Raw genomic sequence first — 144,179 nt, forward strand, 5'->3', positions numbered from 1 at the left:
GTGGGGTATGAGAGGGTCCTGGTGTGGGAGGCACACTGCAGCCCTCAAATCCTCAATCTCTCAGGAGGACGCCGTGGGAAACCTGCAGGTAACCTTCGTCCCTCTTTATCAGTTACAGAGAGATTCCGACTTGGGACATTTTTGGTCCTGTCTTGAGGTCAGTTGGAAATAGATTATGTAGGTCGCAGTGTTAGCTCTGCCAGCATGCCAGTTCCTGATTTATCTTCAAATCTTGTCCTTCCCCTGAAAATTCCTGCTGCTCAATTCCATTTCTCTCTGTGGTCAGCTCCTTTCTCTCCTAATGCTCACCTACTTCTTCTCCATTCCGTGCAAGGCATGGCTGCCAGCAGCTTCCAAGCTCAAGTCCTGGGACAATAAGACAAAGCAGTGAAAAGTATCCTGGAGCCACACAGGTGGATTTTGGATCCTGACCCCGGGACTTTCTGGCAGTATGACTTTGGATAGGTTATTTAATTTCTCTGTTATATTAATTTCTCTTCACTCTCCTCATCTGTAAAATGAAGGTAATCTTAGGACTTGCCCCACAGGGTTGTTGTGAGGATTATGTGAATTAGTTTGTGTAAAGCACTGAGAACAGTGCCTAACACATAGTCAGTGTAACCAAGGAGTGTTACTGATATTGTCATTAGTCCCCCAGGTCAGAAGAGGAAGGGGCTTCTCCACCAGTCTCATTTGAAAAAGCTCAGAAAAATATTCCAACGGACCCTTCCTTCAACCAGTCACTGTGCCCTGAGAGGTGGAGTCAAACAAGAGGCAGCTACCATTCAGCCAGTGGGGCTGGAGAGGAGGGAAGGAGAAGCAGTACCCCTAAAAACAAGCTGTGGGGGTGGGCGCCATGTTGTAAGGTAACTGTGGCCAATAAGCAGGGCTTAAATGAAATCATAGCTTCACCAAGTACCCAAAATATGATTTGCTTGGAGCCCCCTCTACCCCTCCAAGAGTCTTCCAGTTGTTGACACCCTGGGAGCTGGGAACTAGTCCCTTGTGGCTCTCTCCTGCAGTTGTGACTGCCAGCCCCAGCCCCATTCTCAGCCTGACTACCACCACCACACCGGCCTGGGAGTGGGGGAGCTTACAGGGCAACGGTCCCTGAAGTGCTTCCCTTTATCACCCCATCCCAAGGGTGGGACAGACCCTTCTCCTAATTCCTTTCCAGCTTGACCTAAAACCAGTCTGCAACTTTGTAAAACACCTTAGGAAGCAGGGAATGAGTAACAGAAGTTTTTTAGAATTCTGTGGCCCTTTGCCAAGCCCCTCAGCCATCCTGGAAGGAGGCTAACTGCAAAACTTCCACATCTGGGAGAGCCCAGTGTACGTCTTCCCACATCTTCCTTCCTTGCTCTTTCAGATGAAAACAGCAGTTCAGAAATCTATTGTATTTAGGAAAAATCCTTCCTACTAAGTGGCTGGATTTCTCCCATGTACCCCAGGAGGACAGTTATATTAGGAATTATGACAGTGAGTGGGACATGGGGTGCCCTATCCAGGTAACCCTGAGCCAGATGCTTCATACCTTTTGAGTCTCTTTTTCCCCCATGGAATGACGTTTGTCCCTGCTAGTTCCCTCCCACAGCCTCAGGTGTCCCTCTCACCCCCTCGAAAAGTCTGCCCTGGCAAGACCCTCCCCCTGCAAGAATTCATCTCCAGCTAAGAAATACCCTCCCCCAGATAGAGCATCTAAGTCTCAGATTGAAGATAACTCTGCTGTCTTTCCAAGAAAATGGGTGGGTGGGTACTTCCTTTACCCCGTCGTGACTAAAGGGCACACCCAAGTGCCATCCCTGAGCACAGACAGGCCAGTCAAAGAGGGATGACCTCCCCACAGGTTCAGTGCACAACGCCGTACTCAAATCGTCCCCCTTCTCCTTCGCTTGCCACTGCTCCCTTCAGCCCCAGCTTCTCTCCCCTGGACCCTCTGACCTAGGCCCCGGCCTCTACAATGTCCCTACCCCCCTGCCGCCCTGCTGCCTCAGTGATCTGATAAGAGTGAGATCTGCCCTTGGCTGAGCCCTGATTTGACATGCGTCATCGCCTTCCATCCACCTCAGCTCTGACTGGGGAGGTATTGCGGTCTCCAATTCTAATAGATAAGGAAGTGGAGCCTCCTTGTGCTTTCTCAAATGCATACACATTGGGGTTTTCTTTTTGGTACTACTTTTGTATTCTGCTTTTTAAATATTTTCCCACCTTCCAGAAAACTCAGGAACACAACAATTACTGAGCACCTGCTGGGTGTCAGGTACTGTTCTGGGCACTGCAAATATATTAGAGAACAAAACTGGAAAAAAAAAAATCCCTCCTCTATGGAGTGTAGAATGTAATAGGTAGAGACAGAAAATAAATGAATAAGCAAAATATTCAGGAGGTAAGATAACACGTGCTATGGAAAAAATAATGCAGGATGAAGAAATAAGGAGGATGAGAGCAAAGGTTCCATTTTAAACAGAACAGTCAGGGAAGGCCTCAGAGAAGGTGACATTTGAGCTGAGATCTGAAGCCCTTTGGTGGAGGAGTAATCATGTGAATACCTGCAGGAAGAGCATTCCAGGCAGAAGGAGTAGTAAGTGTGCCCTGAGGTGGAAGTGTGGAAGTGTGCCCGACATATTTGGAATAAAGCAAGGAGGTTGGAGTGGCTGACTATGAGAGAGAGAGTAAAGGGAGATGACGTCAGAGAGAGAGATGGTGGTGCAGGTCAGTCAGGACCTCAAGGCCAAGTGGACACTTTAGCTCTTACACTGAACAACATGGGGAGCCAGTTGAACATGGGGTTTTGAACAGACAGGTGACAGGATCAGATCAAATGGGTCTGGTTCTGTCTGGAGAAGACAATAAGGGGACAGAGGTTGCAGCAGAGAAACTACTTGGGAAACAATATAGTAATCCAGGCAAAGAAATTCTCTATAAACATAATTTAAATATCTGCAGAATATTTGACCCTATAAATTCACTATAATTCACTGAAATAATTATTGATGGGCATTTAGGTTATTAACAGCTGTGTCCTTATTATAGGAAACACTATATATACATAATCTTTGTACCAGAAATCTTTAGGTCTGACTATTTCTTCAGACACATTTGTTGCCTAGGTGTTATTGGGTCACCTTTCTAAGGTTTTCAGTCCAAAATTCCAGTTGCCCTTCTGAAAGATGGTGCTGCTTTCTACTCCCCATGGCAATGTAGGAGGTAGCCCGTTTGCCATAAAGGTATGTGGTGGGTGTCCAGTGGATGTCCTTGTGGCCCAGGTCAGGTCTGCATGTCTATCTTAGGAGACGTCCCTCTTCTCTGGATAGCCTTGCATGGTTCCAAAGCTCTGTTGGGTCCCTTTGCTCATTTAACGTTCACAACAATCCTGTTATCCTGGCTTTATAGGTAAGGAAACTAAAGCTCAAAGACTAATGGTAGGGCCCTGTTCCAAGTGCTTTACGTACGTTACCTCATTTAATCCTTGTGACAGCCTAATGAGGTTGGTGCCGTCATCATCCCCATCTCAGAACTAAAGTCACCGATCCAGGGTGTCAGAGCTGGGGTGCTAACCTTCTCTCTGAACCACTCCCTGCCCTGCCTCAAGCTCATAGAGTGATTTGCTTGGGGCTGCACAGCTAGGATGTGGTGGGGCCAGGAGTCCAGCCAGATCTTTCTGGCTCTGTAGTCCAAGTTCTAACCCCCGACAAGATGCCACTCAATGCCTGAAACATCTCATTAGAGTTCTGCCTCTTTTTTTCAATCAAAACTGTTCCTGGTCCCTTGTGCCTGACTGGGGCTCCTTCCGTAGACCCACTTTCAGCAGCTCTGGGAGACCAGACTTTGATACAAGAGCTCAGATCCCAGAACTAAGAACATCAGAGCAAGGAAGGGCCTTGGGCTCCTAGTCCACCCTTCTTTCGCCTCTACATGGGGAGAAGAGGAACCTAAGGGCCAGAGTGGGGCAGTAACTTGCCCAAGGTTACACAGCTAGTGGGGGTCAGAGTTCCTGAGGAGGGAGGAGGCTGGCCCAACAAATAGGCCTAGGTCTTCCCTAAGAGCCCCTGCCAAGGAATATTTCAGAACTGTGATTGTCACAGCCCTGTGCAAGGGCCCTTTGTTGATGGGCCTGTTGGTTGTGAATTATTAATCTGCCCAAGCCTGCAACCTGCTGGGTGGGGCTCACTCACTTTAAGAAAACCCGCTGTATAGTCACCAGCCCAGCTAGGTTGGTTGGGGGGAGCTCTGGAGTCCAACTAGCTATTTCTGGGCTGGTAGAGAGAGCTAGTCGGGGATTGCTTCATGCCAGGGAAAGGCCTGGAGGAAGGGAATGAGAAGGGGGAAGGGGCCCAGTCATCACCTGAGTAATGAGTAAAGCCTCACAGAATCCCTGGGAGGCTGGCATGTTATTCCAGATTTACAGATGGGAAGATGGGGTCAGAGAGGTAGAGGCAGAGCGGACTTCCCAACTTAAGCTGTTTCTACAACAATGACATCACTTTTCACATGCTCATTTCTGTGACCACCCCCTTGTCCACACACTTTTCCTATAGGAAAAGGAGTCAAGACCTGAGTCCAAGTCACACTTGGTCCAGGCCCCTGTGGGATGGGAGATAAAGCCACTATGGGGCTTTCTGGAGCATCCTGAGGAGGTTTCACGAAACATATTTATTGAGGGCCTTCTTAAGCTGAGGATGGGACAGGTCAAAGTAGTCCATGGAGGTTCTCAGGGCCATCAGGTGTGGTGAGCCCAGTGATTTGTTCTTGCAGGTTGGGGAGAAAATGAGAGAAAAAGCAGGCCTGGCAATTTCCAGGCACAAAGCAGCAGGAAACTCCCCCAGCAGGGGAGGAAGGAACCCAGGACTCAGTGTACTCCCCTGGTCCCCACAGCTTGGCTATCAGCTTGAGGTAGAGATGGGCAGGCGACCTGAGCAGAGTCGCCTGGGTTGGGAGGCAGAAATAGTGGTGACTCCCAGCCTCCCCAGGGTTGGGGCTGAGCCAGAGCTCCTGGGAGCTGGGAGCTGCCCGGGTGGAGCCCTCCTGAAGGGTGGACCACTCTGGGGCTTTGACTCATCAGGTGAATGGCTCCAACATCATTGCCACTGCTGTGTGGGGAGAGTTCCAGCTCCAAGGGTAGCTTGGCTGCTTGACTTGCTGAGCTCCAGTTTTCATCTACAAAAGGGGAGAATAATAGCATCTGCCTCACCCCCGCCACCACCAGAGCACCGCACAGCACTGTGTCACCTGCCAGGTACTCTGCTGGGCATTTTATTTTATTTTATTTTATTTATTTATTTATTTTTAAAGATTTTATTTATTTATTTGACAGAGATAGAGACAGTCAGCGAGAGAGGGAACACAAGCAGGGGGAGTGGGAGAGGAAGAAGCAGGCTCCTAGCGGAGGAGCCTGATGTGGGGCTCGATCCCATAATGCTGGGATCACGCCCTGAGCCGAAGGCAGACGCTTAACCACTGTGCCACCCAGGCGCCCCTCTGCTGGGCATTTTAGATACAGGAATTCTTAATCCTCACAAACACCCTTTGAAGCAGGCGGCAGTATTTCCATTTTACTGGTGAGGAAACTGAGGCTCAGAGAGGTGGTTAAAAGCGAGCATTAAAGAAGATAGTCCATGTTCTACACTTAACATGTGTCGCGTGTAATAAGCCTTCGGTGAACATCAGTCATTATTATAACCATTACCTCAGAGGGAAATGGTAACGTGCGAGGCCCAGTGTTGGTATTCGGTGATTCATCAGAAACAGAAATGTCTGACCAGCCCTAACCCTCCAAAAGCTCCCAGTCTGATGGCAGAGATAATCACATACACACCTCACTCCACCACCATCAGCCTACGGTGATGAGGGTAGGTCAGAGGCGGTTAGGAAGCCCCTGACCCAGCCAGGGAGGGAGGGCTTTCTGGAAGAGGTGCTGTCTGAACTGAAACCTGCAGGGCGAGTAGGAGTTTGGGCATTTGTCAGATTCTTAGTAAATGTTGGTCAAATGCAATAAAGATTTACCTGTAACTAACGTAGCATAAGGCTGCAGAACCGCTCACTCACCTGGCCCTTGCTGGGGCTCTGGAAGGACTCTGGCAGTTTTATATTGGTAAATTTGTATTCTTTTTTTGAAAAGAAGTCTTTCAATTGTAAGCTTCTGGATCGAACCCAGATTAAATGAATGAATAATGAATGACAAGGGAGGAATGTGTGTCCCAGGTGGAAGGACGAGCATGTACAAATGCCCAGAGGTGGGCATGGCGTGTCACAGGGTGCCCTAGCCCCATTATTGAGGCTCTTCTTCACACACATTGCTGGTCTTCTCACCCACCTCACAAACGCCAGCCGACATGGGCGTGCCTCTGCCCACCTCCATGCTGCTTTCACCCATGCTGTTCTCCCATCTGGTACACCCTTTCCATGACTTTATTGTGTATAAACGATATAAACTTCAAGGCTCAACTCTGTGCCCACCTTCTCCAAGAAGCCCTTCCCTAACGCCTCCAGTCAATGTTGCATTCCCTCTTCTCTGGATTCCTCCAGAGGATGGTGGACGTCATTATCGCCTGCTCCTTGTAGTTACTTTTTCTGTGCCCATGTCTGAGAATCCCAGACATAGGATGATTCTTGCAAGTGAACGTCTAGCCTCTGTTCACGTATGGGCAGGATAAGAACTCACTACCTTTCCAGACAGCCTGTCTAGATTTAAACAGTAATCTTCTAAACCTCTCTCCCCTCTGCCACCAGGCCCAATCTACCTGGCTCTCCCAGGATCTAGTCCGCAGCCTTCTTCCTACCATGCCTGCTTGTACAGGCTCCTCCTGCTTCCTCTTCTGACATCCTGGAGCTAAGGGTTGCTCCAGGGGAGCTCCGAGTCCCTCCTCCTTCTGTCCCCTGCCTTTGTAAAGGGACGGTTCTAATGGCAGCCACGTGCTCTGATGAGTCATGGTTAAGAGCATCTGGGACCTGGAAGTGATGGCTGGTTAACTCTTCAGGGACCAGTGGTTCTTTGTGCCAGAAGGCCAGGTGGGCTTCAACCCTGGCCCTAGACATATACCTTAGGGCTATGCGCACAGCATTTGAGGAGTGTTATGGGTGACTCCATATAGGGGTTGGGGACTCAGAGGGGAGGGGACCAAGGGGGAGAGAGAGGCAAGAGTGTCCACCCTGGAGTCAGGAGGGCCTGTTTCAATCACAACTTGCTATTTATTAGGTGAGTTAACTTGAGCAAGTGACATAAACTCTGTGCTTCCTCTCTGTAAAATGGCAGCTATGGCGTTGATTTGGGAAGGCGAGTGTGAACTACTGGCTAGCAGTGAGTGCTAAACCGCGTTATTTTCCACCTTCTTGTGTGCTGCACGCACCGTCAGGCAGTGGGCAAAAGGGAGTGTTAAAACGCAAGCCTGATTCTGGAGGCTGTGTTTTTCTCAGCATGAATACCCCCCACCAATGCGGTGGGATGACGAAGGGCTCAGGTGGGGGGCGCTGCGAGGCGGGAGCTGGGGTGGGGGGAGGGGAGAGTGACGGGGAGGTGGACCGCAGGTCTGAGAGAACTTTCTGGCCACAAATAGGTGGGGCTGTGTGAGGAAGGAGCGAGTTCCGGCCCCGGGGGGCTGCGCAGCGAGGGCACGCGGCATGGGCCCGGAGGACCTTGGGCGCCCGGGCCTCTCACCTGTGAGAGCTGAGGGTGGGCGCGCATCCCGAGGCCGCCCCCCGCCCAGCCCCGGCCTCCAGTCGGCCGCAGACGGGCGGCGGCCGCGGCCCCACTGCGCGGGCAAGCAGACCGAGGCCCGGCCCGGCCCCGCCGCCTTCCCCGCCCCCGGCGCGCCCCTCCCCGGCCGCCGCGTCTGCGGCTCGGCCGCACAGCGCCCGGCTCGGGGTTCCGGCGGCAGCACCTGGGCCGCGGCTGGCGTCCGGCGGGGGCACGCTGCCCGCCCCCCTCCGCGATGAGCTCGGCGGGCGCAGCGGACTCCCTGCCCGCGGGGTAAGTGCGCGGCGGGGGCGGCCCCGGGGGGGCGGTGGGCGCGGGGCCAGGCCTCCCCCGCGCCTCCGGCCCGCACTGCGGCTCCCAGCCCTGCCCCCCGGGCCCGGGCCCGGCGCCCCGCCCGGCCTCCGGGAGTCGCCGCCGCCGCCGGGGAGTCGGGAGGGGGCTGCGGACGCTCGCGTGAGGGGAGTAGAGGCTCCGGGGATCCTGGGGCGGTCACTCCCCTCTGGGTCCCAACTTTATCACGGAGCTGTAGTAACGGCCACGTCAGAGCCGCCTTCCTCCCCTCGTGGCGTTTACACCTGTGGTGGGCTCTGTTATTTCACCTCCGTTACAGTTGAGGAAACTGAGGCATAGCTCTTAAGGGACTTGCCTTCCGTTACCCAGAAGGTGAGCGGTGGGCCTGGGATTTGAACCCAGCTCTCTCTGATGCCAGAGCCCCCACCTGGGTGCCGTACTGCCTAATCTTCGGGGATATCTGAAGGAGTTAAAAGGCTGAGATATGAATCAGCTGTGCCCATTGGGCGCAGCAGGAACTGGGGTAGTAAAGGTGGGTGTTGTCGCTTCCAATATGGCTCTCCTGCTCTTCCCCGCCCCACCGAGGAACCCTGTAGAGTCCCTACACTGCCCCTGTAGCAGTGACAGCTGCTAGCTGCTGGGACACCTGGAGCAGCTGGCCCTTTCCTGGGCGCACGTGAGTGGGGGGCGACTCCTGAGGGCCCTGCTGGGAAGTTGCTGGGTGGAGATCTGGCTCAGGTGAGCTGGGAGGTGTGTCCGCCCTACCTGGAGCCTCACCACCAGGGACAATATTTGCCAAGGGCCTCAGGGCTAACATGTGAACACGGAGGCGAGGGGGGCTGGTGCCAGCCTCAGCTGGAGGCCTCCACAGCACGTGTGTGTGCATCCTGGGTGAAGGCTTAGAAGTTGGGTCACTGAGGGACACTCTGGCCTGGGGGACGGTTGCCTGATGAGTTTTGCCCTGACCATGTTTGTTGTATGATTTGGGCCACATCCTTTATCCTCCCCAGACTTCTGGTCCCTCCTTTGGAAAATACAGGGAGGCCAGGCCTGGCTGCTCCCTTCCTGCTCTGAGTTGAAGTATGTAAATCCGGAGTCTGGTTAGGTCCCTTCTGCCCAGCCCTGACTAAGCACCACCCTAGTGTGCCCAGAAAAGAAGCTTCCACGAGAGAAGGCAGGCATGGAACCGGGCACTATCAAAGAATCCTGAACTGCCCAGGCTAGAAGCCACATCCATCCCTCTTCCTTGCACGCTCATATCCCTGCCCGAGTCCACTCTACAACCGCAGGCTCCTCTGGCGCCTCCATGGGCCTCTAGGGCAGCAAGCTCTGTCTTCTAGCACTGGTGGATCTTCCTCATACTGAACCATACCTGCCCCCACTGCATGCCCTCCAGGTCGCCCTTTTCTTTGAGGCCACACAGGTCCATCTGCCCCCATCCCTGGTCAGTGCCATCCTGGTGGGGTCTGAGCAGAGCAGAGGCAATCCAGTTCCACCTTCACCAAAGATACTCAGTCACTCAGCAAACCCTCCCAAGGCCTGCTTTGAGCCCAGCCCAGTATATGAGGGTCAGTGGTAAACAAACCAAACTTTAAATTTCCACCACTTTGGAAATTATGAAATATTTTAAGCCTTCAGGAAAAATACAGCAAATAATAAAATGAACTCCATGCCCTTGCCACCTAGCTTTTTCAGATGTTAACATTGTGCCCACTTATTTCATATTCTTCTTGTTAAGAAAAAATTATAGCAGAGAAGCCTCTGTGGACCCTCCCCTCTTCCCCCTCCAGAGATAATTGCTGTCCTGAATTTTGGTTTTGTCATTTGCACTTTAATTTTTTAAAATTTGAGTATAGCTGACACACAACGTTACATTAGTTTCAGGTGTATAGCGTAGTGATTCAACTTCTCCGTATTATGCTGTGCATACCACACTGTAGTTACCATCTGTCATCCTACAACACTGTTACAGTATCATTGGTTTTGTCATTCGCTGTTTTTATTCCTTCACTGAGTGTAAGTCTAAGAAAACGTAGCTTGTTCTGACTTTAAAATTTTTATATAAATGGAGTTATCCAGCATGAGTCATTCTGTGGCTTGCTTTTTCTCACTGAGCTTCAGGTTTCTGAGATGTAGTCTTCTTGATCCTTGCAGCTCTGGTCCCCACTTTCCCTGATGTGTGATATTCCACCCAACGTAGAGTCCCCCATTTCTTTGTTTATCAGCCTTCTTGATGGACTTTGAGGTGGTTCCCAGGGTCTTGCTATTCAAACAGTAAATATTCTCATAAGGTCGTCTTTTGCGCATATGTGAGTTCTCTTCTCGGTTGCCCCACAGGAGTGGAATTGCTGGGTCAGAGGATAGGTACACTCGATGTTTTAAAGTTATTTAGTTTTCTTATAAAAGCGGTGTTGCTGCAGACATGATGGAAACACATTCTCATAGAAGAACAAGTAACAATGGCTAACATTTCCCAAGTACTTTTACTGTCTCAGTCATTCTTCTCAACAACCCTAGGAGGTGGGAGCAGCCATTCTCATTTTATTAATGAGGACACTGAGGCTCATAGAGGTTAAAGAACCTTCCCAAGTTTCTCTGATGAACAATTGCCGAGCTGCAGTTTGAGACCAGGGTTTTCTGCTTTAAAAACCCTTGAAGGTGCCACTGCATGAGGCCATGTCACATTGCTCCATGTCACATAATATTCACTTTATTCACAGCTAAGGGGGGTGCTCTGGAAGGAGATACAACCACATGTGCAATTTAGAGAGGTTACTTTGGGATAAGTCCCCATGGACAGATCCCCTCCCCGCCCCACACCGCTGACAGAGTTCCTCTTGAATGGTGAAGCAGGGAGGAAAAGCCAGCTCTGGCTCCAGTCCGCTCCCTGAGTGACTTCCTTGCATTGCCTCTACTGCCCTAGTGGGGACAGAGAGGTCCCCCTGCTCCACCCAGCTGTGTGCACCAGGTGTCAGGGTAGCAGCTTCCAGGTGGACTGAAGCGGGGAAGGGCGGGGGGGAAGGTGAGGGTGCCGTGACTCCAGGCCGCCTGACAGCTCCCTTCTCACTCCAGCCTCAAGCCTCTCTCCCCTACGATGCTACAGCTCGTGGCATTGGTCACCAGCCCTACTCCATGCTCCATCCAGCTCAGTGGCAGCCCAGTGTCTCGGGTTCTCCTTTCCACAGTGGAAAGTCCACCTTCAACCCCTCAGGAGCTCAGTAATGTATTAACCTGGGCTGGCAAGGTGGCCTGGAGCAGAAAGGTGAAGACGCAGGACGGCCTGCGGGGAAGTGGGGACCTGAGTCACAGCCAGCGGAGGAGAAAGGTTTGGCAAGGTTGCTTTTTTTTGGGAAAGTATTTCTATCTTTTCCCTAGGTTCCTATCTTTATTGCCTTTATCTCCTTATCGGTCAAATGCAGATAAGCAGGCCTGCCCCTGGACTGGTGGGAGGATTGAGTGAAGTAAGGCAGGCATCAGTTTAGAACTTGAAGTGATATTCTCATGGTGGTGAAGGGGTGGTTATGAATGCCGTCATAAGTCAAATGGGGCCAATGTCTCCCACCTTCCTGAGCTCCCTAGACAGCCAGGACATCCCCGCCGTACCCCTCCACTTAGCAGGCCTTCCAGAGCCTATCTTGGCACCTCGCCCCTACAGCTTGTGCCTCTTTGTCACTATGGTATCATGACTCTAGCTCCTTGCTCGCCTTTTTTCCCTCTTGGACTTCTTTCTCCATCTTGTCCTCAGTTCAGTGCCATCTTTTCCGGAAATCTTCCTCAAGTGCCCCCATCTCCACCTGTGGGCCCCCTTAGCCTTCAGTGATCCCCATGATTGCAGCCTTGATGGTTCTGGCTGTCCCTGCTTCTGCCTGCATCTGTCACTTCTGTAGACTGTGAACTCTTCAAGGGCAGGGCCGTGTCTGGGCCAGAACCAGAGATTAGTGTGTATTGTGGGAAGAAAGAAGGAGGAAATCAGCCCCAGGGCCACCCCAAAGCAGCTCCCAGTCTGGAGAGGTCACCTCAGACCCACCTTACTACAGTTAAGCAGAAGAGGTTCTGGGGCTGTCAAGGGAGGTAATGCACCTCTGTGCTATGTATCATCTGTCTTTCTCTCCACATAGAGCAAGGAGGCAGAACGTCTTTCCTGATGGGAGGCAGAGGTGGTGGTGGGGTGTATGCAGAAATGGGAGGTAGGCTCTTGGCTCTGGAGTTGTTTAGAGATGGTCATAAGCCAGGACAATGGGCTTGACTTCCTGGGGCTGAGCTGGTGGGTAGGCACTGGCTCAGGCAGAAACTTGATTAGAACCCGTGCTTGGGCATGTGATCTTGGCCTGGTCACCTCTCCTCTGTGCCTCATCTATAGTGGGGATAATAATCCTACTTCATAGGCTTCGTGAGGGCTCAAGGAGAGAAGGCCAGTTAAACACCCAGGGCTGTAGGTGCTCACTGCCTCTTCACTGATTCATCTAACAGAATGGGCAGACTGAACACCAGTCACTAGGCTAAGCCCTGGGCACAAAGGAAGACACTGTCTCATGAAGAGAGGGACAGAGGCTGCTTTTGGTGGGGCCTTTTCGGTCATAGAAAGAAACTTCGTCTTTATCCTAAGAGTAATAGGAAGCCAGTGAAGGATTTCAAATTCAGAAGTGACATGGTCCAACAGATAACTTTGGCTATTGTGAGAAGGATGGGTTAGAGGGAATAATGCTTCGAACATTCTCCCTTATAAAAACTACCTAAAGGCTGCATGGGTTACTCCAAACATCCTTTAAAATACATTCCTGAGCTCCCACAGAAGTAACAGAAATCCTCTCAAGCCAAGAATAAAAAGGAAGCTGAGATCAAGCTGAGATGAAGCCTCAGCAGTGTGAGGGTGTTGACAAATTCCAGAAATCCAGGACCTTGAGTTTTAATGACCACTCCAGGGATGGTAAGTAAGGACCTGGGCCTACCCAGTGACAGTGTGAGGAGTTGAAACCTAGCCTCCCTACCACCACCACATGAATCTGGGACCTTCAAAGGGCTACCCCCTCAGCAAATAGAGTCGTTGACCAGAAAGAAATATCCACTCTCCCACAAAAAGGGAGATGACAGGTCTGGTGGAGGAAATTATAAATATGAATCTGCTCTCACACAAATTTTGGGCTTGAAGACACACTCCCTTTGTGGTCCTGGAAATACTAACCCAAAAAAGTAACTTAAATATCATCGGATGGTTGCACCCCAGGGAATCTGGCCAAAGTCAGTGAAAATCCTCTCTGGAGGAATAGATCTTTCTCCTAAGATCCCTTTGGGATCAGATGAATAGGAGCTCATGGTAAAATTACAAAACACACAAGGAAACAAGTCATTGTGAGCAGTAGACACTCAAATCAAGAAACAACAGAATTTGTTTCCCTGAGAGTCTAAGATGCTGGAATTATGAGATCTAGAATGTAAATATTTTAAAAACATGTAAAGAAATCAAAGATGGACTTGAAACAGTAAGCAGGGAACAAAATACCGCCCAAAACGACCAAGCAGATTTGAAAAGAAAGCAAGTGGAATTTCTGGAAACGTGAAAGATAATCATTGAAATTAAAAACTCAGGAAAAGTAGATCAGACACACCTCAAGAGAATTAGTAAAATGGAAGATCTGAAGAAATTACTCAGAATCTCACAGAGTCAAAGAGACTGGCAAGGAAGAGCTTTAAGAGACTTGAAATCCTGAGCAAAATGGTCTGAGAGAGAGAGAGAGAAAGAGAGAGAGAGGAGGGGTAGGAGGGGCAAGAGTGGAAGGGGCAGTCTTCCGTCAGACCTGGGTGGAGTGCACCAGGGCTGGATTCAGGAGGCAGAAGTGGCAGAGCTCAGGGAGGGGGTAGATGGCGGAGGCTCAGGAGAGGTATGTATCAGGGCTGACTATCAGATTTCTGGCTTGAGAAATTGGATAGAAGGGTATCATTTATGAAGATGGCAAAGACTGGGGGAAAACAGCTTTGGGAGAAGGAAGAAGAGTTCACTTTTGAACAGGACACGTTTCGATTTGCCGGGACAATCTGCTGCTGCACCAAGGAGGAGAAATTAGAGCTGGGTCCGAAGGTACGTGTAGACATTTACCTGGTGGAAAGGGACTCTCTCTCAACTAACCTGTGGGGGAAAGGATCTCCTTTCAGTGAGGTCATCAAGGCTCCTTGTGGAACCTTCTCTCAAAAGAGACTCCTTGAGAAGAGACATCCTCAAGACCATCCTCAAGATAGGACTTTTGGGATCTCCTAGTTCAATCTCTCATTTTTCAGATGAGGAAGCTGAGACCCGGGAAGGTCAAGGATTTGTTCTCCTAATCTGAGACTCCTAGTGTTCAATCTTTTTTTTTTTCATTCATTTAACAGATACTTATCAAAAGCCCACTTTGTAACAGATACTAGATGCTGGGATACAGCAGTGAAAAAAACAAGGATTCCTGCCCTCGGGAAGCTTACTTTTAGTGGAGGAAGACAGACAATAAGCACAAAATAAGTAAAAATAAAATAAACAAATAAAAGTGTATGTGTGAGGGTGATAAAAGCTATAGAGGAGTGTGAAGACTAGAAGACTAGAAGAGAGTCCGGCCCACTGAAATGCCGTTGGGAAGGTGACCCTTGAGGATAAAGGGCCCTGGACAGGGCTTACAGGTCTGCCGCACACTATAGCCCATTGTGACAGTGTTTTTGGGGTTCTAGAGTGCAGGCCTGAGGAAGGCAGGAGAAGTCCTGGAGAAGGAGGAGGAGGAAAAGGACTGAAGTGGGATTTAGTGGGTGGGCTGTGCCCCCCTGGGGGGCAGAAAAGCCCAATGGGTCAGAAGGGCCATAAAGACTCCCTTTACCCTTATGAGGGGTAAGATAAATTTGTTCCCGAGGCTTCCTTGCCTTCCATCCTCTGTTCCTCCCCAACCCCCTCCACCAGATCTCAGATGACACCCCCATTCTGCTCTTCTCCCACTTTTAGGAACACTTAGAGGTGGGTCCAAATTGTCTTTGTCCCAGTACAGAGCGCGCAGCCTGGAAGAGCTTGTGACAGGCACCCAAGACCCACAGGGAGGTCACATGGGCCCCGTGGGGCTTGGTTCCAGCCCAAAGGGGGGTTGAGGTCTCCTGGTCACTTTTGTGTCTCTCCCAACAGGACTTCTGTGAGCAGCCTCCATGAGGCCCTGGACCAGTGCATGATTGCCCTGGACCTCTTCCTCACCAACCAGTTCTCAGAAGCACTCAGCTACCTCAAGCCCAGGTGAGGCTTAAGCCTAGGTTGGGGGTGGGGGCCCGGGGTGTGTGTGTGTGTGTGTGCCCGCGCACATGTATGTGCACGCACACATCCGTGCCCAGGCATGAACACACTCAAGAGCCCATGTGTAGTATAGGGATGGGGGTGTCTGGTCATGGAGAACCAGAGGTCTTATGTAAGAGGAACCCTGTGTAACTGACTGCCTTCAGCCTTCTGGGTCACCATGACCCCCCGAGAGTCCCATAAAAATAGGGGCTCAGGCTCCCCATTGTACAGCCCTGAGCAGTCAGGCCCTCCCCAAGGTCATTGTGACTTTCTTCCTTTTAGGTTCTTGTGGCCTCTTCCACTTTGATTTCTTGTTCCCGCTGAATCCACTGGGGGTTTCTCCCCTGTCAGCTCTAACACAGCTGCTTTTCCTCATTTTTCCCCAGAGCACTAAAGATTTGAGTTGCCTTTACTCAAGTCCTTTAGGGTAATGTTGGTTAATCATTTAGCCATTTGTTCCAGTATTTACTGCCTTCTTTCTAAATAATATGCTTATACTGCTCTTCCTTTGTCAGTTTTTTCAGTTTTTTTTTTTTAAGTTTTTATTTGTTAGAGCGAGAGCGCGCACAAGCAGGGGTAGCGGCAGGCAGAGGGAGAAGCAGGCTCCCCACTGAGCAAGGAGCCCGACGCTGGACTTGATCCCAGGACCCTGGGATCAGGACCTAAGCCAAAGGCAGACACTTAACCCACTGAGCCACCCAAGCGTCCCTTTTTTCAGTTTTTTAAAGACAAATTAAGATAGAATTAATAGACCATAATATTCTTTTTTTTTTAACCTTTTACTTTTCAACATCTATTGGTAGACAAGAATTTAGCTTTCTTATACCCCTGCCTTACCTCCCTTCCCTCATCCTCCTCTCATCGTATCACATTATCTGGCTAAATCAGTAATGTTTACATTATTATAATTAGGTAACTGATGCTCATTGTAGACACAAGCCATACATTGTAAGATTACATTTCCTTTCTGGAGTTAATAATTGTCTTGTCTTTTCATTTGCCTAATTTGCCATACGTTTATCCTGAACTCTTTATAAGCTTTTCCCTGGAAACCTGTCTGCTGGAAGACAGATGTGTCTACTGGCCACGTCCCAGCTGTCTCCTGGAACTCCCTTTGCTTCTCTCTGGTTTCCTTGACCTGGCTTTTTCTCTGGTATCCTCCCCCATTTTACCACAGCGTGTCCTCCAGAAACTTTCCTAGGAAGGAGTTGCATGAATATAATCCGCGCCCCCCCCCTCAGAATTTTGAAGGCATTGCATCCCTGTTTTCTAGCATCTGCTGTAGCCACAGGAACCCTTATTTCTTCTAGCTTTGCGTGTGATCATTTTTTCTTCCCCAGAAATGTTTAGAATCTTCTCTTTTGTTCTTGCAAATCTGAAATTTCACGACGATGTGCTGAAACGTACATCTTTTTATTTGGTATTTTTTATTTGGAGACTGCCTTTCAGTTCTGGGACCTTCTCTAGCATGACGGCTCCATGTTCAGTCTCCCTTTCTCAGGCTTTCTGTAAGTCAAACACTGGACCTCCTGGACCAGTCCTCTTCTAAGCCTCCTGTCTACCCTCCAATTTTGCATTTCTTCCCCCCCCCCTCTTATTTGGGGGAGATTTCCTCAACCTTATCATTAAATCCTTCTATTGAGTTAGAAGAGATCCTTCTATTTTCTTTTTTTCTGTGATCATATAATTAATATCCTTGTAGTTATTGTTCTCTGAATGTTCTTTTTTTCCCTAAAACATCTTATCCTTGGTTTATGGATGTACTCTGTTCTTTATATCTAAATTTGAAATATGAGAGTCCTTAGGATATGGCCTGGCATATAGTAAGCACTCTAGTAAATATTTGTTGTTATCACAGAATATTGTCTCTCTCTTAAACACTTTTTTTCCCCTATGTAATCTTGGCTTTCTCCAAGCTCTCTTTTTCTGTGTAATGGGGGAATCTCCTGGTGCGGGCTTTTCTCAAGTGCCTCCTGGCCCCTGGTTGTCTGGTCATATTTAAGAGCTAGTTCTTGGCCTTGTAATTGGTGGGATTGGTTTTTGGATGTGGGGGGAGATGGGCAAGGAAGATGGCGGGGAGGAGCCTGCTTAGGGACAGGTAATGACCAGAAGGGAAGCATCTGGCTGCTTGGCCTTGTAATTGGTGAGATTGGTTTTTGGATGACTCGGCCCCCGATGTCAGCTTCTCCAGAGAAGAATCCTCTGTTCCTCAGCATGGTCAGAGAACCTCTGGCTGCCTGAATTCTGGGATTGGGCTAGGGGTGAGGGGCCAGGAGGCTAATCATGTCTGGTGCCTTCTTGCCTAAACCCTTCTTTTTAGCTCTAGGTTGTGGTTGTCCTCTGCCTCATCTGGTTCCCTCAAGTTCCCCAGGAAAGCAAATGCTGAGGCAGGGGGACTGCTTTCCCCAAGTTCCCAAGCCTGACCTGTTCAGTTTCTCCTGTCGGGGCCGGTGGCCCAGCTTCTGGAGGATGGCGTGGATTTCAGCATGTGATGGTCATGAGTCTTATAATGATCCCTCCGCAGCAGTCCCCACACCTCCTCCCCCATCTGAGGGCGTCTGGGCTTGAGGTGGAGGGTAGCCGCTATGTGAGGTAGGCCAAGCTCCATCCTGATGCATCCCTGCACATGTAGGTGCCCCTCCCAGTAGTTTTGGAAGACTCCCCAGTTCCACTTCCCTTCTGGTCATTACCTGTCCCTACGCAGGCTCCTCCCTGCCACCTCCCCCCACACCTTTCACACCCTCTCCCCATAGCCCCCTTGTGTGGGGGGGCTGCCTCACCCTCCCTCACCTCAAGAGGGCACTCTCTCAGAAGTCCCACAACTCAGGCCCCACAACTCTGGCCCCAGGGAGGAAATGCTTGCCCTGAGCCAAGGAGGCACTATGGGGAGAGACCAGTCTCTTCATGAGGCTAGCTTTTAATATCATACTTAAGGAAGTGAAGCTGCCCCTTATCTTAGCCCCTGCCCCATTCAAAGAGTCTTTCCTTTCTTTTTCAGTTTAAGAGAGTTCTGTCCAAACAGTAGATGTCATTAGCACACTCCCACCCACATCCCCATTTTGACAACCAAAAAATGTTTTAAGAAATTGCCAGATGCTGGGGGACAACTGGGGGGGGGGCGGGACAGGAAAATTATCTCCCCATCTTTATTAAGAACCACTGTTCTAGGGGAAATAATTCCTGCTTAAAAATGGCCTCCCCTCCCCATTTACAGCCATCGAAGCTTCAAAAGATGTTGGGGTCCAGTTTCATTCACTGTTCCTCATTGTGCATGCAGTGTCTCATTTAATTGTTCTGCATACTTTGCCCTCAGGGAATAACGAGCTCATCAAGCTCTGCGCCTCATCCCCCAGCCTGGGCATTTGTTTTCTGTGTTTGTCACTTCTTTGAGTAGCTTCTAGTTTAGTTTGCTTAGCTGTTGGTAGAGGAGGGAAGGGCTGGAGGCCACTAGGCTTAGCTGACCTCCACATGACTGGAGTCCCAGGTCCCAACACCCTGCTCTTCTGATGGCTCTTCCGGTGCCCTCCCCAACTTGACAGCTGGTCTGGGCCTAGAAGGTAGGACCCCAGTGGGCATCATGTCCCAGAGCTGGGTTTTACTCAGAGGTGAGGGGACTCTTACTCTCAGGGGTCAAGAGTCTATAAGCAAACAAGAACTTGCGTATTGTGAACTAAACTTGGGGTGTCCAGGTTTGGGGAGTTGCCCTCCCTCTGTGCAGGCATACCACACTGCACTCCACAGATACTGCATTTGTTACAAATCGAAGGTTTGTGGCAACCTGCATCAAGCAAGCCTGTCGGCACCATTTTTCCAATAGCATTTACTCAGTTTGTGTCTCTGCGTCACATTTTGGTAATCTTTGCTGCATTTCAGACTTTCCCGTTATGATTATATTTGTTATGGGTCTCTGTGATCAGTGATTTTGATGTTACTGTTGTAATTGTTTTGGGCCACCACCACGTAAGACAGTGAACTTCATTGATAAATGTTGTGTGCATTCTGACTGGTCCACTCACCAGCCATTCCCCCCTCTCTCTCCTCCTTGGGCCTCGCTATTCCCTGAAAGACAACAATATTGAAATTAGGGCAGTTAATAACCCTACTGTGGCCCCTGAGTGTTCAAGTAAGAGGAAGAGCTGCACATCTCTCCCTTTAAATCAAAAGCTAGGAATGACTAAGCTCAGTGAGGAAGGCATGTCGAAAGCCAAGATAGACTGAAAGCTAGGACTCTTATACCAAACAGCCAAGTTGTGACTGCAAAGGAAAAGTTCTGGAAGGAAATTAAGAGTACTACTCCAGTGAAGACATGAATGATCAGAAAGTAAAACAGCCTTACTGCTGACATGGAAATAGTTTGAGTGGTCTGGGTGGAAGATCAGGTCAGCCACAACATTCCCTTAAACTAAAAACTATCCAGAACAAGGCCCTAGCTCTCCTCCATTCTGTGAAGGCGGAGACAGGTGAGGAGGCCGCAGAAGGAAAGTTGGAAGCAGCAGAGGTGGGTTGGTGAGGTTTAGGGAAAGAAGCCATCTCCATAACACAGAAGCAGAAGGCGAAGCGGCCAGTGCTGGTGTAGACGCTGCAGCAGGTGATCTAGAAGCTCTGACTCAGATCATTTGTGAGGGTGGCTACGCTCAACAACAGATTTCCAGTGTAGACAGAACAGCCTTCTACTGGAAGAAGATGCCGTCTAGGACTTCCGTAGCTACAGAGGAGAAGTCAGTGCCCGGCTTCAAAGCCTCAAAGGTAGGCTGACTCTTGTTAGGAGCTAATGCAAGCTGCTGACTTCCAGTTGAAGTCGGTGCTCCTTTAGCATTCTGAAAATCCTGGGGCTCTTAAGAATTACGCTAAATTGGGGCATCTGGGTGGCTCAGATGGTTAAGTGTCTGCCTTCGGCTCAGGTCATGCTCTCCAGGTCCTGGGATCGAGTCCTGTTTCAGGCTCCCAGCTCAGGGGGGAATCTGCTTCTCTCTCTTCCTCTGCCTCTCCCCCTGCTGTGCTCTCCCTCTCTTTGTCAAATAAATAAATAAAATCTAAAAAAAAAAAAATTACACTAAATCTATTCTTCCTGTGTTAAGTTGAACAACAAAACATGTCTGTTTACAACATGGCTCACTGAATATTTTAAGCCCACTGTTGAGACCTCAGAAAAAAATTTCCTTTCAAAATACTGCTCACTGACAATGCACTTGGTCACCCAGGAGCTCTGATGGAGATGGACAACGAGATGAATGTTGTTTTCATGCCTGCTAACACGGCATCCATACCGTGCCGCATGGTTCAAGGAGTCATTTCAAATTCCAACTCCTATCTCTTAAGAATCTATTTCATAAGGGCTATAGCTGCCATCGAGAGTGATTCCTCTGATGGATCCGGGCAAAGTAAATTGAAAAACTCTAAAAAGTATTCACCATGCTAGACACCAGTAAGAACTCTGTGATTCATGGGAAGAAGTCAAAGTATCAACATGAGCAGGAGTTTGGAAGAAATTGATTCCAACCCTCATGGATGACTTTGAGGGGTTCAAGACTTCGGGGAGGAAGGGACTGCAGATGGGGGTGGAAGGAGCAAGAGAACTAGAAGTGGAGTCTGCAGGTGGGACTGCGTGGCCGTCATCTCAGGATAAAACTTGAGCGGGTAGGAGTTGTATCTAATGGGTGAGCAAGGAAGGTGGTTCCTTTTCTTTTTTTAAAGATTTCATTAATTTATTTGAGAGAGAGCACATGAGAGGGAGAGCATGTGAGAGAGAGAGCATGAGCAGGGAGGAGCGGCAGAGGGAGAGGGAGAAGCAGACCCCCGCTTGAGCAGGGAGCCCAACAATGGGCTCAGTCCCAGGACCCCAGGATTCTGACCTGAGCTGAAGGCAGATGCTTAACTGACTGAGCCACCCAGGCACCCAAAGAAGATGGTTTCTTGAGATGGAATCCACTCCGGGTGAAGATGTTGTGAAGATTGTTGAAACGACAACGAAGAGTTTGCAATATTTCATGAACTTAGTTGATGAGGCAGCGGCAGAATTTGAGAAGTTTGACTCCAATTTTGGAAGAAGTTCTGTCAAACAGCATCACGTGCTACAGAGAAATCGTTTGTGAGAGCAAGAGTCCATCCGTGCAGCAAACTTCATTGTTGTCTTGTGTCAAGAAATTGCCACAGCTAACCCATCCTCCTGCAACCGCCACCCTGATCAGTCAGAAGCCATGGACATCGAGGCAAGATCCTTCACCAGCAAAAATATTACAGCTCACTGAAATGTCACATGACGGTTAGCATTTTGTAGCAATAAAGTATTTTTTAATTAAGGTATGTATTTTTTTAGACATAATGCTGTTACTCTGGACATAATGCTATTGCAGACTTAATTAAACTTCTGTGTGCATAGGGAAGCCAAAAATTCATTTGACCTGCTTCATTGCAATATTGACTTTATTGCAGTGTTCTGGAACCAAACCTGCAATATCTCCCATGTATGCCTGTACCACAAGTCTCAGTCCAGAACACAGTCGAGGGGCTCCCAGTGGTGGGCTGGGGAGAGCCAGGATTCCCAGCCGCAGGTGCACGTTCTGGCATTGGGCCTCAAACTAGAAATTCCACTTTGCCTGCCAGCTGCCCAGGCAGGGCTGTCCCTCCTGGGCCCAGCACCAGACTGGGTGGGTGGGGCTGAGTCTCCAGCCTCACGGGTGTGCGGAGAGGGTAGAGGGGGAGGGGCTTGATAACTGGAGAAGACTGGAGTGGGAGGGGATTATCTGGGGGGCAGGGAGTAGGTCTGAGTACTGCCAGGGAAACATCTCCTGAAGGAGAGAGTTTCTATCCAGTGACCCTTGACCCTGGCAGGCACAGAAGGACTCACATTTATTGAGCATCGGCGATGTGGCCCTGGCCCGGGTGTGCTCTTTAAGCCTCCCAGAGTCCTAGGTGAGAAGGATTATTGTATCCATGTTACAGAGGAGAACCTTGAGGTTCAGAGAGCTTTAAGATTCACCAGGATCACACAGCTGGTCACTGGCAAAGCCAAGATTTCAACCTGTGTTTCAGGGACTCTGTAGCCTGAGTTCTGTCCCCACTTCAGGCTGTGGCCTCCTTTCCACAAGCCACTGCCCTCAGATTAAGCATTTCTAGCGAAGACCTGCGAGGTATCCTGACAGCTGCAGGGGCTGGTGAGGGGTGGATCACCCTTAGATTTCCTTTAAAAACCGCTGACTGACTCCCCAGGATAATATCACGGGGGGGGGGGGTCACCAGGAAGTTAAAAAGCACTTAATTTACAAAGCGTTTTTGATTTTACAGAGAGTTTTATGAATGAGAAAGGCATGAAAATGGGTAAAGTCACATGATTTTACAATAGAACAGTCTATAAACCTTAGTCATCTCTTTCCCCTGAAGTTCCCAGCAGAAGCCCGGCACTGATAATGAAGGGATGTAGCGAAGGGAGTGAAAATTGCCGTAGCACCTACTGTGTGCAAGCAAGAGTAATCCCCCGCCAGTCCCACAGGAACCTGGACGGGCCAGCGTTATTGTCCCCATTTTGCAGAAGTGTAAATCAAGGCCCAGACATATTGCGACTTCCCTAAGTGCATAGGGGGACCTACATTTTTCTTGTCCCTCCTTGCCTGCTTCTCTTTGCGTTTGTTAGACTAAATGCCATTCCCCCACCCCCCACCATATACTTTTCAGTTGAGAGGTCTGGGCCGTGGAGAAGCAGGATGGAAGGAGCAAAAGTTCCTGAGACTGGCTCACTAGGCCCTGTCGCACTGGTGCTGAGGACAGAGATGCGTTCCACACAAGCTCTGTCCTTGAGGTGCCCACAGTTAAGTCTGAGGAGAGAGCTAAGCCTCTGCTGATACAAATTCAGTATGACCTATGCCTTGTTATAGACACATGCTCCTGAGGAGGGAGACCCGATGCCCATGGCCTTGGAGGCAGTTGAGGCCCTTGACAGATGAATCGGGGTGTGGGGGTGGGGAAAGGGCATTTCAGGTTGAGCGAACAGCATGTGCAAATGCCAAGAGGAGGGAAAGTGTAGGAATTTCTTGAGAGCACTCGTGTCTCAATGTGGCAAGGGGTATGGTCTTGAATGTGACCAGATCTTGGGGCAGAAGGGCCAGAGGGCTGGGCTGGAGAGGCGGGCAGGACCTGTGTTGTGTGGAGCCTTGGGCGCAAGCGTTATCCCATAGGACTTGAAAGCCACGGGAGGACTTCAGCAGATAGGGGCGTGGTCAGATGATGGGATAGGGAGAGGCAGGAGGGTATGCGGCCAGTGAGGCCCAGGGAACAAGGATGGGGCAAACCCCAGGGATAGGGCGGGGAAGGGGAGCTTGAGGGGAGAAGGGATTTGGGCTGTGCTCTGGGAGGTGGGGCAGAAGGCGAGAGGCAGGCCCTGGGCACTAGGGGCATGGCCTCAGGCCAACCTGTTGCTAAAGCCCTTCTTGAGTCCTCCCCACAGCCTTGCTGCTGCCATCCCTGCAGAATGGATGAGAAACTGAGGCTCAGAGTTGGAAAATCACTTGGTGCCACGCAGCAGGAAGGAGAGGAGCTGGGGTCTGAGGCCTTTTGTGCAGCAATGGAACGGTCAGACCTTGGAAGAGTCTCTTGCCCTCCCTGGATCCGTTTCCCCACCATGCTGGCTCGGAGAGGTCATGGTGGTGATCAGCACAGGCCGGCTACCTCTGCAGTTCCGGGAGTTGGTGCTCTCATGTCCCTTCTCTCTGGCAGAACCAAGGAGAGCATGTACCACTCGCTGACGTATGCCACCATCCTGGAGATGCAGGCCATGATGACTTTTGACCCTCAGGACATCCTGCTGGCTGGCAACATGATGAAGGAGGCACAGACGCTGTGTCAGAGGTCAGGGCCTTGGGGCGGGCAGGGATGAGGGGTGTTGAGGGCCATCCTTCTGCTACCTTGGCCTATCCCAATGCCTAAAATGCCACTATTAATGATGCTCCTTTTGGCTAAGAAGATGTGTCCCCAAGCCCTGTCAGCTCTGCTCAGGAGCTTTGTTGTCTGAGCCAGTCTCTAAGCAACTTCAGGGGCCAGGCCTAATTTCATGGAGACGAATTCTGGCTCTGTCACGTAATAACTCTTTGATCTTGGGCAAGTCTCTCTCTGGACTCAACTTTCTTCATATGGAAAATAGGTATAAAGATAGGGTCGTTGTGGGAACTGAATGAAGTTACTGGTCACAGGACTTGGGGCGTAATTTGTATTTGGTACACATACACTGCTTGAATGGATGAATGAATGAATGAAACCTCAGTGTTTGTACACAGGTAGTATTGTCTTTCACTGGGCACACACTCATGCTTGCCCTAGGCCAGCTGCTGTGCTGGGCACGGGTCACCCAGGGAACGTCAGACCTGGCCCCCCGACACCCGAACTGGCTGGTCTGGGAGAAGCGCGGATGGTGACCTCCCAGCGTGCTGCAGGGAAGCTCCAGGGGCTGTGGGGGTCTTGCCAAAGGAGTAGGAAAGGTTTCCTGGAGGAGGTGATGCTGGAGCTGGGTCCTGAAGGGTGACGAGGAACCGGCTGGGGCTGAAGAAGGAGGGGAGGAGCTCCAAGTAGGGGTTACAACAGAAGCAAGGGTGTGAGGAAGCCTGGACTCAAGAGAGTTGCCAGTTCGGTGTGGGTGGAGTCCCATGGGAAGGGTGGCAGATGCGTCTGAGCCCACCCGGGCCCCTTGCTCACCCTCACTGAATGACTTGAGGTCCCTCTTTCCTCTTCAGGCACCGGAAGAAGTCCTCTGTGACAGATTCCTTTAGTAGCCTGGTGCACCGCCCCACGATGGACCAGTTCACGGAAGGTGTGGCATCTGAATGTTCGTCCTCTCAACCCTGCTGACCCCAGGCCACCCTGTTCCAGGCCCAGGGAGGGGTGGGAAGGGGCACTTAACCTCCCAGTTTCACCAAAGGGGCTGGGCCCTGGCCTAGGTGCTGGGGCACAGATGGGTCAGACCTGGGGCCTTTGGAGAAGTTGCTCTCAGGTTGGGGGGTGGGATTGGGGAGGGGGCTCACTTACCTGATGGCATGACCTGCTGTGGACCCAGAAGTTGGGGGAAGAAAACGCTATCACGAGGTCCATGCACTTTGCTCCTCGGGCCAGGATGGGCTTAGAACTGTGTGTGCGATTGGGTTTTCTGGCCTGATGACCACAGTGATATCCTGTGTCCCAGAGGGGAATGTGGTTTTGGAGGCTGGCCCACCAGGATGAGACAGCCGAAAGCGGGGGAAGGGATGGTCTGGGCTGCCAGGGCCTGTGTGCCGTGACCACCTGTGGCAGGTCTGGCGGTAGCAGGGGCCAGCTGTGAGCAGTGGGGGGCTCTTCTATGCAGGAGCAAATGGCCTTCCCCACCCTCAAGAGCCCTTGAAGTTTCCAGCACAAAAGAATGAATATGACAATGCCACTCCCTCCTCCATGGCTCCAGAGCTCCCTGATGCCCACAGGGCCAAGTCTGCAGTCCTCCAGCAGCGTTCAAGGCCCTTTGCAACCAGACCGCTGCCCCTCATCTTCACCTGTCCCCTAAGTCTCTCCCTACCTCACCCCATTTCAACCTTCTGTGCTTGGCGGTCCCCAGAGTTTTTGGTTCTCCCAGGCCTCTGCCTTGGAAGCTCTTCCTGCCTCATCCTTCCATTTCCTTTCAACTCAGGTGGCCAGACTCGAATGTCCTTTCTTCTGAAGTCTCCCCTGACTCCCTGGGCTTCTCCTTCCCTTATTCCTACAGCCTGTGGGCTTCCCTGGATCAGGATCTTCTTTGTCCACTCAGCCCAGCACTTTCTCCTGGCCGGGCACTGCAGGGGGTTGGCGCACAGCACCTGCCCTGCTGCTTGGAGAACAAGAGAAGGGCCTGCTGACACTCTGGCTGGTGGGCTGGGGGAACCAGGTGGAAGGCTGGTGCGGGGAATGTGAGCTAATTCTGGACCATGGTGAAAGCTGTGAAGGAGCCGGACTCCTGCCTCCATGGGGGGAGGAGAAAGGTGCTGACTCGGGCTCCCTTTGCCTTCTGGGAAGTAGGGTGGGGAGGATTTGGCCCATGCTACCTGCCAAGAGTTCCAGAAGGCCTCAGGGCTTTCGTTTTCTCCCTACAGAGGAAATCCATGCTGAGGTCTGCTATGCAGAGTGTCTGCTGCAGAGAGCAGCTCTGACCTTCCTGCAGGTAGGAACCCTCTCCTTGTGCAAACGGCCTGGGGATTTCGGATCAGTCACCATCTCCAAGCCGGAAGTGGCTATAGCAGCCACAGCCAGCCTCCCTGTGGTTCAGGAGAGGACTGAGGCTCGGTGACCCCAGCACTCCCAGCCCCAGCCAGGCTCACTGGCTGCGGTGATGGGCTTTCCCCCTCTCCACACCGAGCACACGTGTTCCCACCCACTACTAGGATGTGCTTCCACCTCATGACTGCTGTTTTCCTCCTAAGGGCCGTGTGGGGAGACAGGCATTCGCACAAAGCCTGCTTTACGCTTGATTCATTCAACAAGCAAGTTTGAATGGATTAAACTTGATTCTATGACATACCAGGCTTTGTATGAACATTAGAGCTATGTGGTTTTATAGATCTTACACCCAAAGCATGGTTGTTTTTATATAAATTTACATATACTATTAAATCTTCACCTCACAGGCCTGCAAAGGGGAGGATTAGAGGGGAGGAGCCGCTTTCACAGGGTCATCTGATTAGCAACTGGCAGAGCTGGGATTTGAACACAGGTCTGGTCAGCTTGGAGCCTGTGCTCCTCACCACACAGTGGTAATTATGAGAGCCATCACCTCATGACTTCACCAGAAAGCCTGGGTTATAACATATAATCATCATGCGAATGTGGGGATTGGGGTAGAGAGGCACATATGAATTTTATTATTGGGGTACTATTTATTTTTGTTAGCTATTGTTCTTTTTGTACCTCAGGTAATTAGAATGAGATTAATCCTAATTCCTCATTTAGATGACTGTTAATAATTTCATTGTGAGTGGCCTTTTATTTATTTGTGTATTCTGTTACACATGATAGATAAACGCCCATGAGCTCCCCCACCCAACCAGAGAACAGAACACAGCAAGTCTCCTGGCCCTCTGGGCTCCTCCCCACGGTGTCCCCTGCCTCCCCTCATGGGGAAACCACTGCCTAGTGTTTTGTGTATCATCTCCCACCTTATTTTTTAAAAATAGTTTTCTCAGCTTCCTATTCGTGTCTGAGCAGCATATTGTTCTGTTTTAGTTGGCTTCACGCTTCTTAAGCCCGCAAGCTGGGGGGGACTTGCTTCCTTTACCCAGCCTTATGTGGCTGTATAATATTCCCTTCTATGAATATAGCTGTCTGTTTGTCCATTCTGCTGCTGAAAGGCATTTGGGTTGTTTCTGGTTCCTGGCTGCTATAAACACCGGTGCTGTGAATATTCTTGAAGGTGACTTGCGCAGCCCCGCAGCCCACGTTCGTCCATTTCTCTTGGGCATACCCCCGGGAATGGAACTACAGGTGGGCCGTAGGTACTGGTGCTTTAAATTACAAATGTGGTAAATAGCTACTTGTTGCGAAAGACAGAAAAATGCAAAAAAAAAAAAAAAAAAAGCATCCGTCTGGCTCTTCCTCCACCTGGAGGAGGCACTATCAAGCATGGGGAGTGCCTTCTCCAGGCCCTTCTGCAGGCACTTAGCATATGTAACTGTGAGGCTGTGGTTGAGCCCTGGGCATTTTGGAGGTCTTGTTTGGCAAGGAAATTCTCAAGTCCCAGGGTTAGGGAGGCCTGATTTGGCTAAGCTCTGACCCCATCCCCTAGGACTCCTTATAGAGCTGGGCCCAAGGCCGGGCAGGTTGGGCCCAGAGACTTGTGTGATCCCTCTCAAGCCTGCGGCCCCCCACCTAGGCCTGGCTCTTAGCATCTCTCCCTCCTGCAGGATGAGAACATGGTGAGCTTCATCAAGGGCGGCATCAAAGTTCGAAACAGCTACCAGACCTACAAGTGAGTGGGGCTGGGGGCGCCTGGGTCCACAGCGTCTATGACCCTGTGCCCCTCAGGCTGCTTTGTGGGAGGCAGAGAGCACTTGCTGGAGGCAGGAAGCCTAGAATGCCATGTGACCTCAGGCAGATGTCTGTACCCTCAGGACCTCAGATTTCCAGGATATTATTCCCCTGGTTTTTTGGGGCATATCTATTCCCCGAGTCTATGCCTCACCCGGAGCAGGGGAAAATCAGACAGAATCTGGACACACAGCTTGGTGTGGTAGGGGCTCGGAGGCAGACACAGGGACTTTCATTTTGAGAACAACAGCAGAACCCCTACACATCTGTTAAGGCCCAATCCAAATGCCACTTTCTGCACGGAGACTTCGTTGGACCCTCCGGTACACACTCACACCCTCCTGAGGGCCAGATCATTTCCATGCCATCTCAGCACTGGGCCAGCCATTGGCCTTGTTTAATGGATGAAAGAAATAAGACTCAGTCCAAACACTTCTACTCAACATGGCACCACAGTTCTTATCTACAATTCTAAAATCAAAAAAGCTTTGAAAGCCCAGTTTCTTCCCTTGAGTTTGGCATTAAAACTCATTTTCCATTAAAAGTTGACTTGAATTGACTTGAGACCATCTAACGTGACTGTTTTTTTTAACAATAATATTTTTTTATTATGTTAGTCACCATACAGTACATCCCTAGTTTTTGATATAAAGTTCCATGATTCATTACTTGCGTATAACGTGACTGCTTCCCCACAGAGACAGTGCGAGTTCGATTTCAAGGTACTTCTGGGATATAATACACATACGGGCACTGCATGACTTTGTCGGTCCGTGCTGGAATTGTGTTCTGCCCCCTCCCGTCTCTTCACCAGCTGCCAGAGTGGTGTTTCCAAAGCACAAACCTTACCAGGTCACCCTCTACCAATTCCTGATGCTCCTCTTTCTCTTAGAATAAAGTCCCAGGTCATGCTGAGTCATTCCTGGGAGCTCTTCCTGCCATGCGAACAGTATCTTCCACCTCACTCTGCCTCAGACATTTGGGCCTTCCCTCAGTTCTTCAAACATGCCAAGCTCAGGCCTACTTCGGGACTTTTGGACATGGTGTCTCTCTGCTGGGAACACCCTCTTTCTGTGCCAGGCCAACCCTCCCCATCCCTAGGGTTTCAGCTCAAATGTCAGCTTCTCAGAGAGACCTTCCCTGAACCCCAGACTCGATCAGGCCCCGGGAGTCTTCTCCTTTGAGGCCCTCCTTACCCTCACAGTGACTTGATGGGGGTCTGTTCCCTAGAGTGGGAGAACTGTGAGGGCAGCCACTTGGTGGCTTTGCTTCTAGCTGTCCTCCAGTGCCTGGCACAGAGAGGCCTCAGTCAGTGTTTGCTGATTGAAAGCCTTCAAGGTGCTCATGGCCTGGGAAGGAGGTGGGCACATCTTTAAAGCCTCTGTCCTGCCCCAGGTGGGCTGGGATATGGACTCTGTTTGATTGATGACCAGGAAAAAGAAGGTTGGATTTCAACCAAGAGGCCCCACGTAGACTTCCTGAAGGAGGAGGGGGTGTTGGAGTTAACCCAGTGGCTCTTCACTGGGACATTTGGCAATATTTGGAGACATTTTGGTTGTGACAACCTTGGGGGATGCTGCTAAACATCTTATAATACAGACAGCCCCCCACCTCCACTTGAATGGAGAATGTATCCAGCCTAAAATGTCAGTAGTGCTAAGGTTGAGAAACTGTTCTAGAGAGAATGCAGAGGATATGCAAATGCCTAGACACTGGACAAGGCAGGTGTGCTGAGGCTGACAAGGCTGACATTCTGGGGCAAGGAGTATGTTATTATGGAGATGGGGTTAGAAGTTCCTCAAATATCAGCTCTCTGGATTGCCAGAACTGTTATCAATCTACCACCAGGGAGTTCTGAGAACAGCTGGGAGTGGGGGGCAACCTTAGTCCCAGCTGGAATGGGACCTCGCGCCCACTATGTGCCTGAAACAAGACTTTGTCTCTCTCTACAGGGAGCTGGACAGCCTTGTGCAGTCGTCACAATACTGCAAGGGAGAGAACCACAGGCACTTTGAAGGAGGTGTGAAGCTCGGTGTGGGAGCCTTCAACCTGGTGAGTGGGAGTGCCCTACACCTGCTCTCTGCTGGCCTGTGGTGCTGGGCCCCATGCTGGCCCGGGGACCTAGCAATAAAGCAGACTTGTTGCCAGCCTAGGATGCTCAGAGCTGGGCTGGGGTGGGGGTGGGTGCTGGCACTGGCTTCAGAGTCCCTCTGTGCATTTCTTCCCAAGTCAGGTTGAAAGCTTGAAATGCACCATGACGGCAGTAGTTATAGCACCAGAAAAAGACAAACACAATAAATCAGGGCCTTTTCTACCTTGGAGAGCTGATGGTTAAATATTGACCAGTAGCAGGGAGGGAGAAAGGCCTGGAAGCAGTGGGCAACGCACAGGAACAGAAAGCCAAGACCCCTGGGGGTGGCTGGGGAAGGTTTCATAGAGTGGGGAATATTTAAGCTGAATCTTGAAGGATCTGTAGGTGGGAAGGGTATTCAAGGCAGAAGGAACAGTGGAGCTAGGTGGGGTGGCCCTGAAGCCTATTCTTGGGAGGAGGGGCTGCTCATCAACAAATTAGACTCCCGGCCCTGGGTGTCCAGAGACCTATCCAATAGTGCATGTGTGGCAGGGTGTGGCTCTCTCCCCTCTAAGCAAAGCCTGTTCCAAGAGCAGGCCTTGGGGCGGGGGTCCCTGCCCCACCCTGGGTTCCAGTTTCCTTGTGAGTAAAATGGGAACAGTGATCCGGGCCCATGTGCTAAGAAGTTCAAATGGCAGAGTTCATCAGATGGTTTGGCAGGTTATAGCCAGGCTGTCCTGGGTTTGAGAACTGGCTCCCCCTCTGATGAGCTGTGGGGCCATAGACATGTCCTGTCATCTGTGCCTCGGTTTTTCCATCTGTCAAAAGGGGCAGTGATCTTTTTTGGCAGGTGTGTTCTGAGGATGAAATGCAATGACAGAGCTGCTGGTGCGGAGCAGGGATTCAGTGTGACAGCAGCAGCTGTCGTGCGCAGGCCCTGTTATGTGCTTTACATGTGTTAGTTGGGTCCATCTTCACAGTACCCCAGGAGGTAGGGGCTATTACTGTTCCCAGATGAGGAAACTGAGGCATAGAGAGGCTGACCCAGTGGGCACGGCGAGATCGGATTTAGACACAGTTTGCTCCTAGTTGTCTCACTGAAGTGCTTCTCTATCTGGGGAAGTTGGCTTTCTGAGAAACCTTGGGCCTCCTTGTGGGCATTCTGGAGCTAGGTCCTGCTCCCCAGGATTACCCGCAGGACTCTGGGGGTGTGGGGAATAGGAGGGACAGCTCCCAGCCCTCCACTGACCACCTGCCTCTGTTCCTGCAGACGCTGTCCATGCTTCCTACCAGGATCCTGCGGCTGCTGGAGTTTGTGGGGTTTTCAGGAAACAAGGTAACCACCTGCCTCCTGGGACTCCTGACTGGCTCAGCCAGACAGGGTGGGGCTGAGGGGCTGCAGGCCCTGTGTGCCAGTCCTGGCACAGCCCCCCTCAGTGTGTGGCCCTGGACAAGGCCCAAGCCTCCCTGAGCCTCAGTCTGCTCTCCAGTCAAATGGGGCCAGTGATCCCTGCCCAGCCCCACACAAGATGAAGAGGCTATAGGGTAAGGACAGGTGTGAAGGGCAGCTTCATGCAGTGGCCTGGAGTCATGTTCTCTGAGCCTTGCAAGTGTCCGGAACCTGGTCCTCCTCCCTTTGGCAGACCTTGAGCAAGTTCTTTCCCTCAGGACCATTTTCTTGTCTGGGAGATGCCTAAGAGATGCACTACCGTGCGTCAGGCCTTGAGGGCAGAAACCAGAGGACACAAACACCCAGAGACTTTGCTAAAGGCAGGAATCTGAGTACTAGGTAGCAAATTGGGGAGAGCTCCCTGGTGGAGGAGGCCCTCATGATAAAAGGAACAGTGGCCTAGGAGTCAGGAATCCTGGGGCAGTTCAGCCTCATCTCCTCCTCCTCTGGGCCTTTTTGGGTAAAACAAGGGGCTTTTTGTTTTAGACTGATCAGTATTTCTCAAGCTTGAACTTTCTCTGGCCTTTCCTGATACTTGCCACGTTTGCAGACCTCTATATTATTATTTATGTATTATTTTTCCCAAAAGTGGCTCATATTTTTTTACTTAAGTTTATCTAAAGGAAACACTACTACCTAGAAAACCCATGTTATTTGGCGCGATAACGTCATCGTAACCGTAGATACCACGAGCAGCAAGCGACCTTGCGAAAGCAGGCTGTTTGACGCACCGAGGCTGTTTTCCTGTGGCAAGAGGTGTTCAGCGTGACAGTGGTGTTGAACACACACCAGCACAGGACTGAGGCTTTCTCCTGGACACCATCAGGGCAGACAGAGGACTGAGAAGGGAAGACCCTCACTTGTGCCTCATGTCTGTCTGGAGACCTGTCCGTGGCCCGGGTCCGGGGAAACACCAGCTAGAGGCTCCGAAAGTCCCCTTTAGTTTTGTTTTCTTAAGAAGGCCCTTGAGTCCTGAGAAGGATTTCAGGACGATAACAGGAGGGAAGAACATGAGAAAGGCCAGGAGGTGGGATGGTGTGGCCTGCCTGGCTAGGAGGAGAGGGTGGCAAAGTCAAAGAGGGAGAGCCCTCAGACACCAGCTCTGGCCTTGTCTTTATCCTGAAGGCAAGGAAGCTCTGGAGTGTTTGAGGCAGAGGTGAGGTAGGTCAGATTTGTAGATTAGAAAGAACAAGAATACCCTGGAGGACAGACAGGGGCAGAGACTGCAGGCAGGGATACAAGTGGAGTCTGGCCTCTCCTCCTCCCCAGCCAAGCTCTAGAGCCTTCTCCTCCAGGAAGCCTTCCCAGACTGCAGTCCTCGTGGTCCCATCTGTGCTCTGAGCCTGTGGTTAGGATTATCTGCCTCAAGTGGAGTCTGGCCTCTCCTCCTCTCCGACCAGACTCGGGGCTGCTCAGGGCCTCAGTGCTCACCATGGGGGCCAGCAGGTGAATAAAGGCAGGAATGGGGACAGGGCTGTGGAGGAAGTGGTGGACACCAGGACCCAAGCCTCGACCCTGGCCTTGGCAGCAGTGTCGTCTGCCCCCAGGAAGGTGGCTGAGGCACCAAGAGGGGCGGCCTGGCTCAGGGTGGCCCAGCCAGAGAGCCGCTGACCTGGCCGGCAGGGTTCCAGACGTGGCGTCCAGAGCTCTCCTGGCCCTGCTCCAGCAGCACAGCCCTCACAGCTGTCCCCCCACCCCCCGGGTCTGGCCTCAGCCTATTGGTCTCTTTCTCCCAGGACTACGGGCTGCTGCAGCTGGAGGAGGGCGCATCGGGGCACAGCTTCCGCGCTGTGCTCTGTGTCATGCTGCTGCTCTGCTACCACACCTTCCTCACCTTTGTGCTCGGTAGGAGCGCCCTCTGGGCGACAGCTGGGGCATCTGGGGTTTGGCTCTAAGGGCAGGGGGCTAGAGGGCAAGGAGCTGCGACCCTGCTTGCCCACAGGACCGGGGGGTGGGCGCTGAAACTGGAATCAGCAGAGCTGCGCCAGCTGTCTTGGGGCCTGGCCTGCTGACCACTCACCTCCTCAGAGTGTGACCTGGCTCCAGCCTCAGTTTTCTCATATGTGAAATGGGGATGGTCATGCCTACCCAGTAGAGGGTGTGAGGACACTGTAGGCAGGCCCTTGGGGGTCTGGGTACCACCCTGGTGGGCAGGGCTCTTGGTTACTGAGCCTTGTGGTGCGCCGGGCTGATATCAGCACCATCTTATTTAACCCTCACATCACTCTGGAGGTAGAAGAATTATTATTATCCCCATTTCACAGAGAGGGAAGAAGAGGCCCCAAGAAGCCCCTGGTAGATTGCTGGGGGGATTCCAAGAGCCAGTGGTGGTGATACGTGTTGTCGCCTCACCTCCTTCAGGTACCGGGAATGTCAACATCGAGGAAGCAGAGAAACTCTTGAAGCCCTACCTGAAGCGATATCCTAAGGTGAGCCCCCCTTCCTGATGGAACACCCCCAGCCCATGTGCCCTGTGCGCCCACACAGACCCACATGCGTGTCATTGCAGGGTGCCATCTTCCTGTTCTTCGCAGGGCGGATTGAAGCCATTAAGGGCAATGTTGACACAGTGAGTAATGGGGGTCCGAGCCAGTGCTGGTGACCCCTTGCAGTCCCCAGACCGGTGGGCAGACTGGGAGGAGGGCTCCAAGAGAGAACCAACAAGAGACCAGGGGCAGGGAGAAGCCATTCGGAATGGAGCAGTCTGGGAAGATGAGGGAGGAGGTGGCGTTTGCGGTGAGTAAGATCTGACAGGAAGGTGCAGGACTGCCGTATTCCTGCACAGGGACGTCCCTCAGACACAGGGTGGGGGGGGGGGTTTGTAAGCCCCACTTGTTCAGGGCATGGTGACAGGCACTGTGAATGGAGCAGCGGTGCCAGGCTGTGACGTGGGCACCTTGATGACCTGGTGAAGGAGTCTGAACTCCATAGATGGGAGGGAGCCATCGAAGGGGTTCGAGAGGGGAGGTTACACGGGTCTGGCAGAATCCCCAGGAGGGACTGTACAATATAGAGTTCTGGGGTCTCCAGCTGGCCTTGGCTGTGATTCCTCAAGCAGCAAGACAGATGCCCTGGGTCCAGGTCCTTTCATGGGAGCTACTGGAAACTTTGGAGTTTGCTCTGAGGCAAAGACATTGTATCACTTTCATATTAATACTTTCCATTGCCTCCTATCCTTTCATTATAGCTCGATCCCATCCTTTCATTTTGTGCCGAAAGACTAGAGTCCCAGGGAGGGGCAGTCACTGGGCCCAAGGTCGTCCTATATATGTAAGTGAGGCTTAGTGGGTAGAACCAGGCCTGGAGCCCAGAACTCCCATCTCCCCAGCGCTGCTGCCTGCCCTCCCTCCCTGAGCCTGGCAGAGGGCTGGCCCACTGTGCGCTGGAGGAAGCTGGGCCTGCTATGGAGTGGGGCAGGGTGGTGGGGCCATGAGGCTGACAGCAGGTGCCCGCCGCAGGCCATCCAGCGGTTCGAGGAGTGCTGTGAGGCCCAGCAGCACTGGAAGCAGTTCCACCACATGTGCTACTGGGAGCTGATGTGGTGCTTCACCTACAAGGGCCAGTGGAAGATGGCCTACTTCTATGCCGACCTGCTCAGCAAGGAGAACTCCTGGTCCAAGGTGGGCTGACACTAGGTGCTGGGGCCAATGGGGGACCAGGCCAACCCAGCCTGGCTGTGAACCCCCAGACCCAGGGCCAAACCCTTAACTGAAAACAGATGTCTCAGCTGGCATTTAAATAGAACCATAAGTTCTAAGAGTACTCAGGGTTGGTGGGAACTAAAGACCGTGAGGAGCAGATAAAGTTTAGAACTACAGTGGCAGTCAAGATTTTTAGTCACAAAGGACAGAAGCACGGCTCAACTGTCCCGGTGAATGCTGTCTGAGAGAACATTCTGTTATGGTGGAGGTAGCCCCCAGCTACAGCAGCTCATTGAGCACCTGCAGTGTGTTAGTGCAACTGGGAAACAGGGTGCTTTCAAATTTTATTTAATTTTAATTCAAATTTAAAAAGTCACATGGGGTTAGTGGCCACTGTATATGGACTATGCAGGTGGAAAACACAAAAGACTCTTTGGTTCATAGAACTGAAAATTCTAGGCACAACTGATTTCAGGTAGGGCTGGATCCAGGAATTCAAATCATGTCATCTGGGCTTGGCATTTTTCCATCTGTGGCTGTGCTCTGCTCTATGACATCTTTGCTGTGCGGGCGGGTTTTCTCCATGTGACAGGGTGGCCATGGATTGCCTGCCCCTAACTCACATCTTCCCTTTGGTTTCAACCACAGTCTCATAGTTGAGGCTCACTGGTCTGGCGTAGATCACGTCAGTGCTTGGAAACAGGGGTGGGAAGATTCCTCATGGATCAAGAGTAGGAGAGGGGTGTTCTCCAGAAAAAAAAATGAGGTGATGTCCCCAGAAGAAGTGTTGGTTGGTGGGGGGAGGCATTAAAGAGATGCCATGAAAGCAAAATAAAGCACAGCAGAAGCCCACAATAGGTGAAAATTTATAACATTATGGTAAGTGGTAAAATAAGTATTAGCCATTATCAGGGAACCTTGATCTAAAGTGACCCAGAAGCCTTCCTGTGGAGGGAGGCAGGCAGCCGTGTTCACAAACACAGGGAACAAGAGGCCTGGGGTGGCTGCGCAGCTGCTGGGAGGAGCAGAGGGAGGGCCAGGCCTCCTAGGTGTCAGGAAGTCTGGCTGTGAGTCAGCGCCATCTCCAGCTCACTGTGTGACTTTGAGGTGGTCAGCGCCCCCCCCCACCCCCCGCAATGCTTTCCTCAGAAGTTTCCTGTGAAAGTGGGGGTTGTAGCACCTCGAATTCTGAGGCCTCATTCATTGCTGATCTGCAGCACTTGGCCACCAGAATCCCCCAACTTCCAGCTCTAGGGACTTCGCGTGTGGCCATTACTGTAGGCGTCAGCCCCTCCGCTCAGCATCCCTCTCTGCCTGGACCGTGCCAAGTCGTGCGCGTGGAGCCCTCACATTTCCCCCGGTGCTTGCAGCTGAGATGGCCACACACAAAGTGGTGACAGCGGTGTGCTGAGCGCCGTAGCGGGGGGAATCTAAGGGGAGCTCAGAGGCAGCCCTGAGCAGCCCAGCCAGGAGGACAGAGGAGGAGTATTTGGGGGCAGAGTGGGGGAAGCGGAAGGGTACTCCAGGCGAGGAGAACAGCTAGGACAGAGGCTCAGGAGCTGGCGTGCTGCCGAAAAGTTGTGTGTCAGCAGGTCAAGGGCCTTGTGGGTGGGAGTGCAAGGGTACTGCGGAGGGGCCTTCCCCCTAAGTTCCTCGCTGTAAGCTTCTTGAAGACACGGACTGTCTGCACAGAGCCTGGTAGAGTAATCCAGCAAAATAAATGTGTGGAATCATTGGACAATCAGATAAGCCTGAGGAGACAGGACTCCCACCCAGGGAGGTGGCTCTTTTCCATCAGTGTGGCCCCACAGCATTGCCTGACAACTTGGATGTCTATGGGTCTCAGAACCCTAGGTCACTGCATCCATCCTAACTTCTGGGGACTCAATGAGGGGAAGTTGTTTGGGGCAGTGGAGGGGTAGGAGAAGGCTCTTAGGGAGGCCAGCGGATAAGCCTGGTGAGGAGGGACAGTAGCATCCCAGGCAGAGGGGATGGCACAAGTGAAGGCCTGGGAGTTTAAGGACTGATGGGGGAGAAATGGCAAAAGAGGAGTCAGAAAAGTAGGTCACAAAGCGCCTTGAGTGGCTGTTTGGGCTTTAGTTTGACAGTGGGGGAGCCCCTGATGTTTGCGGCTTAGATCTGTGCTCTAAGAAATCCCTCCTGCAGTTGCTGGGCATGCCATGGGCCAGGTCCTGAGGACATCCAACAGTGAACAAACCAAAGACCTCCCATCTCGAGGCTTATATTCTAGTGGGAAGAGGGATAAGAAACACACGAATGGGGGTACCGTGTAATATAATGTCAGGCTGGTATATGCAGTAGAGAAAAATCAGGCAAGGCCCATCTGAGAAGACACCAGAAGGAAGTGTGGGAGCAAGCCATATGGATATCTTAATGAAGACTGTTCCAGGCAAAGGGCACTGAAGATGCGAGAGTGGGGGAGGGGGACGCTGAGTGCATCTGATGTATTCTGGGAACAGCCCAGAGGCCAGTGTGGCTAGAGTGATATGAGAGAGGGGGAAACACCAGAGGCGAAGTTGGAGAGGAAACTGGGGGAGGAAGCAGGGTAGGGGGTTATAGTACATTACAGGGAGTCTGGATTTTATCCCAAGCATGATGGGATATCAAGATTTCAAAGAGGAACTGATATGACCTGACTTAAAAAGATCAGAGTGTGGGTGCCTGGGTGGCTCAGTGTGTTAAACATCCGACTCTTGATTTCAGCTCAGGATCATGATCTCAGGGTCATGGGATTGAGCCCCACATCAGGGTCCGCACTCAGCACGGAGTCTTTTGTCCTCCTCCCTCTGCCCCTTCCCCACTCGCGCTCACTCTCTGTTAAATAAAATCATTAAATAAATTTAAAAAACAGATAGGTAGTGGTGTAGAAATGGCTTGCAGGCACAGGGATGGGAGCAAGGAGATGGGTTAGGAGACCATATTGACAAGGGTAGTAGAAAGACATCCTGGAGGGGACACGAGATGGAGGCTGGTGCAGTGAGTGAGAGCAAGACCAGTGGGATTCCAGAGCTATATGGGAGGTAAGATCATGAGGACTTGCTGACTCAGTGCCAGGCAGAGAGGGAGAAGGTAAGGATGACACCAGGAGGTTAAAGACAGAATGAGGAACAGGTTTCAGAGGGGGGAGATTCCTCCCACTACCCCTGTGAAGACCAGCTTTTCCTCATTTTGTGAAGGGTAGACAGAGTGTGGAGGGCAGAGTGGACCTGGGAGTAGCCCTGAGCTTCAGCCTGAGAGGGGCTCCCAGGTGGAGGCTGCTTTCTGCCTTCTCCTGAGATTTGACTCCACGTGTCCCGCTCCCTTTCCTTCTCCACCCCCTGTACTTCCTTGTGAGCCTCTGGCAGGTACTTCCTCCACAGCCCCTGGTGGCAGGAGCTGAGGTTCAAGGCTCGGCCACTGGAGGGCAGGACAGAGCCAGCTTTCTCGAGCGTTGGACTCCTGGGGAAGGGGAGCAGCTATGAGGGATGTACCTTGGGGTGGGGCCGGGGGTCTCTGCACCATCAGTGTCAGGGTTGGCTGTAGACCCAGTGGGCAAGGCCCTGGAAGCACACAAACCTGGGGTCACTTCCAGCTCTGCCCCCAGAAGCTCTGCAGTCCCTGGAAGCAGAGGCAAAGTACAGATTCCTTTCTGGCATTATCTTTGGGATCAAGTGAAGTGAGGTAGGTACGGTGCCTGGCGCACAAGAAGGCAGTTATACGCGGGGACCCTGACTCACTCTTCTGCCCTCACACCTGTTTTTATGCATTCCATACTTTATGCTACCTATTTGTCGCCTCCTTACCACACATCTCAGCCCCTCCCTGGCTTTGCTCAGGCTGTTCCCCTTGTCTGGAAGGGTCCTTTCTCAGGTCTCTGAATCTTCCCATTGGCTCTCAAGGATTCAGTCTGAAGGAATTGCTTTCCGGGAGCCCTTACTGCCCTCTGTGTGTCCATCCTCACCTCCGCACTGCCCTGCACAAACACCTGCTGTTTGAGTCCTTCCCTTCGCTGCCTCAGAGGAGGGAGGGCAGCAGCTTTGATGTGGGCCTCTCCTGGACTTAGCTCCCAGCTCAAGTCCTCAAGGGGCTTCGGCTTCCTCCCTCAGTATCTCCCCTGGGGCTTGGCTACGGGGCTGGCCCTGCGAGGTCTGAATGAGGGACCTGGAGGACAGGCTGCTTACCTCTGACTCTTGCTCTGCCTTGCACAGGCCACCTACATCTACATGAAGGCCGCCTACCTCAGCATGTTTGGAAAGGAGGATTACAAGCCGTTCGGGGATGATGAAGTGGAGTTGTTTAGGTGGGTCCGGGGCCTCAGCCACATCTGCCCACAGCCACCCTGTGAGCTGTGGGCAGCAGGGAGGGAGGTGGCCGGCTTAACTCCTCTGGCTCTGAGCTCCCTGTCCCTCCCCCAGGATCACCCCATGTGCCTCATTCCCTTGCATCACCACCACCTCCTGCTGCTGCTTGTTCCAGCCCTTTGAATCTGTTCAGAGGGCTTTTTTTTTTTCCCCTCAAGGAAGTGGTTTTGTCAACATCCTTTCCACTGAGCCTCTTCTGGTCAGTGGGATAGATGTGGACACTGAGGTTCATAGAGGTCCTTTCTGCTGAGTTAGACTGCTATCCTCAGAGAAGCACAGTAAAGAACCAAAATGTGGCAATCAAACAGGATCAAATCCAGCCTCTGCTGTTTCTTAGCTATGTCACTGTGAACTATTTCAGCAGCTATAAAATGGGAATAACCACTTCTGCCTTGTAGGGTTGTTTTTGAATCAAATAGAGACCATATTGAAGAGCCTGGGGTAGGGCCTGGAGCCACTAAATCACGGCTGTTTTTATTATGATCTGTGCTGCTGTTTGCCTTCTGCCAAGGGTCTAGAGCAGGGCTCAGCCTCAGCGGGCTAAGGATGGAGCCTCAGGCCTTCTTCAGGTTATGGGTGAGGGCTGACCCCAATTTGCAGACCTGGGAGTTGTGGTACCCTGAGCTTCCCGCTAACTGCTGTCACAATAGTAGGGTGTTTATCCTTTACCAAGTGCCCCCACTTCTCCATCTCATAGCTCTTCCAGAAAGCCTGGGAGGGTAAGTATCTATGGGGGAGGAAGGATCATTTTCCCTCTGCAGTTTTAAGTTCTCGGCTAGAGACGGGCTAAGATACTCACCCCGCCCCCATAATAAAAGATTAACAGGAGAAAAATAAACTGGAGTTTAATAACATGTATACCTCCTGTATACATGGGAGAGACCCAGGAAAACTGAGTAACTGAAATGGCCCAAGCCAGCACTTTAAATACCATCCCAAGCTAAAGATAAAAGATGTCCGGGGGTGGGGAGCCAGTTTTGGGGGGTTTTCAGGCAAAGCACAGTACAGGAGGGTAAGGTGGCTCTGCAGATTTAAGTCTCTGCTTTCTCCTTTAAGAGTTTCCAGGGCTTGTCATCCTCTTCCAGGTACAGAGAAGCAGCCCTTAAAAATGGGAGATCTCGCTTATAATTATCTCTTACAAAAGAGCAGCTGCTACTAGGTTTTCAGAGCTTTTCCGGTATCTGCTGCTTCTTCATAGGCCTAAAATAATCCTTATGCCAAAGAGACATATTTTGGGGTGACAAATTCTGCTCCCCTTCATATCACTATGTCCAATTCAGAGATGAGAAAACTGGGGCCCAGAGAGGTTCCACAGTGAATAAACAAGGGAGGTGTTTGGCAGGGAACCTCACAACTAGACCCAGCTGGATGGCTCAGGCCTGAGGGTCACAGCCACGCCCAGTGACTGTGGCAGAAATCGGAGGGTGGGATGGAGCTGGGTGGGTGAGGCCCCAGATGTGGAGGCTTGCCTGCTGCACACATGTCACTTTGCCCTTGGAAACAGCTAAGGAGGCCACAGCGCGCATGGCCAGTTAATGAAAGGTTTGAGCCGTGTGGTTGTGGGCAGGTTCTTCCCTTTCTCTGGGTGTTAATCTCCCCTGTGAAACTGGGGTCAGACTTCTGCTAGGCCTTCTGGAAATGAGGCCTAAGAGTGGAAGCAAGACAAGTAGCAAAGCAGGCCTGGGGCCTTTGCTGACATTCTCATCTCTGCCAGCTGGTGTGGAGGAGGCCTCTTACCTAGCCTCAGGAAGTGGTTGGGTTTGAGGGCAGCGCCTGTGATAAGACCACAGCCACAGGCTTTGAGTCCAACACAGTCCCTCATATACGCTGGGGGAACTGAGGCCCAGAGAGGAGCCAAGCAGAGGCTGCGGGGGGGGGGGAGGGCTGGAGATCTCAGTCCTCTCTAGCTTTTTCTTCCCATCATCTCTTTCACAGAGCGGTACCTGGTCTGAAGCTCAAGATTGCTGGGAAATCTCTACCTACAGAGAAGTTTGCCATCCGGAAGTCCAGACGCTACCTCTCTCCCAAACCGATCTCGTTGCCAATCCCTGCTCTGGTGGGTAGGAGGGTCTAGACTGTCCCTGTACTTGTTTGGGATTGTGGGGATTAGCTGAAAGCCAGAGATACTGCTCTGGCCAGAAGGAAGTGGATGGGGGACAAAGATCTTCATGCCTCAGGGCCCTGGAAAGGATTTCACAGTTTACCTGGGACTGTGAGGGCAGCACACAAATGGCCTGAGCCAGCCCCTGCCTGAGAAAGTACTGGTCTGATGGGGGCAGGGAGACAAGTGAGCAGGCTTCAGATGCCTTGTGGTGAAAGAGCAAGCCCACACCTCTGTGCCGAGGCAAGGGCATCACTCAGCTGTTTGTGTTCCCACCCATTTGTTTCAGTCTTGTCACATGATTATAATTGTTCACACTGTTCCCCTCATTGGACCAAGCTTTTCTGAAGCCTAGGACCATGTAATATTCAACTCTGTAGTAACAATAGCTGACAATGCTTTTGGGCACTGGCTGTGTTCTTTACACCCATTGACTCATTTGATCCTCACAACAACCCTGAGTAGATGGTGGTGGTATGCCCATTATACAGATGAGGATAATAAGGCCTAGTAGTTAAGTAGAAAGATAAAATATCTAATAAATAGGTAAGATATAAGTAGAAAGGTAAAATAACTTGTCCAGGTCACACGCTAGTGAGTTGAAGTTAGAATTTAAACCTAGAATGGATCCAGAACCTAGATTCTGAACCACTGTTATGATGCTAATTCCACTCCTGATTTGAGCAGGCATCAGAGAAGTTTCCAGTTTGTTAAGTGTCTTTGTTATTCAAATACTAAGGCAGCCAGAAAAGTGGAAAGGGAACTGCTTTTTTCTGGTCCTGGCTCCACCATTCACTAACAATGTGACCTTGGATAGGGCTCCCCTTCCCTTAAAAGTAAAATTAGGAATGATATACACCTTGCCCATTTCATACAACAGTAATGAGAACTACCTGGTAAACTGTGTTATGAGTCAAAAACTGAATATCAATATAGAACTTACTATGTATCCTAGATTATTTCTAAACACATTTAGAAGCTGTTTATAGTTTATTTTTTTTAAAGATTTTATTTATTCGACAGAGATAGAGACAGCCAGCGAGAGAGGGAACACAAGCAGGGGGAGTGGGAGAGGAAGAAGCAGGCTCCTAGCGGAGGAGCCTGATGTGGGGCTCGATCCCATAACGCTGGGATCACGCCCTGAGCCGAAGGCAGACGCTTAACCGCTGAGCCACCCAGGCGCCCCTAGAAGCTGTTTATAGTTTAAAACGTAGAATAAAACTGTTATATGGGGGGTAATGGACAGGAAGGGCAAGAAGTGACTGTACCAGAAATTTAGGAGAGAATTTCCCAAACTATAATCTGCAAAATGCTATTTATGCCTAAAATAGTTTGTTATTAAATATATTTGGGAAAGACTGGCCTAAACAAAGTTTATACACTGTGGACCTTTTGAAGCCTTTATATAATAATATGTATGGTAAGTCTCCAAGAATAAGCTTGAAGATGATTTTTCCCCCTAACTTATCTGGCCCATACCTCTTTTTTTAAAGAAACATTTGCTAACTTGGGACCATATAAACCATTTGAGGAATACTGGTTCTAAACTTAAATTCCCTCCTTAGCCCATAATAGTAAGAACCAAAACAATAAGATCTTTTTAGAACTTTTTGTATACAAATCAGTTTCACATCTATTACCTGGTTTCCTAGTATAGGAAATGCTAATAGAATTACTATAAATGAACATTTATTTCAGTATTCTGAGATTCCTGGCAGTCAAAGGAAAGAAAGGAATCAGGATGTGTTGCATAGTTTTCATGACGGAAACTCAAGCCAAGTGCCTTGGGAGAAGAGAGACAGGGTGACAATCTTAAGAGCTATTGGAAATCCTGAAGTGCTTAAGTAAATACAGTTCCTCCAATATGGGAGATCCTGCCCGACAGAGCAGGGAGGAGGACTTCCTGGAGAATGTGGTCACAGCCTGGTCCTCAAAGTATGGGGGAAGAGTTTGGACACAGAAAGGTTGGGAGAGAAGAGCATGATAACACCCAGGGAAGCCATGAGCAGAAGAGTAGTTAAAAACTATGTGCAGCTGTGAGTAGAACAGCTAGGATATGGCTTAAATCCACATTGGTGTGAGGTGAAATCCCAATTATCAGTGATGAGACTCCCTGCCATGACCCCTGCAAGCCCACAGCTTCATAGGCTGGGCTGAGATTTGTCATAAAAGATTACAGCTAGAAGGCCCTGTAGTGATCCTCTTGATCTGAGCTGCCCATTTCACAGCTGGGGAAACTGAGGCCCCCTGGGGAGGAGACCCTTGGATTGACTTGCTCCCCTGCCCTCAGGAAATGATGTACATTTGGAATGGCTACGCTGTGATTGGGAAGCAGCCGGAACTCACGGACGGGATACTTGGGATTATCACCAAGGCTGAAGAGATGCTGGAAAAGGGCCCAGGTGACTAACCCCGGCCCTTGAACCTGCCAGGCTGAGTCAGATCCCAGGTCTTCACAGTTAAAGGTTTCCTCTACTAAAAATGTCCCTCCTTACATCTCTGGTTAACAGTTCTTTCCCTTTCTAAGACTGAACTTCAATGGCAGCTTCTCCAAGCTGTCCCTTGTTCCCCAGTTGGGTCAAGGCCTCCTCTGTGCTCCCACAGCCCCTGGGGCTTCCTTCAGTCAATCCTGATCTCACTACATTGTCGCTGTCTCAGTATCTGTCTTTCCTTCCCAGATGTGAGCTTCCTGAGGACAGTGACTGTGTGGGTCACCTTTGTCCCCAGGGCCCAGCAGACTAGGGTCTCCATGAGTAACTGTTGCAGAAATAAACAAGCCTGTCTTTTTCCCTCACTCCCCTATTCTTAGAGAATGAGTACTCAGTGGATGATGAGTGCTTGGTGAAGTTGCTGAAAGGCCTCTGTCTGAAATACCTGGGCCGTGTCCAGGAAGCTGAGGAGAATTTTAGGAGCATCTCTTTCAAGTAAGTGCCTCTGTGGCTGCTCCCACTCCAGGTGGCCTACTGCTGGGCCCGTCTCCTGGGTAGAATTGGCAGAGGGGTCTCCTTCCTCACATGCACTCCAGTGCTTGACCCTAGCCTACCTCCCAATTCACTACACTTGTACTAGTGTCTGTTCTATGCCAGGATCCTTGCTGGGCACAGATCATTCAGACCTCATTCCCCGGGGCCACCGGATTGCCCAACTACAGGAGTCCACCCACACTGAAGTTTCAGGTGAATGGTGCCTGCTAGAGTTTGTAATTCAACTCTGCCCTTGAGGAGCACAAATGTTACAGACAGACAGCTACAGGCACCTCAATCTGGTATGATCAGGGCTGTGTTAGAAGAAAGCAGAGAGGACAGCAGGTGCCCTGAGGAGGGACCTAAACGTAATGCAAGAAAAGCTTTCCAGGGATGCCGTTTTAACTGGGAAGTTTATCAGGCAGAGAAAAGCAAGCAGGAGTTCTACGTGGAGTAGGTAGGTATAGCGTGTGCAAATGCCTGGACACAGGAAAAACACCTAAGATTGGGGTGACAGTGATTAGGTCCTTCCCTACCTGGGTGAAGTTATAGAGGGAAAGGCTTATAGATGAGATAAGGGAGACTAGATTGAGAAGGGCCTGGATGTTTTGCTTATAATGCTGAACTCTATCCTGTAGACAGAAAAGATCAGGAAGGATACTGAGCAGGGCAGATTGGCATTTTTAAAAGAGTATCGCTGGGGCAGCATGGACGGTGGGTCAGAAGGGCCAGCCTGGAGACAGATTTCCTAATTTAGTAAACCACTTAACCTGGACAAAGGGGGTTGGGGACAGAGGTGGGCATGGTCTAAGGACACGGCCTGAGCCATAAGTTGTCAGGGAATTGGGGCCCTAGGTGTAGAGGACTGGAAGACTATCTACTGTGGATCATAAGCCTTTCTACGGTTATGTAGTAGGAACCTTCCCCAACTAGGATTCATTATCAGGAAACCCCATGTGAGGGCATGGATTAGATCCTCCCACTTGGGGAAGGCTCAGGAAGAGTCTGAAGGATATCTCAAGGGCAGAGCCTGTAAGCCATGTCCTCCTCTGTCCCACAGTGAAAAGAAGATTAAATATGACCACTACTTGATCCCAAACGCCCTGCTGGAGCTGGCCCTACTGTTTATGGAGCAAGGCAGAAATGAAGAGGCTGTCAAACTCTTGGAAACTGCCAAGTAAGGCGTGGTTAAGCATTGGTCTGTCCTTTGTTTCCTGAGCTCAGGAGCTTCACCTGGCTGGGGCAGAGGAGCACAGGCATCAGGGAGGGAGGGTGCTGGTAAGGGCATTATAGCAGTCCAGAGGCTGGACCTGTGTCCCTGGGAACTCAGTTCTCACCTGCTATGGGGACGCTTCTTCAATTTGCCTGTGAGGATTGGAGTCCCAGAAGTAGGGAGTGAACTACCCAGGGTCACAACACAAGCCAACTGCTGGGCTGGTAGGTCTCCTGCCTTCCAGCCCCATGTAGTTCTTAAAATCATTCCCTCAAGCTTGGGGACTCAAGAGGAGTTAAGAGTGGTTCCAGAGGGTACAATACCAGGGTGAGGGGCTACTCATCCTTTCTGTTATTCTCTACTGGAGAAGGCCCAACTCTTTCATTGGACAGAGACAGGGATGTAAGCTCTGAAAACCTTCCTTGGCCTGGTAGTCTCCTACAGTTCAGATCGAAGGAAAAGCACTTCCTAGAGCAGCCCTGTATGTCTGATTCTCTGGTCTTTTCCAGGCAAAACTACAAGAATTACTCCATGGAGTCAAGGACACATTTTAGAATCCAGGCAGCCATACTCCAAGCCAGGTCTTCCCTAGAGAATGGCAACAGATCCATGGTCTCATCTGTATCCTTGTAATTTCATGCAGCACTCCCAGGCTGGAAGACAGAGACAGCTGGACAGAGCTACTGGAAACATATCAAAAAGTTCCCCTCCCCCTGCCCTGCCTTTGGGGTCCACTGGTACTCCAGTGGGATGGTTATGACATAGGTATCCATGCAGAAGGGAAGCCGGCATTTTCACCAGTGTGGCCAAGGGCCTTTACCAAGGACAGAGCAGGTGGAGCTCTCTGCCTGCCTTATCATACATACGGGTACTTGTTTTTCACTGTGATGTTTAAAGAGAATGTATGAACAGTTTACATTTTCCTTAGAAATATATTAATGGGATCACAGTTGGCTTTAAAAAAAAAAAAAAAACCACCTGTACATCTTTGTTTTAACCCATACTGATCTGGAGGTAAATCTATATACGATGCTTTCAAAATTCAGCAATGTCTCAGCTTCCAGGGCCAGAAGGACCATAAAAGCTTCTGAGGGCATAGAGGTTGCACACTGACACCCACTACATTACTACTTACCCTTCATTTTCACTCCCTTAGTAACTTTCCAATTTAAAACAAAATCAAATGAAAATTATTTCACTAAAAAGACATGTGAGTCTATCTGTAGAAAAAAAAAAAAAATCAATCTTCACCAGTAAGGAATGGGAGTTGCTGAGAGAAGGGGAGCTGTGTGGCCCTTTCTGTGCCAAAGCCAAGAAGTTTGTGGGGGGAGGTTCTCAGACACCAGTCTGCATCCTCACTGTATGCCAAACTGAAACTGGGAATAATTTACGAAACAACTCTTCTGTACTTCACTACGAGGTACATTTATTTACTGACAGCATTTTTCTTAGAATGGTTATTCCTGGCCTGTCATGTATGTTTTAGATTTTTCAGTTAAGAGAAAAGAGTTACATAAGTAATAAAACTTATAACACTTAAGAGATCATGCAACATCTATTTCAGTGAAGTATGTGTTGCTTGAATTCTTGAGCAAGGCAGAAAGTCTGGACCTTCAGAAGCCATATGGCCCAGGTATGTTTTATTTAGACAACATGATGCCTTAAATGTTTTTAAAATAAGTTAACATTTAAAAATGGGGAGATTTCACAAATAAATCTGGTTTCTGGTCTCTTATTTTAAAACGAAAATCCAATCTGGCAACATTAGGCTCATCCCTATAAGACAACAAGGCAACCATCAGTTGGAGCTGAGTAGAGGCTGCTCTAAACACTTATTACCCTTCCGTTCCCTAAAAGCATCTCAATTTTCAAACTCTGGGACTGTTACAGTGAGAACTCAAGTTCAGTGACCAGACACCAAGCTTTACCATTCACAAGCTAATGACAGCATACTTCAACTTAACCATTTCCCTGGAGGAAAAAACCATGTACGCAGTAAAAATGTTCATCTGTGAAATGTGACTCCTCAAATACATGATTGCAATTTCCGTGAGGGAAGAACCACAGACAACTTCTCTAATCTTCCAGCATTGCTGGATTTTTAGCAAACACTTCTGAACATCTGCCAGGCACTGGGTCGATTAATCTATTAACATCGTCAACTAGCCTTCTGTGACTAATACTGAATGAAGTCATAGTTTTAAGGAAATTCTCATTAGGAAAACAAAGCAGAAAACCCTCTTTCAGGATCCTCTTTTACACTTAGTGCCTATCAGAGCAGAAATGCTATGAAAAAAAATCTCATTTTGTTAGAACTAGACACAATAATGCTCTCCACCAAGAGCAAGCCCTCTGCAAGCTTGCTCTCCAAAGCCTGAATTCTGAGACTAGCCTGTTTCTAGGTGGTTGGGCAGGGCAGGGTGCGAGGAATGACTAGAACAGGCTGCTGAATGAGGGTGGCCTTCTGTGGGTCCCACATACTATAACACTAACACCTACTGCTATATAAAAAACCAGCACATTGGTCACGGGATACCAAGCACAGCTCGCAAAATTGTGGTTAACAAAAAACTTTTCTTTAAACATTCATTTTAGGCACTTTTATTTTTAAAAAATTTAGCGAGGATGGTTTCCTTGTCAATGTTATTACTGATTTCCTGCTGGGCTTCATTAATTAGCCAATGTCACCTTACCTCTGCTGCCACGGCTACAGTCTGGCAGGTAAGAGAAATCAGTGGATTTTGGTCTCCTTTATCCCACCCGCAGCTTGAGAGAGTCTATTAAAAATATGTTTGTGAAGTAGGATGAAAATGTCAGGTGTCTAACACCATATCCTTGTGTAGAAGCTTTGAAGGTGAAAATTCTGTCCTGGGCTGCTGCTTCTGTCTTATCTGAGCCATTTCTGTTTGTTAATTCTCTAATAGTACAGTGCTTTCCAGCACATACGCACTGGAGAGGCAACTATCAGGTGGAGAACTCTGGCCTAGAAGTAAGGAGACCTGAATTCTAGTCCCTGCTTTGTTACTAATTTTCAGAGTGACCTTGGGAAAGTCATGGACCCTCAAAAAATTAGTAATTTGCACTAGATTAAGGTTCTTTCCTTCTGTCAATGGTTCTGATTCTGACTCTTGTCAAGTATATTTTTCAATTTTCATATCCAAAGTGAGACGAGATATATACCCCCCTACCTTTTGCCAAAGCCTTGTATCCCTAAAGCAACTCAACCAGAAATGATAGGCTTTCTCAATCAAAGGCCTCTATAGTATCCCAGCACACTTGGAGAGCAAATAATCTTCATTTGGGGAAAGTCGAAGTCCAACACACAAAGGAACTCCACCGTTAGTAAGTAGCAACTGTGTAACATGATCTAAACATGCCCTTGGCAATGGAAAGTCTACCTCTGCCTCTCACTGGTCACAGGCCTTTGGACTTGGAGGGTGGCTGCCAGCAGTCCGCTGGTCCCTATCAGCTCTGCCATGTGTTGGCAGCATTCCCTATTCCTTATCTCTCAAGTCAGAATGGGAGTGTTTCCAAGACAGCTTTCGTCATTCACAGTAAAAAGTCATAACCTGCAAAAGCCAGGACCCTAAAAGGCCAGTGCCAACACAAGACTTGGCTGAGGCCCACGTGGAAGAGTTCCAGCAACTGAAGAACGGCACCAGGAGGTTTTCAGAAAGCCTCCACCTGCTGAGTGCTAGCATCATGAAGAAAAAAATCATCCAGAGAGACTTTTCTCTGGAGATACTCCCAAGTTTATTCCTTCTAAGATGATGAGGACTAGACAGTCTTTTTCTTTGCTTCAAATTTAAAGCCTAACAAGCCTTTCAACAACTGCTACCTTACGTCTTCAGCACCATCATACGAATTCACTAATAAACGAGAGGTGCCTGGATTCTGAAAACCAAACAAAAGTGGGAACTTCCCATACACACACACCTCAGATGCAGCTTTCCAAGGTTGGGAACACCTTTTTCCTTCCGTTAGCACAGCTCTTTTGAAATCTAGTGCAAAAGTTCATCACTGCCCAACAGGTTAAGTCCGCAAACAGGGAACCTCATTTGGGAGCCTGAAAAATCAATTTCTAAATGAGGAACGTATGAATTGCTTCAAGTATATAAAGCCAACTGTTAAATGACAAAATATAACAGAGCCCTTCCTTTGGGAAGAGAGTTACTAATGGGCGCTAAGGACTTCTAAAAGTCGACGTTCTAGTTTTTAATCTGACACATCACAGCTAACACCTCACAAATAACTGGATTGGGTTTTATTTTTCTTCACATCATTAGCAAATCATTCAGAACACCAGATACCATATGCTCTGGGTGGAAAAATAATAGCTAATACTAAGTGCTCACTATTTACCTGTTGCTAGTCTAAGCACTTCACATGTATGTAATTCTCATAATCACCCTATTACAGATGAGAAAACTGAGACACAGGTTATTAAATAACTTATCTAATAGCACACAGCTATTACGCAGCAGAAAGATTTAAAGCCAGGCAGCCAAATTCTAAAGCCCATGCTTTGCTGAACTGCTGGTCAAACTGTAAAATTCAGTTTAAAGTTGGCTCTGACTTATATTAACCTCTGGGCCACTACTGAGGATGGAAAAGGTACTGGCTAATAGCTCAAACACCAGAAATCCTTGGCTTGGAACACATGGAGCATTTTGTCTGTGTGGCATCGTTCTGGAATTGGCAGAATGCAGCCTATTTCAATACCTCTAGAATGGACAGTGCTGGAGGCGAATCTCAATATCTTTTCGATAGCATAATCCAGGCTTCCCAATTCAAACAATGTCTAAGACTTGCTTTTGGATCCTAAATGACAGGGTGAACTATTATGAGGCCTCCAAGAAAAGCTGGGCTCATTACTTTTGTAAAGCCAACCAAAGCTTACAAGCATTCAGAGTTCACCACTAGGACCAGACTCTTGAGGCAAACCCGCAGTTACCTTTTCCAACTTCTTTTTCTCAGGGACAAGAAATCTGGAGCCTAGAAGCACTGACGTTATAGAAGGGGCCCGAACCATACACGTGCTGCTCCTCCTTTGATCACAATCAATCTGAGATGCTTAAAGTCTATACCTTATTGATAATGGTGCTTTATTCATACGCAGAGAAAAAAACTTTCTGTGGAGGCATCCAATGACTAAGTCTTCCAGTGGACAGTAACTTTTCTCCAGAAAAAAAAAATGTAAAGGACAGTTAGTCTCTTATAAAGTTCCCTTGAAAACTTTCTGAAAACAGTAAATGGTTTTAGTCTGTCAGCAACATTAATCAGATGGATCCAGCTGTTGTCCTGAGCTAATGCCCATTGCCCAGGGCGATAAAGCAGACAAGAACAATGTGGACAACATGTAAATAAATCCAAATCCCTTTGTACAGTTTCGCTGAAGGTCCTAACAAAAATATTATGGATCAGGAAATGGGTTGTAAAGGGACTTGTGGATTTTCCATTTCCTTGCTAAAGAACAAGGAAATAGCCAAAGGTAAAATGGATAAGCGAAGTCTGGATACTCGTATCTGGACAATCAACCTCTGAATAATCAATGAGCACCCAATCGTGCTGTTTTTTTTTTTTTTAACTACTACTATATAATTTATAAAAGGACTGGGTAGAATCAAGTGGGCTAATCTTTTTTTTGTGGGATGTTTTTAGACCCACAGGCTCTCAGAAAACAAATCACAAAGTATATTTTAAGTTAATATTGCCAAAATACATGTGCCTAACCCAGTTATTAACATCTGTATGTCATTTTAATATAAACCTTAAAGTGTTGTAATGTTACTCCTAGGAGCTTTATTAAAAGGGGTTCTTTTTCTCTAGTAAAAATACTTTATGTGCAGAGCTAATAAATAGCCTAGTTAACTTTCCTAAATACATAAAATTAACTTACTGTATCTTTCAAACCACTTAGAAAAGGTACTATTTTAAGATGTTTATATTATACAATCAAACATTTACAGTTACTCCATTAAATCCTTGTTTCACTTGAATTACCACACATGAAAGCCATAAATCTGAATTGTGAGCATTAAACCACTGCCTAACCATAGGCAAATACATGTTTTCACCTACAGAACTGAGAAAAAAAAATTTTCAGAGACCATTTTTAATGGCTCTCAGAAAAATTTCATCTAATAGTAGTAGGTCACACAGTAACTATATCCAATGCAACAATGAAAATTTAATAGTTGGGCATTTTTACTCTACACCTTTTTTATTTAACAAGCATTTATTAATAAGAACCTATGTTTTGTGTACATCTTTAAGGAGAAAAATGTATTTAAAGAGATGAATGGGTAGATCCAATCTTAAATAGGCAGGATAGCCTATACTTATGGATTCATTTCTGAAGTGAACAAGAACATAGCCCTCATGGGGGCACCTGGGTGGTTCAACCGTTAAGCATCTGCCTTCGGCTCAGGTCATGATCCCAGCATCCTGGGATCGAGTCCTGCATCGGGCTCCCTGCTTGGCGGGACGCCTGCTTCTCCCTCTTTCACTCCCCTTGCTTGTGGTCCCTCTCTCGCTGTCTGTCAAATAAATAAATAAAATCTTAAAAAAAAAAAACATAGCCTTCATGAATAGAAGAGGCATAAAATTGATGGAAATGAGACCTCAATGGCCAAATATTTAGGAACTGAGACTTGGAAGAAATTAGAAGAATTCAACTAAGTCCCCAAAGGGTTAATATAACACAGTCAGGAAAAGACAGTTCAGGACGCTGATGGCTCTTATGCCCATACTTCCCATGATGGAGACATCCTGAACGGCCTGTGTCTTAGGGAAGTGTAGTTGAGTGTAAGATTAGAGCAGGGGAGCTGCATAGAGGGTACAGAAGGAAGGATTATAAACTATCTTCTCTGACCTTCTCCCATCCAGAAAAGAGTAGATGATCTGTACATTCAGTGAGTAAATTTAAAAGTACTTGAGGAGATACTAACCAATCCAACTTTTCTCATGTCCACTAATTTCAAAATTAAAGGCTTACAAAATTAGTTGAGGTTACAGTGGCTTCAAGTGTAATCAGTTGGCACTGAGAAACTGACTGCTAGGCATTGCCTTTAAGCAGAGGTAACCACCAAACTGCCTACATTTCTGAATCATTCTGAAGAAACTTACCTCGTTTACTGTTTACCATTTCAGTCTCAGAAGTACAGGCAGGTCTGCTTTTGACTCTTGTCATTCCTTTTTTAAAATGCATGCTTCCTTATGACGAAGCTCTGTATGCAAAGAATGTTAACACAATGCTCACTGTATTCTGTAAAATCATGTTGGCTTATATTACATAGGGGACACCAACAGTAGGGGGAATCTTCTCCTGGTTTAAGAAAGTCCTATGAAGAACACTCAGAGCATTGAAAAGGTTTTTGTGAATCAAAGTATTTCAACTTGCTGGGTTTACACTTAAAAGATTCTTTTACTTTTTCATGGTCAGGCTTTTCAGATATTTCAGATCCTATAGCCAACCTTGAACACATCTTGCCCAAATCTAAAAGTTGCACCTATTATTTGGCTTCAGAAAATGTGAAGCTATTAAAGCTTCTAAATTTATGATTAGATAGTATTAAATGCCACACCATAAAAAACCTTCCCAAAAAGTTTATAGACCTAGAGATTAAATTTATACAGTTTTAAATTTATACACCATTTTAAAGAAAGGATTAGATAATTTGGGGAATATTCTTACGTAATCAACTCTTAACTGTAGCCCTTAACAACTGTATTATAACTTTATTTAACTTAGTTAAAAGCCAAAACTCATAGTTCTTAACATGGTATATGGAAATCAAAATTAAAGAATACAAAGTACCTTAAAAAAAAAATTTCAGCTCAATACTAGTTCCTTCAATATTATTGCCAAACTTCTGTGAAAGAAGCCTTGCAATAAAGAAAGACTAACAGCAACATTAGATGATTTTTTTTTAAATTTCACTTACCAATTTTAACAAACTAGAAAAAAAGGAAAGTCTGATTGTAATACTTGATGACACAGACATCATGTTTAAGTAGAAAACACAAGGATAAAAAAAGTAATATCACTGAAAATATTGCACAACTTCAGGTTTTCCTCCAAATTTGCTTTATGTAATTGGGTGGATATAAATTAATGAACAAGAACTTAAGCAAGATACATGTAACAATTTAACAGAACCTGATAATCTAATTTTCAATTTTTCTCAAATTCATCTTTAAGTATTTCCATCATGGGGCTCATAGGAAAATTAACCAACATATGGATACTACAGTCCAGCATCAAATCTTTCAGAAGTATTTGTGACATACTGAATTCCTCTACAATGCAATTATGAAGAACCCTCAAGATACTCGTGTTTCGTATGTAGAAAAGTGTTAGAGTCAAATACTCAACTCAATATAAAATAAGAAACATTTCTGATGTTAGAGATTAAGATTGCTTCTCCTTCTGCTAATGAATGATTCTTAGCTGTAATATCACTGAGCTGAACAAATAAGTCACCTTTGAGTACATAAGGAAAAATAAACACATGCTAAATGGATAAAACATTACAAACTACATCTTTACTAGACCATCTCTACCTCTAACACTTCAGAAGCTTAGAGATTCAGAGTGCTCTTACATTAACTGCAAGGAAAAGGTAAAGGAGACATTCCCTCTTTGAGATCACAACTATGAAGTCATGTGGTTATACAAATTCTGCATTTGTGTGCAAAACATGAAGTATGTTTCTCTTAATTCTCCCTGCTTAGACTTGTCAGTCAGCCAGCAGGACTTTCCTTTCCAAGAAACAGAGACTGAGATGTGTTTTATATAACTTCAATAACCTCAGCACTACAATAATAAGAGATGCAGTATCCTTTTGCTATGGTTCAAGACAATAAGGGAAGAAGGTCACAAGAATAAATCAAAACTGTTACAACTGAGCAACTTTTCTCAGTTTCACCATGGTGCCACTTTCATTTTACATAAGCATGGTGGCATAATTCAAGCTCAATAAATCAGAAATCTTAATATTTAAAATTTACCTTGACTTTTAATTATTACCATATTAACAACCAAAATAATTAGATAAAACACACAGGAGAGGGTAATAGTAAACCTCACTTTACTACAGTTGGTTTCTTGACATTAACTCAATTTTTATAGAAAAGGGATAGTGCATCTCAGTTTGCTTACAAGCTAGGAGATCACTTTGAATTCTGCATTTCCTAACTGCAAACAGATATAGCACTTATAACAGGTTATAAATAAACTGGTTTTCAAGCATAGAGCCAGCCCCAACGATAATAATACACTATTTAAAAAGACCTAAGGCAATGGATTCCATTTCCAATGGAAAAAAAGAACTGTGCAAACAAGCTTAAAACTACTTTTTTTGTGCCAGTGTTATAAAATGTAGCTTTTAATAAAACCTTGACCCAAATGCCAGCAACTTCAGAAAAGAATTTGGGTGGGGGGAAAAAGAGTTATTTCATTTAGGAAAAACATCCACTATCTTTTTCCTAATCTTCAACACACACAATTTAAACATATACAGCTGCTGTAACACTTTACACAATTCCTATGTACTGGAGCATAACAAGATCTAAATACAATTATATTTTTAAACACTGGGTCAAGGCTTTACATAAAAATACCATCCTACTTTTCCCCCTAAGTTTCTAAAATATCACGTATTTTTTTCCCCAACATCTGCAGCCATTCAGGAATTTTTAGGAAACTTTTGTGCATGATCTTAATTCCTAATCCCTGGCTCTTTGGGCTCAGTGACAAAAGATCAAAACCACCAAAAATGATGGTTCACTTGAAGTCAGACCAGAGACCCTGGCTCAATTAGTCTCGTAGGACGAAAGCAGTGCTGCATCAACTGGCTCCATGCAAGAGGGGCACGTGAAGGATCTCATCAACCAGTCATCTATACAGTCCAGGTGATAGATGTGCATGCACGGCAGAAATCGAATCGGGTCCCCATAAACAAAGTCCATCATACAGATAACACACCTGTTGGGGGCGAGGGAGAGAAATCAGAAAGCATTTTTAGAGAAGTGATCTTATCCCATTTCAATCCTATTACAAAGACCATGTTAATCTGAACAGATGAAAATGGCTTGCCTGTCATCCTACTACCAAAGCATGCAAACTGATTTTTTTCCTAATGAGCATTAATCCACCGACAATCTTATTTTGATCCCCTGGAAATTTGTGGGAGTTTGAGAACTATCAACTGAGCAAAGAGAAATGGACCACATGGGTATCAGGTCCATTCCTAGAACTGCACTTGCAAAACAGCTACATATTATAGAAGATAACCAAAGAAGAATGTGATGCTTCAGGTAAGAAGCCATCAGATTAACTTTGTTTATGTGAACTCAGTTTTTAGTGTAAGCCCAGGAGTAAGACAGTTTTCATTTTAATAACTGTATGTTTAAAAAACACCACTAATTTCAGCCTACTTACTGGGCTGCTGCAGCTAAAGATCTCTTTATTAACTCTAGTTTCAAGTTCACTGAATTATGCAGGTTTAAGAAGCAACCGAATGCCATAATATTTCAGAAGTCAGTATTCAGGACAAGTTATTATTTTGAGTATTGGCACTAAATGGTGCTGTGGCTCAAACAGCCAATCATCAACATAGTAAATTAGATTATGTCTTTGTTGGCAAGACCATTCTCAACCTAAAAGGAGAATGTCTTCATTAGCAATTCTCAGACGATAATGAGCTCTTAGGACAAAAACTTCCCAGAAGTAAAATTTGATATTCAACTCATCAGGCTTAATAAAATTATTCTTCAAATTAAAAACAGGTTTAAGATTTTCCTCATCACTAAAACTCCTTAACAATTTTAATGGCTGCATAATCTACCAGAGTATTCCTATACCACAATCTACTTAACTATAGTTCTACTCTAAATAAAACCATGGTGAATATCTTCGTGTATAAAGCGCCAAGAGTTGGAGTGAGATATACATTTTAGGATAGATCTCTGTCTCAAAGGTGTTGACTAGAGAAGGTCCTTGACATATTGCCAAGTTGCTTTCCCAGCTGACAAGGCCACCTGCACACTTGTGCAGGTGAATCCTTGTTAACTGACATCAACTGCCATCCAAATGGACACAGACAACATATAAAATGGTAAAAATTCACAGCACTTCTTAGCTACTTTTTTGTAATGAAAATTCTTAATTGCTGTTATCTCAACATTCTCTTGCATGAACTGATTATATTAAATACCCAACTTCTAAAATGCAGGAGAATATTTTTCAAAAGCAAATCTCTGGAGACAGACCTTTGAAGCATGTATAAATTTATTAAAACTTACTCCCGGATCTTTTTTTCTGATCCATCCCTTCCAGGGTCATAAACTCCTTTAGGCAGATGTTGTATAAGGCCTATTCTTTGAGCTATCCTAATTTGTTCCTCTTCAGTCAGCTGAGTTGCTAGGCGAGTCTGACTAGGTGTTGGATGGTAGACCGGAACTGGAACTTGTTCCTAAATTTTAAAAAACAGAGAAAATGATTATTTTTTAAACATCTGTTTTCTGGGGGTTATGTTTTCCTTGTTTCTTCTTTTTTTGGCTTAGTGGGTGGGAGGGGACGTTGGAGAGGTAGGTTGGGCTGGTGTGCAGTAATATGGGACTGTTTTATTCTGCCTTAACTTTAGCATACGTGACCAAGTTTTAAAGGATAAAAACAGGGGCGCCTGGGTGGCTCAGTCGGTTTAAGAGTCTGCTTTCGGCTCAGGTCATGATCCCAGGATCCTGGGATCAAGCCCTGCATTGGGCTCCCTGCTCAGAGGGGAAACTGCTTCCCCCTCTCCCTCTGTCCCCCACTCATGCTTGCTCTCTCAAATAAATAAAAATCTTAAAAATAAATAAAAGATAAAAACACAATCTTCACTGAAAAACTCACATGGTATGTTGTGTGAAGTATTTCCACATGAAGGCCATGTATCCAATATATTGTTCCTGATATACAAATATGGTAATTTATCGATTTGTATATCAGGAACAATACATAATAATTAACAAAATGGTTTGTATTCAATATTCTCCATAGGCTGTATTCTGTATTCACTGGAGCTTTGTAGTCTCAGTACACCATTATTTACATTAAAACTGGTCATCATAGACTCTTAACTGTGACCTTTTCCCATATAGACAACAACCTTAACCTGGGTATTATCACAATAAACTTTTTGTAAAATTCCTTTTAAGCTTTTGGATACATATTTGGATATGACAACTGAGCCAAATGAGGCCACCCTTCCTCCCAAATGGAAAACATAAGTTTTTAGGGAATGTAAATAACCTCCATAATCATCCAGAACATCAATTAAAGCTGCTTTGAACTAATGGCTTTTGTGTTCAAAAATAACTGAGAGTACCCGTAATGAGAAACTTTATAAGGGCTCAAGTATAAATATCCTTTCCAAAGAGAAATTTTAGGGGAAAGTCTCATATATAAATTAGGCTCAGATACTGAATATTTAATTCAAGGAAAATAAGACTTCTCCATCAGGTCTCCTAACATACCACTATGTCCCTTTAAACTAGTCTTATTCGTAAACACTCCTTTTTTGACAGTTTATCAAAGGCAGAATATTAGACTTTAAATATTCCTATATAAATATATAATGGGCTACTACTCAGCCATCAAAAAACTGAAATCTTGCCATTTGCAACAACATGGATGGAACTAGAGTGTATTATGCTAAGTGAAATAAGACAATCAGAGAAAGAATTATATGCTCTCACTCATATGTGGAATTTAAGAAACAAAGCAAGAGTGATGAGCACTGGGTGTTGTTATATACAACTAATGAATCGCTGAACACTACAAAAACTAATGATGTACTGTATGTTGGCTAACTGAACATAATAAAAAAATAAATTTTGATATTTAAAAAAAAGAAACAAAACTGAGGATCATAGGGGAAGGGAGAGGAAAAAACAAGACAAAATCAGAGAGGGAGACAAACCGTAAGAGACTTAATCATTGGGAAAAAACTGAGGGCTGCTGGTGAGGAGGGGGGCAAAGGGATGGGGTAACTAGGTGATGAACATTAAGGAGGGCATGTGATGTAATGAGCACTGGGTATTATATAAGACTGGTGGATCACTGAACTCTACCTCTGAAACTAATAATATACTATGTTAATTAACTGAATTTAAATAAATACCCCCAAAAAAGGACTTTAAATATTCCTTTTCTGAGATTTAGAACAAATGTTTAATTAAAAATCTCAAAACCCAGTAAACCTTTATCAAATAATCAAGAGTATATCTTCTGGTACAAATAAAATGCCAGTAGTTAAGTCTCATGTTTTCTGAACTTCCAACATCAATAATGGTTACCTAAGTACTTTCATACTTCTACCTCATTATGTGAATGCTTATCAGAACTATATGGTACATCTAAATAAATACTCATTTAGTGCATATTACATGGAAAGGTGACACCATATTATTAAAAAAGTATGGCTCTTGGACCAGGATAAACTTGGCTCAAGTCAAGTCTCTACCACTTAACAGAGTAATCTTGTTTAAGTTATTTAACCCATCCGGGATTAGATTCTACCTTATAGGGATGGCTATAAGACTTAAATGAGGAATAGTCAACCCTGAAGTGGCAGGAAGTTAAATAAGTGTAGGTATTATAACCATTAATATTGCATTCAAAGAGGTATTATCTACTGTTGCAGGCAAACTAGCTGTTTCCTCTAAATTCCATGCTTTTCCATCTTACTGCCTTTGTCCTTGCTTTTCCTCCTACCTTTCCCTGCAGTCCACCACTGGTCCAAATTATACCTTATCCAGCAGGTTGCTGACATGAAATGAAGCTTTCCCCAATCCTCTTCTCTACCACCCAATACTGACAGTCTCTAGCCTCGGCTTAATTACATAGGTGTTGTCTATAACCTATACAAGAAACAGGAATATTATACAGAATACAGTGAAACTTCAGTTAACCCATGCAGTCAAATGAAAAAAAGACTGTCAATTCTTCTAGCTTTCCCAGAAAAGGTTAAGTACCAAACTGACTGTATTTCTCTAGTACAACTTGAAAGCTTTCTTTTAGCCCTGTGTATCTATAGCACTATCAGCACAGGCAATTTTTGCTTTTAGACAGTTTTGTTTTTTTTTTTAAAGATTTTATTTATTTATTCGACAGAGATAGAGACAGCCAGCGAGAGAGGGAACACAAGCAGGGGGAGTGGGAGAGGAAGAAGCAGGCTCTTAGTGGAGGAGCCTGATGTGGGGCTCGATCCCATAACGCCGGGATCACGCCCTGAGCCGAAGGCAGATGCTTAACCGCTGTGCCACCCAGGCGCCCCTTTAGACAGTTTTTTTAAATGCATATTTTCTTTTAAAAGAGCTTTGTACATAAAAAAATTCAGTTTGTAGCTCCAATTCAGAATCTGTTACATGCAACATGTATATTAAAACCCTAGTTTATGCACTAGAAAAATAACTGTTCAGCAGGCTTTATAGTACATATAAGAGTTATATGACCCTTTGGTCATTAATGATCATATATATGACTGTTCCATCTTTGATTTAAATACCTCTTCAAGGTTTTTAACCTAGTAAACTTTCAATGTAGAAAAGTTTCATGGTTAAGTCAAAAAACTGCAACTTACTAGCTGCTAAGACCCTGTACACATGGCACCTGGCTGGTTCAGCCGGTAGAGCATGTGGCTCTTGATCTTGGGTGGTGAGTTCAAGCCCCATGTTGAACCTACTCTAAATAAATAAAATATTTAAAAAGACTCTCGCCATGTTTTTTTAACCTCTCTGAGCCTCAGTTTCTTCATGTGTAAAGTACAGGACCACTGTAAGAATAAAATGGGAAGTGTAAGTGTTGTCCCTGGTACAAGATACACATAAAAAAAGCTCATTAGGGGCGCTTGGGTGGCACAGCGGTTAAGCATCTGCCTTCGGCTCAGGGCGTGATCCCGGCATTATGGGATCGAGCCCCACATCAGGCTCTTCCGCTATGAGCCTGCTTCTTCCTCTCCCACTTCCCCTGCTTGTGTTCCCTCTCTCGCTGGCTGTCTCTATCTCTGTCAAATAAATAAATAAAATCTTTTAAAAAAAAAAAAAAAAGCTCATTAAGGGGTGCCTGGGTGGTCCAGTCGGTTAAGTGTCTAACTCTTGATTTTGGCTCAGGTCATGATCTCAGGGTTATGAGACTCTGCTTGTCCCTCTCCCTCTACTCCCCCATCCCTCATCATACTCTCTCTCTCAAAATCTTAAAAACAACAAAAAAAAGCTCATTAAATAAATGTTAGCTATTATTGCAGTTCTACTATTATATGACCATGGAACAACATCCCAATATTTAAGAAATGGATTGAATTTATAATTTTACATGTTAATTATACCTCAACCAAGCTGAAATTGAAACAAAATTTAGTTTTTTAAAAAAAAATAAGAAATGGATTGTACTATGCAGAGGTAGGTATAAGTTTTAAAAAATGAATCTTAGAATTCATCCAAGACCAACTCTCTCATTTTATAGGCCTAAGCCTGCCTACAGTCCATGTGTATTTACTGACGATATCACAATCAGAACTTAGGTCTCCCTTTTAAGTCAGTAATTTCTACTATAACATTCCTGGTTGCCAGATAGCAAGGAGACTCTGCAAGTTAAATGATTTGGCTTGTGTCCATTTACATTACTTTGAAGAACAGTACACTGAAATGACATTTTAAGAAAGCCACAAAATAAGGTGTATCTCATAAATGGTTCTATAAAGGTTTTTCATCTGTGATAAAAGTTTTATAATTTCAGTAACTGCTAGAATTTAAGAATTTCAAAGAATATCAAATCCATCTTAAATTGCCCCCATAAAACAGACTCTATAACCAATAGAAAAATAAACTCCAAAGTCTAATCATTACTTCCTGTCTGTCCTTTGACTGAAACTCCTGAGGGCTACTTCAGGTAGTTCTTATTAAGGTTGAGAGGTCAAATTCTGCTGCTACTAGTTTCTCCTTACGCTGACTTTGGATTTCTGTTCTCTGGTATCACTTTCTTAAACTACCTGGTTTAAAAAGGTAACATGGCCTACTAATCCAATGGGCTTTTTGAGCAACAGAACTATCTTGTTCATAGTAATCTTATTTATAATTACAATATTTATAACTGAGCTACTATAGTGGAATGGGGCTGGAATGGAATGTGACCTAGGAGGGATGAGGATCCCCCTTCCACCCCTCTACCTAGGGCATGTTTGCAGAATCACAGAAATCAATGGAACACAGTTTTGAAAACACTGCTATCCAAGAATATGGGATTTTTAATCTAAAAAATTAAAAGACTGGAGTCTGTTACTTACTATGATCACTGTTAATCTTTAGTAGTCTCTTAGTATCTTTGAATAAAGATAATACCACTTTAGAGGGTGATGATGCAATCATAAGATAACAACAAAGAGCATCATAAATGTTGACATTTCTAAGTTATTCCAACCATTTGTTTTCTCCCCATCAATGACTCTGGTTTGCAGACTTTAAGCTAACAGCTATTGTCCCTGGCTCTCTGGCTTATCCCAGAATACAAACTCTTTGACCTCTGTTATGACCCCTGCCAGGTCAGAGTTTTTCAACCCTCAGATTACCATTTCCAGGCTAGGCTACCCTCCTGATTCTCAGTCCTGCTGATCAGTCTTTGGCACAAGATGACACATGAAGTCACACTGGAAAAACTGCTATAAGACTATGGCTAATAAGGGTCTCCAAAATCCTTGAACATATCTACTACAAACAAAAAGGAATTAAGTTTTAAATTGTTTTAGAAGTAATCATCTCCAAGCATGTACTTGAAGAGGCTACATTTCCTTGGTCTTCTGGTTCATATGTGTACAGAGAAGAAAGAACAGAAAAGGGAAAGCTCTACTTTATGAAGAAATATAATATTAAAAATAAAAACCTTATCTTTTAATTACACATATTACAGGTGTATTTTGTACGTTTTGTTAAACCAAAGAACCCTCTAAGCACCACCAAGATATTTAAAATGATTCAACATTCTAATTTCAATTTACATACACATTTTTCAGAAAACCATAGAGGGAAGAAAACGACTAAGAATTGCTGATATTTTAAAGATGGATATGGCCTCACCGTTCTTAACACATACACCTAATTTTAATTTCCATCATACTTGTGAAAATGGCTTGTTTTATGAGTTACTGTTTACAGACTAGAGATCCAATGGTATTTTCTAGATGGCAAAATGGAATCTTACTTCTAATGTCAGCTAGAAGACACTGAATGGAAGACAAGACATGGATATAAAAACAACAATATAAAAGATTAAGATTCTGGGACGGTTCTCACCATTCCCTAATTGATGGCTCACTGTACCTAAATACTGTGTAAACAATAAGATTTATGCTGAACACCTGCTTCCCTCCTGGGAGTCTGGAATTTTGGTATGTCCTAGGCAGTGGGTGCCTACTCAGTATTTTGCCCCCCCCCCGCAGTAGACAACCCTTCATACATACTGGCACAATTCAATGCTAAGGAAATTAAGTGTATCCTGTGTGACTCATTTATGAGAGGGTTCTTGGAAGCCTGTGCCTGTTTCCTATGGACTCGTGCACCTTTTTTCCTTTGCTGATTTTGATTTGTATTCTTTTGCCATAATAAATCAGAGCTATGATTACAACTATATGCTAAGTGCTGTGAATCCTCCTATGAAATCGAACAATCTAGATAACGTTCAGAGTGATGGATAGTTCCCACATTGACTCCTTTGTTTTCAGTTTATTTGGCCATGTTCATTAGAAATTCTTCATTTGTGGGGGGAAAAAAAATTCTCCTTTGTGAAAAAGGTATGTTTTAACAATGGTGGTCACACAGTATTTGTGATTTATTCCTTTTCTCAAATTTCAAAAGATCCCTGAAGGAACTATTATTTTGAACATTACTTAGCAGACAGAAAAACACTTTTGAGATACAGATGTTGTTTTGGGCTGAACTGTGTCCCCTAAAATTCCTATGTTGAAGTCCTAATTCCCAGTATCTCAGAATGTGACTGGATTTGGAATCACGAATGCAACTGATTTTGTCCTGGCCTCTTCTCCTGTCATACGCCCTTCACCTAATAACTATGTCTGTGCTGACAACAAAAATTACCACTTCAATATGATTCACAAATTTATATTCCAGTCTAAATTTCCTTTTTAAATTCCAGGCTCTACTTGACAGTTCCAACTCATATGTCCTCAAAGTGCCTCAAACTCAACATGTCCAAAAATGAACCTTCTCCAAAATCTGGTCCTCTTCTGGACACATCCTTGGCACCCCCCTCCCCCTTACTCTTCCATATGCAATACATCACCAAGTGCTAGTGAGTTAATTTTCTACTGAACAACTGACAGGATCTGCTTATTTCTTTTCATATTTATTGCCAGTACTCTAGTTGAAGCTCCCATTTTGTCCCTGGTATACAGTATTAGCCAGCAAAATCTCAATTTATTCTCTATCCAGAAGTTAGAGCACTCCTCTCGAAATAGATTCGACTCTATTCGATCCCCTCCTCACAGATACCTAAAACCCCTTCATTCAATAGCTTCCCACTGCTCTTAGGACGGACCAAAGTCCTTAATAAGACTTCCAAAGCCCTGAATAGTCTGGTTACCTACCTGTCCTCCTCATCTAACAACTTCACTGCTTTCTAGCCCCTGGTTTTCCTTCAGCTCCTTTTTTAGAGCCATGATCTCTCCTATATAGGAAGTCACAGTGTCTGCCGTAGGCTGCATGAAACACTCTCCTCCATCACCACTCTGCTTAAACAATGCCTTTTATCCTTCAGAGCTCAATTCAACTTCTACCATCTCAGAAACCTTTCCTAGTTAACCATTCTCCTCTATAACAGGTTTTTATACACCAAGAAACTTTTCTTCACAGCATCTGTCATAGTTGTAATTTTACATTTAGTAATAACTTGCATGTTTGTCTTCCCCACCAGACTGTAAGATCCACAATAAGAATTTGTTTTGCTTCACACTGAACCAGATGAGTAAAGGGTCTATTAAAAATCTTACCTACTAACAGCTAAAAACAATCACCCATTAATTTACTCTCGTTTTTTTTTTATTCGTGTTTCTTTACATTTCCTGGAACCCCTAGCCAATTGTTAAATGCTTAATAAAGTTAGTGTACATGCCATAATATTGGGGTTATACAGTTGTTTTTGTTTTGCTAAGTATATTCTATAAGAATGATAATAGTACCTACTTTCACCACTCCCCCAAATGTGAACTCTAAGATTTTGAATACCTATTGAAAATGTTCACAAATTAATCATTTCCAATGTACAAGGACACTTACTACAAAAATACTATGAATCAGTTTATGAAAACCTAAATCACTAAACTGCTAATTAACATAAATGCTGGAGCCTTCAAGGGTGGTTCACTTGGCTGCCCTCACCTGTCTAAGATATAATTCATGAGGTATTCTGTGCTTATGCTAAAAAGGTGTGTGATTATCTGCATGATTATTTGATTATATTTCCTCATCACTAGACTATAAGCTTGATAAAGGCAGGGACTGTCTATTTTGCTTACCAATGTATACTATTTACTTAACAGTATCTGGTACATCATAGGATTTTGATAAACATTACTGGACAACTGAATGATTTGTAACAAAGCACTCATGTTCTGTAACCCATGGCATATATTCACCAGGATTCTGTAAACATGCCATGAAAAAATTGCTAATGATTTGGATTAAACAAAGAACCAAAAAGAAAACTCAAAGTAAATTATAATCAACATTCCTTCTCCAAGTGACAATACCTAGTTTGTTGCCTCTTTCAAATTTCTACCTACCTATCTCATAGGAAATTCAATACATCCAAAAACCAAATTATCTCTTTCTACTTCTACAATCCTTCTCAAACTCAGAATTTATATGCCTACTATAGGTTAATGATAGAGAAGTAGTACAGTGGAAAGAACACAGACATCTCAACTCGGGCACTTACCAGGTATGCAACCCTAGGCAAGTTACTCAGTAACTCTAGGCCTAAAGTTCCCCCTCAGAAAAATCAACAGAATATCTTAAGAGCGTTGTAAGGAATAACTAAGAAAATGTAAGTAAAGTACCCACTAACATAGGGACTCAATGTTTGGGCCTTCCTAAAATGACATCACCATCCCTTCCTGATTCCTCTGACTTGCCATCCTTCCCTTTATCTCCATCATCTAATTTAATGTCTTATAATCTTAATTACAACTTCCTCAATGTTGATAGGAGACATATGTACTCGCCCTGTGAATTTAAATTTTGAGAAAGGGGGAATTCATAAGAGAAACAAATATATTTCAAATAAATGTAAACATCATCTTTCTCCTTAATGCTTTAATTCTTCATATCTTCATGCAAAAAAACAAAAACAAAATGAGAAGCTAAAAAAAAAAAGCATTTGCAATAAAGAAAAAGAATGAAAATTAAAGTGTGTTAGGAAAAGAAATGCAGCATCACCGGAAGGGGTAGAACAGAAAAGGGACAAAGGATTACAAAATATGCTGTGGTAGAGTAAAGAGAAAAGACAGGGTCAGTCATATAAAAAAGCAAGGTCTGACCTTCTGATGAGAAAACTCTGAAGCACCGCAGTGGTGTGTTAATATATAATGAAGCATCTATAAAATGACAAATGCTGTGAAAAATACAATGGGCCCTAATCCTAGGGAGTGTACAAGCCAAGAAAGACAGAAACATATCAAAGTGTAAACATGTCTATTTGAAAGGCAGCGCGTTAAAAGTTGGACCCAATTTAGGGAATATGATACGATTTTCAGAAACTGAAACAATGCAGTGGGTAAGTGCCTAAATAATGTGCTGAGGCTGGAAATAGTACAAGTCTGGTTTGTGGTAAAGGAAAAATAAAGTCACTGCTAAAGAATGCAGCTTGTCACCAAAAGCTGTATCCTTTCCTCCAGTAGGAAGTAAGAGTCAGCTCTTCTGATTTTCTCCTTACAGCCTCACAAGCTGCTGCTGGCACCACCCCCTCCCCAGCTGCAGTCTCCTACTGGGAATGTTTTCTCTGAATTTGCCAGACTGAAATTCAAGGCCATAAAATGGAGGATTTGGAATGGACAGTCTCAATGCATATTCTAACTCTGATGTTCAGTGAATCATGACCCAAAAAACCCCAAACCAAACAACCAACCAGCCAAAAAACCAAAATTCTCAAAGATTAGCATTAAAGCAATTCCTAAATCATAAAAGTTAACAATTATACATACAGAGGGGAAAAGAGACAACATTCCATCTATGATGCTGACAAATGATACGTCATATTTATTGAGAAATTATACAAACTAGAGTGATCTGCCTGGAAGAAAAACACTGCTTCCATGGAGGTGGTTTGGCATTTGCTTATTTATTATTTTTTTAAAGATTTACTTTTTTAAAAACGATCTTATTTATTTGAGAGGGAAAGGGAAAGGGAGAAGCAGACTCCCCACTGAGCACAGAGCCCCAGAGAGGCTTGATGCCAGGACCTGAGATCATGACCTGAGTTGAAGTCAGATGCTTAACCCACCGAGCCACCCAGGCGCCCGTTATTTGAGAGAGGGAGAAAATCTCAAGCAGACTCTCTTGCTGAGCATGGAGCCTGAAGCAGGGCTCAATCCCACAACCCTGAGATCATGACCTGAGTCGAAATCAAGAATCAACACTCAACCAGCTGAGCCACCCAGGCGCCCCATGTTTGCTTTTTTTTTTTTTTTAATGAAAAGTTTGACTTCTTTCCACTACATAAATATTCACGGAGAACTTATAATACCCTAATTGGGGGAGGGTTGGTAGGCATTATCACCACAGGCACTCTGCATTAGCAAGTCATTAGATAAGCTTATTCATTCATCTAAAGCTCAAGATAACTGAAATCGAGGTCACATTTTGAGCCCGGGCATCAATTAAAGTATTTCTTGAACACCCAACTACATTTCAGATGCTATTTCACGTAAAGGAGATACAGTAACCAGGTAAGGTCTCTGTCCGTCCTTCTGAAACCTAAATCCCTTATAGTAGGGAAATCCAGAGACAGTAAACAAGTGAAGATAGCTACCTCACCCACAGCTCCATACTGTCTTTCAATTGCCCATAACCGGGCAACTTCTGGGACAGGCATACATTCCAAAGGCCTCATAGGCTAGCCAACATTTGACAACTTACACCTCCTGACTGGTGAAAAGAAGGTGAACCAATCAGATTCTTTTCTTAGAATTGGAAAACTCAAATGAACTGACCTGAAAGGTCATCAAGCAGCAAATAAGAGGTATGTAAAAACTGGGGTTATGAGAAGACATATGGTATTAAAATGCTGAGTGAAACAGACATTAGTAGAGCCCACACATAAAAAAAACTCTGAAACCCCTGGGTAAAAGAAATGGGAGAGTGGTTGCCTTGATTCCTTAACAGCTTTCTGCTTCTAATCATGTGTATCATTAAAATACAGCATCTTTCCTCCAAGTTAATTCTGTCTAAAATAAGAGTTTTGTAAGCACCACCACCATTTGCTTTCCTAAATTAGGGGTACCTTTTTCTTCTCATCAAGCAAACTGGTTTCCAGAGGGGAAATGGCACCCAGTTATTGACAAATAATTTTTACAAGCGGGGCAGATCTCCAGTGTAGTTGTGGGCCAAGAGCTATTTCTCTGACTTAGTGCATGAGTTATTGTTGGAACCACTGCTTTGCTACAACCAAAAAATAATAGAATTTCTCATATAAGCATACTATCTTTGAATATTATCAGTTCAATGAATAATACACATTTCAATAGCTGTCCTTTCTAAATGGAAGATACAATTGTAAGACTTCTATTTGAAAGCTAAGAGTAATATGCCCAAGAATTCTTTGCAAAACCAACAGAGGCAGAATATGCATAGCCTTTATTAAGGAGTTAAAAAATGAGAGCTTAAAAAAATGGTATTAATTCCAAAAAGAATAAGTCTGTAGCAACCAAAGTTGGCTTTGGAACTCAGGAAGTCTGGTATTGCATTTACTACACTAAGTTCTCTAACAGATACCCTCACCCTTCTTTTTTTTAAAGGTTATTTCTTGAAGGACCAGGGCTAACATCACCAATAAAAATTAATTTCCTCCAAAGATTGCTAAACTTCAGTTGTAAGAATGTTGCAAAATTCTTTAAAAGGTGTATTTCATGGACTCGAAGTTTTTGAGGCTATATGGAAGGACCAGTCCATTAAATGTACACATCGATTAAAATACACACTCTGATTTCAAAAAGCATTGAGAAGTTTTATTTATTTTTTAAGTTTAAGTAATCTCTACACCCATTGTGGGGCCTAAACTACAATTCCAAAATCAAGAGCCACACCCTCCTCCAATTAAGCCAGCCGGGCGCCCCAAAAAAGCATCCAAAAGTTTTTAAAAGTACATCCTAGCATTGCAGAAATACAGTACCACTATAAGGTAAAAGGCCTACATTTAATATAACACTTACTGAACTATAAATCACACAACAGAACTCATTTAAAGTATAAAATTCAATGGCTTTAGTATGTTCACAGAGTTATGTGACCATCATCACAATTTCAGAACATTTTCATCATCCCCAAATGAGACCCTGTATCAGCTGTCATTCACCATTTTTCCCCAAATTCCCCAGCCCTAGGCAACCACTAACCTGTCTTCTGTCTCTATTTTGCCTACTCTAGGCATTTCATATAAATGAAATCATACTAATGTGGTCTTTGGAGGCCTAAAACTTAGCATGTTTTCAAAATTTACCCAAGTTGTACCATGTATCAGAACTTAATTCCTTTTTATTGCTGAGTAATATTTCATTCCATGTACATACCACCAGTTGTATGTGTTTAACCATTTACTGGCATCTGGATTGTTTCCACTTTTTAGCTATTATGAATATACTGCTATGAGCATTTGTGTGCAACTTTCTGTGTGGATAGACTTTCATGTTTCTTGGGTATACACCTAGGAGTATTGATGGGTCACATGACAACAATCTTCAACCTTTTGAGGAACTGCCAAATTCTTTTCCAAAGTACTTATACTTATACTGGAATTCAACCACCAGCAGTGTCTGAGTTCCAATTTCTCTACATCATTACCAAATCTTGTTTTCCTTTTTTTTTTTTTTAAAGATTTTATTTGACAGAGACAGCCAGCGAGAGAGGGAACACAAGCAGGGGCAGTGGGAGAGGAAGAAGCAGGCTCCTACCGGAGGAGCCTGACGTGGGGCTTGATCCCAGAACGCTGGGATCACGCCCTGAGTCAAAGGCAGACACTTAACGACTGCACCACCCAGGCGCCTCTTGTTTTCATTTTATTGATTATTATTATAGCCACCCTAGGGGTTTGATTTGTACTTCCTGACAGGGAATGATATTAAGCATCTTTTCATGTGCTGATTTTCCATTTGTATTTCTTCTTAGGAGAAATGCCTATTCAGATTCCTTACCCTTTTTGAAATTGGGTTTTGTCTTTGAGTTGTATGAGTTCTTTACAGACCCTGGACATCAGTCCCTTAGCAAATAAACGATTTGCAAATATTTTCTTGCATTCTGTGGGTTGTCTTTTCATTTTCCTGAAGCACAAGTTTTAAATTCTGATGATGTTCATCTTATGTCTGTTTGGGTCACTGGTGCTTCTTGGTACCACATCTAAGAAGGCTTTACTTAAACCAAGGTCATGAAGACTTACTTCTATATTTTCTAAAAGTTGTGAGATTTAGCTCTTATGTCTAGGTCCAGAACAACTGAGTTAATATTTGTATACCGTGTGAGAAAGTGGTCCAACTACATTGTATGTGGACATGCAGGTGTCCCAGCACCATTTGTTTAAAGTTGAAAAGGCCTACATTTTAATGTGAGATTTTTCCTAGAAGCCTAGTGAAATATTTTGGGATGCAGGTGAAGGGAGTAAGAAACTTACAAGACCAGGGTGTCTTAAGATGTCTAAAATTAGTCTGACCAAACAGATTTTCTACATCCTCTAGTCGTATCAGTTGCTGTAGCTTCTACATAGGTGGTTCCTGCTTTCTAATGCATTATTCAATACCATATCCCTAACACTTGCCTTCTAATTGTTCATGTGTTTCATGTAATATATCCTAACACAGGAAACAAGAAAAATTATAGCTGTCTTATAATGATCCTCTTTAGACACAGATACAGAGAATGCCCTGGATCTCAATGTTGAGATTCTATGAAATACCAAGTGTCAGCACCTAAAAGTCTGGAAGTGGAAAATCAGGTTTAATCTTTAGATTGATCTCTTTCTTTCTCAAGTAAATAAAATCTTGAAAAAAAAAAAAAAAAGACGTGGTATGTATATACAATGGAATACTACTCAGCCATCAAACAAAATGAAATCTTGCCCTTTGCGATGACATGGATGGAACTAGAGGGTATTATGCTAAGTAAGTGAAATAAGTCAAAGACAGTTATCATATGATCTCACTGACACGTGGAATTTAAGAAAACAGAGGATCATAGGGGAAGAGAGAAAAAAATAAAACAAGACAAAACCAGAGAGGGAGACAAACTATAAGAGACTCATTCATAGGGAACAAACTGAGCCTGCTTCTTCCTCTCCCACTTCCCCTGCTTGTGTTCCCTCTCTCACTGGCTGTCTCTCTCTCTGTCGAATAAATAAATAAAAAATCCTTAAAAAAAAAAAAAAAAAAAACTGATGAATCACTGACCTCTACCTCTGAAACCAACAATACATTATATGTTAATTAACTGAATTTAAATTTAAATAAATAACAAATTTTTAAAAATAAAAAAAAAATACAGGGGTGCCTGGCTGGTTCAGTCAGGGGAACATGCAACTCTTGATCTTGGGGACATAAGTTCAAGCCCCACGTTGGGTGTAGGGTTTATTTAAATAAATTTTTAAAAACTTTAAAAAAATCCTATTTTTACACTGAAAAGAAAATGAAAGCAAAATAGACACAGCTCACGATGTATATTTAATTCTGCTAAAAATATGCCTTCTACACAGTGGAGTCTAATTTCATTTTTTAAAATGGAGGTCCATTCACACACCATAAAATTAACCAACTGAAAGAGAACAATTCTGTGACCTTTAGTACATTAACACTGTTGTGCATCCACTACCTCTATCTACTTCAAAAATACCGTAATCACTCCAAATAAAACTGTACACATAGGTAGTAGCACCCATTCCCCCTTCTCCCCAGCCTCTGGCCACCATCTGCTTCTATGGACTTGCCTATTCTGTGTATTTCATATAAATGGAATCACAGAATACGTGACCTTTTTGTGTCTGGCTTCTTTAACTTAGCATAATGTGTTCAAGGTTCATCTGCATTGTAGCCATGTATTAACTCCATTTTATTAAGATATAAATAGTGAATCAGTCAAATATATATATTTGCTAGTTCCTTGTACATAGGGTATGAAGATTACCTAAACAATATTTGGTTTCAACAATGCATCTTGGGATGCAAAGGTATAGCAATCAGTGGAAATTAACTTTGTTTTTTACACTTAAAGTATATAACTACAAAAGAAAAAGGATTGTTAACAAACTTCAAAGATATTTTTCAAGTTCACAAACCACTCTTGGTTTAGAATTATGTAATGAAATCCAATGACAGAATGTGCTGTGTACCATAAGTCAGGAAAATTTGGTTCAGTCTGGTGTTACAAAAGAGCTGTGTAACCTTCTCGCATCCATTCAAATCTCCAAAAGTAGAGGACATCAAATGTTCTTAAATATTTGGCCTTTATATTAAATTGCAGGCACTGAGGAATCAAGCAAGAGGTATAACCTAAAGGCTATATTTTGACAGTGGTAGACAAGATATATTGAAGAAGGCAATGAAAGAAGGTAGAACAGACATCTGACCTAACAGACCAGAGGTTGTTCATCTGAGGTCCAGCATTCATGGGAGTAAATACATTCCTTGAAACTGCATGCAAAATTCTGTGCATCTTTCTACAAAGAGATTTGTGGCTTATAGTTTCTCAAGAATTATTAAACAAAGAAAGGGTTAAGAAACACACAGCTTAAGATGGTTGCCACAGAAAGAGACAAACCATTTGAAGGAATATGAGGGAAAAAAATTCAAATAATGGGGTAAGGGAAGTCTTGATTTTTAAGAACACCCAGGAAGCCCTCTCAAACAACTAACCAAGTTCCTTCTACTTCAACCCTCCTCTAGCACCATACCTATGACTTTGTACTGTCTTATGTTTTTATCTTACCCTTTATATCCAGTGTGAGTGACATCACAGATACCCTGAAGTTGTTGAAAAAATTATAACTGCTTTAAAGGTGTCTTCAGTCACTCCTCAAATAAATAATAACATAGGCTTAATCAATGTTTCTATTTCAGATTAAAATTACAAGTCTAGAACTGAAAACCAGTAGAAAACTGAAATGTTTTGCAAATTAGGCAGTAATGTCTTATAGTTCCTAAACACAAAAAACAGTTCTTGCCCTCTAGATGGGCTAGATCCATTTAACGTTGAATGGAGAGTTCTGATTTGAAGCTACCAAAAGGAGTCCTAATACTTTATCAAAAGGTAACTTCTGAAAGTGACTTTCAACTGACAAAACATGTAGTTTCAGAAATTTTCCTGGCTGTTGTCTCCAACTCTAGTCCAGTGACTCCTCACCTCCATGACCGGATCAGATTTCTCTGAATTCATTTGCTCGTTTGACCAAATACAAATCTCCACACATCACCTCTTTAACCCTAAATATTCTATTTCTATTTGCTGGCCCCAAAACAGACAACCTCATTCTGCACTCAAATCAATTCAGGCCCCTGAGATGTCCTAGAGTCAAATTTACACCCCTGACGACGTGTGTACCTATCTCCAGTTAGTCTTCCCATCTTGTTAAAATAGAGGTGCTATCAAAAGTACAACCACCACCTAAATGTCCACCAAATAGGGAACTGGTTAAATACAGTAAAACATTACATACAATCAATACAATTCAGCCCTAGGGAAGAATAAAGCTTTTCATATGCTGACAGAGATGGAAAAAAGCAAGGTGAAGAATTGTGTGTAGTGGGCTTTTTGTTTAGTAAAGGGGTCAGGAAGGACCCCTTTCTGTATCTGCTTGCACGTGTATAAAATCTCTTAAATCCACAAAAACAAACATTAGTTGCCTATGTGATACAGAACTGAGTTGTTACAAAACAGAAATAAGATATTTCACCTGTACTCTATCAGAATGACTACATGAATGGATCACTTAATAATTATTAAAACATAATTTTAATAATAAAAACATAATTGTTTTCTTTTATGTAGGCCAATTCTTCTATCTTTATGTGGATTCTATCTGCTTCCACCGTCTCAGAAAACTTAGTGTAGGTTTTTGATGCTTTCCCTATTCAACCTTTCTTTTCACTAGATCCTTCCCATCAGCTTACAAATATGATCAATTTCTCATTAAAACAAACTCATCCACCTTCAATTCCACATTCCATTATTGCCCTATTCCTATACCCCTTCACAACAAGTCTTCTCCCAATACATCCTGTTCTTGCTCTTTCTATACCCTGATATCCTGGATACATTCTTTTCATATAATCCATTACTAAATTGCTTTTGTTTCTTAAATAACAACACTATTCATTTGTAACTCTTCATCTCTATTGACAACACCCTACCCAATAATATCAGCACACACAGGGGCTTCCTAGTCTTCCCTTGTCTACTAACCCTTCCTGTTTTTCTCAGAGATCTTTCAAATGCAAATCTAATTTACATAATCATCTCACCCATAACCCCATTTAAAACCCTTTAGTGGCTAGCTTTCCACTGCTCTAGGATAAAGTCCAAAATCCTTAATAAAGATAATAAATGTAAAGGACCTGGCACCAAGCAGCTCAGACTACATCCAGAGTGCAAGCGTGTACCCACCTCTCTAAAATGCTGCTTTATGGACAGACCAAATTTGAATTCCTAAAAGATCTTGTTTGAGATGCTGGACATACAAAATATTTTAATGTATTTCAGAATCTTATCTTTTTGGCTTTACATCTTAGAATGTTTTCTAAACACATACTGTGAGTTGTAAAATCAGTTTTAGAGATCAAAGGACTCTTCAGAAAATGAATAAAATATACAGAATATATGCAAGGGTTAATACTGTCTTATGAACTTGTTTCTGTTTTTATAAAGAGGCATGGTGTGAAATGTACTTTTTATTGAGGTGCCAAGAAATGTTGGAAAGCCCATATTCTTGGCTATTTTTTGAAATTATGATGCTGCCATGTTCCTTGTGATATAAACGTTTTTCATCTATGACTTAAGAAATTATACTTCAATTTTCAATAGATTTCAGAATTTCAGCCATTTTACAATGGCCTCATTTCATATGTGAGGTCTGACAATTTACCTAATAGTGTTGCAACAAAATTTAACCGAATTCCTGTACCACACACCTATCAGTACTCTGTGGCTCAAACCCCAAAGGCTTTGTGGTTTCTGGCGGCAGTGATATGAGCTCATGACCTGCAACTAGAGACTGCCCCTCAGGGATTCCTAACCGTCTTTGTGGCACAGAAACCTTTGCCAATCTGGTGAAAGTTATGGACCACATCTCAGACAGTGTTTTTGAATAAATACATAAGACCACCAAGGAAATCAGTTATCTTAAAATGCAGTTCTATCCATGACCTTATAGGGATCTGTAGATCGAAGGGTAAGTATTCATCAGTTTAAAGATTACACTAAGCTTAAGAATTTAGAGCTTATAAAAAGTCATAGCTAATTAAAACATGTTTTAAGGGATAAATAAAAAGCATTTTGAGAATACAATCTAGGGAAAGAAAATTCCAGATAAAGGCAACAGTAGGGGAGAAGGGAGAGGCATATGTGAAAAATGAAACACTGATAAGCTTACCTCAATATTTAAGGTTTCTTCCTTTTTTCTACTCACATGCATGGAATTCATGCTAAAATTGATTTACTTAAGCAAACTTGAGCCAAGGAAATTTTAAAAATAAATTTTTTAAAAAGGTGCCACGTATCCAAATCCCAAAATACTTTATTCACAAATAAAAATGCTGCTTAGGTACTGCATTTGAGATCTTTCTATTGGGAGGTTTTAGGAAATATTATGACAAGCTTGATCATCTGGTTTTCCAACATGCAGAATGAGAGGCACAGCAAGGGCAGACGCATTAACAGCAGATGAACCATCTGACAGTGGGAAAAGAAAATGAGGGAAAATGATAAAAAGCAGGTGCAAGAATTAAAATTAGAATAGGTTTCACTCAATAACAAATAGTCCTACGTAATTCAAGACTCTGGAGACACCCCTCTATTATACAGAATTCCAGAATATAATAAACTAATCTTTCTAATAATTTTGAATCAATAAAATGAGATGAAAGTCTGCTCAGAAGTCAATATTTTCACGTCAATATTTCAGTGATTTATGGGGAAGAAGTGACAATGAAAAGGGAGGGTTGTAAAGTTTGAAAAAAGACCCCGTTGAGAGTTAGTCTCAGTAAGACACCGTTACTATCTTTGGTAAGTATAGTGGAACAAAAAAATGTTGATGAAAATGCTAAAAATGTATAATGTATTTTAGAAGGTTTTCTACCCTAAACTTATCCAAAAGAAATCCCTGTTTAAACTGATAAATATCACTTAAATACAATTGCAATTATATCTTCTACAATTGGATCCATTACACTCCCCCGTGTGATTTTACTACCCCATCTCCTTTTTTACTTTTTTAGAGACCTGTTTTCTGCACCTCCTTGCTCCTCCATTATCCTGAATGGACTACTTAGTTCCTACAGCTTCAGAGCCCACTTTGCTCCAAATCTACTTCTATTACTCCCAAATTTAAAAAATACCACAATAAAAACCAGGATACTAGTGACTAGTGGAGATAACACTAAACAAAACACATCCACACTACACTGCAATTAGCCTTAATAGACAGGAGCTAGTGCCTTAATACCAAATGATGATGAATATGCCATTTCTTATACTGATTTGATTGAGGAAGGGTAGACAGGAAGAGGAATCACCAATTGACAGAAAAGACATGTAAACACCAAAACACTTTGCTACCTTCAATCTTGCACTGAGTTGGCAGGGCTGCTTATCCTCAAATGACAATATAGATGTTAAGCACAGGGGTATTTTTGCCCATTTAGCAGAACACTGTTGTGCTGTATGAAACCTACCTTTATATGATTTACGGAATATTTTTACAAGACTCACTTCATTATAAAGGAGTCTGATCACTTAAGTTATCACTGTTAAAGCCACTTCATTCCAGCATCCCATTCTCCCAACAGATTAACTCTACTAGAAATGGACTCCATGTTCCCATGACTGCCTTTGAGCCAAATCTGGTGTTACCGCATTTTCATTCTTCCAGTATTCCTTTGCCATGTTGTACAATTACCTCTACTGTCTAAAATTCAAATCTCACAGCTCCCTGGCTCTGCCACTAAGGCTGTTTCTTCATCTAGATGATGGGAATATTCACTTTCATATAATTATTATGAAAATTAAGAATTTCTAGTTTCTGGTCTGGCATGTAAGAAGCTTACAAACTGCCAATCCACTCTAACAAGAAAAAAGTTGAACAAACTGAAAAATGAACAAATCTTCTTTCATCTGTCACAGAAGTGAGGTCACAGGGCAAACTGCTGACCCCAAAATTGGGAGAAATGGACAAGTGGATACCGAAAACCAAAACTTACAGAGCAGAAACCCATGAGCAAAACCACTGCTGGGGTAGGAAAACCTGAACTGTAACTGACGGACTGCTGGAGGTTCAGTGTGGACAAGTCTGAGTTAAGAACTCTAGGGGTGCCCCCACTTCTATCTTCGAGAGCTCTACCAGGTCCTCACAGTAAATATCAAGAGAAAAATCCCCTCACGTTTCTAACAGGGGGAAGGAAAAGGAGGCCTGCACTCAGGAGAAACTTTTGCTAGAGGAAACATGCAGGTTTTATCAGAGCCTAACCTATCTGAACAAATGGAAATACTCATATCCAACTGGCTCTTGCCTACCACATGAAGGGAAATATGCAACCTCATCTCGCTCTTGCCATCCTGTCCCACCTCAGGTTGAGGGGGATGACACTGAGAAGCACTGTGAACTGCAAACTAAAACAAATGAAACATACTACTATACGCCTATTAGAATGGGAAAATCCAAAACACTGACAATATTAAATGTGGAGCAACAGGAAGTCTTACTCATCGCTGGTGGGAATATAATGTGGCAGAGCCACTATTAAGACAATTTGGCAGTTTCCTAAAAAACTAAACAAACTCTTATGACATTCAATCCAGCAATTGTGTTCCACGGTATTTACCTGAAGGAGGTGAAAACTTATGTCTACCCAAAAACCTACACGTGGATGTTCAGGGCAGCTTTATTCCTAAGTGCCCAAATTTGGAAGCAACCAAGATGTCTTTTAGTAGATTTTCAAAAGGATAAATTGTGGTATATCAAGACAAGAGAATACTATTCAGTGCCAAAAAGAAATGAGCTATCACACCACGGGTAGACATGGAGGAACCTTAACTGCATATTACTAAATGAAAGAAGACAATCTGTAAAGGCTGCGTGCTGTAGGAGTCCAACTATATGACATACTGGAAAAGGCAAAGCTACGGTGACAGTAAACGGATCAGTAGCTGCCAGGGGTTAGGAGGAGGGAAGGAGCAATAGGTAAAGCACAGAGGATTTTTAGGCCAGGGAAACTACTCTGAATGATGCTGTAAGGGTACATCTATCTCATTATACCTTTATTCAAACTCAGTGTACACAGAGAGTGAACCCTAATATAAACTATGGACAATAATGATGTTTCAATGTAGGTTCATTTAAAACAACAAAAAAAAGTTCAAGTGTTCACATCAAAATCCCAACTGGCTTATTTACAGAAATTGACAGCTGATCCTAAAAGTCATATGGAATTAAAAGGGACTAAAAATAACCACACCAATGTTGAGTAAGAACAAAGCTGGAAAATTCCCATTTCTGATTTCAAACCTTATTACAGAATTAGTGTAGTACTAGCATTAAGGATAGACATAATAATCAATGGAACATAACTGAAGAGTCCAGAAATAAACCCTTGCATTTATGGATGACTGATTTTGCGCAGGAATGCCAAGACAATGGGGGAAGAATACTCTTTTCAACAAATGGTGCTATAACAATAGAATAGCCACTTGCCAAAGAATAAATCTGGGCCTTCCTTACATAAAAATTAACTCAAAATGGATCTATACCTAAAATGTGAGAACCAGAAATAAAACATGAGTAAATATTTGTGACTGTGGGTCAGGCAAAACTTTTAGACACAACATCAAAAACTCAAATGACAAAAGAAAAAATAAACTGGATTTCATAAAATAACTTTTGTGCTTCAAATAACACCACTGAAAAAGTGAAAAAACAACCCACAAAAGGGGAGAAAACGTTTGCAAGTCATATCTTACAAGGGACTAGAATACATAAAGAACTCTTGCAACTCAATAAAGACAACCCAATTAAAAATAGGTAAAGGATTTGAACACCTCTCCAAAGAAGATATACAAATGGCCAACAAGCACATGAAAAGATGCTCAATATTATTCGCCATTAGGGAAATGCAATCAAAGCCACAATGAGATACCACTTTATAGCCACTAGGATGGCTATAATAAAGACAGACAATAAGTTTTGGCAACAATGTGCAGATATTACAACTCTTATGCACTGCTGAGAGTATAAAATGGTTAATTGAAGTGCTTTGGAAATGGTTTGGTAGTTCCTCAAAAGTTTAAACATGGAATTACATGACATGGCAATTCCACTGGTAGGTGTATAAAAAAGAGAAATGAAAACACAGCCATATAAAAACTTGTACACAAATATTCATAGCAGTGTTCTAACAACCAAAAAGCAGAAACCCAAATGTTCATTAACTGAACAATGTGGTAGATTCATACAATGGAATACTTCACAATAAAAAGGAATGACGTCCTAATACATGCTACAACATAGATGAATCCTGAAAACATGCTAAGTGAAAGAAGCCAGTCACAAAAGACCACATACTAGTATGCACATCGGTATGCATTCCTCATGGGGGAAATGCAAGTTAAAACCACAGTGAAAGACTTCCACACACTTATCAAAATGTCTAAAATAAAATAGACTGGTAATACCAAGTGTTAGTATAGATATAGAGCAAACAGAATTCTCATACATAGCGGATAGGAATATAAGTTGATGGAACCACTTTGGAAAACTATTTGTCAATTTATTTTGAAATGCATCAGCAAGTAAGATTGGGTGATAAGAGATGGATAGGTGTGAAACAAATACGGCAAAGTGTATAGAATCTAAGTTGTAGGAGTATGGGTGTTCAAACAATTCTGTCAATTTCTCTTTATTTTTAAAAATTTCTGTAATGTTGTGGGAAAAACAATGTACCCAAAATAAGTAGTATGTACATTATGTACATAAAAAGAATGGTCACAGCAGATTTATATGGCCAAACGCTAACAGAACCCAAATGTATATCAATAGTAGAATGGATTGGGGAAAAAAACATGTAAAAATGTATATTTACACAATTGAATACTGTACAGCAATGAAAAATATAGAATACTGCTACATAAAGACAACATAAATGAATTTCACAATGTTGAATGAACTATTCCATTTAAGTTCAAAACAAGGCAAAACAAATACGTGGTGATAAGAGGTCAGAATAGTGGTTATCTTTGGGGAAGGGGTATTGACTGTTGGAGGACGTATGAGGGAGACTTTGGGGGTTGGAAATACACCATATCTTGATGGTGATTACAATATGTAAAAGTTCACAGGGCTATATAGTTAAGATACTGTTAGTTATACTATTAAAGATATACTCTTCATTGTACATAATCAGTAAGGTTTATTTACACACACACATTATTATACTATAATGTACAAGATTATACAACTTTCTCGAAATTCATGTTCATCACCTACTGATTACTCTTGGCTCTAAGTTTCCCCACTCATCGTTTAATCAGGGCAGCTGTATTGCTTTTATTCCTACTGATGTTCATGTAAGACTTCACTTAAAGTGTTCAGAAGCTAAAAAGTAAATCTGTGATTCACTGCCCTGTCACAAATTAATTTCAACTTCAAAAATCTACAGCAATTTAATAATTATATACTGTTTCATACCAAACTAATAAACACTTCAGGTATATACATTAATCTCATCCCCTTACCTAAAATGGTAGCTCCTTAGGGGAAAAGGGCTCATTTTCCTTTACCCCTGGTGCCTAACAAACTTTCTGACTGATAGAAGAAACTGGTTATGGAGCGTCCTGGTTTCTATCCTTAAAGACTTACTTACTCAGTTTATGATAAACTGCTTTTTTTCCCCACAAATAAGAATTAAACTGTTATACAAAATTACATGTAATTTTAACTAGTTGTGTCAGCTATAAAAGTCTCACTCTTCTTAAAGACATTCGGTTTCGTAAGAATTCAGAAAATTTTCAATAAAGAAATATATCTGGAGGATTGCTTTCTTCATTCCCACACTTTTATATTCCTTAGTTAATTTACTGTATGCTTTCCGGATTAAGTAACAAGATAATTACTCAACTGGCCTCTGGGAGCACACTCTAGGTTGGCTATTTAATTAAAAAGATAGGTATATGTGCATTAATATTCAATTGAAATCAAAAGTATTCTTGATCAGTTAAAATAAGGAACTCTTATAAAAAGCAATATATCATAAAGCCAAACTGAATATCAAAATCAAAAGGTCAGGCAGATTATCCAAGAGCAGAATATATTTAGTTCTCCCTTATCACTTAACTTTTCAATTCCATGCAGCAATCTCTTTTGCCATTAAAAACACACACTCTGGGGCGCCTGGGTGGCGCAGTTGTTAAGCGTCTGCCTTCGGCTCAGGGAGTGATCCCGGTGTTCTGGGATTGAGCCCCACATCAGGCTCCTCTGCTGGGAGCCTGCTTCTTCCTCTCCCACTCCCCATGCTTGTGTTCCCTCTCTCGCTGGCTGTCTCTCTCTCTGTCATATAAGTAAATAAAAATCTTAAAAAAAAAAAAAAAAAGAAAAAAACACACACTCTGGCTGTCTGTTAGCCAGCTTTTCCTTAGAGCTTTCACTCACATTTCCACTTGAGCCCTCAGTATCTCCACCACTTCGTTTATATCACAACTGCAAAAGTCCTGAATTCTGAGCATACTACTATCATAAATATTTACTATATTCAGTATTAAAAGTTACTGGTAAGGAATCAACTTCTATAAATTTGTTGCAGCCTATTTAATAACCTATTTGAATACAGAACAGAAATACGTATCCCTAACTCTTTGCTTGAAGGAAGGTTATACACAGAAGATAATTATATTCAGAAATGACTCCAGGCAAGATGACAAATATACCACCTAATTTTAATTATATTTACAATTATCCTTTCATTCCCCTCTTCATTTATAGAATTTAATTTGGCTAAGACACAGTAAAGACAGAAGACAAAAGAGAAAAAGTGGCACAAGTTGAAGAAAAATGTCAGGGAGAACCTATGCTGGTCATTCTCTGACAGTTTTTCTATGTAGAAGCCAAATAAGATTAAGATCTTTAAAAAAAAGAATTTCATTCTACCTAAAGTATTAAGATTAATAGATCGAAATTTTACAATAAAATACGGAGATTTACTAAAACATTTTAAAGAAGTCAACTTCTCAGATCTTATGCACCAAGTAACTCATTACCCCTATCTTCTCAAGTTACCCTATAATTAGCTCCAGAATTAAACACTGACACACAGACCGTCCTAGTCTTAAAAGTACATACATTCTTAATGGCAAAGAATCAGCTTAATTAAAGGACATCCAGAATGGGTTTCAGGCATAAATAAAACTCCTGCAACGATGGTGACAAACAAGCAAATATCTTTAAAAAAAAAAAAAAAAGACCAAGGCAAGCTGAACTACATAGAACACAAACAAAACTCAAAAGAAAAAGCTCACGTACTTTATAAATAAGAAGTAACAGAACAAAAATGAATAGATAAAATAATGTGGGAGAGAAAAGGAGAATTCTTTATGGTATAAAGGCCAAAGCACAGCATTCTGGGACTATTTATATAGAAGAACCACCATAAAATTTCACTTACAGAAAAATGCAGTGAACTGATTTTCACATTGATTCAAGTATTTGAATGTCTGCTATGTGAAAAGCGGTTCTAGCAATGCAAAGCTGAATCATCAGAGTTGGAGTCCAACAGAGGAGATATGACATTGTTATAAATAATTAAAATCAAACAGGAAGGGTAAAGTGTCCTAAAAATGGTAAACAAAGTGCTAAAGGAGTTCAGATTAAAATGTTATTCAAATTAGGGGAAATCAGAAATGGATTCAGGGCATATAAGCTGAACCTTGAAACTCTGAACTTACACTGGGAACAATTAAGGAAGAGAATTCTGAGCAATGGGAACAGAAGAGCAAAGGCAGAGGCTGGAAAGCAGAAGGCATATATAGAATATAGCAAACTGTTCAATTTGACTAAAGTATAAGTTGTATACACGGCTACAAAAACCTGGAAAAGTATATAAGGAGCCAAATCATGACTCTGACTGCTAATACAGAGATCTTCAGTAATAAGTCATGCTGAATCATTAAGGATTAAGAGGCAAGGGATCTGATCTGGAGAGATTTATCTAGCACTGAGGAATGAAATGAATGGGGAAAGAGAGGAGACATCAATTAAGGTTTCCCTGAGAGGTAATGAGGACCTCGATCATGGTAATAACAGCATAAGAGGGAGAAGGCACAGTTCTAAGTTAGGTACTAGATATATACCATGTGTAGGATGCCATTACACTCAGATTTTTAAAATCTTTACACATCACTCTCATTTTTTTAGATTCATTTATTTATTTATGAGAGAGAAAGAATGCACACCCAAGAGTGGGGGGGGGGCAAAGGGAGAGAATCTCAAGCAGACTCCCCATCAAGCTCATAGTCTGTAGTGGGGCTCGGTCTCACCATCCTGAGATCATGACCTGAGCAGAGTTTGACGCTCAAGTGACTGAGCCACCCAAGAGCCCCCACCCACATCCTTTTCATTTTTAAAGAAACTGTAATCCAGAAAAATAATCATTGTTAAAACACTAAGAGCTAATTAATCATGAAATATATGATTTCCAGATAAATTTACAAACAAAAATCTAACAAAAATGGTCAGGGGAGGCTTTATTAGAGAGGTTGGACCCGATCTGCACCTTAATGAAAAGACATAACTTTAAGAGGGGAGGGATAAAATTTCACACAAAGGTAACTTTAAGTTAAATAATTTAATAAGATGAAGATATGTGAAATACAGAGAGAAGTAATTTCCACCAAAAAAGTAGAGAAAATGTAATACATAAAAAAATCTTCAAATACCTGAATTTTTCATATTTTTATCAGAAAAACAAGGCATTAATACATTATTACAGCTTTAAATAGTTAAAAATAAGTATTTTTATTATATTCTACATTTAAAGAGGAGGGTTACTTTTAATGAGCTCTATAGGAAATTGAGGTGTTTTTTTTTAAAGAATCTTAAAGCTTTATTCAGTCACAATTTGAAATATCCAAAATGTTTTGTTATTTATGAAAGAAGTTCCTCAAAACAACATAATCTGATAAACTCTCTTCATATTTTTCATGTGACAACGGGGATTTGAACTCAGATCCACCTGAGTTCAGAATCAGAACTACACTTGCACTCAATGCTGTATTAACAACTTATTTTGATTTTAAAATCCCAAATGAATTAATCACAAAGTATAGGACAGGAGGAAGAGATCAGTAAATCTCAAACTATTTAACTACTGCAAAATTGAGATACCAATCTTTGTATTTATATAAATATATACACAGTACTCAAAAATACTATACAGTAATTTGTTCAATGAATATTAAGCTCTTTTTAACAAAGTGCTACTCTTGAATTAGCATATGACAAAGGGGGGGGTCTTAGAGTGACAGTATCCCACTCAGGTACTTCAACCCGTTCACATATTTCTTTCAGCACTGGGCTACCAGCTGGCCTTTCCTCTTACGGACCTTCATCCTCCAGCCTTTCATGGTTTCGCTTCCCTCTCGCAACCCTTCTAAGACTGCCCTTGATGGGCAGACTTCCCTTGTATTCTTTTTAAACATTCAAAAAGGACAGAGTAGAGGGTATGCCCGATTTGTTTTTACCTCATAATTCAAGAAAAGCTCTAACCTCTTCCCTCCCATTTCTTTAAGGACAAGGATTCAAGTGCTTTCTCATAAAATATTTTGTTACAGACTATATACAGAGTTAAAAAAAAAAAAACCCTAAATTATTTTATAATTATTTTAAACCAATTCCTATATTTAATATTACTGAAATTTGATTTTTAGGATTGATTCCTTAAAAATGATCCATAAATAAAGGAAAGAAGGCACTAGGAAGATGCATAGTTCTTACATTAAATTGCACTGACCTCAAATATATTAATTCATTTAAAAGAAATCCATTCATTCGACCAATAACAGTGTCTAATGTGTGCCAGGTACTGTTCAACAATTAAAAAAACTCCTTTCCTCAAGGAGCTTAGCCCTACTGGGAGAAGACAGATAACAAGCAATAAACATAATAAGTAAAGACAGTGTGTTAGAAAGTGATAAATGCTATGGGGGAAAAAATAGAACAGGGTAAGGGAGAATTCAAGGGTGTTAGGGCAGGCTGTAATTTTAAATAGGTTGTTCAGAAAGGGTTTATGAAAGTGTCAATTATTTGAGCAGACTTGAAGGAGGTAAGGGAGTCAGCCATGGTAATACCTGGGGAAGAGCACTCCAGGCGTAAAAACAACCAGGGCAAAGGTCCTGGAGTAACCTAGGAACAAGCAGGCCAGAGAGGCTAAAGGGACACCAGCAGGGGGAAGAGTAGTAAGAGTCCCGTCGAGAGGTTATGTGTGGGGGTATATAGATTATGCAGGGTTTATGGGACACTAAGGAATTTGGCTTTTACTGTTAATGAAAAGAGGATCCACAAAGGTTGGGCCAAGTGACACAATCTGTTTTACCAGAATGACTGCTGGGTTAAGAACAGACTATAGGGAAGGCAAGGGTGAATAGTGAGACCAGTTAGAAGGATACTAAGGAAACACAGGAAAGAAACTTTATATACTTTATATACTATAAACTTTAACCATAATGGCTCAGCGTTTACTTTTTAAGTATAAATTAAAACAAATCTGTCAGATCCTGCTACCAGGAAATAACTGGAACTTAGAAGTTTACTATATAGGGCTCTTGACATATATGTACACCATGCAACACAAAAACAAAGGACATCTTTTAACTACCTGCTACAGAAAAATACTAAGTGTGTTCCTTTATAATCAGCTATTCCCTTTATGAAATTTTTAAAAATCCTATTGCAGTGGAGGCTATTCTTTAAAGAAATAAACTATTATTCCTGTAGCTCTTTTAATTATATACTATTTTTGTTTTTTTGGGTTTTTTTAAAGATTTTATTTATTCACTTGACAGAGATAGAGACAGCCAGCGAGAGAGGGAACACAAGCAGGGGGAGTGGGAGAGGAAGAAGCAGGCTCCCAGTGGAAGAGCCTGACATGGGGCTCGATCCCAGAACGTCGGGATCACGCCCTGAGCCGAAGGCAGATGCCCAACGACTGAGCCACCCAGGCGCCCCTATATACTATTTTTGAAGAAAAAAAATGCCACTTCTGTCCACTGAAAATATAAATCATTTCCCTTGGACTGGTGTTTTTCAGATCATTTAAATTAACCATTCCGAAAAATCTTATTTTCTTTGGGAGGGGACAAAGCTTTTTCTTTTCATGCTCCCATTTTTAAAGTTTTCTTTCAATTGATACCAAATTTGCATATCAGTATCTGGGTCATTCACTTCAGGAAAGGGCAACCACAAAAACTCCCACTGTCACAAATAACATGTTTCAAAAAAATTTTCCTTCATGATACCAAAAAACTTCTCATCATCATCTAGTCCTCCTGGAAAAAGCAAATACAATTTCCAGAAATCCCACTGAAGTTATCCATAATACTGTATTATCATAAGGATAAGAGAAAAAGGGCAGTTAAGTCACGACATTCAATTTGCCTGGAAAGGGATTATAGAGCATGGAAGGAGATTTTGAAATAAAAATCATACCTCTAAAAAAATTTGTTCATGATACTGAAATAAGCATATTGTCCTATAGTATTTGAGGGAAACGAAGCATGAAATATAAACAATTTACTTGCTGCAAAGACTCAGAAAGATGAAAGACTTCCCTGTGACAATTTCTGGAAGAAACAGGTGTGTAAACTTAAAACACATGGTATTGAATTCAAATTCATTAATTCATTCAACATTTAAGTGCTTCTTAAGTGCCAGTAATTTCACGAAGCATTGAGAAAACAGTCCTTGTTCTCAAGAGCTTATAGTCTTCACTTATCCCACAACTTACCAAGTATTTATAATGAGCCAGATGCTGGGGATATAACAGCATAACAGGTGACCATACCTGCAAGCAGCTTACACTGGGGGAAGAGGGAATGCCTTAATGATGAAACATACATTTAACAAAACAAGGATATCAACACCCAAGTGTTGTTATGTGCTGCTTATGGAAGTGGGGGGGGGATGGTACACAAACAACTGAGTGATGGATTCAGAGGGAGGGAGGAGAATACAGAGACTTGGGAGAGAGCCGAGTCCTTAAAGAGGATTAGATGTTCACCTGGCCGACCTTGGGGGAAGGGATCCTAGCAGAGGGAGCAACTAGAGCAAAGACAGAGAGATGTGAACACACTCGTCTATTTTGTGGGCCTGGGATACAGAATGTAAAAGATAAATCATGGAGGCTTCTATATGCCACAATTAAGACTGGACTTTATTGGTATATGAAAGGACCCTGAGGGTTTTATTCAGAAAACCAGCATATGTGATCAGGTTTTTCTGGTTTACAAAGGAATGAGAAAAGAATAACACTAGATAATGATGTCACCACATGAAACAACAAAGAGACTGCCCTGTTAGAAAACTAACCTCCCTTCAGGAAAAAAATTAAGCCACTTAACTATCTAAGCCCCTCTGGGAAAAAAGTTTTTAACCAGTATCATTGAAAATTGAAAAGCAGAGGAAAGGTTTTTATACATATTATGGATTATAACATCTACATATCTGTTTTGAGTTCAAGACGTCTTAGCTCTTCATTAGTTGTGTAAACATATATGGGACTGATGACTGCAGTATAAAAAGCAATGAAACTGTTTAGGAGCAAGTCTTTGATACAAAGGGAGAACCACGAGTACAGAAGGTATTTAAGTCAGGTTTAAAGGTTTCCAAAGTTAAAGATACTCAAGTTTTACTGAATCAGCGCGTTTAAAAGGTGTGTCATGGGGTGGAGCAAAAGGAGGAGGGATTAAAATTTATATATATACATATAATATATATATATGCATATACACACGTAACTCTTGATGTCGCTGGGATTAAAATCACCACTTGAAGATCTTTTCTCATGTAGGAGAAATGAACATCTACCAGATCCAATTAACATAAACACACAAGGGTACAGGGAGAGGAGGGAGGGATGAGAGCATGATGATCACACATGACAATATAAATGGGGTGGGGGACAACCACCTATCCAGAACCCATAATCCAGTTGGCGGTGCGATGAGGAAATCATCCCCAAACCTCACAGCTCAGACTCCACGATTTAGGCATAAAGGCAGAAAAATGTCATTCCCAAATTCCACAAGCGAACCACCAGTCACTGGCCAAGGGGATATGATCACGTACTCGGATCCCAGAACTCAAGGACAGAGAATACCATCCCCACACCATTCTTGAGGGGAGGTAAAGGATCCCCCAATTCTAGGAGTGGGGAACAATCACCCTCAGTCCCTGCCCTAAGGGGGTCGATGCCCCCGAGGCCAGGGGCAGTGACAGCCCCGAAACCCCCTCGGCCCGGAGCTGCCACTACTCCTCGCACCCCCCTCCCCAACACACACCCTCCCCTACCTGATATGGCGGCGGCGGCTCCTGATCCGGCTCCGTCCCCTCGCCAAAACTAGCCCGGTCAGACTGAGACTCGTGAAGCAGGGAGATGTCATCCGAAGTGGGGGATTTGAGGCAGTTCCCCATCTTCCGGGGCTAGGATGTGTGATCTGGGGGAGGAAGAAAGCAGTGGCGGGGTCGTTCGCACGCTCCGCGGTCAGCCTCGGTCAGCGAGGTGGGGTCGGACGGCAGGCCAGGACTCAGGCGGCGGCGACTCCCCCGCCCCCCGGCGCCGCGGAAGGGCCGCTCATGCCAGCCCCCGGACTTGGGGGCTCAAGGCTGGGCCGCGGGCTCGGCTGGGGTCGCGGCGGTTGCCTCCTGCGAGGCGGCAATGGGGGGGGGGGCGGGGAGACGAAGCACTTCCCCACCCCGCCCCCCCGCGGGGCGGCGGCGGCCACGGAGCTGCTGGGCCTAATCCAGGTCAGGAGGGGGGGGCGCGGCCGTCGCGGCTGCCTCAGCTGCTGCCTCAGCTGCTGCTACCCCTGCCGACGCCGGAGCCGCGGCCGCGGGCCTCATCCTACTCCGCCTCAAAGCGGCGGCGGCGGCCAGAACGAGGCCAGATGCGGTCCTGCGTCACGCCGCCGTGCGTGCTCTGGTCCCGCCCCCGGCGCCGGGAACCTTGGGCGGCTCCGGCTGCGCGGCCGCGCCCCCCTCCCCGCCTCCGGCAGCTGTTCCTGGGGCTGCGTCAGTTTCTGCTTCTCTGACAGTTGGCACGGTACCTGACTCAGAAATCTCTCTCCAGTCTCCCGTGCCTCCCCACTTCCACTTCTCCCTCCCCGCTTGTCTCTGCTCTTACCTGCGCACCATTCTGACAGTAGTCTCACCGCCTTCTGCCAAGTGATCTATTTATAAACCCTTATCTGAATGTGTCACTCCCGTTGTTAAAATGTTAAATGGCTCTTCCCCTTTATCCTTTCAGAATAAAGTCCAAGCTCACTAATGAACCAATCCACTACTTGCACAGTTGAATAATCTTTTTGAAACCTCCGCCATTTAAAACCTTCAATGGCTTCCCAAAACTGTTAGGACTGTTGTGACTAAGTATTCTTAAATGGTTTACTAATCTGACTACTTCTGCCATCTCATTAGCAGCACTGTCCCCTCAAATATTCTAAACTCCAGGCTGTCTAAATAAAGTACTTTTGGTTATCTTAGAAGACTGCTCCCAGTGGCCTTTACCCATATTGTTTTTCTGACCTAAACTCACTTCTCCTTCACTCCAGACCTACCTCCCATCAGGCTAATCGTTATTCCTAGTAGTCCTTCCTAAACTCAACTTCCTTTCCCCTAACCCTCCAGTCTGGGTTAGTCGCCTTCTCTGTGCTCTTAGTTCCTGAGCTTTTCTCTGTCACAACCTGATCAGGCTGAATCATCTGTCCCTCCTCTGTGCACGGCCTGACACATTGCCTAAGATAGAGTAGGATCTCTTTGTTGAATGAACAAAGAGCCCAAGAAGCAACGTGTGCAAAGGAAGGAAAGAAGAAAGATGAGAATGCTCCCAGAAGACAAGAAGTGGGTCTTGACTCCCTTTCTTTTATTCACCATTTACTGATTATTTTCTCCCCTCACAAGACCCTATGCTCGGCACTAGGAAAACTGGTTTACCACATCTGGCTTGTCTCTGATGGAGCCCAGAGTCCAGCTGGGAAACCAAGTAAATAGATGAGTTCCTCTTCTCCCCCCTCCCCCACCAAAGGTTTTTAGAGAGCCCTACGGAGAGTGATTAGACCATTTGGGTGAGGATCGGAAAAGATTCTTAGGGGTAGGACTTGGTTAAACTGGTATGGGCACGAGTACTCTAACTTTGGAGTCCCTATTCTACAAAATTACTTACTTAAATGAACTCATATCCCATATTAAATATAGCCCTTTTGCTGCCTTCTCTCTTTCTCAAGACTTACCTTTGTTCCCGTTAATAGCTACCACCTAAATATGGGATCCCTAATACCATACAACCTCAAGAATCATTACTTTTTTTGTTAAAGATTTTATTTATTTATTTGACAGAGACAGCCAGCGAGAGAGAGAACACAAGCAGGCGGAGTGGGAGAGGAAGAAGCAGGCTTCTAGCAGAGGAGCCTGATGTGGGGCTCAATCCCAGAACCCGGGATCACACCCTGAGCCGAAGGCAGATGCTTAACAACTGCGCCACCCAGGCGTCCCCCAAGAATCATTACTTAATTCTCTAGCTTGACAAGTAAAATCATTGGATTCCTGGGAGAAAAATTTCAGACATTTTCCTCTTTTCCCCCAACTGCCATTTTCCTTGAACTCTTACAACAGCTTCTTAATGAAGCCTTTGCTCCTGCACCGTCAATCCATTCTCCACACTACTGCCATGAAAAATGTGACCAGAGAGCATTTATAGACTTGTGGTTCAGAAATTTAGCATGGCATGAAGGCCTTGAACCTTTTGGTCCCATCTTTATGTCCCATATGACTCCAACTCCAACCAGGCATCCTACACTCCAGCCATCTTCACACTACTTGCTATGCCCTCAATTTTCACGATGCTTTTCCACCTCTGACCTTTTGCCATGCTGTTTCCTTCTGTTGAATTCCAGCCATCTTTTAAGACCCTCCTTAAAAACCACTTTCTTCATGTAGTGTCCTTTATTTCACTTTGTTGGAACATATGTAACAATAGAAAATAAATGGGATCTATTATTGTGTTATATATAACTACGTATTATATATGAATATTTTAACACAATTTTAAATATGTAGACATAACTGGCATTTACTAGTCTGAGCCAGACATGTAAGAGCCCAGAAACGTGTATATTGGTATTCCCGTTTTGCAAGAATAGAAACATGGATTCACATGGCTATTCAGGCCTAAAGCCAGAATTTGAATCATATACCAGTTGCCTTTGTTAGGTGAGAAAGAACTACAACTTTTTTCATCCTGGTATTTCTCAGTTTATAAAAACAAGGGAATAGGGGAAGATATCTTGAATGGCTTTGGCATCCACATGTAAAGAAGTAGCTATTCAATGATCTTTCTTCCTAACTCAGCTTTAGAAAGGAGCTCTAGTAAAGTGCTCTATAGACTAGAGTATGACCTAATCACAAAACATAATTTAAAATCAAAAATAGTAATAATCAGGACTATTGCAGTGACAAAGACTCCTTGACCCAACTCTAGTCAAGCTCCTCTAAAGTCCTCAAGGCCCTAAACTTGAGTTCTGTCCTTGGGCTACTTATTCCAGTTTTAGCAAAAATCTATCTGAGTCAGTTTAACCCCACCTTTGTATCTGACAACCTTAGCCAGGCTTCAGCAAAAATCCTATCAAGGAGATTTAGCCAGAATTCCTCTTAGCCCTGATGTTTCTTTCCTCTTAGTAATTTTCTATCCACTGATCCCACCCTGTTCCTTGCCCATAAATCCGTACTTGTCCTTTTTGTATTCAGAATAGTGTCCAGTTCTATAGTGAGGCTCCTGAATAAAATTTGCCTTCACTACTTTATCTTCTGTCTGGCTCTGGTTTTATCTGACAGCAAATCTAATGCAGAAAAAGTATCTTCTATTGAGCTAGATTTATTAAAAAATAGATTTATTTTTTAGACAAGTTTTAGGTTCATACCAAAATTAAGTAGAAAGATTTGAGTACAAACACTTACTACATACTACCTGCCATCACACATGCATAACCTCCCCCATTATCAACATCCTGCACCAGAGTGGTACGTTTGTTACAGCTGATGAGTTTACAATGACCCATGACTAACGCACAAAATCCTTGCTTATGTTAGGGTTCACTCTTGCTGTTGTACATTCTATGGGTTTGGACCAATTTATAATGATGTATATCTACCATTATAGCATCATACAGAATAGTTTCACTGACCTAAAAGTCTATGCTCCACCTATTCATCCTCTCTTGCCCCTAGAAATCACTGATTCTTTACTGTCTCCACAGTTTCACCTTTTCCAAAATGTCATATATTTGGAACCATACAGCATGGAACCTTTTCAGATTGTCTTCTTTCACTTAGTAATGTAGCATTAAGGTTCTTCCATGTCTGTTCATGACTTGATAACTCATTTCTTTTTAGCACTAAATAATATTGCACTCTCTGAATGTCCCATAGTTTACACTGAAGGACATCTTAGTTGTTTCCAAGTTTTGGCAATTTTGAATTAAGCTGCTATAAACATCCACACACAGGGTTTTCTTTTCCAATTTTTTTACTGTGGTAAAATACACTTAACATAAAATTTACCACCTTAACCATTTTTTTAAAGTAGGCTCCACACCCATCATGGAGCCAGCGTGGGCTTGAATCCACAACCATGAGATCAAGACCTTAGCTGATATCAAGATTGGATGCCTAACTGACTAAGCCATGCAGGCATCCCTCACCTTAGCCATTTTCAAGTGTACAGTTCAGTGGAATTAAATACATTCATAATATTGTGCAACCATCACCACCATCCATCTCCAGATCTTTATTCATCTTGTAAAACCAAAACTATCCATTAAACGATAGCTCCCATTCTCCTCTCTTTCCAGCCACTAGCAACCACCATTCTACTTTCTGTCTCTATAATTTTTGACTAAGTATCTCACAGTATTTGTCCTTACGTGACTGGCTTCAAGTTTCATCCATATTATATCACATTACAGAATTTCCTCCCTCTTTAAGGCTGAATAATATTCCATTGTATGTGTTTACCACACTTTGCTTATCCATTCATCCACTGATAGGCACAGGTTTCTTCCACGTTTTAGCTATTATGAATCATGCTGCTATGAACATGGGCATACAAATATCTCTTTGAGACCCTGATTTTAATTCTTTAGTCATATACCCATAAGTGGAACTGCTGGATCACATGGTAATTCTATGTTTAATTTTCTGAGGAACTGCGACACTGTTTTCCATAATAGCTGTTCCATTTTACATTCCCACAAAAATGTGTCTGCAAGTTTTTTGTGTAGACATAAGTTTTCAACTAATTCTGGCAAATACCAAAGAGCAAAATTGCTGGATTGTATGTTAAGAATATGTTTAGTTTTGCAAGAAACTACCAAGTTGTCTTCCAAAGTGGCTGTACCATTTTGTATCTCCTCCAACAATGAAAGAGAGCTCCTGTTTCTCTACATCCTCCCCAAAATTTGTCGTCAGTATTCTGGGTTTTGGCCATACTAATAAGTGTATAGTGGTAACTCATTGTTGTTTAATTCCATTTACCTGAAATTTTCCTTTCATATGCTTTTTTGCCATCTGTATATTTTAATTGGTGAGGTTTCCATTTTTTTTAAAAGAGGGTTGTTCATATTGTTGTTGAGTTTTAAGAACTCTTTATATATCTTAGAGAATAGTCCTTTATCAGATATGTCTTTTGCAACATTTCCTTCAAGACTATGTCTTGTCTTTTCATCCTCTTGATACTGTCTTTCATACAGCAGAAATTTTTAAATTTAATGAAATTCAGCTTATCTATTTTCTTTCATGTATTGTGCCATGCATTGTATCTAAAAAGTCATTGCAAACCTTAATGTCGTGTAGATTTTCTTCTATGCTGTCTTCTAGGGGTTTTATATATTTGCATTTTACATTTAGATTTAATCCATTCTGAGTTAATTTTTGTGAAGAGTGTAAGGTTTGTGTCTAGATTCATTTTTTTGCGCATGGGTGTGTAGCCATTCTAGTACATTTGTTGAAAAGACTCTCTTTACTCCATTGTATTACTTGCCTTTGCTCCTTCGTTAAAGATCTATTGACTATATTTGTGTGGGACTATCTGTGCTCTCCATGATGTTCAACTGATTATTCGTCCGTTCTTTTGCCAACACCATACTGTCTCGATTATTATAGCCTTGGAGTAAGCCTTGAAGTAGGGTAGCATCAGTCCTCCAACTTTGCTCTTCTTCAATAATCTGTTGGTTATTCTGAATCTTTTGCCTCTCCATAAAAATGGAGAATCAGTGTTGATATCCATAAAATAACTTGTTGGGATTTTGTTTGAGATTGCATTGAATCTATAGATCAAGTTGGAAAGAACTGACATCTTAAAAATATTGAGTATCTTATGGACTATCTCTCCATTTATTTAGTTCTTATTTGATTTCATTCATCAGAATTTTGTAATTTTCCTCAAATAGGTCTTGCACATATTTTGTGAGCTTTATACGTAAGTATTTCATTTTGGGGAGTTGCTAATGTAAATGGTATTTCAATTTGACTTTCAAATTCCCCATTTGTTGCTGGTATATAGGAAAGCAATTGACTTTTGTGTATTAGTCTGGTGTCCTGTAATCTTGCTATAGTCACTTATTAGTTCCAAGAGTTCTCTGGTACATTCTTTTGGATTTTTTTTACATAAATGATCATGTCGTCTATGAACAAAGTCAGACTTATTTCTTCCATCTCAGTCTGTATATCTTTGATTCCTTTTCTCGTTTTATTGCATTATCTAGGACTTCTGGTATGATATTAAAAAGCAGTGGTGAGAGGAGCTATCCTTACATTATTCCTTATTTTAGTGAAAAGCTTTTAATTTCTCACCATTTAGTATGATGCTAGCTGTAGGTTTTTTTTGTAGATAGTCTTTGTCAATCTGAGGAAATTTCCCTCTATTCCTAGTTTACTGAGAGTATCATGTATGAGTGTTGAATTTTGTCAAATGCTTTTTTTGCACCTATTGATATGATCATGGGATTTTTTTCATTAGCCTGTTGATGTGCTGAAGTGCATTAATTGATTTTCAGTTGTTGACCAGCCTTGCATACCTGGGGAAAATCTCACTTGGTATATAATTTTTTTCATACACTGTTAGATTCTATTTGCTAACTCTTTTAAACTAACTTTTGAGGATTTTTTTGCATCTATGTTCATGAGAAATATTGGTCAGGGGTTTTCTTTTCTGGTAATCTCTGTCTGGTTTTGGTGTTATATTAGGGTAATGCTTGCCTCATAAAATGGGTTAGGAAGTATTCTCTCTGCTCTATGTTCTGAAAGAAATTGTGGAGAATTGGCATAATTTCTTCCTTAAATGTTTGGTAGATTTCACCAGGGTACCTACCTGGGCCTGGTGCTTTCTGTTTTGGAACATTATTAATTGTTGATTCAATTTCTTTAATTAGGTTTATTCATATTGTCTAATTCTTCTAGTGTGAGTTTTGGCAGATTGAATCTTTCAAGGAATTGGTCAATTTCACCTATGCTATCAAATTCGTGGCCATGGAATTGTTCATAGTATTACTTTACTATTCTGTTAATGTCCATGGGATCTGTAATGGTGTCCTTTCTTTCATTTCTAACGTTAGCAATTTGTGTCCTTTCCCTTTGTAATTTAGTTAGCCTGGCTAGAGGCTTATTGATTTTTTTGATCTTTTCAAAGAAACAGCTTTTGGTTTAATTGATTTTCTCTATTGATTTCCTGTTTTCAAATTCATAGATTTCTGCTCTAATTTTTATTATTCATTTTCTTCTGCTTACTTTGAATTTAATACGCTCTTCTTTTTCTAGTTTCCTAGAATGGAAGCTTAGGTGACTGATTTTAGATCTTTCTTCTTTTTTAAAGTAGGCATTCAATGCTATAAATTTCCATCTAAGCACTGCTTTTGCTGCATCCTAAAAATTTTGTTAAGTTTTCTTTTCATTTTCATTTAGTTCAAAATATTGTTTAATTTCTCTTGAGATTTCTTCTTTGACCCATGTGTTAGTTAGAAGTATGTTGTTTAATCACTAAATATTTTGGGATTTTCTAGCTATCTTTCTGTTATTGATTTCTAGTTTACTTCTGTTGTGGTCTAGAGCAGACATTGTATGATTTCTATTCTTTTAAATTCGATAAGGCATGTTTTATAGCCCAGAATGTGGTCTATCTTGGTAAATGTTTCATGTGAGTTTGAGAAGAATGTATATTCTGGTGTTGTTGGATAAAGTAGTCTATAGATATCCATTATACCCAGTTAATTGATGGTGCCATTGAGTTCAGCTATATCCTTACAGATTTCAAGCCTGCTGTATTTGTCCATTTATGATAGAGTAAAACCAGATATTAAAGAGATATTGCAAAAATAAAAGATGTTATTTATGCTAACATATAAGGGGCTTAATATTGTTATTTTTAAATGAATTAAATATTTTTTTATATTTCTCAGTTTTCTTTGTTTTTAAGATTTTATTTATTTATTGGAGAGAGAGTGAGAGAAAGAGAGAGCATGGGCAGAGGGAGAGGGAGAAGCAGGGTCCTTTTTGAGCAGAGAGTCTGACATAGGGCTTGATTCCAGGATCCTAGGATCATGACCTGAGCCGAAGGCAGATGCTTTTACCCACTGAGCCACCCAGATGCCCCTCAGTTCTATTTTCTAATATGATATATATTGATAGATATAATTTATATAAACGAAAGCTCATTGGAGTCCTCAATAAATTTTAAGAGCACATAGGGGTCCTAAGACAAAAAGTTTGAGAATTGCTAGTCTAAAGTCTTCCCACTCAAATGTGATCCATAGATCACCACTACCTGATTCACGTAGGAGCTTATTAGAAATGCAATGTCTCAGGCCCTACCTAAGACTGAGTAAATGAGAATGTATGTTTTACCATGACCCTCAGATTTATATGCACATTAAAGTTTAAGGGAAACTTGGCCTAGGAAGGTTAAAAATTCTTCTTGACACGTGAGCTTTGTAGGATGGCTAGGAGCAGCTGGGGAGGACTGAAGACAAGAACTCAAGCAGAAGGGAGAGCTTGGATGAAGGCATAGTAGACAGAAATGTCATGACACATTGGGAAACTGCAAATAGAACATATCTAGATTTTTGTAATTTTTTTTTCCAATTTTTTTTTATTGTGGTAAAATACACATAAAATTTACCATCTTAACCATTTTTAAGTGTACACTTCAGTGGTATTAAACACATTCACATTGTTTTGCAGCCATCACCACAATCCATCCTCATAACTCTATTCGTCTTGTAAAATCAAAACTCTATACCTATTAAACAATAACTCTTCACTTATTGCTGTACACAAGTGTTCCAGTTTCTCTTCATCATTGCTAATACTCGTTTTCTGTTTTCCTGACAATAGCCATCCTAATAAGTGTTAGGTGATATCTCATTATAGCTCTGATTTGCATTTCCTGAATGATCAGTGATGCTAAGTATCTTTTCATGTGCTTATTGGCCATTCCTTTTCTTTGAAGAAAGGTCTATTCAAGTCTTCTGCCTACTTTTCAATCAGATTGTTTTGGGTTTTTTTGTTGAGTTTCAGGAGTTCTCTATATATTCTGATTATTAATCCCTTATCATCAGCTGTATGATTTGCAAGTATTTTCTCCCATTCTGTAGTTTTCCTTTTATGCTGTTGATAGTGTCTTCTGATGCAAAAAATTTTTAATTTTCATGAAGTCCTATTTGTTTTTTCTTTTGTTACATGTAATTAATGTCATAGCTAAGATATCATTGCTAGTCCAATGTTGTGAAGTTCTATCCCATGTTTTCTTTCAAGAGTTTTACTAACTTAGGTCTTTGATCCATTTTGAGTTAGCTGCTTTTTTTTTTAATACGATGTTAGCTAAAGGTCCAAATTCATTATTTTGCTTATGTATATCCATTTTTCCCAATACCATTTCTTGAAAAGACTGTCCTTTCCCATTGAATGGTCTAGGCACCCTTGTCAAAAATCATTTGATCATATTATGTGCGACTTTATTTCTGGGATCTCTATTCTAGTCCATTGGTCTATATGTCTGTCTTTATATCAGTACCACACTGTTTTAATTTTTGTAGATTTACAGTAAGTTTGGGAATCAGGAAGTGTGAGTTCTCTAGCTCTTTTTCAAGATTGTTTTGGCTATTTGGGGTCCCTTGTGATTTCATATGAATTTTAAAATGGCTTTTTCTATTTCTATAAAAAACTGTAGTTGGGATTTTTGTAGGGTTTGCATTGACTCTGTAGATTGCTTTGGGTAATAAGGACATTTTAACAATACAAAATCTTCCATTCCATGAACATCATTGTTTCCATTTATTTATTTCTTCTTTAATTTCTTTAGCAATGTTTTATAAGGTTCATGTACTAGTCTTTCATCTCCCTGGTTAATTCCTAAGTATTTTATTCTTTTTGATGCTATTGTAAAAAAATTGTTTTTGTAATTTCCTTTTCAAATTGTTCATTGTTAATGCAGTTGAACCCTGAAGAGCACAGGTTTTAGGACTGCCAACCCCATGCAGTTGAAAATGCATATATAACTTTGACTCCCCACAAATTTAACTACTAATAGCCTACTGACCAGAAGGCTTACCAATAAAACAGTCAACACATATTTTTGTATGTTATATGTATTGTATACTGTATTTTTACAATAAAGTAACTAGAGAAAACAAAATATTATTAAGAAAATCATAAGCATGAGAAAATAAATATTGATAGTACCGTACTATAAAAAAATCTATGTATAAATGGACCCATTCAGTTCAAACCCATGTTGTTCAAGGGTCAACTGTATATAAAAATGCAACGGATTTTTGTGTTGACTTTGTTTCCTACTACTTTGCTGAGTTTATTAATTAGTTGTAATAGGGTTTTGTGTGTGTGTGTGTGTGTGTGTGTGTGTGTAATCTTTAGTGTTTTCTACATATAAGATTATATCATCTGCAAATAGAAATAATTTTACTTCATCTTTTCCAATTTGGATGTCTTTCTTTTTTCTGCCTAATTGCTCTGGTTAGATCTTCCAGTTCTATGTTGAATAGAAGTGGTGAAAGTGGGCATCCTTACCTTTTCCTGATTTTAAAGGAAAAGCTTTCAGTCTTTTACCATTGAATATGATATTTGCTGTGGGTTTTTCATACATGGCTTTTATTATGTTGAGGTCATTTCCTACTATTCCTAGTTTTCAGAATGTTTTTATCATGAAAGTTTGTTGAATTTTTTCAAATGCTTTTTCTGTATCAGTTGAGATGATCAGTGGGTTTTTTTCCTTCATTCTGTTAATATGATATACTACATTGATTGCTTTTTGCAAATTGAAAAATCCTCACATTCTAGGGATAAATTGCACCTGATCGTGGTGCATAATCCTTTTATATGAGGCTGAATTTGGTTTGCTGGTACTTTGTAAAGGATTTTTACATCAATGTTCATAAGGCATATTAGCCTACAATTTTCTTGTAATGTCTTTTTCTGGTTTAGGTATCAGGGTAATGCTGGCCTTACAGAATGAGTTAGGAATTCTTACCTCCTCTTCAATTTTTTGTAAAAGTTTGAGAATGATTGGCATTAGTTCTTTAATGTTTGATAGAATTCACCAGTGAAGCCATCAGGCAGGCCCAGGGCTTGCTTTCTAGGAAGATTTTTCATTTTGAGTTCAATCTCCTTACTAGTTATAGGTCTATTCAGATTCTCTGTTTCTTCATGATTTAGTCTTGGTAGTTTTTTTTTCCTAGTAATTTGTCCATTTCATCTAGATTATTCAACTTGTTGATATACACTTGCTAATAATACTTTCATAATCTTCGTTTTTTTCTGTAGAATCAGTAGTTATGTTGCCACTTCCACTTCTGATTTTAGTAATTTGAGTCTTCTCTCTTTTTCCTTAGTCATCTAGTGAGAGTTTTGTCAATTTTGTTGATCTTCTGGTTTCATTGAAACTTCTGGTTTCATTGATTTTTTTTATTGTTTTTGTATTCGCTATTTCATTTATCTGTGGTCTATATTATTTCCTTTTTTCTGTTAGTTTTGGGTTTCATCTGTTCCTCTTTTTCTAGTTCCTTAAATTGTAAGGTTAGGTTGTTGATTTTAGATATTTCTTGTTTTTTAATGTGTTTATAGCTATAAATTTCCCCCTTAACACGGCTTTTGCTGAGTCCCATAACTCTTAATATGTTGTGTTTTTGTTTGTCATTCATCTCAGTATTTCCTAATTTCCTTTGTGATTTCTTCTTTAAACTATTGTTTGTTTAAAAATATATTGTTCACGGGCACCTGGGTGGCGCAGTCGTTAAGCGTCTGCCTTCGGCTCAGGGCGTGATCCCAGCGTTCTGGGATTGAGCCCCACATCGGGCTTGGGAGCCTGCTTCTTCCTCTCCCACTCCCCCTGCTTGTGTTCCCTCTCTCGCTGGCTGTCTCTGTCAAATAAATAAACAAAATCTTTAAATAAATAAATAAATAAATAAATAAATAAATGTATATTGTTTAATAGATACAATTTTGTGAACTTTCCAATTTTCTTTGTTTTTTATTTCTAATTTCATCCCATAGAAGACACTTTGCATAGTATTTATATATATATGTGTGTGTGTGTTTACATATATATATATTCCTATATATAGGAATATATATATATATTAAAGATTTTATTTATTTATTTGAGAGAGAGACAGAGTGAGAGAAAGCACAAGCAGGGTGACGGGCAAAGGGAGAAGCAGACTCCTCGCTGAGCAGGGAGCCCGATGTGGGACTCAATCCTGGGACTCTGGGATCGTGACCTGATTTGAAGGCAGACACTTAACCGACTGAGCCACCCAGGTGCCCAATATTTATATTTTAAAATCTACTGAGACTTAATTGTGGCCTAATATATAGTCTACCCTAAAAAAATGTCCCATTTGCACTTAAGAAGAATGTGTATGCTGTTGTTGTTGGGTAAAGTGTTTTGTATATGTTTGTTAGAAGATGGAGTTGGTTTATTGTATTAAGTCCTTTATTTTCTTACTTATCCTTCTGTCTGTTATTTCCTTCCTTATCATCTTCTAGAATGGTTGTCCTATTCATTATTATGAGTAGGGTATTGAAGTCTTCAACCATGTTGTAGAATTGTCTATTTTTCCCTTCAATTCTGTCAGGGGAAAAGAGAGAAATGAATAAGCGGCAATAAAGGGGCACCAACCCTTTAAATTCCCTGGAAGTCACTAGTTGGAGGGGGAGGAGCTTGCAACAACTGGAAGGTGCAACAATAATGGCTGCCCACTTCTTTCTCTGTACCCCTGTGATCAGAAGCAGCAAACAGCAACCAGAGCACAGATCCACAATATTTGGAGGACAGGGTCCTTTTTGCTCACCCTGGCTTGCACAAGCTGTGGTCAAGCTGCTCCAGGTACTTGTGCACAGCAGCCTGCCACTGGGGGTGGAGGATGGATAGCTGCTACTGTGCTGAGTTGAAATTGATTTAAATTCACCACAATTTATCTTCTAAGTCTTCCCCTGGAAGTTGTGAGCAAGGCAACAATAGACTCTAGACTTCCAAATACATAGTTATATGAGGCAGATTCTGTTATGCAGTCGTTGTCTACGTGGGGAGACAGAATCTTGGCACTTCTTACTTTGCCATCTTTCCAGAATCCTTTCTTGATAACATTTTGCCCTCTAAAAAATAAATTATGGTGATTACAATATCTTTACATTAAAAACCAGGAGCTGGGGCACCTGGGTGGCGCAGTTGTTAAGCATCTGCCTTCGGCTCAGGGCATGATCCTGGCGTTCTGGGATCGAGCCCCTCCTCCGCTAGGAGCCTGCTTCTTCCTCTCCCACTCCCCCTGCTTGTGTTCCCTCTCCCGCTGGCTGTCTCTGTCAAATGAATAAATAAAATCTTAAAAAAAAACAACAACAACCAGGAGCTAATATATATATTTACTGAAAAACAATCTCAGAAACAGTGATCTAAATATTTGATCATAAGAAAATGATTAAATAATCATATACTCACTTCAAAAGGTATTCTCTAAAATTGTCATTCTCTACAACATTGTTCTCTAGTCCCTTGCCTTTGTTTTTCTTTATAGCACTTGATATTTTACTATGTATGTATTGTTCGTTGTATGTATCTGTCACTAGAATTAAGTCCATGGGGTAAAGTCTTTGTCATTTTCACTACTGAATCCTCAGCATCTAAAATAGAGCCTAGCAAATTATAGGAACTATGTAAATATTTGTTGAGTATATGCATAATTGAAGAATTTAAAGTTCTTTGGAAATACCATTTAGTAAAAAATACAGAAAATGAAATGTTTTCTCTCATTAAAGCAATGAAAAAATGACATACATGTTGACAGAGTTTGGAATTTAGGAACTTGTATACAATGGTCACCAAGGTAATGTGGAGAAATGGAAATGATATTCTGATAGGAAACAAGGTTGTAGACAATGTTTCCTCTCTCTCTTTCCCTTTATTCCTGGTATTAGTGTTTCAAAATGGTTTGTGGTATGGAAAAAAAAAACTTTAAAAATTCTTTTCCTGAGGCAGGTGAAAGTATGGATAGAATATTATACTTGCCAAACTTATTCCTGACAAATGGAGCTATATATTCCAGAGTGGGAAAGAATAGTCCTTGGAGATTTCAGAGAGGAAAATAAGCACAGAGGAGGAGGATGATTGCTTAGTGTTTGAATAGTAAGTCACATGATACATTAGAATCAAGGGATGTGAGGAGAAGGAAATAGGAGCTAGCTTCTGTGGTCTGTGTCCACAGACTCTGTTCTGAATTTAACAATGGAACACCAATAATCAGGCAAGGCCAGAACATAGGGTTTCACATCTTGTACATGTCACAAAGGTGTTCAAGCCAGGAAATAAGTGGTAACTAAAATTCAGACCTTACTCTACTTTCTGAGCTACTGAAACCTGGTGTAGGATTGTATCTGCCCAGAAGATATCTTTTTTTCTAATTTTCACAAAGGCATCACAGAGGATAGGTGGTGGAATGGGCCACTGACTTAGTGTACTGGAGTCTGATGCCAAGTAAAATAACCTCTCAGTTGTACCACATCAATCTCTACTTTAAACAGGCAGTAGGGTCAGGCTCAATGTGTAGTTTTCAAATAACCACATGAAAAGACATGTGATTAGTATTCATCACATACAGTCTGTTACCCAGACTTGCACACATGCTGAAATAAGTTTATATGCTGGAAGGAAATATAGAACACTAAATGACCTACTTTCTTCTAAGCCTACTGCCATGATTTAATGAAGAAATGGGGGTGGGAGGCTTACATATGGAAACATAGAAAGAAAAGCTTTGGAGTCACAACTCTTGGACTCATCAACTGGAAAAACATTAAGTTGAAGTCTCCAATCACTTTCTCCTTATATCTCTCTGCCTGCCTTAGGAAAAGACGTTAAATAATTTCTGAGTGGTTTGCATTTCTCACATCCTCTACAACGACCATGTGAACTCAATGTTTCCCAAACATACCATGCTCTCTCACCCTGCCTCCCCTTGGCTCATGACTAGAAAGTCTTTCATTGTCTCCTCAGCAAATTCTCTTCAGCTTTAAAACTCAGCTCTAAGGTCATTTCTTTAGGAAGCCCTCCTGGTACACCCTCTTACTCAGTGCAGATATTTCCTCCCTCTTTTGTGTTTCTCCAGCATTTGGCATACTTCTCTATTAGCAAGTAGCATGATCTGTGACTTTACTAGACTGTGGGCTATCCCAGAATAGAGTTTATATATATTTTTTATGTTTATGTCCAGTCTTAGCATCTAACATATTACCTAGCAGACAGGGCTATTCCAGAAATGTTTGTTGAATCATGAATGAATGAATGAATGAATGTTATAAGGACACATGCATGCACCTGAGGCAGAAGATCTGGGTTCAATTCTTGGCTTTACTGTTAACTTTCTTTCAGATAAAATATGGCCACAAATACTTTGATGCTCCTCCTATTAAGAGATGGTGTCTATGTCCTTTCTACCTAAATTTGAGTAGAGACTCTGGTACTGTTTTAACTAATAAAATATGGCAGAAATGACACTGCTGGTTTCCAAGCCTTGGAACTTAAAAAAACAGAAGTATTCATTTCCTATCCCTTGGAACATTGCCCCTTGGAGCACTTGGGTGTCAGGTAAGATGTTTGACATCCTTCTGGAGGTACCTCATGGACAGGCTTTGAGACGACATGGAGAGAGAAGGGTCTGACTGATCCCAGCTTCTGTGTAAGGGAGATGGGCTTAGCTGAATCCAGTCTTACAGCTGTCCCTGCCAATGCTTCAGTCATGTGAGTGAAGCTATCTAGGATCATCCAGACTAGCCAAACTGCCAGCTGAATACCATCCACTGACCCCATTTAACTCCATGTGGAGAAGAAGAATCAATTGGTCATCCAAGCTTATGCCAAATATTAACTCACAAAATTAAGATACATAATGATTTTTTTAAAAAAGGTATTAAGTCCAACAACTGATAACCAGAACAGAAGCTGATACCTGGAGATGGAGTACTTCTATAACACAAAACCCAAGACACTGGATATTGACTTTGAGAGTAGGCAATGGGTGGAGACTTGAAGGGACTTGAGGAATCTGTTAATGAAATTTGGAATGGGCTGGAGAAGACTGTTGGTGAAGACTGGCAGAATAGTCAAGAAATTGTGTTTGGAAGCTGGAGGAAAGTTTGGCAAATGGTCATTTATGATAACATGTAAAATAGAAAGATACCTAATGAACTTGAGGATCTGACTGGGGATTTCCAGGCAGAAATTACAAAGCATTGACTAACTTTTTCTAGCTATCTATGATAAAATATGAGAAGAGAGAGGTAAACTAAAGAAGAGTCCAGGATAGTATTTCTAGCCAATTTCCAGCACAAGGATCTTAAAGGAATAAATGGTCTCGTTACAAGTCAAATCCAAAGTGCTGCCAACAAAATAAGGTCACAGGGTAAAAACAAATCAAGGGTGCAACTGTAAAATCTTTTCTTTTTTTAAAAGATTTTATGTATTTATCTTACAGAGAGAGAGCACAAGGAGGGGGAGAGGCGGAGGGAAAGCGAGAAGCAGGCTCCCTGCTGAGCAGAGAGCCCAAGGCACGACTTAATCCCAGGACCCTGGAATCATGCCTTGAACTGAAGGCAGACACTTAACTGATTGAGCCACCCAGGCGTCCCTGTAAAAGCTTTTGTTAAGACCTCAGAAAGATTCAAGGCTGCATCTTATAGATCCTTTACAAACTATTCCTAGAGGTAAAAAAATTATTTCTAAGCATCTTAACGCTGTGCCTCATTGACCTTCAATGTTAAACAGTAGGTTTTCTGAGGGTCTTAAGTGTGTCATTCCACAACAGCTTCACAGAGCACCCAAGGTCAAGAAAGGCTCTCTGAAAGAGATTTGTGGGTGTGTTTTCTGGATAATGGAGTAGAGTATACTTTGATACACAGGAAACTCCCTGAATTTTCAAAGGATTACATTAGCTTGGCCTGAAACTGACAGAGACATCACAAAATGAAAAGAGGTCTTTGGACTCCCAGTCTGCTGTGGCAGAGAGCAGGCTGAGAAAACTACTCAACTACAAAAATGGACTTGTTGTTATGGAAAAAAGAGGGATGACTCAGAGGGCAAAACCAAAAGTCACAGACACTCTTATTCCCAGGGAGCAGAACCAGGCCTTAATGAAGGAACTGGCAACACACGCCTGGCTAGATTTCAGAATTGCTATACACCAGTGACTGCTATGTGCTTCCATTCCTCTCTCCCCCCCCCCACTCTCTTTTTTACTGGAGTATCCATTGCAGTTATTTTATGCCTGTCACCATTGTAGTTGGGTGTATCAGGGGAAGATGACTTATCTCTTTAGTTCAGAGATCTTCAGGTTGAAAGTAATTGCTCAAGAAGCTACAGCTGAGGAATTACAGCTGAGGTGCTTCATCCACACCTGGAACTTATTCAGATAATGAGCTCATGGACCTTAATCCTGGGTCTGATGCTATAATGGGCTGTTTTGAGGGGCGGGTCCTTTGAGGAGGTGAATGCATTTTGCATGTGGGAAGAATATAAATAATTTGTGGTCAGAGGACTGACGGTGACAGTTTAAAGATGGCTGTAAATTCTTTGATCCTCTTACCATTGTCAAGTGTTATGTCTCCTCCTCCAGAGTCTGGGTGGGCTTTAGATTGTTTTGAGCAATAGAATACTGTAGAAATGACACTGTGCTAGTTTCCAAGCCCAACTCTTAAGAGATTGTTAACTTCCACTTCCTGTCTCTAGGCAACATTTTCTCTTTGAGCCCTGAGCCTCCATGTACCCTGCTGGAGAGATCACATTGAGACTGTCTGTCGGGTAAGAGGGGCCCAAATGAAGCCAGCTTTCTAGCCATTTCTGCCAAACCTTGAAGCATGTAAGTGAAGCCAAATGAATACCTTTTGAGCGACCTCAGTTGACTCCATGTGGAGACTTCATGTGGAGCAGAAGAAGCACCTAACCTAGTCCTGATTGGATTCCCGTTCACAATTGTAGGAAATAATGAAATGGTTATTGATCTAAGCCACCAAACTTTGGGATAGTTTGTTACACAACAGTAGATAACTGAGATTTCCATTACTTTGGGTCAATCTTTTCTCTCTAGAACTACTTCTTCAGCCTGGGCAATGTTGGGCTCGGTTAGGTGAACTCAAAGGGCCTTAAAGGTTCTGATTTTCAGTTCTGATGCAGTTAAAGGTGGTTGGACTATTCCAGATGGCATTTAGACACTTGTTAAATGACCAGAGGAATATAGACTATATATAATTAGGTAGTCAATAAGTTTTTAAATGAGCTTTGAAGGATGAAAAAGAACTGAGTAAGTAGAAGTAAAGGAAGGACACCAGACAGAATGAACAGCATGTGCAAAAACTCAAAAACCTGGACAGCTTAGGAAATTGCAAGCATTTCAGAATTGTTGAAGTAGCAAGTACAAGGGAGAACGGGGGAGATGAAGCTGGAAAGATAGACAGGGCCAGATGGTAAAGAGACTTACGTGCCTGGCCACTTGTCTTAGGCTTTATCTGCAGACCCTGGGAGAACTTGAAAGGAAAATTATCACTGAATCCTCAGTAAGATAAAAATATTATCCCTCTTTTCATAGATATAGAAACTAAGGTTTTGTTACCTGTCCAAGATTACATAATTAGTAGGTAGCTGATCCAGGATTGGAATCCATGTCTAATAGCTCTGAAACTACATTTTCAAAGACTTCAGAAGGGAATATAACTTTATTTTTTTTAAATCATTTTGAACATTTTCTTTGAAATTGAATAAATTAGGAGAGATGAGACAGTAAATGTCATAAGCAATATAAACTGCTTATGATTAACTTTCCTTGGGAGAAATAGAAGAAATGATTAATTTCCCTTGGAGAAATGAGTAAAGCCTCTCAGAAAGGAGGACATATTATTTATGTATTTATTTATTTTTCTTTTTTTAAAGATTTTATTTATTTATTTATTTATTTATTTATTTATTTATTTATTTTGAGGGAGAGAGAGAGAGATAGGGAGGAGGAGAGGAAAGAATCTCAAGCAGGCCCCATGCTGAGCATGGAGCCAAACTTGGGGGTCCCTCTCATGCTGGTGAGATCATGACCTGAGCTGAAATCAAGAGTTGGTCGCTTAACTGCCTGAGCCACCCAAGCACCATTCATTCATTCATTTGTTTATTTATCATTTATTGTTATTTTAAAGCAGAGCTAACATTCATTGAGCTCTAACTATATGCCTGGCATTGTTCTGTTTCCCGCGTATTATCTTATTTATGTCTCACAACAACCCTGTGAAGTAGGTACTATTACTTTCTACTATTATTTTTAAAGCAAAGAGAGTTTAGGCGATTTACTCAAGTCTCAAATTTTGTAAGCCTGGATTGGATCCTGGTGTACCAGAATCATGCTTTTAATCATCAGCAGGAACATTTAACCTGGGTTTTAAGATAGGGAGAAGATTTGTGGGCCAAAGGTCATTTAAGAGAGGAAAAGCAAATGCAGATGCTTGATGCAAATGTTTGCTGGTATGAAAGTTCCCTGTGTTCTAAGAATAACATTTCAGGGAAGCTGAAATTTAGAGAAAGAACACTCTGTGTGTGTAGTAGGAAGTGGTGGGAGAATGAAAGAAGAACAGTAGGTGAGGGTGCTAGAAATATAGTCTGGGGCCAGGTAGTGGAAGACCTGGGATGCTAGAAAGGACTTGATCCTCTAGGTTATGGGGAAAAGCATTGAAGTTGCTTTTCTTTTCTTTTTTTCTTTCCTTTTTTTTCTTTCTTTTTTCTTTTTTTATTTTTTTAATCAAAGGAGTACCACAATTAGGTCTAGGTCTATATTTTAGAATGGACAATCTGGTTGCAAGGGGAAATGGATTGAATAGAAGAGACTGGAGGCATAGGGAAAGTAGTCAGGACTCATTTGTAATGTCTGACATTGAGGCCTGAGCTAGGATGGTGGTAATGGGGTTGGGGGAAAGAGAAATGAGCAATATGAGCTAGTACTTGTTTTCATAGCTAATAGCTAGTTCCTAATGGGCATAATTTTGAAAGTTGATTAAATGTGGCCTGTGTTTTGCTTGGAGAGACTTGGATAAATCGCTTATTTTCCTAATTTGAAAAGTTAGGAACTCTGCCTACAATTCAGTGGTCCACACAGGGCAGGCAAATCAAACACACTAAGGCCATTAAAGGACACACATATAAGAAGAGTTTGAATACTTTGGTGTTTTCCTGGCCTTCCCATTTATAGCTATTTGCATCATTTCTACCTCAAACACAGGACCCCAGCTGCATTTTAGCAGGCATATTCCCAAATTTTAAAATGTCCAAGAAGACCACAAAACTTGACCCGACCCAAATAAAACGGAACAAAGGCTGAGGCAAATCCTGCATTCTGCACATCCTGCCTTAACAAACACGACAAAGGAAACTTGCTGACACCTCCAACCCTTTTCACATCAATTCCATTTGCCTGGAAAGCCCTCCCTTCCATTATCCTCCTCTATGATGGGCTCAGACCCACCTCTCCCAAGGCAAAGCCAAATACGCATTTCTCTCTGCTCCTCTAGTACCCTCCATATTTCTCTATGATAGCACTTGTCATCTGTTTAATAGCTATGTGATTTCCTATCTTTCTCTCTTACCTGTACTGTGAACTGTTTAAGGGTACCGATTTAATTTTGTTCATTTATTTATCTCCAGTGTCAGGCAAGACACCTAACACATAAATAAATGCTTGTTAAATAACTGGTAGTCAGTACATGAACACATGATAAAAATCTTCAGTTAAAGAAATTCAAATGCAAATGAAATACCATCAAAAATTATTTTAAAACTTAAAAAGTAATCAAAATAATGCATTCACATTGTTTATAAAGTCAAAAAATACTATCAGACTTATGGTGAAAAACTGTGATCTCCAGCTCCTCCTATCCTTAACCTCAAGCCTCCTCCCCAAACTCTTTTGCCTATTTCTTCTGGTATTTACTCCATTAAAAGATAATATGCTTATACTGATTTTTTTTGGTTTATCAACTTTAGACATTATCTTTTGAATTCCTATTGTGAAAAGTGAGGGGTCAGCCCTCTCTCATCACTCTAGGCGCCTATTTCCTCTAATGTATGTATGTAAAATAAAATCTTTGACTAAATCAAAATTCACTCTGAATTGTTGTAAGTATATTTACTGCCAAGCTAAGCACTATACTACAGTTACATTTCCTTTCTTGTACACTTTTTTTTTTTTACTGGAGATATTAATCATTTTATCTTTTCCTGTTCTTTGTTCTCTATGTCACTATTTTCTACATTATCAAATATGTGAGATAATTTATCTGTTCCATTTATTTTCCTGAAGATACACATCCTGGAGCCCTCCATTCTCCTATTCCAATCTTCAAACATGCTAAACAGTTTCCACCCTAGCATTCTTCTTTACTGTCATAACAGAGAATTCTCTTTGCCACTCTCCTGTGGTAGATGTACTTTTTTTTTTTTTTTTTTTTTTTTTACCAGTCCCATGTTTCTCTCTCTTTTTCTCCCTCATTTTGGTGGCACATATCTTATCGATAGCTTCCTGAAAAAGAGGTATGGGAAATAATTTTTTTTGGAGACTGGTTTCAATATGCCTCAATTTTACCTTCTGGCTTGACTGGCAGTTCTCTGCATATAGAATTCTAGCTTGGAAGTTAATTTTGACACAGAACTTTTAAGGCATTGCTACTTTCTTTTCTAGTTTCCATTATTTGTTGAGATACTTCATGTCCTTTGGGTTCTCTCTCTATACTTTGTAGGATACCATTATTTTCCCCTGGTAGCATAAGCATATTTTATCTCCTGGTATCCTGAAATTTCTTAAGGTTGTACACTGACACTTTTTTTTAAATTTATTGTGCTCAGCCTTTAATATATCTTTCAAATGGAAAACGTGTTCTTCAAATTCTGGGAATTTTTTCTTGTGTTCTTTAATAATTTCTTCTTCTTTATCTCTTTACTTTCTCTTTTTGAAACTTACATTGCTTGGATTGTGGATCTCCTGAATTGATCTTCCAGTTTTCTTCTCTCTTCTATTGTTGAGCTATTTGTCTTCCTGTTTGGTTTTTGGGGGGAGATTTCTTCCATTTTAATTTCCAACTCTTCTATTGATTTTTAAAGTTTTCTGCTTTCATGTTTTTAATTTTCACGAGTTCTTAATCTCTCTTTATACCTTTTTTCTTTTCTTTTTTTTTTTTTAAGATTTTATTTATTTATTTATTTGACAGAGATAGAGACAGCCAGCGAGAGAGGGAACACAAGCAGGGGGAGCGGGAGAGGAAGAAGCAGGCTCATAGCAGAAGAGCCTGATGTGGGGCTCGATCCCATAACGCCGGGATCACGCCCTGAGCCGAAGGCAGGCGCTTAACCGCTGTGCCACCCAGGCGCCCCTATGCCTTTTTTTTCTTAAGAAAATATCCTACTCTTATTTCATGAATGCAATATCTATTCTTTCTAAGTACATTGATGATCATATAAATTTTTTCTTCAGCTCCCTTGTTTGTCTGTTTTCTTTTGAGTTCCATTTCTTGATTTTTTGGGGGGGGCTTCCCCCATTTTGGAGGCTTTCTTCAAATATTTGGTGAAATTTTGCAGCCCTTTATATTTAGTAGTGAGGTACTAAAACCTGAAGTGGAAGCTCTGTGTGAGTAGATGGGATTGTCAACTGGTGGCTTTGCTGTAGGGTAATAGGGAGGTTACCTGACCACTTTGCTGGATATCTCAAAATATCAGTATCTGTAGTTCTTTTTTCTGAAGCTGGTCCGTTTCTCCAGATTCTCCCCTTGAACAGCAGAGGCAGGTATGGCTGCCTGGCTATCCAAGTACTCTAAACTGAGTAGGACTAGGGGCAAAGTTCTCACCACTCAGTGAGTGTACATTCACTTAATTCCCCTGTTTTCTGTTGGCACTTCTCGCCCCCTGCTAAGTGCCTAATTTCTCTGGGCTTTAGCCTCACGGGTGCAATTTTTCCATAGATCAAATCTCTGGTCTCCTTCCAGGATAGGGAGATATACTAGCCTGGTTGGATGAGCTGGGGGAAGAAACCTGAAAGTCTAAGTTCTCTCTACACAGACATTCAACCAATATCCACACCTCATTCCTGCTTTCCACAATACCTTGTGCCTCAAATCACTGAGCCTTTCTCAAATGGCAGTACAACGTAGTCATTAAGGAAATGGAGTTTGAACCCAGATAGCCTGGGCTTGAAATTTGGCTATGCGACCTTGGACAAATTATTTGACCTCATGCTTCAGTTTCCTCAATTGTAAAATGGTGAAAATAATAGTACCGACCTCAAAGGATGTTGTGAAGATTAAATGAGTTTATGTATGTAAAATGCTTAGAATAATGCCTGATATCTACTAAGATATATAATAATATAATATTATTCTTATCCTTATTCGTTTCTGTAGCTTCCAACTGGAATCCCCCCTCAGCATATACTTCAGCTTTCTCAACTATACTGATTTTCCGTCTTCTAAAAATTTGTCTATTGACAACTCCTCCTGCATTCTTTCCTCATGAATTGATAGCATTAAAATAAACATTTGTTCTCATTTTATTGATGGTTTTGGAAAAGAGGGAAGATAAGCACACATACAGATTAAAATATACACATATTATGTGTATAAAATATATATATTACATATAATATATATAGCATATTATATATTATTATATGTTATCATACTAGAACTAGTTCAATTGACCAAAATAAAAACACTAAATCATAATATGAATGTTGATAAGACTGTGCTGAAATAGGAAACTTTTGTTGTTATCAATATGAATTCATATAATTCCTTTAGAATATAGAAATCTACATTGAAACAAAAAAAATTTTTTTTGACCTGTAACTGGCTATCCAATGAAATTATTTAGAGGGAAAAATCAATAAACAAAATGTTATTCATTTTAATGAAAAATTAGAGGCAACAAAATTTTCAACAATCTTAGGTTGTTAAAATTTAGTACATGTCTTACACATCTAACACACAGTTGATAATATTATATAGTAATTATTTTCAAATATGACTTATATTAAAATTTAAATACTATAATATAACACTAAGTGCAAAGAAAAGGACACAAACATATGTTCACCTTGGGTAAGCAATGTAAACTTCATATGTTATAAAGAAAATATGCAAAAATAAAACCAATTGTTTTAGAGAGGTAGAATTAGGGAGGTTTTGTTTTTCTTTTCAAAAAATTACTTTTATGTTGTTATAAAAATGTTTTTATAATTAAAAAAAAACCTCAAGCCTAAAGCTGACAAAAAATCATAGTGATTGTGTCTAGCAGACCCCTTAGATGAAGAGGAAAACTAAACCATTCAGCCAAACATCTGAAAGTTTCAGAACAGCCAGGTCTTTGATGTTGGGTAGACTAAACAACCAGATGTTTGACTGAAGTTTTCCTTTTTCATCTGAAAAGCTGACATCATGTAACTATAGCCTGAGTGTATTACTAATGTCAGTCACCATAAAGTTCAATGAGTTGTTAACACAGTCCCATGCAGCTCTCTTGGCCTTCCTCATTTGGTACTCATAAATATCATCATCATTAGCTTGCTCTTTGTTTTAGGTGTTATATGACTCTTTGATTATTCTTCATTTTCTAAAGAATAAAGACTAACTTCCTTAACCCTTCCTAATGTGGCTCTAATTGCATCACTAATCCCATCTCTCATCATTTCACACCCTCACAAGGTCCATATTCTCTAGGTGCTGGAAATACAGTCCCTGATTTTTAAGATATTCATAGTGGTATTATCATTATTTTTGTTATTGTTGTTGACTAGAGAATATTAGTGTTATCATTCATTGAACTATTATGAGCCATAGTAATAGGGCTTAGGTACACTATTGAATTTAATCTTCACTATAACTTTTGTAGCATTATTATTTTCATTTTACCAATAGTGAAAGAGAAGTTAGAGAGATTAAGTATCTTGCCCAAAGTTATATAATCTTTAAGATAGCCAGGACCCAGTCTATTAAATTCCAAAGCCTATGCTCTTAATCACAACACCAGAGATACATGTCTACTAATAAATTTACTAAGGTATTATGGTGGCTGTGTAGAAGTATGGAGAGAATAAGGACTATAAAATGACAGAAAACAGGCAGAGGTTTAGTCCAATTACTATTTGTGCACCAAGTGAAGTGCCTACAATGTTCTGGGTCCCATCCCAAGTACTAGGCACACAGGGAACTCAAATATCATCTTTGCCCTGAAGGAGAAATAAGTCTGATAAGGGTGTCAGGCACCTAAAATTAGGTGGAAAGTGCAGGCGTTCCAGAAATGGAGCCCACAGGAGTGATGGCATCATATTTCCTCAGGGCTTGGCTGGGGTATAGGGTCTCAGGGTAAAAGTTCCAGGAAAAGGAGAAAGGGAATAGAGAAATCCTAGGTACTAAGTAACTCAAGAAGAGTACCCAGGGAGATCATTGTCTCCTCACAGAAAATATGAGGGATGAGGAAAGAGGAGAAACTGTTATCCATCTGAATCAAGAAAGCACCGAGACACATGACAGTCACAACTATTCAAGACAAAAATGAAAATTCATTTATTTTACTAGTTCGTATTCTGTGCCTCTGTTGGGCACCAGGGACTCAGATAAGAGTCAGACATAGTCTATCCCTGGTCATTGTGGTTGGCTCATTCTTTCTACAATTAAGTATGGAGAACCTGCTACATGCATTGCTCTTGGCATTGGGGATACAACAGTAAACAAAACAGACATATCTTCTGTTTTGGAGCTTACATTCTATTAGGGGGAGACAGGCAAATAAATTTGTAAAATATATAATAGTTTAGATAATGATAAGAGCCAGGAAGAAAAGTAAAGCAGGGAAGGGGGACAGGAAGTATCAGTAAGGTGTAGAAGTCAGGAAAGGCCCCTCTAGGAAGATGATTTTGAGCAAAGACCTTGCATTTTCACAAAAAGGAAAGCATTCCAGGTAGAGAGTAGAGAAAGTGCAAAGGCTGTGAGCCTATAATGTGGCTTGATGTGACCAGGAATAGCAAAGAGGCCTGGGCAGAGTAAGGATTATAAGAATTTTTGCTTTTATTCTGAGAAAGATGGTTAGCCATTGGAGGGTTTTTGAACCAAGGCATGATAATGATCTACTTTATGATTTCAGATTTTCATTCTGGTTGCAGTGTTGATAATAAAGTAAAAGAGGATAAGGGTGGAAGTAGGGAGACGAACTAGGAGGTTATTGCAATAAACCAGAGGAGAGATGATAGTGGCTAGCATCAGGAAGATAGCAGTAGAGATAGTAAGTGGTCTGAGTCTGGATATACTATGTTTTAAAGGTATACTTTTAAGTCTGATTATGGATCAGTTCAAGTGTGAAAGAGTGGAGTCAAAGATGACACCAAGGTTTTACCCTAAAGAAATGGAAGAATGGAATTTTAGTTTACTTTGATGAATAAGACTAAGAAGCAGGTTTTAGGGTAAAGCCAAGCTTTATATACATATTAAATATTCAGGTGGAGATGATGAATAGATAATTGAATATATGAATCTGGAGTTCAGGGGAGAGGTCCAGGCTAGAGATAAAAATTTGGGATTCATCAACTTATAGATACTTGAAGCCACATGAGGCAAATAAGGAAGTGAGTATACAGAAGAAAAAAGTCCAAGGACTGAGATCTGGGCATTTCAACATTTAGAGGTCAGGACATGAGAAACTAGAAAAGGAGGCTAGAAGGAATTATTAAAATTAGAAAGAACACCAGAAGAACGTAGTTTCTAGGAATCAAATGAAGGAAGTGTTTCTGGAAACATTTGCAGTAAATGGGAGCAAGAAATAGGGTTGGAGTTGGAAGGGAATATGAAGTCGGGAGAGGGTAATTTTTAAGATGGGAGCAATACTAGCATTTGTGTGTGTACTGATAGGAATGATCTAGTTCAGGGTTTCTCAGCTTTGACAATACTGATATTTTGGGCAGAATAATGTTTTGTTGGGGAGGGTCATGCTTTGCATTGTAAGATGTTTAGAAACATCCTGGCATTTTATCCACTAGATGATAGTGTCCTCCCCCTACCTCCCCAGTTGTGGTAACCATAAGGGTCTCCAGATATTGCTAAATGTTTCCTGGAAGGTAGAGGGAGAGGAGCAGACAAAATCACCTGTGATTGAGAACCAATGATTTAGTAGAAAAGAAAAATATTGGTGATGCAGGACAGAGAATGGGAGAATTTCTGAGGCAATATCCTTGAGTTAATGAAAAGAGATGGGATCTACTGTCCAAGAAGAGGGACTGGTCTGCTAGTTTCACAGACCGTGAATCTACATTAACAGAGAATACAGAAGGTATGGGCACAGATGCAGCTAGGGGGCGAGATTTGTTGGTAGGAACCTAAGGAAGTTCTCTTCTAGTTGCATTTGTTTTCTCAGTAAAATAAGCAGCAGAGTAAGCAGCCAAAAGCAAGCACATGAAAGGAGGTGCTGGAGGTTTTAGGAGATGAGAGATCTGATGGGAGATCATCTAGGAGAATGAAAGGCAAGTTGGACTAATGAAATGTATTGTGATTGCTGAGCAGCTTTACTATTCAGCAGTAAAGACCCATTAAGAGTAGAGTAAGACTAATTAATATTGTTGTGTGTTTTTTTCCAGTCATACTCAGTAGTCTTGGTGCACAGAATAAACTCAGAGTTGGATATAGGCAGAGTATTCTTACCAAAGCGTATCATGAAATGAAGGGTGGCCAGGGAGTTGAATATGAGCAAGGGAGTGGTTACAATGATTGACCATGACATTTAAGCTGGGTAGGAAGGGAAGCAAGGGCATGAAGGGGGGAAAGGGACAGTAAAAAAGTGGTAGCATCATCAGTGGACTATAAATCCCTATGGGACTGAAAGATTGTTGGAGTTGAAGTACTAAAGACAGTGAGTTGGAAATATAGGGGGTCAGGGTAAGGATAGGGTCTAGGATATGATCGTGGTAGTGAATTTCAGGGTAGCCTGGGAAATGGAGGCACAAAGACAGAGCCAAAGAGATGCAAAGAGCCACAGAATATCAGAGTCCAGGGGATGAGGAGGGACAACAAAACCTTATTGTAGTACACTACAGGTATTGACTCTGGCCCCTAGAATTTTCGGGCCTTTGTTACCTTCCCTCTCTCCCTTCCTAACCATATCCATATTTTTCTTTGGGAGCTACTCTTCCCTCCCTGTGTGATTGACTCCAACCCCAGCTCTAGAGGTAGCCTCTGACTGACAGAAACCAAGTAGAATAATCTTATGCCCCTTGACATGATGATTTGTTCTGGTAAATTAGGTGCAAATGAATCAAATTCGGCAGTCCTCTGGCTACAGAAGATAGTTCAGGGGTAGTGTAGTCAAGTTTGGGACTTTTACTCACTGGTTTTGAGAAACAATGCTCTCTATCCCTGCATGTAAACAAAACACCATATAATCTTTCTGCTAGATGCTGATTTGTGTCCGTGGGGGATGCCGGTCCAAGGATTACAAGCTACATACATAAGAGGTCAGAAATGAGACAACGGAGGAGAGCAATTGAGAAGCCCTGATTGAACTGCACTGAAGTCTGCCCAATTACTTGATTTTCAGTTACAATTGCTAATAAATCCTTTCATTAGTTAAGCTCATTTGAATTGTATCTTCTTGGGGTCCATAGTCTCTCATGGTTCATCTCCCTCTCTCTGATTTCTCCCCCTTCAGATTTCCCTCCTCTCCTCTATGGTCCTCTGTGCTATTACTTATATTCCACATATGAGTGAAACCATATGATAACTGTCTTTCTCTGCTTGACTTACTTCACCTAGCATAATCCCCTCCAGTTCCATCCATGTCGATGCAAATGGTGGGTATTCATCCTTTCTGATGGCTGAATAATATTCCATTGTGTATATGTACCACATCTTCTTTATCTATTCATCTGTTGAAGGGCATCTTGGCTCCTTCCACAGTTTGGCTATTGTGGACATTGCTGCTATGAACATCGGGGTGCATGTGAGGGTTTCAGAGGGGAGGGGGTGGAGGGATGGGGTAACGGGGCAATGGGTACTAAGGAAGGCATGTGTTGTGATGAGCACTGGGTGTTACACGCAACTAATGATTCATTGAACAATACCTCAAAAACTAATGATGTGGCTATACAGTGACTAACTGAACATAATAAAAATAATAAAAAAATAAATAGAATAATACAATAAAAATAATGAATTGGATTTTCTATTACTTGAAACTGAATGGTCCCAATTTGAAACACATATACAGAAGATCAGTATATTCATTAGTAACCTACATTATATTTTATATTAGCTGGTAATGAGCAATTCATACGTAACATAATATTTGTATCTTTAATTTCTTGGACACATAGATGACATACAGAATGTCTGGTTCTACACCAGACATCTGTCTACACTAATGGCTTGGGATGGGATACATAGATAAAACTCAGGAGAAGTGAACGGGGAGGGGGCAGTTTTTATCTTAAAGCTAATGGAGAGCCAGGGGAAGGGGTTAGGCAGGTTAAACAAACAAAAAGTAACAATTTCCATGGTTTTGAGGATAAGCCTTTTCAAAAAAGAAATTCTTTTTCCCTTTTTCTTTCAGTAAAATTCTTATTGACTTCAGAATCTACCGATGTATTCAATAGCTATTTATTAAGTGTTTACTATGTGCCAGTCACAGTTGTAGAAACATAGAATATAGCAGTGAACAAACCAGGAAAAATTCCTGCCATCACAGAGCTTAAGTCCTTTTCAGGCCAAACAGTATCCTTCCAATATGTCTGCCTGAATTCTCTCAATCATATTTATTATTTTTTTAAGATTGCATTTATTTATTTAGAGAGAGTAGGGGAGGGGGCAGAGGGAGAGGGAGATAGAGAATCTCAAGCAGACTCCACAATGAGCTGGGTCAGACACTTAACCAACTGAGTCACCTAGGCGCCGCTTTCTCAATCATATTTAATATACCCTTCTGCTTTATGGCATGTTGTACCATTGTAATTAAACTTATGATCCACTTCAAGTTAGAGGTATTGCTTCAGAGGTCTCCTTCACTAGACCCAAGGGTTCTTGGGATCACGGTCTATGCTACTAATCTGTCTCCCAAGCACAGACCAGGTTCAGAACAAGTGCCACTAGGTATTTGCTGAGTGTCCTAAAAGGGCAAGACCACATGGTGCAGCTCTCACCAGGCATTCATTTGGAGTAGGTGGGAGCCAATCAGTCATGGACTTAGGTGATCTGGGAGTCATATAGAAATGACATTCCTAATGAGTGATTATTACTGATAAGTGATAATAATAAAGTTCATTTGTTTGATTGTGGGCAGGATAGGAAATGAAAGTCTGGATAATTGTATTATGAAATTCAAACAGCTGTCCAGCTTAATGAATGTAAAAGGCTCTTTGATGAAGAAATGGAACATACCAATGAAAATGGTGACTGCAAGTATAAAAATATTTCTTTGGAGTCTGAGAAACAAACTGAGGGCTTCAGAGGGGAGGGGGGTGGGGGAATGGGATAGGCTGGTGATGGATAGTAAGGAGGGCATGTATTGCATGGTGCACTGGGTGTTATACGGATCTAATGAATCATCGAACTTTACATCAAAAACCAGGGATGTACTGTATGGTAAGTAACATAATATAATAAAAAAATATTATTAAAAATATTTCTTTGGTTAAAACTTAAACAACTCAAATGCTGGGTCACATATGCACTTAAGTATTTTAGAAATTATTATAACTTAGGGGCAAAGACCTCTGGTTCCTAAAAACAAAAAAGAATTACTGTAAAGATCCAGAGCATTTGTTTCTGCTGTATGTCAAATGGTTGCTGTTTTATTGCTACACAGTCAACAGAGGGAGCCCATGTTACAAAACCTTATATAATTTCCTTACTTTGTACATTGGTAGAAAGCCAATGAAGAAATAGAAAGGAATAGAAGAAGTAGAATAGAACAGTTAAGGTACAGGACAAATTTGGTTTTAAACTGTACTGGAAATCTAGAATCCCTTTTATGAAACTGAGTTTAAGGGATGATGTTAAGTTAAAGGTATTTCAATGTAGGGGACTTGTTTTTAAATCACTTTACATACTGTCAGGGTGATGCTTTATCTTTAAAGTACACAGTTATATTTCTCCTGCTTAAACCCCTCCTGTGGCATCTTCATCACTCATATGACAAATCCAACCTCATGGGGTTGTATTAAAGGAGATAATCAATAGCATAGTGCCTGGCACAGTAAACTGTCAGTAAATTCTGAGTATTATTTTTCACTACTGTGTCCTTTATTGTAGTGATCCTTTAGAGTAGATTGCTTTCCAAACTACCCCATTCCTACTACTCTCATCTGGGTAACTCCCTTCTTGTACTAGAGGCTTCAGGATCGCACAAGTTTTGCTACATTCACAGTCTGGATGCTCTTCTGTAGTGATATGTTCAAAAAAGGTTTCTCTCCAATGTGTCTTATCATAGCCTCATATTTTCTGTTTTATTCAATTTCATTACAAAAACATTGCCCACAACCAACCATATTGACTTCACATTTATCTCTTTTAACCTTCACATCAGTGCTGCAAGATAAGCATTTTTACCTGAATCTTTCTTATTTGGAAACATAACCTTGGGGAAGATTAATGTGCCTAATGGTACACATTGAATAAGTGGCAGAGGTGGAATTCAAACCCAGAATGCCTGGCCTTAAATGGCCCTAATCTGCCCTCACCCTCATACAAACATCCTGAAAAAGCCCAGCAAACCTCCAATTCTAGAGTATATTCAGACAACTCCTGGCTCCCCCAGTTGAATCCTATTACCTCTGAATACCAATTTGAAATTTCTTTCTTTCTTTTTGTTTTAAGGGCAGCAGCAAAATGTTTTATTTAAAGGAATCTCATTGGTGATCCCTTTTTAAATTACCTTTGTTTATTTTTTATTATTATTATGTTCAGTTAGCCAGCATCATTAGAAATTTCTAAGAGAAAAAGAATTTGACTCAACTTGGACCAGGTGTGAATTCTGATCCATTCTGCTGTGGTCAAAAGATGCTGAGGGTGGGGTCACCTAGTATAGGCATGGTCACCTAATCCCTACAGCAAGGGTTGCAGCTGGAGGACAGCGCTTTCAAAGAAAGCGCAAAGGGCTTGGCAGTCACATAGAAACACATTTACTCTATCTGCATTCCTCCTCATTTGAGTAGGGGACTTTTTAAAATCTCCCTTTCCAGGTAAGTCCTCACTGCAGCATCATACCAGGAGAAACTAGAACAGTATAATTCAAGTCTCCATCTCCCAACCCCTGCCAAACTCCTGCCCTCCTCACCTCCCCAAATGCACAGCAGGGATAGTCCTGGAAGTTCTCACCTGAGGCAAAGGAGAATGCCAAAATGCAAGGGGCATCTCCTTCAGTCTTTGTGACTGAGGACAGTGACTGATTTCTGGGTCAATAAAGATCTTAGGAGATTCAACAGTAGCTGATTCTTCTCTGTTTGAGTTTGTCACTATTGTCCCTTTCTTCCCTGGGTCCCAGCAGCAGGTTTTTGTGTAAGATTCTGAAAACCTGACATGTTACATAATTCAAACTTCCCCAGTTCCAAGACACTATTTTTAACATTCTGAAAAATGAAAAATTTCTCTTAAAAGTTGTTGAATAAAGAAAAAAGGATTATTAGTGTTTTTGAAAAGTATTCAAAATAGAAAATTAAGGGGAGCTTGGGTGACTCAGTTGGTTAAGCATCTGACTCTTGGTTTCAGTTCACATCATGATCTGAGGGTGTGGGATCAGGCCCCAAGTCAGGGTCTGCACTCAGTGGGGAGTCGGCTTGGGAGTCTCTCTCTCCCTCTACCCCTGCCCCTGTCCCATCCCCACACTCGTGCACTATCTCTCTAAAAATAAATACATGAATCATTTTTTAAAAATAGAAAATCAATGTGGCAGTTTTCTAACACATATGCCTTTCTTGCACTAATGTAGACACCCACCTCTTTGAAGACCAGCTATGGAAGTTTCAATGATGCCAAGAAATATAGGACTAAATAAATCAAAAGGTTATAAAAGCATATGGAATTTTTAAATAGCTAAATGCTTTTTGGACAAATCAAAGAGTGCTTTGATCTAAATCTTTTGTTTCCTTCCCACCCCTAAGGAAGATTGACAGTTTCTTTGATTAAAATAACAGTCTGAAGTGGTTTTTTAAAAAATTCTTAAAGATTTTATTTCTTTATTTGAGAGAGTGAGAGCACGAGCAAGGGCGCGGGGCAGAGGGAGAGGGAAAAGCAGACTCTCCACTGAGCAGGGAGCCTGATGTGGGACTCAATCCCAGGACCCTGGGATCATGACCTGAGCTGAAGGCAGACATTTAACTGACTGAGCCACTCAGGCACTCTGAAGTGTTTTTTTTTTTTTTTAAAGATTTTATTTATTTATTTGACAGAGAGAGACAGCCAGTGAGAGAGGGAACACAGGCAGGGGGAGTGGGAGAGGAAGAAGCAGGCTCCCAGCATAGGAGCCTGATGTGGGGCTCGATCCCACAACGCCAGGATCACGCCCTGAGCCGAAGGCAGACGCCCAACGAATGCGCCACCCAGGCGCCCCCTCTGAAGTGTTTTTTAAAGAATGTTTTTAAGGTTTTGGGTTTTTTAAAAAAGATTTTACTTATTTATTTGAGAAAGAGAGAGAGCAAGAGAGAGCGCACAAGCAGTGGGAAGGGAGAAGCAAGCTCTCCACTGAGCAGGGAGCCTGATATAGGGCTCAATCCCAGGACTCTGGAATCATGACCTGAGCTGAAGGCAGATGCTTAACCAACTGAGCTACTCAGGCACCCCAAGATTTTGTTTTCTGTTATTTTCAATATTCGCAAAAGTCTTAAAGTCTACCTTTCTTTCCCAATATGGCAAAATAAAGATTGATTTTTGACTTGTCTTATAAATAGAATTTAATAATGTATATTCTAATTAAAATCTAAAATGTTATTAGAATAAAAACAATCCCTAAACGTTAACTCAAAAAGTATTTTCCTTTTCTTCCTATTCCCTTTAAGTCTTTATATGCTGTGTTTGTATAAGGATAAACCTGGGGAATACAAATGTTGTGTTTTACTTCTTTCCTTTAATGACAACAGCAACAAAATAGTGCTTTCTTTTTCAACATTTATTTGCTTGTGCATTATCATTATAAATATTATTTCTATGTCTCCTAGGTATTGCAATCATTCTCATGCTCTTTCATCTGGAAGCATTTTGTTGTGTATTATTTGATGTGTATTAATTAAAATTACTATTATTTTAACATTCATTTGTTCATTATTATTCATATTTATCTGAGTGAAGATAACATCTACATCCCACAGAGTCATGCCAAAATCAACCCAATGAGCATCTAAAAAATAATACACATTTCCAGTTCCAACTGGTAAGCACTTTAAATAATACTACTATTACTTTAATAAATGAATACTATGATTTCTCTTTAGAAAATAATGTCTCAGGAAATAAATGTTTCATCAAAAAAAATTAACAAATTAAATGAAAACTTTTTAGGAAGAAAGAGGTAAAGATACAATTGAATTCTATTTTAATGGCAGATGGGAAGAGGGAATTTGAATTTCTTAAATAATTTCACAGAAATGTTACAAAATATTTTAATTTCATTCAACAAATTACTGCTCCTTCACCTTCTTCAAAAAAAATAAATAAATAAAGGTAGGCTTGAGCAAAAATTGATGGTACTCAAAATTACCCTTTAAAATGCCAAATCAGAGGGGCGCCTGGGTGGCGCAGTTGTTAAGCATCTGCCTTCGGCTCAGGGCATGATCCCAGCATTCTGGGATCGAGCCCCACATCAGGCTCCTCTGCCAGGAGCCTGCTTCTTCCTCTCCCACTCCCCCTGCTTGTGTTCCCTCTTTCACTGGCTGTCTCTGTCAAACAAATAAATAAAATCTTAAAAATAAAAATAAAAATAAATAAAATGCCAAATCAGAGAGGAGGGGGGCCAAGAAGGCTGAATAAGAGGACCCTAAACTCACCCATCCCATGGATACAACTAGATACACTCACATCAGTGTAAATAATCCATAAAATGACCTGAAGACTGACAGAACAAACTCTACAACTAAAGGTAGTGAAGAAGCCACATCGAAGAGGGTAGGAAGGGCAAAGACTCAGTGGGGAGTGTAATGGATGGGGAACAAAATGGACCTATAGGTGGGAGGGAGCTGTAATGAGGAGAAGGAAGAGAAACAAATGATCACACCAAGAAGAGGGGAAGACAAATCTCCAAAACATCTGGCTTTGAAAATTAGAGGGGTGGGAGCACCTGGGTGGCTCAGTCAGTTAAGTGTCTGACTCTTGGTTTCAGCTCAGGTTATGATCTCATGGGTTGTGAGATTGAGCTCTACATTGGGCTCTGTACTCAGCAAAGAATCTGCTTGAGAATCTCTCTCTCTGTCCCTCCTGCTACTCTCCCTCTCTATTCCTCTCTCAGAAGAATAAATAAATCTTAAAAAAGAAAGAAAGAAAGAAAGAAAGAAAGAAAGAAAGAAAGAAAGAAAGAAAAGAAAAGAAAAAGAAAAAGAAAATTAGAGGGGTCAAATTCCATGAGTGCTTACATTAGGGAGACCTAAAGCTTGGAATTTTAAAAATAAGAGGGCTCAGCTCCAGGAGATCCCAGAGGGTGAAAGGAAGCTGAGTCCCTGCCCTTAAAGAAATAGCATGACAAACTGCCCTCAGAGATACAGCATAGAAGTAGCAGATTGAAAACCACCTGGGGCACATGGGAGGTAGAGTTATTTACACACTTCAGAGCTCAGCCTGAGGGGCAGAGATCCCAGAGGGACTTCCCCAGGAACAGGCACCATTTTCCTCCCCTAACCCCTAGCATAAACACACAGCCACCTGCAGGGACCAGCAAAGTGCCAACATTCACTACCTAATTTTCTTACAACAAACCCCTCCCCTCCCCAACACCTCCCCTCCACCCTATGCTAGAGCGGATCTACCCTTTCCAGTCACATTTGCTTCGATCCAGGTGCTGTAGGTCCCCTCCCTCAGAAGACCAGAGTAAACCTTGCCAAGGCTGCATTTCCAAGGTCAGTTGGCCCTGTGGAAGACTGAGGCCCACCTTGTTAAAATTGTGTGCTCCATCCACCCAGCCCTGGTCCCAGGGGCTGCAGCAAGTCTCATTTCAAAAGTAGACCTGAGTGTACCTTGTTAAAATGGCACATCCCACCCTACCTGCAGAGCAAACACTGCCCCCACCAGGCAAAAACAGCCTCTACAGATGACAGGACTGAAGAAAAAAGTGGCCAGGATTCAACGGCAGGGCACATGAAACACATAGAGGAGATACCCTGAAGAACCAGGTCCTGGTGAACAGGGAACACTACACTGCAGGGCACTACAGGACCTCTTCATAAGGCCATGACTTTCAACAGCAAGAGATGTACCTGACTTTCCTAAAACACAGAAAAAGACACAGAGTTAGACAAAATGAGGAGACAGAGGAATATGTACCAAATGAAAGAAGAGGACCAAACCACAGCAAGAGACCTAAGTGAAATGGATATAAGTAATATGCCTGATAAATAAAGTAATGCTCATAAAGATACTCACTGGACTTGAGTTCAAGGCTCATGTAGGGCTCCACACAGTGTGGAGCCCACTTTAAAAATTTAAAATAAAAAAAAGATACTCGCTGGACTTGAGAAAAGAGTGGAGGACATCAGTGAGACCCTTAACAAAGAGAAAAACAAAAAAGAAACATAGATGAAGAATGGAATAAATGAAATTTAAAATATATGGAATAAATAGCAGGCTAGAAGAAGCAGAGGAATGAATTAGTAACCTGGAGTACAGAGTAATGGAAAGTAATCAAGCTGAGCACATGAGAGGAAAAAAAATATGCAAAATGAGAATAGATCTAGGGAACTCAGTTAATCTACCAATCATAATAACATTAGTATTACAGGAATCCCAGAAGGAAAGAAGAGAGAAAAGGGGGCCAAAAATTTATTTGCAGAAATAATGGTTGAAAATTTCTTTACTCTGGGGAAGGTAACAGATAACCAGATCCAGGAAGCACACAGAGGCCCCAAAAAAATCAACCCAAGGTGGGTAATTAAAATGGCAGAAAGTAATTAAAATGGCAGAAAGTAGTGATAAACAGCAGCGAGAGAAAAGAGGACAGTTACAAATAAGGGAAACCCCACGTGGCTATCAGCAGATTTTTCAGGAGAAACTTTGCAGGCCAGAAGGAAGGGGCATGATATATTAAGTGCTGAAGGGAAAAAAAAAATCTGTAGCCAAGAATACTCTATCCAGAAAGGCTGTCATTTAGAATAGAAGGAGAGATAAAGAGTTTCGCAGATGAACAAAAGTTAAAGGAGTTCACGACCACTACACCAGCCCCACAAGAAATGTTCAAGGGAACTCTTTGAGTGGAAAGGAAAGACCATAAGTAAGGGGAAAAAGTAGGAAGCACAAAAGTGGTAAAAATAAATATATTTGTAAAAAATCATTCAAGGGATTCCCACAAAAAAAGGATGTAAAGTATGACCCATATACCTAAAATTTGGCAAGGAGAGGGGTAAAGAATGGGCTCAAACTTAAGTGACCATGACCATCAACTTAATATAGACTATCATATGGAAAAGATATTATACACAACCTAATGGTAACCACAAATCAAAAACCAGTATTAGATATGCAAAAAATAGAGAGAAAGGAATTCAAATTTATCACTAAAGAAAACCAGCAAACCGTGAAAGAAAGCAAGAGGAGAAAGGATCAGTGAAGAACTAACCCCCCCAAACAAGTAACAAAATGGCCATAAAATGCTTATCAATAATTACTTTGAATATAATTTTTTTGGATTAAATGCTCCAATCAAATGACATAGGGTAAAAGAGTGGATTTAAAAAAAATTAAACAAGATCCATCTATAGGTTCACTTCACACCTAAGGACACATGCAGGCTGAAAGTGAGGGGACGGAGAAATATTTATCATGCAAATGGATGTCAAAAGAAAGCAAGGGTAGCAGTACTTATATTGGACAAAATAGATTTTAAAACAAAGACTGTAACGAGACAAAGAAGGCCACTATATAACAATAAACAGGGTGATCCAACAAGAAGATATAACAATTGTAAATACGCACCCAACATGGGAGCACCCAAACACGTAAAACAGTTAATAACAAGCATAAAGGAACTAATTGATAATAATACAATAATAGTAGGGGACTTCAACACTCCACTTACATCAAAGGACAGATTCATCCAAATAGAAAATCAACAAGGAAAATGTGACTTTGACATATTGGATCAGATGGATCTAACAGTTATGTTCAGAACATTTCATCCTAAAGCAGAAGAAAACACATTCTTTTCAAGTGCATATGGAACGTTCTCCAGAATAGATCACATATTAAGACATAAAACAAATCTCAACAAATTCAAAAAGATCAAAGCCATACCATGCATCTTTTCTGACAACAATGCTGTGAAACTAGAAATCGACCACAAGAAAAAATCTGGAAAGAGCACAAATACATAAAGGCTAAATAACGTGTTACTAAACAATGAGTGGGTCAACCAAGAAATCAAAAGAAAAATTAAAATTAAAACACAACAGTACAAAATCTCTGGGATGCAGCAACGGCAGCTCTAAGAGGGAAGTTTAGAGCAATACAGGCCTACCTAATTTTTTTAGGAAACTCCATGTTGTTTTCCATAGTAGCTGCACCATTTTTCACTCTAACAGTGCACAAGTGTTCCAATTCCTCCACAACCTCACCGACATGTTATTTTTATATGTAACCAACATGCTATATAACCAACATGTTATTTTCTATGTTTTTTTATAGTAGCCATGCTAATGGGCGTGGAGTGATGTTTCGTTGTAGTTTTATTTGCATTTCTCTAATGATTAGTGATGTTGAGCATCATTTCATGCTTGTTGGCTATTTATATATCATCTTTGGAGAAATGTCTATTCAAGTTCTTTGTTCATTTTTTAATTGGCTTATTGTTTTGTTGTTGTTGTGTTGTAGAAGTTCTTTCTATAGTCTTGATATTAATCTCTTATCAGATATATGATTTGCAATTATTTGTTCCCATTCTGTGTGTAGCCTTTTCTCTCTGTTGACTGTGCCCTTTAATGCAAAGAACATTTTAAGTTTTATGTAGTCCTAGTTGTTTATTTTCACTTTTGTCACCTGTGTTTTTGGTGTCATGTCCAAAAAAATTATTGCCAAAGCCAATGTCACAAAGGTTTCTCCCAATGTTTTCTTCTAGGAGTTTTATAGTTTTAGGTCTTGTATTTAGGTCTCCATCCATTTTGATTTAACTTTTGTATATGATGTAAGGGAAGGGTCCAACTTCATTTTTCTTTTTTTTTTTTTTTTTTTTTTTTTTTTTTTTTTTTTGCGTCTAAGTATCCAGGTTTCCTGGCCACATTTGTCTAAGAGACTGTTCTATCCCCATTCAGTGGTCTTGACACCTTGTTGAAGATCATTTGTATAACCTTTAATCTTAAATGAATACATTATAAAACAGAGATTAAAAATTGTTCTAAAGAACTATTTAAAATTAGAGAAAGAAAAGAGTAACCCTAAAGAAAGTAGGAAGAAAAAAATAACAAAGAACGTACATTAATAAAATGGGAAACAAATGTCTGTAAGTAATACCAAACTGAAAGCTGGCTTTATGAAAAAAAAGTAATAAAATAAATGCTAGTGAAATTGCTTGGGCGTGGGGGGAAGCAAAGGCACAGATAAATAATAATAATAAAGGAGAAGAAACTATGTATATAGCAAAAATGAACATATTGTTAGTGAGCAACTACAAATAACTTTGTGCCAGTAAATATCAAAGCTTACACAAAATGGGAAATTTCTTAGAAAAGTAAAAGTCATCAGAATTAACTCAAGAAGAAATAGGAAACCTGGATAGTATTATAACCATTAAAGAAATTGAATCAGTAGTTTTAAAAAGTCTACTCACTCAAAGATGTCAGGTGAATTTTATGAAACCTTCTAGAGAAACAGAGTATCCTGATGTTCTTGAGGTTAGAAACAGGATTCCTTAGCCAATTCTATTTATAGTTATTTCTATCCAGAAGCTTAAAGTAATTGAAAAAAAATATCAGAAAACTGAAAGTAGGTGTCTTGAAACTCATAACAATAAGTTTAAATGTTTTATTTACATCCAAACCAGAATTTAGTATAATTACTACTTTCCTGATTTTAATGGAAACAAGCTCATTGATATTTTCAAAACCTACTTTTAAAAAAATTTACCATTAGAAGTTTGTAAAAATATGTACATAGAGGTGCATATTTTTCCTTTCACCTCAGGCTTCACCATTTCAACATGGCACCGTAAAAACCTAACTCAAGAGCTTAAATAATTGGGCTATACCTTTGGCCAAAATGAATACTTTTCACATATTCAGCATGTTTTCCATACCTTTGCTTTTCTTCAAATGATTACATTATTTAGTTTTAGGATATAAAACAGGACATATACAGTTTCTTCTTACTTTGTAACTATCTTGTATGTAGAATATCATCTACTCAGTAACTTTTCAGAATATATTATAGATTACTTAGTTTGCTAGCTTGTACTCACATCAACCTATTAACAATTTACATTAACAATTTGTCTTTGGGTGCCTGGCTGGCTCAGTCGATAGAGCATGCGACTTGGTCTTGGGGTTGTTTGATCCCCATGCTGGGTATAGAGATTACTTAAAAAAATTTTTTGTCTCAACCCAAATGTCTGTAAACAGATGAGTTTATAAACAAAAATGTGGTATATGTACACGATGGAATACTATTCAGCAATGAAATGGAATGTAGTCCTGTTGTACACTCTAACACTAATGAACGCTGTAAATGTTAATTTAAGTGGAGAAAGCTAATCACAGAAGATCACATACTGTATGATTCCATTAACATAAAATGTCCAGAATAGGCAAACTTAGAGAGACAAAGGGGTACCTGGGTGGCTCAGTCAGCTAAGTGTGTCTGCCTTCAGCTCAGGTCATGATCCTAGGATCCTGGGATTGAGCCCTATGTGGGGCTCCCTGCTCAGCAAGGAGTCTGCTTCTCCTTCTCCCTCTTCCCTTGCTCCTACCACCCCCACTTGTGCTATCTCACATTCCCTGTCTCAAATAAGTAAATAAAATCATATATATATAATTATTTGCCTAGATCCAGTGATGGTAGGGGGAAAATGGGAGTGACTACTAATAGGTATGGGATTTCTTTTTAGGGTGATGAAAAAATTCTAAAATAGTTTATGGTTATGGTTGGAGAGTTGAGTTATACGTTTTAAGTGGGTGATTTATATGATATATGAATTATATACCCAGAAAGCTATTGTACATAAAACAAAAACAACCCATCCCCCATCAGTCCCTATTTCACTCAAAGTATACACAAACACAGATGCACCAATCCTAGTTGTTCAGGTCATGATTCACCACTTATTGGGAACCTTCCTTGACCTCCAGGCTGAGTTAGGGATTACTCAACAATCCCACATTCCTCCTTTCTGCTATCGCAGCACACTTCACATACTACATTTGTACTGATGCATGCATGCATCCCTGGGGATGGAGGAGGCAGACATAGTTGAGCTATAAGCATAGCACCGAAGGGCAAGATCAAAGCTAGAGGGTATTTGGGGTAAAAAGGAAAGAGAGTAGTCAATTCTAACTTGGTGGGTTGGGATGGGATTAAAGTGTAATGAGAAAGGCACCCTTGAGATGTTAAGGAATCAGTTGTATCTTGAAGGATGAATCAGACTTGGACAGGCAGACATGAAGCAAGGTTAGGAACATCACACTAGGAATCATGGAAGTGACTCAGGACCAGGAGTCAGAATCCTCATTGTGCCCTGTGTTAACACTTGGAAAGTCCCTGCTCCTTGCTGGGCCTCAGTTTCCTAGAAATTAAAGGGAGGTGTTTGACTAGATGGTATCTGATACTCTTGCTACTATGCTGAGCTCCTAGTGTCTTATGTTCCCCTATATTATTTCACTGATACAGCAAATATATGTTGACCACCCATTATACGGCACCGAGAATACAATGAGGGTACAACATAAGGCATTTTAATGCAGCTGGGGTGAGTGTCATCACGCTGCTATGAAAGTAACAAGGAGATGTACTCAACTGAGAAGGAAGAACACTCTTTCTGAGACTGTGGCATTTGAACTGAGATCTGCAGGATGAGGAGAGTGGGTGTGTCCCATCCCAGATAGAGGGTGATAGCACACAAAAAAGGCCAGGGTCAAAAGGGATGAGGCTCAGTTGAGGGGCTGAAAGGAGCCAAGAGACACAGCAGTAGAAGTAGGAATGGGGCTGGAATGTGAGTGGTAATCAGATCACCAAGAGCCTTGCAAGTCACAGAAAGAACTTTGATCTTTCTCTTAAGAGTAATGAGATATGGAAGCAACCTAAGTGTCCATTGATTGATGAATGGATAAAGTAGATGTGGTATATCATACAAATCAGTATTACTCAGCCATAAAAAAGAATGAAATCTTGGGGTTGCCTGGCTGGCTCAGTCACCAGAGCATCTGACTCTTCAAGGATCATGGTTCAAATCCCACATCAGGTGTAGAGATTGCTTTAAAAAAAAAATGAATGAAATTTTGCCATTTGCAACAACATGAATGTACCTAGCTGGTATATTGCTAAGTGAGGTAAATCAGAGAAAGATAAATACTGTATGACTTCACTTATATGTGAACAAACTTCCAGTTATAAAATAAATAACAGAGATCAAAAGTACAGCATAGGGAATATAGTTAATAATATGGTAATAACTTTGTATGGTGACAGATGGTAACTATACTCACCATGGTGAGCATTTTATAATGTTTATAATTATTGAATCACTATGTTGTACACCTGAAACTAACATACTTCAGTTAAAAATCTAAAAATGTTAAAAAAAAAAGAATAATNCATATTACTCACCCGTAAAAGGAATAAAGCACTGACCCATGCTATATTATGGATGAATCTTGAAATGTTACAAAATCTTGAAAACATTATGCTAAATGAAAGACCACATTTTGTATTAAATGTCCAGCATATGCAAATCCATAGAGAATCCATGATATACTCTAAATTTGAAGTAGGGTGAAAAAAGTTTCAAAAAAAGAAGAGAAAAAATATCCAACTTTTTTGCATTGGTGTTAGTGAAGGAGAGTCATGTGGCATGGTGTTTGTAGTTTAAGGGTTTATAGGGAGTTGTTGGTGAGGAGACTTTCCCTTTAGAAAGCATCTTGTTTACAACACAATCCAGCCTCGGCCTCAGCCCTCAATAGTGGACAGGAGGTGATTCTTAATAGCTTCCTGGATAGACACATACTACAAGGTAACTCCTTTCACCATCCAGGAAAGACTACAAATGCAAATGCTACTATTTTATTTGATTCATAGGAGAATTTTTGTTATACTATGTTTCAAAATCTCCTGTTTGCTTAATTCAGTAAAAGTCCACTTTTGTTTTATTTTTGTTGGTCTAGCTTGTGTGTGTGTGTGTAAGAATGACACCAATGAAGAGAGAAGCATGTTGGTAAAATTCTAATAAAAAAATAGTGCTGCCAAGACTCTTTTGTGGTTTTGAATAGAAGAGCTAAAATATAAGAATCTACAATTTAATAATTATCTACCCTCTGACTTTAGGAACCCTGAGAATGAAACATAATTCTAAAAATTCAGGAGTTATAAAAATAATCAGCCTTAACACTCAAAAAGACATCTTTAGTAGATTCAAAGAAGGATATAAAATATTTTAATATCTGATATTACTATTTGAGGAGACATAAACAAGCTGGCAAGTTTAGATCTCAAGAATACTGGTTTCCTAAAATTTACTTTGTAACTTGGTTTGTTAAAGCACATGGTATCATTTATGGCTTAAATAATCTAAACTTATGAAAAGGGACAGGAAAACTGTGTGTATTCTTTAAAATCAAAACTTTCTATATCTTAAATTTTAAAAATTTCAGTTTTGACCTTGGGTATAGAAAATACTTTCAAGACTGTTCTATTATTTTCTTTCCAAAACACCTTTCTCTATTTAAAAATATTCGATGGCACCTACTTCCTGTAGAATCAAGCCCAAATCTTAGGTTGGCATTCAAAAAGTCTTCCACAATCTGGTTGTCTATTTTTTTAGTCTTATCTCCCATTATTCTGTCCCTTGCCAGACTCCTGCTCCTGCTACATTAGACTAGGATTTAATCCCAAAACAAGCTCCCTGCTGCACTTGGATGTGTAATGCTGACCTCACTGCCTAAGTAGCCCTTCTATGTCTCTGCCAAGCAAAATATTGGTTATAGATCAAGATCCAGCTCAGATTGCTTCTATCATAGTACAACAAGTTCTTAAATGATTTCCCTGCAGTCCATCTTGCATATCACCTCTAAGCCAATCTTATTAACAATTGTTTTTATCCTTTTATTATCAGCCAATGACTGGGAGTTCCAGTTCAAGATAGCAAACTAAACAATTATGTTATAGGGAAATTCTTCAGCATGTGACTCTTAAGAATGACATTCTCCTACATTATAATAAAATCTATCACACTCATGAAATTGAACATTGATATATTACTAATATACTTCATAGTCAAATTTCCCCAATTGTTCTGATAACATTCTTTATGGTGAGAGAGAGAGAGAGAGATCTAGTCTCCAATCAAGTATATCATGTTGCATTTAGTTGATGTTTCTTTAGCCTCATTTAATAAAGAACAATTCGCTAGCCCTTTATTGGTCTTTCAAGACATGGTTGTTTTTGAAGAATACAGGATAGTTGCATTGCCGAATATTCCTTAATTTAGGTTTATTTGACTGTTTTCTCATGATTAAATTTAGGTAACTTGGGGGGCACCTGGGTGGCTCAGTTGGTTAAACATCTCCCTTTGGCTCAGGTCATGATCCCAAGGTCCTGGGATCAAGCCCCGCATTGAGCTCCCTGCTTATCAGGGAGCCTGTTTCTCCCTCTCCCTCTGCCACTTCCCCTACTTATGCTCTCTCTCTCTCTCAAATTAATAAGTAAAATCTTAAAAAAAAAAAAGCCAACTTAGGTAATTTGGAGGGGGAGGACAGGAATATTGCATAGGAATTGTGTCCTTCTCAGTGCATCATAATGGGAGGCAAATAATGTCAATTGGTCCCATTTTTGGTGATATAAATTTGATCACTTGGTTTTTAGAAGTCTGCTCTTGTGAGGGATATCCCAGCCTGAAAGGGGCTCAGGTGGCTAAGTGGGGCAGAATCCTAGGTGGGACAGTGTGGTCTCAGGATCCTTGGGGTCACAGGAAGACTGGGGGTGCCTGAGTGTGGCAGAGTTCTTAGGCATCAGAGCAGGGAAGCGGCTGCAAGCGGTGAGCCCAGGAGTGGGCTTTCAGTTTGGGGTTAACATAAACCGTGAACTGGAACACAGTCAGGGGACTGGTCTCCAAGCAGGGTCCCAAAAAGCAGCAGAACTGGCAAGACCCCCCTTTCTCACATGGAAGGAGTAGCAAAGGAGCACTCTGCAGGAGTTTGGAGACTAGAAAAGTGGTTGTGTGCCTGAGATAGAAACGCTCTGTCACAGGCTGGGTGAGCGCAGAGTGCAGACAGAAACCAGGCAGACAGGAGTGATTGACTGCTTTTCCCTGAGGGTGCACTGAGCAGTGGGACACTGAACTTTCAGCTCTAGGGCTGGAGATTGGGAGGCCACTGTGTTCATTCTCATCCTCTAAAGCTGCACAGATAGCCCTCAGGGAACAAAAGCCACTTAGAGCCAACCAGAGCAGCTTACTTAGCCTGCCCCCCAGGCACGGGTGGTGCAATTCCACCCCGGGGCAAAGACACTTGAGAATCACTGCAACAAGCCCCTCCCCCAGAAGATTAGCAAGAACATCCAGCCAAGACCAAGTTTACCGATCAAGGAGAACGGCAAAACTCCATCACTAGAAGAACATAGCATATAGAATTCATGGGGGTTTTCCCCCATGATTTAGTCTTTCAATTTTAATTTTTTTCTCTTTTCTTTTTCAACCAATTTCTTATTTTATCAATTCTTTTCCAAATCTCTTTTAATTTTCATTTTTACAGTTAACATTCTATCCCTTCATCATATTTTATTTGTGTGTGCATATATATATATATATATATATATATATTCTTTTCTTTCTTTCTTTCTTTTTTCTTTCTTTTTTTACAGTAACATTCTATCCCTTCATTGTATTTGATTTTATTTGTGTGTGTGTGTATATATATATATATATAAGTTTTCCTTTCTTTACAATTTTGGGATCTGGTTTTCTAACAAATGGACCAAAATACAGACAGGATCCAGTGTACTGCTCTATTCTGTCTGCTTGTCTGATTATATTTTTTTTCTTTCTTTTCTTTTGTTTCTTTTAAATTTTTTTTTTAGGTTTTGGGTCTCTTCTGATTTGTTTAGTGTATATTTCTCTGAGGTCGTTGTTGCCATTTTAGTATTTTGTTCTGAGTGCATCTTGGCATTGGACAGGAGTCTGCAGGATTTGGAGACTACAAAGGGGGTCATGTGCCCAAGATAGAAATTCTTGGACAGAATGACAAGACCGAAAAACTCACCTCAAAAAAGAGAACAAGAGGCAGTACTGACTGCCAGGGACCTAATCAGTATGGACATAAGTAAGATGTCTGAACTAGAGTTCAGAATCATGATTACAAAGATACTAGCTGGGCTTGAAAAATGCATAGAAGACACTAGAGAATCCCTTTCTGGAGAAATAAAAGAACTAAAATCTAATCAAGTTGAAATAAAAAAGGCTATTAATGAGATGCAATTTAAAAAGGCTCTAGGGATGCCTGAGGGATTCAATAGGTTAAGCATCTGCCTTTGGCTCAGGTTATGATCCCAGAGTCCTAGAATCAAGCCCTGCATTGGGCTCCTTGCTCAGCGGGGAGTCTCCTTCTCCCTCTGCCTGCGACTCACCCTCCTTGTGCTCAATCTCTCTCTCTCTCTCTGACAAATAAATAAAATCTTTTTTAAAATAGAGGCACTAAATGCTAGGATAAATGAGGTCGAAGAGAATTAGAAATATAGAAGACAAAATGATAGACAATAAAGCAGCTGAGAAAAAGAGAAATAAACAACTACTATATCATGAGGGGAGAAATTGAGAGATAAGTGATACCATAAAGTAAAACATTAGAATAATTGGGATCCCAGAAGAAGAGGAAAGAGAGACAGGTACAGAAAGTATATTGGAGCAAATTATAGTGAAGAACTTCCTTAATCTGGGGGAGGAAACAGGTATCCAAGTCCAGGAGGAACAGAGAACCACCCTCAAAATCAATAAAAAGAGGTTGATACCCCGACATATAATAGTAAAACTTGCAAATCTCAGAGACAAAGAGAAAATCCTGAAAGCAGCTTGGGACAAGAGGTCCATGACCTACAAGGGTGGAAACATTAGATTGGCAGCAGACTTACCCACAGAGACAAGGCAGGCCAGGAAGGACTGGTATGATACATTCAGGGCACTAAATGAGAAAAATATGCATCCAAGAATAGTTTATTCAACAAGGATGTCATTCAAAATAGAAGGAATGATAAAAAGTTTCCAGGACTAACAGAAACTGAAAAAACTTGTGATCACCAAACCGGCCCTACAAGAAATATTAAAAGGGATTCTCTATGCAAAGAGAGAGCCCAAAAGTAATGTAGACCAGAAAGGAACAGGCAATAAAAAGAAACAGTGACTTTACAGGTAATATAATGGCATTAAATTCATATCTTTCACTACTTACTCTGAATGAAAATGGGCTAAATGTCCCAATCAAAAGACACAGGTTATCAGACTGATAAAAAAGCAAGACCCATCGAGAGGCTGACTGCAAGAGACTCATTTTAGGCCCCCAAACACCTCCAGATTTAAAGTGAGGGGGTGGAAAAGCCATTTATCATGCTAATGGACATCAAAAGAAAGCTGGGGTGGCAATCCTTATATCAAACAAATTAGACTCTAAAGCAAAGACTGTAATAAGATATGAGGAAGGACACTATATCATAAATAAAGGGCCTATCCAACAAAAAGATCTAACAATTGTAAATATTTATGCCTCTAACATGGGAGCAGCCAATTATATAAGACAATTAATAACAAAATCAAAGAAACACATTGATAATAATACAATAATAGTAGGGGACTTTATCACCCCACTCACTGCAATGGACAGATCATCTAAGCAGAAGATCAACAAGGAAACAAGGGTTTTGAATAACATACTGCACCAGATGGGCTTCACAGATATATTCAGAACATTCCATCCTAAAACAACAGAATACACATTCTTCTCAAATGCACATGGAGCATTCTCCAGAATAGATCACATACTGGGTCACAAATCAGGTCTCAACTGATACCTAAAGATTGGGATCATTCCCTGCATATTTTTGGACCACAATGCTTTGAAACTCAAACTCAATCACAAGAGGAAAGGTGGAAAGAAGTCAAGTACATGGAGGCTAAAGAGCATCCTAATAAAGCATGAATGGGTCAACCAGGAAATTAAAGAAGAATTTTTTAAATTTAGATTTAAATTTTTTAAATTCTTAAATTTTTTAAAAACCATGGAAACAAATGAAAATGAAAACACAAAAATCAAAATCTTTGGGACGCAGCAAAGGCGGTCCTAAGAGGGAAGTATATGCGAATACAAGCCTTTCTCAAGAAACAAGAAAGGTCTCAAATATACAACCTAATCTTAAACATAAAGGAGCTGGAGAAAGAACAGCAAATAAAGCCTAAATCCAGCAGGAGAAGAGAAATAATAAAGATCAGAGCAGAAATCAATGAAATAGAAACCAAAAGAACAGTAGAACAGATCAACAAAACTAGGAATTGGTTCTTTGAAAGAATTAATAAGATTGATAAACCCCTGGCCAGACTTGTCAAAAAGAAAAGAGAAAGGACCCAGATAAATAAAATCATGAATGCAAGAGGAGAAATCACAACAAACACTGAAGAAATACAAACAATTATAAGAACATATTATGAGCAACTATATGCCAACAAATTAGACAATCTGGAAGAAATGGATGCATTCCTAGAACATATAAACTACCAAAACTGAAACAGGAAGAAATAGAAAACCTGAACAGACCCAGAAACAGCAAGGAAATTGGAGCAGTAATCAAAAATCTCCCAACAAACAAGGGTCCAGGGCCAGATGGCTTCCCAGGGGAATTCTACCAAACATTTAAGAAAGAAGTAATACCTATTCTTCTGGAGCTGTTTCAAAAAATAGAAATGGAAGGAAAACTTCCAAACTCTTTCTGTGAGGCCAGCATTACCCTGATCCCAAAACCAGTCAAAGACCCCACCAAAAAGGAGAATTACAGACCAATATCCCTGATGAACAGGGGTGCAAAAATTCTCACCAAAATACTAGCCAATAGGATCCAGCAGTATATTAAAAGGATTATTCACCATGACCAAGTGGGATTTATTCCTGGGCTGCAAGCTTGGTTCAACATCTGCAAATCAATGTGATACACTACATAAATAAAAGAAAGGACAAGAACCACATGATTCTCTCAATAGATGCAGAAAAAGCATTTGACAAAGTACAGTGTCCTTTCTCAATTAAAACTCTTCACAGTGTAGGGACAGAGGGAACATACCTCAATATCATAAAAGCCATATCAATAAGCCCACAGCAAATACCATTCTCAATGGGGAAAAACAGAGCTTTTCCCCTACAGGAAAACAGCAGGGATGTCCACTCTCACCAGTGCTGTTCAACATAGTACTAGAAGTCCTAGCCTCAGCAATCAGACAACAAAAAGAAATAAAAGGCATCCGAATTGGCAAAGAGTAAAACTCTCACTCTTTGCAGATGATATGATACTCTATGTGGAAAACCCAAAAGACTCCAGCCAAAAATTGCTAGAACTCATACAGGAACTCAGCAACAGGGCAGGATATAAAATCAGTGCACAGGTGTCAGTTGCATTTCTATATACCAACAATGAGACAGAAGAAAGAGAAATTAAGGAGTCGATTCCATTTACAATTGCACACCAAATCACAACATACCAAAGAATAAACCTAACCAAAAAGGCAAAGGATCTGTACTCAGAAAACCATAGAATACTCATGAAAGAAATTGAGGAAGACACAAAGAAATAGAAAAGCATTCATGCTTATGGATTGGAAGAATAAATATTGTGAAAATGTCTATGCTAACTAGAGCAATCTACACATTCATTGCAATCCCTATCAAAATACCATCAACTTTTATTCACAGAGCTGGAACAAATAATCCTAAAATTTGTATGGAACCAGAAAAGACTCTGAATAGCCAAAGGAATGTTGAAAAAGAAAACCAAAACTGGTGGCATCACAATTCTGGAATTCAAGCTCTATTATAAAGCTGTGATCATCAAGACAATATGGTACTGGCACAAAAACAGACACATAGATCTATGGAACAGACTAGAAGGACCCAGAAATGGACCCTAGACTCTATGGCAAACTAATCTTCAACAAAGAAGGAAAGAATATCCAATGGAAAAAAGACAGTCTCTTCAACAAATGGTGTTGGGAAAACTGGACAGCCACATGCAGAAGAATGAAACTGGACCATTTCCTTACACCATACACAATAGACTCAAAATGGATGAAAGACCTAAATATGAGATAGGAATCCATCAACATCCTAGAGGAGAACAGAGGCAACAACCTCTTTAACCTTGGCTGCAGCAACTTCTTGGTAGGCACGTCTCCAAAGGCAAGGGAAGCAAAGGCAAAAATGAACTACTGGGACTTCACCAAGATAAAAAGCTTTTGCAGCAAAGGAAACAACCAACAAAACCAAAAGACAGCCAACAGAACAGGAGAAGATATTTTCCAATGACATATCAGATAAAGGGCCAGTATCCAAAATTTATAAAGAATTTATGAAACTCAACATCCAAAGAACAAAAAATCCCATCAAGAAATGGGCAGAAGACATGAACAGACATTTCTCCAAAGAAGACATCCAAATGGCCAACAGACACATGAAAAAGTGCTCAACATCACTTGGCATCAGGGAAATATAAATCAAAACCACAATAAGATACCACCTCTCACCAGTCAGAATGGCTAAAATTAACAACTCAGGAAATGACCGATGTTGGTGAGGATGTGGAGAAAGGGGAACCCTCTTACACTGTTGGTGGGAATGCAAGCTGGTGCAGCCACTCTGGAAAACAGTATGGAGTTTCCTCAAAAAGTTGAAAATGGAGCTACCCTATGACCCAGCAATTACACTAACTGGGTATTTACCTCAAAGATACAGATGTAGTGATACGAAGGGACACCTGCACCCCAAAGTTTATAGCAGCAATGTCCACAATAGCCAAACTATGGAAAGAGCCCAGATGTTCATTGACAGATGAATGGATCGAGATGTGGTGTGTGTGTGTGTGTGTGTGTACACACTCACAATGGAATACTACTTAGCATAAAAAAAAAAGAAATCTTGCCATTTGCAATGATGTGGACGGAACTAGAGGGTATTATGCTAAGTGAAATAAGTCAATCAAAGAAAGACAATTATCCTATGATCTCACTGATATGTGGAAGTTAAGAAACAAAACAGAGGATCATGGAAAAGAGAGAAAAAATAAAACGAGACAAAATCAGAGAAGGAGACAAGCCATGAGAGACTTCAAATCATAGGAAACAAACTGAGGGCTGCTAGAGGGGAGAGAGGTGAGAGGATGGGGTGACTGGGTGATAGACATTAAAGAGGGCACATGAGGTAATGGGCACTGGGTACTATATAAGACTAGTGAATCACTGACCTCTACCTCAGAAACCAATAACACATTATATGTTAATTATCTGAATTTAAATTAAGCAAATTTGATCACTTGGTCTGATCACTTTAAGATTTTTTCCATTGGAAAAGTAGTTTCTTCTCTTTTTGTACATAATCTGCGAGTATGTATGGATACTTTAAAACTGTGAATATCATTGTTCTCAACTATCTTAAACTTAATGTTTTAGTACACATTGACTTCTTGCATAAATCAATTATTACTAAGGAGATTGCAAATAGTGATTTCCTAATTCTATCATTCTTTCTACATTTATTAGTTGGCTTTCTGTCCTTACCCCTTTAAATTTTTAAAAAAGTTATCAGGATATTTGCAAATGACACTACAGATAAAAGATTAGTATTCAAGATCTATAAAGAACTTCTCAAACTCAATAAACGAGAAACAAATAATCAAATCAAAAAATGGGCAGAAGATATGAACAGACACTTTTCCAATGAAAACGTACAAATGGCCAACAGATACATGAAAAAATGTTCAAAATCATTAGCCATCAGGGAAATTCAAATCAAAACCACATTGAGATACCACCTTACGCCAGTTAGAATGGCAAAAATTGGTAAGGCAGGAAACAACAAATTTTGGAGAGGATGTGGAGAAAGGGGATCCCTCTTAGATTGTTGGTGGGAATGCAAGTTGGGACAGCCACTTTGGAAAACAGTGTGGAGGTCCCTTAAAAAGTTAAAAATTGAGCTACCCTATGATCCAGCAATTGCACTACTGGGTATTAACCCATTAATACAGACGTAGTGAAGAGAAGGGCCATATGCACCCCAATGTTCATAGCAGCATTGTCCACAATAGCTAAATCGTGGAAGGAGCTGAGATGCCCTTCAACAGATGACTGGATTAAGAAGATATGGTCCATATATACAATAGAATATTACTCAGTCATCAAAAAGAACGATTTCACAACATTTGCAGCAACATGGACAGGACTGGAGGAGATAATGCTAAGTGAAATAAGTCAAGCAGAGAAAGACAATTATCATATGGTTTCACTCATTTATGGAACATAGGAAGTAGGAAGATCGGTAGGAGAAGAAAGGGAAGAAGGAAGGGGGGTAAAAAGAAGGGGGAATGAACCATGAGAGACTATGGACTCTGGGAAACAAACTGAGGGCTTTAGAGGGGAGGGGGGTAGGGGATTGGGATAGGCTGGTGATGGGTAGTAAGGAGGGCACGTATTGCATGGTGCACTGGGTGTTATACGCAAGTAATGAATCATGGAACTTTACATCAAAAACTTGGGATGTCCTGTATGGTGACTAACATAACATAATAAAAAAAAGTTATCAGGATGGATTCATGGATCCTTTTTTATTTGGTATGTTACAATTTATTTTTATTCATTTTGTCTCAAATTTTCCCTAATTTGACAAGTGGGAGCCCCTTTAAGTTAGCTCAGGTGTCCTTTTGACATGGTCCCATCAATTTATGAGTACTTTCTTACTATAGGTGCAAGAAAATGTTCCACGTTTACTTCATACTTTCCTTGCCCCAATTCTAGAATTAATCATTTCTTCAAGGAATATTGTTTCCTTTGAGTGGAGAATAGTTTTTAGAAACCAAGTCTGGGCATTAACAGTGTTGATACATGGGATGAGCTATCAGTATTAGGAAATATAGTATGAACACATATAGTATAAAGATACTAATGCTAATAATAGTATTAGAAATATCAGTGTAAATAAATACATGCACAAACACACAATGCATATACATACATACTAATACCTCTAATTCCAACCCAACACCACATCATAGGGATTTTTGTTTTTCTTCTGCAGTCCTACTCTGCATGAAGGTCAATTAGGGCTCCTCTAAGGAAGTGTTATTTGAGATAAAATCAGAATAATATTTAAGAGCCAGCCATGTAAACTCTAGAAGCAGATCTTTACAAGCAGAGAGAACAAGAAGTACAAAGGCCTAAGGCAGAAATAAGTGTGGTACGTTGGAGAAATGGAATGGCCAGGGTGGATGAAATGTATTGAACAAGAAGGTGTTTCAAAACCAAGTCAATGAGGCAGGAAGCAGTTGCCTCACATAAAGCTGTATAGGGTATGGTAAGGAGTTTGGAATGTATTTTAGCACAGCAGAAGGACTGTGGTCCTTGCAGTAGGGGATTGCGGTAATCTGATTTATATTTCAAAATATTACTATGGATGTTGTACAGAGAATGAATTGTTAAAGGGCAAGAGAAAAAAAAGCAGGGAGATAATTATGATACCTGTGGCAAGATAAAATGATAACTAAGATTAGAGCAGCAACAGATGAGATATAAGTGAATAAATCTGAGGGATATTTTTGGAGGCAGAGCTAACAGGAATAATCCTAAATTCTCAAATGGTTTTTATGCATCTACTATGTGCTGTGCATTGTGGTAAATCCTGGGGATAGAAACATTAAGAGCCAAACCCTATTTGTAAGGAGTTCATAATCTAGTGGTGGGGGGATAGATACATAAAGAATTTTAATGTAGTGTGATAAACACATAACCATAGAGTTAACAATAACATCAATTGAATTCAATACTAGATAAAGTGTAAGTAAGGAAGAAGGAAATGATTGTGCCTGAATGCAGAAAGTGGTTATAGAAGACTTCATAAAGGTCATAGGGAACTGTCTTTTTTTCCAGTTTGTGGAGATAAAATCAACATATAACATTGTGTAAGTTTAAGGTGTACAACATGTTAATTTGGTACATATATATTACAAAATGATTACCACAATAGTGTTAGCTAATACCTCTATCACATCCCATATTACCATTTCTTTTTTGTGATGACATTTAAGATCTACTCTCTCAGCAACTTTTAAATATGTAATATGAGTATTATTAACTACAATCACCATGCTGTACACTACATCCCAGAACTTATTCTTCTTATAACTA

The 144,179-nt window shown here is 41.8% G+C and overlaps 2 protein-coding genes and 1 long non-coding RNA gene across 6 annotated transcripts; 1 reads left to right on the forward strand and 2 right to left on the reverse strand.

Moving 5' to 3' along the window:
- The first annotated feature begins 7,848 nt into the window (after nucleotides 1-7,848).
- TTC39A (tetratricopeptide repeat domain 39A) lies at nucleotides 7,849-47,045 on the forward strand. 4 transcript variants are annotated; one of them, XM_040627322.1, is made up of 18 exons: nucleotides 7,849-7,966; nucleotides 15,120-15,224; nucleotides 23,973-24,104; nucleotides 24,983-25,059; nucleotides 26,342-26,409; nucleotides 28,145-28,209; nucleotides 30,221-30,320; nucleotides 31,610-31,675; nucleotides 33,526-33,634; nucleotides 34,151-34,218; nucleotides 34,299-34,358; nucleotides 35,248-35,409; nucleotides 39,639-39,730; nucleotides 41,727-41,847; nucleotides 44,183-44,294; nucleotides 44,702-44,816; nucleotides 45,916-46,032; nucleotides 46,578-47,045. In XM_040627322.1, the coding sequence occupies exons 1-18, from the start codon at nucleotides 7,929-7,931 to the stop codon at nucleotides 46,699-46,701; spliced, it is 1,731 nt and encodes a 576-aa protein (XP_040483256.1). In that variant the 5' UTR covers nucleotides 7,849-7,928; the 3' UTR covers nucleotides 46,702-47,045. The 4 variants fall into 4 exon arrangements, with proteins under 4 accessions (XP_040483256.1, XP_008697440.1, XP_008697441.1 ...); XM_008699218.2 differs by lacking the exons at nucleotides 7,849-7,966; nucleotides 15,120-15,224; nucleotides 23,973-24,104; ... (6 more) ...; nucleotides 34,151-34,218; nucleotides 34,299-34,358 and adding an exon at nucleotides 34,686-35,059; XM_008699219.2 differs by lacking the exons at nucleotides 7,849-7,966; nucleotides 15,120-15,224; nucleotides 23,973-24,104; ... (7 more) ...; nucleotides 34,299-34,358; nucleotides 35,248-35,409 and adding an exon at nucleotides 38,254-39,111.
- Nucleotides 47,046-54,140: 7,095 nt separating this feature from the next.
- On the reverse strand, nucleotides 54,141-89,678 carry RNF11 (ring finger protein 11). The gene is made up of 3 exons (XM_008699221.2): nucleotides 89,132-89,678; nucleotides 57,376-57,545; nucleotides 54,141-56,056 (listed from the first exon to the last, which is right to left on the reverse strand). The coding sequence occupies exons 1-3, from the start codon at nucleotides 89,252-89,254 to the stop codon at nucleotides 55,885-55,887; spliced, it is 465 nt and encodes a 154-aa protein (XP_008697443.1). The 5' UTR covers nucleotides 89,255-89,678; the 3' UTR covers nucleotides 54,141-55,884.
- LOC121102095 lies at nucleotides 76,088-89,122 on the reverse strand. Its single transcript, XR_005834166.1, has 2 exons — nucleotides 87,570-89,122; nucleotides 76,088-76,260 (listed from the first exon to the last, which is right to left on the reverse strand). It is a non-coding gene; the product is annotated as an uncharacterized LOC121102095 (long non-coding RNA).
- Nucleotides 89,679-144,179: the final 54,501 nt, after the last annotated feature.

This window comes from Ursus maritimus, unplaced genomic scaffold, assembly GCF_017311325.1.
Source record: "Ursus maritimus isolate PB19 unplaced genomic scaffold, ASM1731132v1 scaffold_12, whole genome shotgun sequence".
Taxonomy (NCBI): Eukaryota; Metazoa; Chordata; class Mammalia; order Carnivora; family Ursidae; genus Ursus; species Ursus maritimus.

What these genes read in the sequence shown, in the direction of transcription:
- TTC39A (XM_040627322.1), top strand. Translation starts at nt 7,929, where the DNA reads ATGAGCTCGGCGGGCGCAGCGGACTCCCTGCCCGCGGG. An exon ending in GATGGACCAGTTCACGGAAG is followed by an intron (nt 25,060 to 26,341) that starts GTGTGGCATCTG and finishes TTCTCCCTACAG; the next exon opens with AGGAAATCCATGCTGAGGTC. An exon ending in AACAGCTACCAGACCTACAA is followed by an intron (nt 28,210 to 30,220) that starts GTGAGTGGGGCT and finishes CTCTCTCTACAG; the next exon opens with GGAGCTGGACAGCCTTGTGC.
- RNF11 (XM_008699221.2), bottom strand. Translation starts at nt 89,254, where the DNA reads ATGGGGAACTGCCTCAAATCCCCCACTTCGGATGACATCTCCCTGCTT. An exon ending in AGCCGCCGCCGCCATATCAG is followed by an intron (nt 57,546 to 89,131) that starts GTAGGGGAGGGT and finishes TTTAAAATTTAG; the next exon opens with GAACAAGTTCCAGTTCCGGT. An exon ending in TCAGAAAAAAAGATCCGGGA is followed by an intron (nt 56,057 to 57,375) that starts GTAAGTTTTAAT and finishes CGCCCCCAACAG; the next exon opens with GTGTGTTATCTGTATGATGG.